Genomic DNA, 110,345 nt, shown 5'->3' with positions numbered 1-110,345 from the left:
CAGGAGCTATAGGCAGGTCAATGGTGACCAGTATTGAAGAAACATTTCCCCCACCCTGTACCTTCTCCTTTTTTTTTTTCCTTTAAAATGACAAGCCCTCACTTAACACAGGCTGTCCTCATATTTGCTCTTGTATCCAAGGATGACCTAACACTCCTGAGCTTCTCTCTATTATCTGAGTCCTGATAATATCTTAGTATCTTAGTATCTTGTCTATATTGTCCAGAAATCAGCAGTTCAGTTTATTGGTTAGCAGCAGCAGCTGGATCCACTCGCAAACACTTCATGGATACACCAGCAGTCCAGTTTGGGAGAGTCAGGATAGCAAACATGAATCAGTAGCAGTGGAACGACCTAGCAGAGACAGCCAGGCCTCAGCCTTGGCACAAGTCAGCAGGTGGGACCAGGAGGAACACTACGAAAAGTTCTAGGCTGTGCCTCTCTCAGGGATGAGATAAGCAGACTTGAGACCTACAAGCATTGCATAGCTAGCTCTAGAAGCAAGCCTAGCTCAGCCTCTATCACCATCCACTGAGTCCTACTTATACTCTCTCCAAACATCACATGTTCTCCATGAGTCTTGACGCAGCACATGCGTCTGTCTTACCTGACATCACTCTGCCAATCAGCCCAAGTCCGAAGAAGCAGCAAGAAACTGCAGCACACCACCAAAAGTTTTTTGGTGCATTTCTCCCTATGGAGTCCTGACAAATTCAACTCAACTGTGCAATGGAAGGCAGGCCAATACATGCCAGTTTTTAGCAAAGAATCCTTTATCACGTGTCCTTTCATGTGCTTGCTTTAGCAGTACATCTCTCTCCTGTGTCTGCTTCAACTAAATGTTCCTTCATGAGTCTGCCTTACTCTTTCACCTGTGTCCACTTCAGGAAAACACTCCTTCACGTGTTAGCTCCAGCAAAATACCTTCCAACACAACTGACAAACCTTAAGCTTCCACTTTACCCAGGACTTCAAAAGAAAAGGCAAGAGAATTGTTAAAAGTTCAAGGCAAGCTTCCTCTACAAAACAAATTCCAGGCCGTCCATGGCTACATAATAAAACCCTGTCCCTCAAATAGAAAAGAAAGTAAGCCTAGTGCATGCCTGCAGACATAATCTTTTTGTTTGTTTGCTGTCTTTTTGGGGTTTTTTTGTTTTGTTTTGTTTTTTAAGACAGCCTTGTTTATGTGCCCCTGGCTGTCCTGGAACTCACTCTGTAGACCAGGCTGGCCTCAAACTCAGAAATTCACTTGTCTCTGCCTTCCAAGTGCTGGGATTAAAGGCGTGCGCCATCATGCCCAGCTAAGTGATTTCTTTTTAATTATGTGTACTTAATAATGTATGCTACCTATGTGTGAGTATGAGCCTATGAGTACTGGTACCTTCTGAGGCTACGAGAAGATTTCAGGTCCCCTTAGAGCTGGAGTTGTGAAATGCTAGTGTTAGTAACTGAACTCAGGTCCTCTTTGAGAGCTTTATTTTTATTTACATGTAAAAAAAAAAAAAACCGTTATTCTTATTTTATATGTGTGAGTGTTCTGGCTACAGCTATGTCTGTTCACCACAAGGGTGCTGTGTTCATGGAGGCCAGAGGGCACTGGATCCCCTGGGATTGAAGTATAGATAGAGAGTTGAGTCAGCATGCTTGTGCTGGGAATCAAACCTGGATCCTTTGGAAGAACAATCATATCCCCAGCTGCCTAGCCTTTCTTTTTATTTTACAAGCATGGGTGTTCTGCCTGTATGTGTGTTTGGGTACCACTCACATGCAGTGCTGAAGGAAGCCAGAAGAGGATGTCAGCTCTCCCTGAGCTGGAGTTACAAAGAAGAGTGTGAGCTACCCTGTGGGTGCTGGGAATTAAATCCTGGACCTCTGCAAGAGGAGCAAGTGCTCTTAAGGACTGAGCTATTTCTTCAGCCCCCAAATTAAATAATAATAATTTTTTGGTTTTTTTTAAATATGTGTAAATGTTTTACAGGGTTGTATACACAGCCCAGGTTACCCTGGAACTCACTTTGTAGCTGTGGCTTAGCCTTAAGTTTAGAGATCTGTTTGCCACGGCTGGGTTTAAGGGCATGTGGTAAAAGTCAGACCTAAAATAACTCACATTTTTTGGTTGGTTTTGGTTTTGGTTTTGGTTTTGGTTTTGGTTTTGGTTTTAGTTTTGGCTTTGGTTCTTCGAGGCCGGGTTTTTCTCTGTAATCCCGGCTGTCCTAGAATTTGCTTTAAGTAGGAGGGGAGTATGAACGGTGGTGGGCAGGCCTGAGGGGCGGGGCTTCATGTATCCCCGCCCATGACGTTAAGACTCAATCAGCGCTGCGGAAGCGACCGCAGAGAAGTGGTGGGACTTCTGCAAGTGCTTCCGGAGAGGTCTCTGCGTGGGAAGTTCTGGGCGCTGCGGGCCAAGCTTCTGCAGAAGATGTTTTATCACGTGAGCTGGATGCGGGGTAACTGTGAGGGGCAGTCACAGGAGGATCCTGGAGGCCCGGAAGGGCCGACAGGTCGCCTCCTGTCCTCAATGTGGCTGGCTGAGTCTCCATCTTCCTTTCTCTGCAGATTTCCCTGGAGCACGAGATCCTCCTGCACCCACGATACTTCGGTCCAAACTTGCTCAACACGGTGAAGCAGAAGCTGTTTACCGAGGTGGAGGGGACCTGCACTGGGAAGTGAGTTTCTGCTTCACAGAGAGGTCTGCTGAATGCACGCACAATGGCGCTAGTCTCTAACCTCTTCTTAACTCCTTCTGTCAGGGCTTGTCGCTTACTCTGAGGAACCCTTTCACCCCTCCAGGCACCTGAAGCAGCCAGTTTTTGCCTGTTTTAGACACTCTGAAAAGCTACTAAAGAAAATTTTCTTCCCTTATGTGAGATAAGACCGTTATTATGCAAATGTTTTTGAGTTTTGAGATGGCCTCACTATGTGGACCAAGCTGGGCTCTAATTCAGAGATCTGCCTGCCACTGAGTGCTGACATTAAAGGCTTTCATCACAATTCTCTGACTCGTTTGTGGTTTTTGAAAGACCTGTCTCAGCTTTGACCCTGGCAAGTCCTCCTGCCTTAGCCTACATGGTACTGAGAGAATAGGTGTATGTCAGCATATCTAGGCCTTCTTGGGCATTTACTGTACCATCATGAGAGCATCATTTAATATTTCATGTGCTAAGCTGGTCGGGGGTGGCGCATGCCTTTAATTCCAGCACTTGGGAGGCAGAGGCAGGTGGATTTCTGAGTTCAAGGCCAGCCTGGTCTAAAGAGTGAGTTCCAGGACAGCCAGCGCTACACAGAGAAACTCTGTCTCGAAAAAACATATATATGTGTGTGTGTGTGTGTGTGTGTGTGTATATATATATATATATATTTAGGTGCTAATCTGTGTCCTGTCTCTTCTTGATCAATGAACCATCTGAACAGAGGTTCTTTCACACAGAGACTCTTATTGCTGGTGGCTTTTCAGAGGCTCTTCACATAGCTGTCTTCTTTCATTTTTCATGCAGATATGGCTTTGTAATTGCTGTCACCACCATCGACAATATTGGTGCTGGTGTGATCCAGCCAGGCCGAGGTTTTGTTCTTTATCCAGTGAAATACAAAGCTATTGTTTTCCGGCCCTTTAAAGGTGAAGTGGTGGATGCTGTGGTCACTCAGGTCAACAAGGTAAGAGTATTATTCATAGAAAGGTTATGGGGTATTTCCTAAGGTGAGGGTTCAGTCCCTAGTCCACTTACTAGTTGCCTTAAGTCTTTTGTTGTTGTTAAGATTCATTTTATCTTAGTTTTTTGGTTTTTCTTTTCTGGTTTTAGGGTTTTCTTTTTTCTTTTCTTTTCTTTTCTTTTCTTTTTTTTTTTTTTTTTTTTTTTTTTTTGAGACAGGGTTTCTCTGTGTAGCCCTGGCTCTCCTGGAACTCACTCTGTAGACCAGGCTGGCCTCGAACTCAGAAATCCACCTGCCTCTGCCTCTCAAGTTAAAGGCATGTGCCACCACTACCCAGCAGGTTTTTTGTTTGTTTGTTTGGTTGGTTGGTTGGTTGGTTTGATTTTTTGTTTGTTTGTTTGTTTTTGTTTTTAGAGACAGGGTTTCTCTGTGTAGTCCTGGCTGTCAGTTTTGTACTTTTGTTTTTGAGGCAGGGATTCACTGTGTAGCCCTGGCTGTCCTGGAACTTACCCCATAGACCAAACTAGCCTTAAACTCAGACATCCACTTACCTCTGCCTCCTGAGTGCTGGGATTAAAGACACGAGCCACCACCACCCAGCAATTTATTTTAATTTTAACTATGTGTACTTGTATGTTATCTGGGGTGAGTGCAAGCCCATGAGTGCTGGTACCTTCTGAAGCTTCAAGAGGGTTTCAGGTCCCCTCCTACCTGGAGTTGTGAGACCCTGGATATGGATGCTAGGAATTGAACTCAGGTCCTCTGCAAGCACGGTTATGCACTCTTAATTATTTAGCCATCTCTTCAGTCCCTTAGGTCACTTTTTGGTTCTTCACTTTCCTTAACTGTCTTTCCATCTAACTTAGCTGGGGGTGTCTTCTGAATTACAGAAGTAGTCGTGCTACAATAGAAATCTGCATTGACTGAGTCGTTACTGTTGACTGATAGTATGCAAACTACCCCCTGACTCTTTTTTTTTTAAGGGTTTTTTTTTTTTTAAAAGATTTATTTATTTACTATATGTAAGTACACTGTAGCTGTCTTCAGACACTCCAGAAGAGTGAGTCAGATCTCGTTATGGATGGTTGTGAGCCACCACATGGTTGCTGGGATTTGAACTCAGGACTTTTAGAAGAGCAGTCGGGTGCTCTTACCCACTGAGCCATCTCACCAGCTGCCCCCTGACTCTTTCTTTCTCCACTCTCCTCTCCAGACCTGAAGATCAAACCCAGGGTCGTACAATTCAGCTAAATTTCCAAGCCCAGGCCTTTCTTCGTTTATTTGTTTGCTTTTGTTTTTTTGAAACAGGGTCTCACTATGTAGCCAAGGCTGGCCTTGAACTCACTTTGTAGCTCTGGCTAACTTTTTTTTTTTTTTTTTTTTTTTTTTTTTTTTTTATTATATGTAAGTACACTGTAGCTGTCTTCAGACATTCCAGAAGAGGGAGTCAGATCTCATTATGGATGGTTGTGAGCCACCATGTGGTTGCTGGGATTTGAACTCCTGACCTTCGGAAGAGCAGTCGGGTGCTCTTACCCACTGAGCCATCTCACCAGCCCTCTGGCTAACTTTAAACACACAGATTTGCCTGCCTCTGCCTCCTAAGTGATAGGATTAAACGCTTTGCCACCTTGACTGGCTGTATGGATGTTTTGTCTTGTCTGCATGCATGTTTCTTTTGTTTTGTTTTGTTTTTTTGAGACAGGGTTTCTCTGTGTAGCCCTGGCTGTCCTGGAACTCACTCTGTAGACCAGGCTGGCCTTGAACCCCTGCATGCATGTTTGTGTACCACATGTGTGCTTGGTGCCCAGAAGACGGGTGTTGGATCTCCTAGAACAGGAATTAACAGAAGGTTGTAAACTGCCTTGCAGGTTCTGGGAACCAAACCTGATTCCTTTGGAAGAGCAACTAGTTTTCTCAACTAGAATGGCATGTTCTTGCTCTCCCCCCAGCTCTTTTTAAAATAAAAATCTTTTAAAAATAAAAATCACCACAATCTCTGAAGTGAGAACGCCTGGTATAGTGTGTCAGGCCTGTGATTCTTGCACTTGGGAAGCTGAAGTAGGACTGATGTAAGTTTTAAGCTGTCATGGGCTATAGAGTGAAATTCTGCCTCAAACAAAAAAATAAGGATCTGGGCTCTTATTTGGTGGGTAAAATGTTTCCTGTGCAAGCATCAAAACCTGAGTTCTGTTCCCCAACACCTTTGTAAAATCCAGGCTTAGTAGTATGAACCTGTAATCCTTTCTACTTAGAAGGATGAGTCGGATCCCAAGTTCAAGGCCTGCAAGGTTAGGTGGTGTAATTTAGTGAATTTAAAAGCTACGGGTTATAGCTCAGTGGTTTAGAACACCTGTTGGTACTGTAGGACCTGGGTTTGACTCCCAGCACCCACATAGCGGCTCACAATCCCAGCACCTACACAGGGGCTCACAATCTCTGTATCTCCTAGTTCTGCAGGATCCCAACACCCTCTTCTGGCTTCCATGGGCACTGCATGTACATGGCACACAGGTACATGTGAGGACAGAATACTCTCACATGTAAAAATAATGAAGAACAAAAATGTAAAGAAATGAAAGACTACAGAGAGAGAAATGAAAACAAATGCTACAATTTAGACTGTTACAAAACACGAATAATATGATTAGGAATCAGATAAAAATGCTCCAAAGCCTTTGAAGCAAGATCATCCATTTTCCTTTTAGGTTGGACTTTTCACAGAAATTGGGCCTATGTCTTGCTTCATCTCTCGACATGTAAGTCTGGGCATCCTGGGTGGAGCCAAGGAAAAGAAACCAGTCGGTCCATAGCTATCATCTATTGATGCAGCTGTTTGAAGTGCTAACCTTTGTGTCAATTTCCTTCTAGTCCATCCCTTCAGAGATGGAGTTTGATCCAAATTCAAACCCCCCTTGCTATAAGACCATGGACGAGGTGAGCGAGTGTGGAGGAGTGGTGAGAGGGATGAGGAAAGCAACACTGAGACTGGGCCTGAGTCTGCTTGACCACTGTTCTCTCCTTTCCATAGGACATTGTGATTCAGCAGGACGATGAGATACGCTTGAAGATTGTAGGCACGCGTGTAGACAAGAATGACATTGTGAGTCTCTTGCTTGACTTCTTTTCTTGCCTGTAGCCCAGGCTGGCCTGCAACTCATGAACCTCCTGCCTCTGCCTCCTAAATAGTAGGATTATAAGTAGGCCAGGATCACCATTTGCAGCTGAGAGCTATGGCGTTCTCTTTTCTTTTTTAGAACATCACTATTTTCGTATTTTATAAAATTGTATTATTTATGTGGATGTGTGCTGCGCATACCCACTGGCCACAGTGTGATATTTAGACAGCTTTCAAGTTCTTTGTGCTGCTATGGATTTGGAAGTAGAAGTCAGGTCATCGGGGTTGTGTAGCAAGCTCTTTCACCACCTGCACTGTGTTACTGACCGAAGATCTGCTAACCTTTTGCCACCCACAGTTGTTGAGGGTTCTGGGCTCTTTTTTCCTGAGGAGGGAATGGATGACAGAAGGCTTGGGATTGGGGTGGGCTGCCTCATCTCCCTCCCTCTCCTTCCTCCTAGTTTGCCATTGGCTCTCTGATGGACGACTACTTGGGTGAGTGCCTGACATGGCTGCTGGGACCTGGGACCGTTCCCTGAGGAAGGGTGTGCAGGAGAGGGGATGGTGGAGGGCTTAATGTTCCTCCCAGAGACATAAGAGGTTCTCATTCTGTTTCCTAGAAGTCCATGATACCTGTCCTTGGGGTGGGAAATCCTTGGCTTTTGGCTGCCGGGGAACTCGGTGTCTGACTGATGCGTTCTTTCCTGATCTCATAGGGCTCGTGAGCTGAGTGAGGGAGCGTCCAGCTTGGTTGGATCCTGATTTAGGAAGTGTGGCTTTCCGACTTGAGTTCAGCACCAACTTAACTTTCCTACCGGAGGTTCAATCTGGCCACTGTTAGGGAGGCAAGAAAGGCTCCTTGTCCTCAGCTGTTTCTTCCAGCTGAGCTGTGCCCTGAGACTTTATTCTGTGCTCTAACCATAAACATGTTGTCCTTGTTTCTCATGGAAATGTTGTCTTCTCTTGGTAGAAATTAAAGCTGTTATTTATTCTATTTTTGGTTTGGTTTTATGTTTTTTTTTTTTAAGATTTATTTATTGGGCTGGAGTGATGGCTCAGAGGTTAAGATCATTGACTGCTCTTCCAGAGGTCCTGAGTTCAATTCCCAGCACCCACATGGTGGCTCACAATCATCTATAATGAGGTTTGGTGCCCTCTTCTGGCATGCAGGCAAATATTCAGGCAGAACACTGCACATAATTAATAAATAATCTTTAAAAACAGATGTATTGCCGGGCGTGGTGGCGCACGCCTTTAATCCCAGCACTTGGGAGGCAGAGGCAGGTGGATTTCTGAGTTCGAGGCCAGCCTGGTCTACAGAGTGAGTTCCAGGACAGCCAGGACTACACAGAGAAACCCTGTCTTGAAAAAAACCAAAAAACAAAAAAAAGCAAAAAAAACAGATGTATTTATTTTATGTATGGGTATACTATAGCTGTCTTTAGACACATCAGACTAGGGCAGGAGATCTCATTATAGATAGTTGTGAGCCACTGTCTCAGTCAGGATTTCTGTTCCTGCACAAAACACGACCAAGAAGCAAGTTGGGGGGGAACAGATTTAATCAGCTTACACTTCCACATTGCTGTTCATCACCAAAGGAAGTCAGGACTGGAACTCAAGTATGTCAGGAGAGCAGGAGCTAATGCAGAGGCCATGGGGGGTGGGGGTGGGGCTGTTACTGACTTCCCCTGACTTGCTCAGCTTGCTTATAGAAGCCAAGACCACCAGCCCAGGGATAGCACCACCCACAATGGGCCCACCCACCCTTGATCATTGTCTTAGTCAGGGTTTCAATTCTTGCACAAACATCATGACCAAGAAGCAAGTTGGGGAGGAAAGGGTTTATTCGGCTTACACTCCCATGCTGCTGTTCATCACCAAAGGAAGTCAGGACTGGAACTCAAGCAGGTCTGGGAGCAGGAGCTGATGCAGAGGTCATGGAGGGATGTTCTTTACTGGCTTGCCTTCCCTGGCTTGCTCAGCCTGCTCTCTTATAGAACCCAAGACTACCAGCCCAGAGATGGTCCCACCCACAAGGGGCCTTTCCCCCTTGATCACTAATTGAGAAAATGCCTTAGAGTTGGATCTCATGGAGGCATTTCCTCGCCCAAAGCTCCTTTCTCTGTGATAACTCCAGCTGTGTCAAGTTGACACAAAACTAGCCAGTACAATCATTAATTGCGAAAATGCCTTACAGCTGAATCTCATGGAGGCATTTCCTCAAAGGAGGCTCCTTTCTCTGTGATAACTCAGGCTTGTGTCAAGTTGACATACAAAACCAGCCAGTACAGCCTCCATGTGGTTGCTGAGAATTGAACTCAGGACCCCTGTAACCACTGAGCCATCTTTCCAGCCCCTATTTTTGTTTTGTTTTGAGACAGGGTTTGTCTGAATAGCCCTGGCAGTTCTAGAACTCTATCTAGACCAGGCTGGCCTTACACTGGAAGATAAGCCTGCCTTAGTCTCTGGAGTGCTGGGACAAGAACTTTATTATTGTTGTTATTGTTTGCTTTTGAGATAAGTTCTCCTCTAATCTACGCTAGCCTTCAATTACTTCAATTACTGTGTATTCTAGGCTGGCTTTGAATTCCTGCTCCTTCTGGATCCACCTCCCAAATGTAAAGATTGCAGGTGTGTGTCAACATTCCGGTTTGTTTGTTTGTTTGTTTGTTTTTTAAGGGCCATGTGGATTACATCTTACAAAGTATGGCCCCACTGTTAATTATGTTAATTATGTTAAATTTCAGACTCTTTTTTTGTTTGTTTGTTTTTGGTTTTTTTTTTTGTTGTTGTTGGTTTTTTGGTTTTTGAGACAGGGTTTCTCTGTATAGCCCTTGCTGTCCTGAAACTCACTTTGTCGACCAGGCTGGCCTCGAACTCAGAAATCTGCCTGCCTTTGCCTCCTGAGTGCTGGGATCAAAGGCATGCACCACCATGCCCGGCGAATTTCAGAAACTCTTAAAAGCTGATGCTGCTTGGTGAGGTGACTCATGTACATCTTAAATCTTAGCTATAGGGAGGCAGAAACAATTGGGTAAGTTCCTGGCCAGTCAGGGCTAGGAGAGACCTGTGAGACCCTGCCTCAATAGTAAACAGAGATGGGGCTGGAGAGGTGGCTCAGCAGTAAACAGCACTGACTGCTCTTCCAGAGGTCCTGAGTTCAATTCCCAGCACCCACATGGTGGCTCACAACATCTACAATGGGATCTGATGCCCTCTTCTGGTGTGTCTGAAGTCAGCTACAGTGTACTCATATACATAAAATAAATTAAAAAAAAAAAAGAGCAGGGTGTGGTGGCGCACACCTTTGATCCCAGCACTCGGGAGGCAGAGGCAGGCGGATTTCTGTGTTTGAGGCCAGCCTGGTCTTCAAAGTGAGTTCCAGGACAGCCAGGGCTATACAGAGAAACCATGTCTAGAAAAAAATCAAACAAACCAACAACAACAAAAAATCAACAACAAAAAAGACCTTGCCTCAATAATCATAATAATAGAGACCTTGCCTCAATGATAATCTTTAAAAGTGAATAACAAATGGAAGCTGAAGCATCTGGAATGATGTCTGAAACATGATAGAGGAAACTGACTTGCTTTTTCACTTCCGTTGCTGTTGAGTTACACAGAGTCGTGCAGAGCTGCCTCCAGTGCCACCCGAGGAAGGCACTGCTGCTGGAGGTGTAATCGATGTCAAAACTGCTCTCTAAGAGGTGTCAAAGGCAGCCCTCGTTCATGATGGCTGGCACAGGCAAACATGAAGCTGCCAGAGCCTTGGACGAGCACCAAGCCCATTTCTGTGGGCTTGCAGCTGACTGTGACAAGCTCAGGTGTGTTACACTGGCGCAGGCACTTTGTGTCAAGCACCAAACCAACCTAATTATAAGAGGAAACTTGGGGAATGGTGGGCCTAGGTAAAATAATCCAGAGGAAAGCCACATAAAGCAGTTGGTTGCAGTTGTGTAGTGGTTAAGGGCTATGGCAAAGAATGGCAGGCTTAGGATGTCATCATGTCATCAAGGAGGACTTCAAATGCAAGACATGAAAAAATAAAAAAATTTGGCTCAAAAAGAAAAAGAAAGAGAAAGGAAGAAAGAAAGAATAAAGAAAGAAAAGGAAATGGACTCCATTATGGTTTCATTCCCCTTGTTTTATCACCACTTCTGGATGAAGGTTCTGTCGTTTCTCATCAGCCTTCATGTTGGATTTTGTGTTTAAAATGTTCATTTTTTTTTTTTTCCGAGACAGGGTTTCTCTGTGTAGTCCTGGCTGTCCTGGAACTCACTCTGTAGACCAGGCTGGCCTTGAACTCAGAAATTACCTGCCTCTGCCTCCCATGTGCTGGGATTAAAGGCGTGCGCCACCACCGCATGGCTAAAATGTTCATAGTTGTAAGCCCACTCCACATAGTAAGATTCTGCCTCAGAAAATAAAACAAAATGTTCTTAATTGAAATTTTGATAAAATTGTAGGTTCAGATTACTACCACACCTCCCACCTCCCTGTTAGACAGGGTCTCACTGTGTGGTGCTCGTTGGGCCTGGGAATCACAGAGATTTTCTGCCTTCTGCCCTTGGCCTGTGCTACCGTGCCTGGCTTTGATCTTTTCAAATCAGTAGTAGGGAAATCTAAAGTTAGGATTCCATCTGTTATAATGTGGTTCCAATGCTAATTAGGAAGAAAGGGAGGGAAGATAAGCTCTTTTCAGGGTGAAGTGGAAATTTCTTAGGCTTGACACCTGGGTGAGCTCTTACTTGGTTGCCTAGGAGACATGACATATTGCTGAGGGCTAACTTCAGTGTGGGATGCCTGTCCTTGAGACTGCCCATCTGTCTCAGGCATGTGCAATTAGGGATCAAGCCTCTGAAAGTGTATGCTCACTAAAGAGTAGAATTCTTTGTATGTAACAGAATGCCTTAAGATAAAGTGAGGTAGGGCTTGCTAACATTACCTGGTACTGCTCAGAGGCAGGAAGGGCCTTACCCCTGAGCTCAGGCCACTCTGGCACTAGTACTTCTGTTCGAGGGTGGAATGGCTTAGCACAGTGATCCATCCCAGATAGCATCCACAGTAGCCACTTTTTTTCCCCTGTGGTAATGTTGATCTCATTACTGCCTTCCTGAGCACCTGCCTCTGCCCCAGTTGGGAGTAAATAAACCCCAGACATATACAGCTTTACCAGATCTGATAGTACCCACCAGGTCTGGGCCTTCTTCCATCCTGTCCTACCTCCAAGTGGCCAGTGGTTGTCCAGACATATAAATGTGAGCAGCCCAAATGCTACTGACTGAGCTGATAAATTAAGACCTCTGGGAATGGCCTCTCGTAGGTGGACAGACACTTCAGTCTGCAGCAGGCGTGGAAACCACACCAAATGTCAACATAACTGGAAGAGACTCAGCAGGGTCACTAGCCTCAGGTGGTGTTGCCATGGCAACCCCAGTTCCATCCATTTGGCTTTTTTTTTTTTTTTTTTTTTTTTTTTTTAGCTCAGTCCTAGAGGATTTTCTTTTCCAAGAGGCAGCAGCAGCAGTATCAAAACCTCAAAGAAAGGGATGTGTATGGCCATGTTCTCATGCAGGAAGCTCCTTTCCGGAGTTAAAATAAAAAATAAGGGCTGGATAGCTCACTGGTTAAGAGCTCTTGTGCTCTTTCACAGGACCTAAGTTCAATTACCCTCATAACTACCTGTTGTTACTCCATCTCCAGGGGATCCAGCTAGTCTGGCTTCCTTGAGTAGAGTCTGCTCATGTGCACACATACATACCTACAAATAAAAAATAATAGCAAATAAATCTTGGAGCTGGAGAGATGGCTCAGGAGTTAAGAGTACTTGCTCTTCCAGAGCACCAGCCTCAGGGGATATGATGCCCTCTTTTGACTTCCTTGGGCACCAGGCACATGTATAGTGCACAGATATACATGCATCAAAACATACATATAAAATAAATCCTTAAAAAATTTAAATTACGTGGTGGTGCGCGCCTTTAATCCCAGCACTGGGAAGGCAGAGGCAGACGGATTTCTGAGTTCGAGGCCAGCCTGGTCTACAAAGTGAGTTCCAGGACAGCCAGGGCTACACAGAGAAACCCTGTCTCGAAAAAAAACAAAAACAAAATAATAATAAAATTAAAAATAATAAATTAAATAATTAAAATTATTCTTTAAGGGGTAGAGAGATGGCTCAGAGATTAAGAGCACTTACTGATCTTTCAAAAGATCAGGGTTTAATTCCCAGCACCCACATGGCAGCTCACAATTGTCTGTAGCTCCTGTTCAGGGAATTTGACACCCTCACACATACATACAGTCAAAACAGCAGTGTAGTGGCTATTCCTGGTTGTCAGCTTGACTATATCTGGAATGAACTACAATCCAGAATTGGAAGGCTCACCTGTGATCCCGATCTTGAGGCTGGGAGATACAAGTTTCTGACCTGGCTCTTGGCATGGAGATCTTGAGGCATAGTGGCTATGAATCCCAGGAGACTAAGGCAAGGAGATTTCTGAGTGCAAGGTCATCTGAGACAAATCAAGTCCCAGATCCAGACTTGCTGGCACACCTGGGCCACACCTTCTGCTGGAGACCTACAATCAGGACATTGGAAAAAGGAAAATTCTCTCTTCTTCTGCTTGCCTCGTGGGATTAAGCAACTGCTAGATTCTTGGACTTCCATTCACAGCTCCTGCTGACCGTTGTTGGAGAGTTGGACAACAGACTGTGTACATCATCAACAAATTCCCTTACTATATAGAGACTACCCATTCGTTCTGTGACTCCAGATAACCTTGCCTTATACAACCAGTGTGTTTAAAAATAAAAAATAAATAGAGGATATAGCTCAGTGGCAGAACATTTGTCTATCAAATGCAAAGCTGTAGGTTGGATCACCTAAACCACAGTAAATAAATTTTACTTTCTTAGGGTTTCCTATATCCAAGGTTAGCCTTAATCTTGATATTTAGTCAAGGATAATACTGAACTTCTTATCCTCCCACTTTCAGCCCCCAAGTGCTGGCTAGTTCATGTCCTGCAAGTACTAGACAAGCATGTTACCAAGTGAACGGTATCCAGCTTTATGCAGGACTGGTGAAGTGGTGAAGACAAGTAAAAGAGCTTGTTGCTTAAGCCCAACAACCTGAGTTCCACTGTTGGTGCCTACAGGAGCATCAACTCCTCAAAGTTGCCCTCTCCCCCCCCCCACCCCCCGTATTTTTTGTGGGATTAAAGGCATGCTCCACCACTACCTGGCCCTCAAAAGTTGTTCTCTTATTTGCAAGTACAAGCACACATACAGAATTAAACTTTTTTTTTAAAAAAGATTTATTTATTTATTATATATAAGTACACTGTAGCTGTCCTCAGACATTCCAGAAGAGAGAGTCAGATCTCATTACGGATGGTTATGAGCCGCCATTTGGTTGCTGGGATTTGAACTCTTGACCTTCAGAAGAGCAGTGGGGTGCTCTTGCCCACTGAGCCATCTCACCAGCTCAAATTTTTTTTTTAAGATCAGAAACTAGAAAGCGGTATGGTAGCACACACCTTTGATCCCAGCATCCTGGAAGCAAAGGAAGGCCTATTAGTTCAAGACCAGCTTGTTTTATGCGGTGAACTCTAATTCAGTGTAAGCCAGGGAACACACACCTGTTAGCTAACCCAAAGGAGCTGTTGCTTTAAGAAGCGCCACTCACGTGACCAACGTCGCCCTAGTGGCTTTACCCGCACATACACACTGGCCAATCTTGAGGTGGTATGCCTCTTTGGTGGGCGGAAAACTCAGTAGACGGCCACCGATTGGCTCCGCATATGGAGGGCGGAGCCTGGGCGCGGAGAGAGGGAATTACCGTGAGCCGGTGAGTGGAAGCAGCCGTCCCTCCCCAGCAGGCGCCCTCCCAACCCCGGAGTCTGCAGGTGAGCAGGTCCTGCCCCGATCCAGGGATCGCTTCCCGCGGTGCTCTGCTCACCAGCCACGGAGCCCGCAGGACCCCGCCCCCTTCACCGAGCACGTGACACAAGTTCTGTAATCCCTGATCTCCCCACTCGACCCTGCACCCTTTGGAGCTGGGAGGGAGGAAGGTGGGTGGGAGGATTCACAACGTAGAAGTCCTTGGAGATCGGTTCCCACGCCTCCTGGTCAGGAGGACTTGGAACTGAGGGTGGGCAGGACGAGACTAAAGAGTGGGAGACCTTGGTCACAGACCGAATTTTGTGAGCTATCAAGACAGGGCTACATAATAGAGAAACTCCCTTCTAGCTTTCCACTTGCGCAGCACTGCATGGTTCCATTTTACAGATGGGGAAACTGAAGCGTACTCATCCAGTGCTGAGTCTAGTGATGGGACTTCAAATCTTTGGGCTACAAAGCCAGGCCTAGTTCAAACACAAGCCTACAGCTCATGAATATATTATCTTGAGTCGAATTACAACAGTGTTTGAGACCCAGCAGTCTAATCACCCGGTGCTTAGTGTTTGGTCTTGGACAGTTCAGGTAATCTCTCTGAGCTAAGACTTCCTCAGCTTTGTGAAATGGACAAATGTGTACAATTATATATCTCATACAATATTACTAACTGGGGGGGCCATGGGCATTTATGTGTTTAGAAAATAGCTGTGCTGGAAAGATGGCTGAGCAGTTGGCTAGTCTCCTTGGAGGACCCAGATTCAATTCTCAGTACCCACATAGCAGGTCACACCTGTCTGTAACTCCAGTTCCAAGGGACCTGGCACCCTCACACAGACATATACATGCAGGCAAAACACCAATGCACATAAAAGTGAATAAATCAGAAGTATTGACCCATGTCCTTAATAACAGCACCGGGATGGGTTGGTGGGCAGAGGCAGAAAGATCTCTGTGAATTGGAGGTCAGCAGGGTCTAGAGAGTGAGTTCTAGGACTGAATAGACAACATTGTCTGGAACAGCTATCCTTTTTTTTTTCAGCAAGTGTTAATGAGGGTATAGTATGTGCTGACCCTGCTGGAGGCCTGGGATGCAAAGGTGAGCGTACTGACCTGGTCTATTGTGCAACTTACAGTTACTGGGGAGCTGCATGCTGATGCCCAGCATCCCTGTACAGAGTGGAGTTGATGGTAACGAGCTGTGTTGGGTACTTACAGACTGTTCGAAGCTAAGGTGTCACATGTGTTAGGAAAACTCTGGTGCTGAGCTGCAGCTCCAGACTTTTTCTTTCTTTCAGGACAGGGTTTGTCTGTGTAGCCCAGGCTGTCCTGGAACTCACCCTGTAGACCAGGCTGGCCTTGAACTCAGAGATCCACCTGCCTCTGCCTCCCAAGTGCTGGGATTAAAGGTACATGCTACCACTGCCGGGCTCCAGCCTTTTTTTTTTACATTTTATTTTGAGATAGTCTAAGTTGTTAGGGTAACCTTGAACTCACTTCCTAGTTGACAAGGACAGTTATACAACCCAGGAAGGCCTCCCTGACAGTCAAACAGGGATCTAAGGAGGTAGTAGGTGATGGGTCACTGAGTCAAAGAGATTTGGAGAGAACAAAGAAGGGACAGTGTCAAACAAGAAACAGAATGGCCTGAAATAAGGAAATAGAGGTGGCCGTGGGTGGAAGTCTAGATCACAAGAGAAGAAGATAAGGTTTTGCAGACAGATGCTGGAAAGGCACAGGCATAGCCTGCCCATCATGGGCCAGTATCTTTGTTTAGTACAAAAGCAACAGGAATCACTGGGAGGATGGCTACGTGGGCTACGTAGATTGCCCACTTGTTCTGGAGATAAAGAATGAGGAACCCAGCCGGGCATGGTGGCGCAGGCCTTTAATCCCAGCTCTTGGGAGGCAGAGGCAGGCAGATTTCTGAGTTCAAGGCCAGCCTGGTCTACATAAGTGAGTTCCAGGACAGCAAGGGCTACACAGAGAAACCCTGTCTTGAAAAGCAAAACAAAAAAACAAAAACAAAAAAGGAATGAGGAACCCTTGCTGGAGTCCTGGGAGTGTCATCTTGGACTAGGGTCGTGCTGTGCTGAGCCTCTGGGCTCTGTCTTTGTGGCTTTTAAAGCAAGATGAGCAGGCATGGTTGAGATGGTCTTGCCTGCCTCACCCTTGGAGGAATCTCAGATACTGGGCGGGTTTTCAACCTTTCTTTTCCACTTGCAGTTCCACCGGGGCCATGTCAGAACGAGAGGAGAGGAGGTTTGTGGAGATCCCTCGGGAGTCGGTCCGGCTCATGGCAGAGAGCACAGGTCTAGAGCTGAGTGACGAGGTGGCCGCTCTGCTCGCTGAAGATGTGTGCTACCGTCTCCGAGAGGCCACACAGGTGTGCTGCTCTCCGTCCACCTCTCTCCTCCCTATGATCTCCTGTTACCTCTTCCCCACTGACATGCTTGGCAACAAGTGTATATCAGGTACCATGTGCTTTGAGGTCAGAAGACAGTGTAGGCCTGTGCCTTTGAAAGAGTCTCTTTCTAGCCAGTCAGGTGTCTAGAAAAGAAAACACTCGCTGGGCACTTTCTCATAACACTTTCTCACAGTGTCCTGCTGCCTAGGCGGAATAGCTAGATAGTGACACTCTGCCCATGAGTCACTGAGGCACTCGGTGGGAACATGACATGCGGAAGGTGTACAAAAGCTGAGCTGGAAACGCAGGCTTTCTGATTGCTGGTGTGGGGTTCTCTGTCTTTTCAGTCTAGCCCATTTCCCTTGGGGGTTCTCACATTTGCTCCCTGCCCCCTGATTCTGGATTCTGTTCCCCCTCTCCCAGAATAGCTCTCAATTCATGAAACACACCAAACGAAGGAAGCTGACGGTGGAGGACTTCAACAGGGCTCTCAGGTGGAGCAGCGTGGAGGTCAGTGGGGTATGGCCATGGAGGGCCCAGGGGATGTGACGCCACCTCTCCTGTTCAGATTGGGGATGGCAGTGTGGTGAGACGTGGGGACAAACACCTAGTGCAGCCGGCCAAGCCAGGTGCTGGGCCCAAAGAGTGGAGAGGCCCATGGGCTCCCAGAGGTTGGGGAAAGTTTCAAAGAAGAGGTAGAGATTGAGCCAGGCCTTAAGATGTGCTGAGGGAAATGAACTTGAAGAAATGAAAAGGCATGCTGGGTAAGGAAAGAGCCTGAAGAAACATGGGGATGTTGACCTGTCTTGGTATAGCTCTGGGGCAAGGAGTTGAGGGAGGAAGGTAGTATGCCTTGAGAATTGTTTGGGTGTGCATGGGAGAGACTGGCACCTTAGCAGTGGGCCATAGACCCCTTACAGTTATGGGAGGTAAGACAACATAGAACCTTGACCCAGTGAACCACAGACAGACAGCTCTGATCCCCAGGTATCTCTGGCTTCTAGGGGATATGTGAACTACTCTGCAGCGTAGGCTTCATGCCCTGGATCAGGAGAGCCGAATCCTGGCTCTTTTTCCTTCACTGAATTCACCCTGCTTGTCAATTCTCTCTCTCTCCAGGCTGTGTGTGGCTATGGGTCCCAGGAGGCATTGCCCTTGCGCCCTGCAAGGGAGGGTGATCTCTACTTCCCGGAGGATCGAGAAGTGAGCCTGGTGGAGCTGGCACTAGCCACCAACATCCCCAAGGGCTGTGCAGAGACAGCTGTCAGAGGTTGCTGCTAGGCTCCTTCCTGGGCTTAGGACAGGAATTGGGTGGTCTGAGTGGTGCTGATGGGCCAGCTTTCACGTAGGGCAGAATTTGGAGGGGTAAAATCCCAGCTGACCTCCATCTGTATCATCTGATTCTAGTTCATGTCTCCTATCTGGATGGCAAAGGAAACCTGGCACCTCAGGGATCAGGTAAGGCAGTGTGGATAGTAAGGCTGTCTAGAAGAGCGTATGCTGAGCCTGAGGCAGGAATCTGTGGGGCCGAGGGTGGGTGGGAGTAGATGGAGCTGAGACCCATGGAACCTACCTGATCAGAGTGCAGCTGGAGCCTGTGCCTGCTTGTCCTGCTTACATGGGGTTCTTGTGGGTGGGTTGTAGTTCTGGTCAGGGGGCAGCAGCCTCCAGAAGGCTATACCTCCATCTGTGACTACTTCCTTCCTGTCTCCTCACAGTGCCCAGTGCAGTGTCTTCACTGACAGATGACCTGCTCAAATACTACCAGCAAGTGACACGGGCTGTACTGGGAGATGACCCACAGCTGATGAAGGTGAAAGAGTGAGCCTGACTAGGCATAAAGTGAAAGTTTTAAAACTTGAGATATTTTCAGCTATCTGGTTCCTGTCCTCCATAGGTGAACTAGTTACTAGGCGGGAACCTGTTCTCCAGTGGTGTGTGTGCTCTGAGTGGTCTCCTGCTATTGCCAGTCCCGACTCCTTTATGCTAGAAGAGTAGAAACCCTTCTTCCTTGGGCCGTGGGCAGCACAACAGGTGCTTCTAATGATTGTGTTCCCACACCTTCAGTTGCATTCCTTTTTCTGGGTGTCCATTGATCTGGAACCAGTTGAGGCATTTACTTATCTGGACTTGGTAAGGAAAGGAGAAAAAAAATAGGGGTCCAGGCCAGGTGCCCCTAGGTGCTCAGCCTGGCATGTTCTACAGACTTAGTTCCTGGGCTGTTAGCCACTGCTATTGGTTTAACCTCTGGATACCCATGGTCTCTTTTCTTCTGCCCACGGCCAGATGAGGGCTGAGGGCTGCGGTGGACCTTTGATAGCATTTGTTTCTGTCCCTAGCACTTGGCTGGTAGGCTGCCCCTTGCATTGCCAGCATGTACAAAAGCCTGGATTTTTAAAAAAGTCCCAGCACTCAGAAGCAGGCGTGGTGGCCTATAATATCAGCACTGACTGGCAGATGGCAAGTGTGAGGCTGGGCTGTGGGCTACTTTGTAAGTCCCTGTCTCAGCAGACAACAAAACCCAAGGAAACAAAAACTTAGCTCTTGCTTTGCTTCTTAGTCACCTGTAGCTAGCAGCTGTGGGGCCTGGAGCTAAGCCCTCTTCGCTTTCAGATCCTTATCTAGAGAGGGTCCAAGTCATAGATAGCAGTTTATGGATGAGGTGGCTTTCTTTGGTTGGCTTATGTTTTTTGAGACAGGGTCTCTCTGTGTAGGTTTGCCTGGAACTCTATGCGGGCTCAGCTGACCATGAACTCGAGATCTGGCTGCCTCCTTCCCTAGAGCTAGCTGCCCGGCTGTTTGCTTTTTTAAGTTTGTTTGTTTTTTTCAGGACAGTTTTTGTTTGTTTGTTTGTTTGTTTGTTTGCTTGTTTCTTGGTTGTCCTAAAAGTTGCTCTGTAGATCAGGCTGACCTTGAACTCACAGAGAACCTCCTACCTTTGCCTCCTGAATGCAGAGATTAATGGCATGTGCCATCATCGCCTAGCTGCTTTTTTTTTTTAAAAAAAGAAATATTTATTCATTTGTTTTTTGATGTGTATGAGTGTTTTGTCTACATGCATGTAAGTGCGTCATCTTTGCTCAGTGCCCATGGAGGTCAGAAAAGGGAGTGTGTCCCCTACAACTGGACTTACAGACAGTTGTAAGCTGTTGTGAGAGCTGGGAATTGAACCCTGGTCATCTGAAGAACAGCAATTGCTCTTAACTGTGGAGCCATCTTTCCAGCCCTGAATGAAGTTTTGTTTTGTTTTCTTTTGACTGTAATAAATGTCTTCCGCCTATAAGAGTAATACCAGTATGTATTTACTCTGGAGCTACTTAGAATATAAACGCACAGTCTTCTGTTCACACAAGTTACTATTACTTTAATGCAGGCATAAGTGATACCTGCTTTTACAGCTTACCCTTTTTCCCCTTGGATTTTGTTTTGTTTGAGACAAGGGTTAGTCTTAGTCTTGCAGTGTAACCTTTGGCCGGGAACTCACCGTGGTAGCTCAGGCTGGCCTCAGATTTGCAGCAGTCTTTATGTCTCAGCCTCTCAAGTGCAGAGCTGTACAGGTTTCAGCCACCAAGACAAACCTACAGCTTTTTCTTAGTTAAAAAGATGTTGACTAACTAGGCCTGGTGGTGAACACTGATAATCCTAGCACTTAGGAAATGGGAAGCAGGTGATCAGAAGTTCAAGGCTGTCCTCAGCTACATAATTAAAGGGCATCAGATCCTGCTGAAAAGGCAAGCAAACAAGCAAGCAAACAAACAAAAACAGTTGCCCACACACTTGTACATGCTACGGCCCGTGTGTGAAGGTAAGAAACGCTTTGAGTATGGTGGTGGTGGCACATGCCCTTAGTTCCAGCACTTGAGAGGCAGCGGCAGGCAGATCTCGGTGAGTTCTGGGACAGCCAGAGCTGTTACACAGAGAAAACATGTCTTCTGGAAACTTGTTAGCTCTCTTCTACTTACTCATGGTTTCTGAGATTTGAACTTAGGTTGATGGCTGTGTGCCACAGGTGCTTTTACCAAATTGAACAATCTCATTGTGTCCACCTTCCTCGTTTGAAAAGAGGGTCACGTTGGCTTTAGACTGGCCCTCCACCTGCCTCCTGTGCCACACCTAGCCCTGTGGCTGCTTTTTCTTTTAAATAGACAGTACTGTTTTTGTCTGTGTCTCAGTTTCTTTTTTTTTTTTTTTTTTTTTTAAAGATTTATTTATTATTATATGTAAGTACACTGTAGCTGTCTTCAGACACACACAAGTCAGATCTTGTTACGGATGGTTGTAAGCCACCATGTGGTTGCTGGGATTTGAACTCTGGACCTTCAGGAGAGCAGTCGGGTGCTCTTACCCACTGAGCCATCTCACCAGCCCTGTGTCTCAGTTTCTTAAGGTTAAAAACAGTGGAATTTCTGTTTTTATTTTGTTTTGTTTTTAAAGGTTTATATATTGTTAAATGTAAGTACACTGTAGCTGTCTTCAGACACACCAGAAAAGGGTGTCAGATCTCATTATGGACGATTGTGAGCCACCATGTGGTTGCTAGGATTTGAACCCAGGACCTTCGGAAGAGCAGTTAGTGCTATTAACCACTAAGCCATCTCACGATACCCTTTTTTTTGGGGTGGGGGGGTTGGGGGGCGATAGTTCGAGACAGGGTTTCTCTGTGAGTTACCCTGGCTGCCCTGGAACTCACTCTGGAGACCAGGCTGGCCTCGAACTCAGAAATTCACCTGCCTCTGCCTCCCAAGTGCTGGGATTAAAGGCATGTGCCATCATGCCCAGCTCAGCGGAATTTCTGAATCAGGGCATGAACATTTAACATGATAATACGTGGATCCTAACCTAGCCTCCAGAATGGTGGCTTTTCCTTTATTGAGGTGGTTCCTTTCAGGTTGCCCTCCAGGACCTCCAGACAAACTCCAAGATTGCAGCACTCCTGCCTTACTTTGTTTATGTGGTCAGTGGGGTAAGTGATCAGTTCTCTAGCGATCTCTATGACCCTTCTCTGTTTAGGGCTCATAGCAGATTCTTCGCAAGCTCCTGTCTCTCCATGCCACCACAAGCCATCCTCTCCTACCAACAGGTAAAATCTGTAAGCCACGACCTGGAACAACTGCACCGACTACTGCAGGTGGCAAGGAGCCTGATACGGAACCCACACCTGTGCTTGGGACCCTATGTCCGATCCTTGGTGGGCAGCGTGCTTTACTGTGTCTTGGAGCCACTGGCCGCCTCCATCAACCCTTTGAATGACCACTGGACTCTGCGAGATGGGGCTGCCCTTCTACTCAGTCACATATTCTGGTAGCCACTGGGTTCAGGCTGAGCAGAGGGTGGGATAGCCTACAGAGTTGATTGGGTTGTGGTAGGGAGCTGTAGGAAGCCTTTGGCTTTTAAATTAAATGTTACATGTGGAACTTTTCCTTAGCCCCCTAGCTGACATGTCATGGTACAGTTATAAAGATAGCAAGATATTAGTCTTTTGTCCCTTGGATCCTGGGCCAGTCACATCTGGCAGCCTGTCTCAGAGATGTCTACAAATGTCCAACTCTTTATGTGTGGTACTTCATTCTCCTTCCTGACTGTTGCTTCCACAGGACGCATGGAGACCTTGTAAGTGGCCTGTATCAGCAGATTCTGCTGTCCCTGCAGAAGGTCCTGACAGACCCTGTTCGGCCTCTCTGTTCTCACTATGGGGCAGTGGTGGGGCTGCATGCTCTAGGCTGGAAGGTGAGGACTCTGGCTTTCTCTCAGACCTTTGAGAGTGGCTGTGTTACAAAGCTATCATTCACGTGTATTTTATTGTAAAAGTGGTGTGTGTTTGATTCTGCCATGTTGAGACCTTGCTTTAGGCCCTGTTTATTGTATACCTTCCTTGACTATGTGTAAATGTTTTCCCTTCAGAACATTTTCTTTTTTAAAATCCCTGCCCATTTCATAACACTATGTTAGGAAATACCCTCAGTTTCTTCGTTCCTCTCCTTTTCTCTTTGGGTTTTCATTTATTTGAGGCAGTGCTTGTTATATAACCCTTACCGGCCTTCATCAGTTTGTGATCCTCTTGCTTTATGCACCACACAGCATCAGTTTCTGTTGTGTATTTTATAGCAAATAGTAACTTAGCATCCATAGAGATCATCAGATGATTATGTGTCTTAATTCTGTTAATATGACTATGTCCACTGAGCCACTCTTTGAAACTTGGACTAATTCTATTTGTTTCATTTTGAAGAAAAAAAAAAAAAAAAATATATATATATATATATATATATGAAAAGGTTTTAGGGACATATCAAGTGATCTTGACTATGTCATGTTTCCATTTTTTTAAAAAAATGCTCACACTCTTTAGGGTGCTTTCATATTGTTCTAAGGAGAACCAACACACTTTATTTCTGCAGTGACGCTGCTATAGTGCTATAGTCTTTTTAGGGTTGCTCCTTGTTGGTATGCAGAAATATAGTTGGTATGTGTGTGTGTTTTAAGCTCAGGGACAATTTTAGTAGAGTTTAAAAGAAAACATCTTAGGGCTGGCAAGCTATAAATCTAAGAAGCTGCTCAGAGGTGGAAGTTGAAGGAAAGAAGAAAAAAAGCCATGCCATTTGAGCTAAACAGGCGAGGGATAGTCAGCCATAAGGTGGGGAGAGGTTTTAAAGAAGGAGTGAGAAAAAGCATCTAGAAATAAAAGAGACAAACCAAAATCATCCCCCCCCCGCCCCCCCCAAAAAACCAAACCAAAAGTGTTTTGCCTTACGACCTTAATCCCAGCAGAAGCAGGCAGATCTCTGAGTTTTGAGGCTGTCCTATCCTACAGAGTGAATTCCAGGATAGCCAGGGTTACACAGAGAAACTTTCCTTAGCCCCTAACTCCCTACCCTTCATTGTTGGGATTAAAGGCTTGAGCCACCATGCTTGGTTTTTTAAAAACAAAAACAAAAACAGGGACTTAAAAGTGAAGCCCAGGCTGGCCTCAAACTTGGACTCAAGCTCCTGAATGCTAGAGTTACAGGCTACCTCATTCTCAAAGTCTACCTCATTTACTGTTAAGATAGCTTTGCTTTGCTTTTTTCCACCAAGTGTACTTTATTGAATCTGCTGTGAACTGATCTGTGAAGGTAACATTTGCATGCATAGGGTAAAGGGTCAAGGCCTCAGCCTAAGGGGAGGGCCAGATGTGGATAGTGGAACACAGGGCAGCTAGAATCTAGAATGTGGCATTCTTTGTAAAAATGAAAGACTGCCACAGAGGTGGTAGAGGAAATAATGATAATAATGATAATAACCATAAGGATGCTGAAGATTCAGGCACTTGGCCTGGTCTCCAGTCATCTCGCCCACCATCTTCCTGTCCCTGGACTTCACAGAGTAGGCATAGGCAATGAAGCCCAGGCAGCAGCATTGAAGAGTGCATTGAACAGGGACCAGACCACATGGTCAGACACAGAACTGGGTGTGTTGATCACAGTGGTCCTCACAACAGCTGAGTTGTTGAGGAGTTCCCCGAGTTCAGTCACCTTTTTTGATTGTCTCATAGCTTGGAGGAAGCCCGGCATGTATTGACTCTGGAACAATCATCTGGAGGATGGCTGCTGCTAAGATAGCTTTTCTGAGTGTATAGTAATATCTATAAATTCTAGCAGGATGTTCTGATGTCTTCCATAAAATATAATCCCTATTTCTTTCAGCATTTTCCCCAGGAGTTTGGTCAGCATTGTCAAATGTTTATGCTCTGGATGAGTGATCCAAGTCTACCTTATATGTCAAAGCCCATCTCTAATGTCATTGTCTTTGTTAAGCATGTTTTGCCCCCAGATGATTACACCATTTAAAACTTTACAAAGTCATGTGTAGTAGTACACTGCCTGTATAATCCCAGTTTGGGAAATGAAAGAAAGGGAATTCTCATGAATTCAAGGCCCAGTCTGGGCTCCCAGTATTGTTTTTATGTGTGTGGTCTAAACTCAGCTCTCATTTCTCTAACAAGTACACCACTTCCTTACTGATTGTATTTACTAGCAGTCTGCAAACAATTTCTGTGTCTTAATGATTTAATTATGCCTAAATAGCTCAGAGTAAATGCCAGTAATGGGGCTTTTTAATATTGCATGTATTTGTATGTTTTGATCCCTTATGCTTACCAAAAGCTTATGCATACAATAGATCCCAGAGACGTGGGATATGTCAATAAGGAAATAGAGGACTGAGCCCTGTCAAAAATTGAGTGGATCTTTTGTGGGAAAGGGCACTGAAGAGGGCATTTGGAACAAGGTTGCTTGACTGCAGTCCTTTGCATTCCAGGCAGTGGAGCGAGTCCTCTACCCACATCTGCCCACTTACTGGACAAACTTGCAGGCTGTGCTGGATGACTATTCCGTATCTAATGCCCAGGTCAAAGCGGACGGGCACAAAGTGTATGGAGCCATTCTGGTGAGTTAGCAGTCCCACCTTCTCTTTCCTGCAGGAGCTTAGCAGATTTACTTTGCCATGGCTCTTGGGCCCAGGTTCCTCTTAGCTCTCTGTTTACAGGTGGCCGTAGAACGACTATTGAAGATGAAAGCTCAGGCAGCAGAGCCCAACCGCGGTGGCCTTGGCGGGAGAGGGTACCGTCCTGCGGAGGACCTGCCTTGGGACAGCCTTCTCCTACAAGAATCTCCCCCCGGGGGCAGCTCCGAAACAGGTTTTGGGTCTGGTCTCCCGCCACCATCAGGGGTTGCGGGACCAGAGGACCCTTCTTCCTTGACCCTGGCAGACATCTACCGTGAGCTATACTCCTTCTTTGGTGACAGCTTGGCCACTCGCTTTGGCACTGGCCAGCCTGCTCCCACGGCCCCGCGACCACCCGGAGACAAGAAGGAGCCTGCGGCTGCCCCGGATTCGGTGCGGAAAATGCCGCAGCTGACTGCCAGCGCCGTGGTCAGCCCTCAGGGTGACGAAAGCCCGTGCGGTGGGACTCTCGCCACCGCCACCGCCGCCTCGGAGAGCAGGCCGCTACCGCGCGTACACCGGGCGCGGGGTGCTCCTCGTCAGCAGGGCCCCGGCGCGGGAACGCGAGACGTCTTCCAGAAGAGCCGCTTCGCGCCCCGTGGCGCCCCACACTTCCGGTTTATAATCGCAGGGCGTCAGGCCGGGCGGCGCTGCCGCGGGCGCCTCTTTCAAACTGCCTTTCCTGCCCCATATGGGCCCAGCCCCGCGTCCCGCTACGTGCAGAAGCTGCCCATGATCGGCCGTACCGGCCGCCCGGCCCGCCGCTGGGCGCTCTCCGACTACTCGCTGTACCTGCCGCTGTGAGGTTGCGGCGCCTCGGAGAATAAAGCCACACCCGGAAGTGACGTGTCTATGCTCGTGGGCGGGGCTTGGGTGGTTGTCTTCCTGGTAGCCTGGGCGCCATGGCGCTGCCCTGGTTGCAGCGAGTTGAGCTCTTGCTCTTCACTGCCGCCTTCCTGTGCGGGGCTTTGGCGGCCGCGACGCTGACCCGGACCCAGGTGCGGCTGCGGGGGCGGGCTGGCCTTGGGGTCCAGCAGGCTTGCGTAGGGGGTTGGACAGGGTGACTACACTGGACCTGGGGTTAGAACGTTCCAAAGTTGTTTCCTCTCCAGAGGAACTGGACAAGCTTCCAGTCGAGCTTCATAAGCTACTAGGGTTTTGAGACACACAGGCCGTCTCTGCATCCACCCAGTAATAGGAACATTTGTGGAAAAAAAAAAAAAACAGTGTAGCAGAGAAATCGTGATTGTTAACAAAGTATGTGAAGTGAGGAAACATACAACTGTGTACATTTGAGTCTTGCCTACTGCTGGGTAGTTTTGGTGATAGAATACTTTGAATCACTATAGGAGTCTAAAACACCTACTTTTACAGATTAGTAGAGTTTATTGTTAAGGGACACACAAAGTCAGCGTTTACTTAGAACTCCTACTCACAGAGAAGGGCAAACTTGTGATTTCCCTTAGGTTCCTTATATTTATAGCCTTTTGAATTCGGATCCTTCTGGGCCCTGAGATTTTGTTCCCAGCAGATCCATCAGTCTCCCCGTTCATCTCAACTTGTGAACTAGTCCTTACATATGACAGAAACCTACATCTCGGGTACTGAACTGAAATGGACTTAACAGCTTCTCTCCACAGGGCTCCTTTGGTGGTAACTGTCCCTTGTATGGTGTGGCTGCACTCAATGGCTCCTCTCTGGCCTTGTTAGGTCCCTCAGCCCCTTCCCTCTGCTACTTCGTGGCTGGGGCTTCAGGCATCTTGGCACTCTACTGCCTTCTGCTTCTCTTCTTCTGGGTCTACAGCAGCTGCATCGAAGACTCCCACAGGTGATTGCCCTACTGATGACAAAGGGCCGAGGTTGAGATGAGTCCCACCTCGGCCACCAAGCTTGTTTTCTCTTTCTCAGAGGTTCTATAGGGCTCCGAATTGCTTTGGCCATCTCAGCTACAGCCATCTTCCTGATCTTAGTGTCTGCCTGTATACTTCGATTTGGCACCAATTCTTTCTGCAATTCCATCATCTCCTTGAACCTTACAATTAGGTAACGGGAGAGGGAGGGAAGCCTGACAGGGACTGTCCTTCTGTAGGGGACATGTCAGTCATTTAAGTTCCTACTTTATCCCCTTCCTCTGGCCCTTATCTCTGAGGACACAGATGTGCTTAGAGCATGTCCGTCTCCTCCCCGCCCCTTCTCACAACTTGTTTCTTTAACCTTGTTTCACAGCTGCTCTGAAGCCCAGAAAACCTCATGGACACCTTCAGGAACTGCTGTGCAGTTTTACTCCAACCTACATACTGCTGAAGTGAGACACAGGGATACGCTAAGATTAAGCAACTGTAGCTTAAGCGTGTTCACCATGTAATATGTGCTTGGCTGTACTTCATTCACAAGCTCAAAGTAGCTATGGGGCTTGTCACCTTAGTCTGATCAATGTTGTGTGGGTAGGACTGGATTGGAGCCGGCTTCCCACCTCATACTCCTGTTCTCTTTCACAGACCTCTTCTTGGGTGAATCTGATATTGTGGTGTCTGGCTTTGCTGCTCCAGGCCATGCAGTGCAAGTTTAAAGCCACATCATACCAGCCCCAAGAGAGGGGTGACCAAGAGTGGAGCTCTGAGACAGATGCTCTTGTTGGGCACCACCAGTCTCACTCCTGAAGAATACTCAAGTGCTTTCTACAACCAGAACCTCCATGCCCCAGTGCTTTTAATCCTCTTGTCTCTGTACAGCCCTGTTTATATTAGAAACCTCAGTTTTCTCCTTAAACTTTTTTGTACCAAAATAATATATTACTTTTCTTCATCATGGCATGGATTTCTTGATGTTAAATAGATGAGAGAGAGGACAGAATGATGGCTTAAGTAGGCATGTATCAAGCCTTTTGGAAGAGATTTATTGGCTGTTAGTGAATTCTGGGCACCTTTTTATTGTCCTGGTAGTCTCCTCATCCCTAAGGGTTTTGCATCGTCTGAGAAGGGTAAGCCATTTTTCACAGGCTCCGGTAGGCACCCACAGTGTTATCAAAGAGTTGAGTGTTGGGAAAGTGTCCAGCTTTGTCCAAAAGGAAGTAGAAGCGCCGGCCTTTGACTTTCAGAGGCAGCATAGCAGGAACTTCACCTCTGTGAGCCATGCAGGAAATCTGGTTCAAGGGAACTGTGAAACAGGTACCCAAGCCAAAGGGGGCATAGGTGGTCAATGTCACCTGCTGCCCTCCTGCAAGGAGCATGACAGACCGCACAGATCGGAGTGAGTAGAGGAGACCAGCACCAAGGACCAAGACTCCTGCAGGGAGGCAAAGTGGGGTAAAAGGTTATACAGACACCCCCACCCCCACCCCTTAGAGTCAAATTACTGTAATGGAAGTAACAGTTTTGAGCAATTACACTCTAAAACTCTAAAAGGTTCCTAAATCCTTTTTTTTTTTTTTTTTTTTAAGAAAGGTAGCTAGGCAGTGGTGGTGCACGCAATCACTAGGGAGGCAGAAACAGTTGAATCTCTGACCCAGCCTGGTCTACAGAGTGAGTTCCAGGGCAGCCAGAGCTGAGAAACCGTGTCTTGAAAAAACAGACAGGGTCTATTATTCCATGCTGGCTGCAAGCTTGCTATATGTTCAATAACTTTTAATTTGTGATCTTCTGTCCAAATCCAGATTACATCTGGATGCCATCATATATGTTAGGCAGTGTTGGGTTCTAAACCCTAGACCTCATGCATACTAGGCAAGCAGTCTTAGAAACCAAACTGAGCCACGTCCCCCACCCCATCGACATTTTTATAGATAGCCAGCTCTATTGTTAAACGGAGAAAATGCATTTGTGGCTTCAAAAACCTGCTCGTGGCTAGTATGAGGGGCAGATCTTGGCCTACTGTATGCAGGGTGAGGGTGCAAGGCATTCAGGGACTTTATTACACCGCACCCATATCGTGTGTCCCACTTACTTTTTTGGAAGCCCCTTTTTGCTAAGTGAGCGTTGTGCTCACAGCCCCACAGCAATCTGGAGCCCAAGCGCTTACCCATCGTGCCGCAACCAACAGCCAGCCCGTAGCGCCAGAGTGCGGAGCGCAGGTCCTGGTAGCTCCGGTTCGGAGCCTCCGCAGGTACTCGGCTCAGAGGTCTGGACAAGGCTGCAACAGCCAGGGAGGTCCAGAAGATGCCCTGACCCGCACAAAACAGTCCAAGGATGGCAAAGAAGCGGCCCCGCTCGTGCCGGAAGAGCAGCACATCCCGTGGGACGCCATTTTGCAAATACCGGGGCACATTTTGGGACCGCAGCACAGACAAAAGGTGGCTGACATTCCGCAGCGGCACAGACGCCACCATGGCGGCGCACTTCCGTCTCCGGGGCGGGACTTCCTATCACGGCGAACTTGCCCACCCCTCCTGCATTGAGGGAAACAAGCCAGTAATGGGACACAAACTACAATATCACTCTTTATCTTAAAAAGTAAAGGGAATCCTGGGGTTAAGTACACAGAGCACCTAAGTCCTTCGGGTAGTTTAGTGTCAGCTCTACAAAGTAAGCTTTGGCTTCCTGGCACCATGAGGCTCAATCTTCCGGAAGTCTTCTCTAAGTCTTCCAGAAGGTAGGTGAGGAGGATGAAGCAGCCCTTCCTCCTCAGTCACAGTTACAGGGTGGCCTCGGGCTGGACAGGAGACGGCAGATGACAGCCAGACAATATTATCCAGGGGCTATTTACAAGGGGACTTTTCTTGTGATCATTTCATAAACGCTACTTCTGGAATCTCTCCCTTGGCCTGCAGAAAGATAAAATGTAAGTAGAACCAGGCACCTCTCTCCCACCTTCCCTGCCCAGCTACTGTAGACTCCCTGGCTGTCCTGGCATTCTCTATGTAGACCAGGCTAGCCTCAAACTCAGAGATCTGGCTCCCTCCTTCCTCCCAAATGCTGGATTAAAAGGCAAGTATCACCACACCCAGCCTTCATCTGACCCTTGTTAAAGGCTCAAGAGATCCATTTTTAGCAATAAAAAAAATTCCCATACTTTACCTTGAGAAGAGTGAAGGCCTGAGCAGATCTGGTGTAGTCCCAGTTATTGTCTTGAAGGCACCTAGAGTATGATTAAAATAGGAAGCCACATAAGAACCAAAATGCAGTCAGTCACCAAAATCCAACCTATAGAAAAAGTCACCAATGTTTTTCATTAAGTTTACACAGGGTCACACCACTTGTACAAATGAAACATAAAATGTTTACCAAAAACAACCAACGTGTAGTTTTACACTGGTAGGGAAGGATTTACACGGTTTAAAAACTATGTTCCAGCTGGGCAAGGCTTTTAATCCTATCACTCTGGAGAAGCTGAAGCAGGGAGGTATCTGTTTGAGGTAAACCTGGACTACAAAGTGACTTCCAAGCAGCGAAGGCACAAGTGAGACCCTGACTCAAATATAGAACCATATATAAAAAGACTTTGGTACTAGGTATGCACCTATAGTTCTAGCTCCCTTGGAATGCTCAGGCTCACTGGAATCTAGGACTTGGTAAGGAGTTGAGCCGGGTGTGGTGGCACATGCCTTTAATCCCAGCACTCGGGAGGCAGAGGCAGGGGGATTTCTGAGTTCGAGGCCAGCCTGGTCTACAGAGTGAGTTCCAGGACAGCCAGAGCTATACAGAGAAACCCTGTCTCGAAAAAACAAAAAACAAAACAAACAAAAGCCAAAGATGGCGTGGTGGCACACACCTTTAATCCCGGCAGGCGGATCTCTGAGTTCGAGGCCAGCCTGGTTTACAAAGTGAGTTCCAGGACAGCCAGGGAAAACAGAGAAACTGTCTCAAAAAAAACCCAACCAACCAACAACAAAACTTGGCAGCCAGGTCTGCTGGCTCATGCCTTTAATGCCTTCAAGGCCAGACAAGAGTACATAGTAAGACCGTGTTTGAAAAGGGCTCAGTGGCAGCGACTGTGCAGCATATGTGAAGTCTAGGTCTAATCTGTAATTCCAATTGGGGAAGAGGGGAGCCACAGGTAGCTAGGAAGGGGACAGAAAACCAAATCTTCATTTGTGCTTTAAATATTTAAAAATAACCTATGCAGAATTCTTAGTAGGAATCTTTTTATCAAAGCACTATATAATTCACTGTCAGGCCATCCCCTTGTTCCTCCTATCTATGATCAGCACTCACTTCTGAGACCACTCAAGGTTCATGCCAGACTGGGTAGAAAATGCTTGCAACATTTCCTGCTGTTCTGGGGAAAGCGTGGGTACTGGACTGGAGGAAGGTGTGGGTGCAGACATGGCGAAGGCTCTTTGGATTTCTTCAGGGCTGGCATTCCGCACAAATAATTCATCATTTACAATACATAGCCTTGGAGACAAAAAAAAAAAAATCTTAAATAAATGGACAAATAACCTCACCTTTCTACACTGTCTCTGTTTGCAGATCTGTTTAATATCCACATGCCCCTCTCAAGTTACCTTTTCTCATTTATCCTTGACTATAGACGAGGCGTTTAGGATTATCTTACAAACACACTAGAATTATATACTCACTCTCTAACATACTGATAGTTGTTAGTTACTTAATACACTTCTATTGCTTTTCTGCAATTTCCAAAACTACCTGAGGAATATCTTTACCTTCCAACTATCATATTGCTTTCCTGGCACTGAAAATAGTACCCAAACTGATAAGTTGAGTACGTACCCTGAATTGCTGGCAGGAACAGCAATGAACGTTCTTGTGAAAGCACGTAAAGAATCTCGAGACTTCCCATCCACTGCAATGAGAATGAGCAATGGCTCCTTATAGTCACTCAAGCTCCATCTTCACAATCATCATTTACATCATGGTATTTGATACAAAGAACCCTAACTTGGCCAGTTGGTTACTTGGTCATAAGGGAACAGAGGTAGGAGAAAGGGACATATCAGGGCAGGGGGGATGGTAACAGAACTTGCTGTGTGCTCTAGGAAGTGAAACAACTTAGAAAGTGTTAGCCTATGGCCTGGCAAAGTGTCTCAAGTCATTTCACTACCTGAAGTATCACTGTGCAAGAGTATTATGAAATCATCTAACAAAACAGAAAAAAAAGAATGCATGACTCAAAGGTACAACTTTCCCAGATCCAGAGAATTAACACAGGGATGGAAATGGATACCTCTTAACTCAACCTACACTGTTATGGTCCCCAGGCAGATAAGACATACTGCAGATAAGACAGGTGGAAGAGTTTTAAGGCCAAACCAAGATGGACTGGGCAAAATAGGAAGGCGGTCAGAGAAGAAAAGGGATGAGAAGATAGCTGGGAAACTAAGATACTGGGAAAGGTTCAGAACTAAAAATTCTTACCTTCCTTGAAGACTCCATTGACAGAAAAACACAGTAATGTGCTCTGAAAGAGAAAAAGCAACAGAAGTAATGGAGGTTTCCAACTAGAGCCTGAGCCGCCTCATGCAGTGAATGCTGAGCCCATTATCCACCCCACTTCTGGGCTTCTGTTAGGAGAGAACAGGCACTTACTGTTTGGGCACTTATATCTACCACGAAGGCGTTAACGTCATGTTGAGTTTTGGGTAACTCATTGAGGAAGGCAACGACATTAAGACGTGTATGCTTTAAGAGTCGGAACCGCTGGGCTACAAGCAGAAGGAAGAGAAACCAAGGTTAGGGCACATCTACACTGGCTAGCTCTACTGACTGTTTCCCATTTGGACTGCTCACACAATGTACTTACTGGGTTCTTTAAGCTTCTTCACATTTCTGCTGTCTTTGACATATTCAGCTAAGTTTTTTCTGGAAAATAAGAGGGAACGATGTGGTGGTCAGAACAGTGGCCTGTATCTCCCACAGAATCCCGTGGTTCTGGATAGGTTCTGACATGTGACACTTACCGGACAGGATTCTGAGGGTTGTAAGGAATGCTTAGCGAGCAACAGGCGCCATCATGGTAGGCATACAGGAGACCCTGGCGGTCTCCTGAGTCATAAATTACATAGTACCTGTAAAGAAAGTTAGAGTCACACCAGTAAGTATGCATAGGCCAGTCATTATCCCCAGCACTATGGGACCCTGGGATACTCACTGCTGCAAGAAGCGCAGGACCAGACTCTTTAGGTTCTCGGTTCCAAAATAGCTTCCCTGAAATCAAACAAGAAATTAAGATCACAGGACCAATATGCTCCCCACTCACAGTTCTAATTCTAACCCCACTTCTGACCTTGCAGGGTGGTAACATTGTAGGGGCTTCGACATCAAAGGAAATTGGAGGGGGTAGCTCATGGCCATCCTGTGAAAAGAAGTGAATGTAATATGAGAAACTGAAGAAAGACTGGATTTGTGAGCATAGAGAAAAGCTAAAAGACACGGAGAGCGTGCAGGGATCCTATATAAACTTTGTCCACAGGCATTTCTAAGATGAAGATTACCACTGTTAGCAGATTCTCAAACAAATCTACACACCCACATTAGTGGTCACAAAATAGAGGCAAGACCTTGGTTGTCCCTGTTCTTGAGAACAAAATGTTAGACTTACCAGGCGTAATAACTTGGGAAATCGTTCGCGAATGGCGCTGTCAAGAACGGGACAGAAGTGAGTGACGCTTCAGAGCCATCATGCCTCCTGGGCTGCTCTAGGAGCAAATACACCAAAAACCCGAGGAACAGCCCATCCCATCCTGCTTATCGCCCACTCCTCCCCAACTTAAACATGGGGACAAGAACCCCCATTCCCCTCCTCACCAGGGGCACCCCCTTCTTAATTGCCTTGAAGGCTGGCTCTGTTGTCTTGCTGCCTGATCCCGAGTGCCACAGGAGGGCACTCTCAGCCCAGGCTTTAAGCCTAGGGCTGCCTTCCCCACCTTGCCCCCCTTACCTTCCACCTACTCACCTGTGCAGCCCCGGGAGGAGGGAATGGGGTTGGAGCCCAGGGGCTCCGCTGCCTCACCAGGTATCCACCAGTTCTGCCAGGTCTGGCCTTCGCCAAGACCAGAACACACCACAAGTATGGCACAGGATGTTGGGGCAAGGAGATGAACAAGACAGGGCTCAAGGAGGAGGAAAGAAAAGAGACCAAGGGAAAGAGAAATGGAGAAAGGTAGGGCAGGAACAAGAGAGAAATGGAGAGACAAAGAGGAAGCAAAGCAACAGGGACAGACCTGAAGGCAGAGGCATTCAGAAAAGAATGGCAGAAAGAAAGACCTCCTGAAACAGCCATTTCCTTCAGCTGCCCTTTTCCTGTGGTCCCAAGGTAGAAATGAAGAATAAATCCTATAATGATTTGCAGTTGCTGTTGGCCAGGTCTCTGTCTGCTCTCTGGGTCCCGGTCTAAGCTGGGCGTGGGAGGTAAAGTAGCCATGGGGCCAGGAAACCTCCCTCAGAAGACATGAGGATTCAGGCCTCTGCCGAGTTGGGGGGGTGAGGGTCTGTGCCCCACCTCAGTTGGCCCCCAAGTTCTCTCCTGATGGCCCCTCTGCGACTGTGCCTGTCTTAGGTTGTTCCTTCCCTGAGGAATCTTACCCGTCTCTGGCTAACCAGCCATCCTCGGGGCCAAGCAGGGTGACTGTGAGGTGTGCGAGTGAGGGAGGGGCTGTGCCCGACAGGGTCATTTCTCTGTCTCCTTGGTAGCAGATGCCCCTGTGGCCTCCACGCCCAGCACTTGCCTTGGGATCCCCCTCGCCTGCTGGCGGGGCCCCGGCTTTGATCACATCTTAGGGAAACCCAGATTTCTTCTCCAGGAAAGGCCCAGTTCACAGCACTGGGCAAGAGAGACCAATAGCATGGTACCAGCCTCCAAGAGGCATCAACATCAGCATGGGCAGAAAGGACCAGGCCACAGCCTTGGCTAAGTGGATCATGAAAATAAAGAGTCCCTCTTGGTACAACGGCAAGAGGGACCATGAAAGGACAAAGGAAGGCCTGTCTCAGTAGACAGCCCCAGTAAGAAAGGACTTTCTCACAGCCTAAGCACACCAGGCTTTTGCTGAAGACAAACACACAGGTAGGGCATATATAAGACACCTCCACATCAGAACAGAAAAGGGGAGGTGCTCTTCCTGGAATAACAGGTAGGGAGATTCTAGAAAAGGCTGTGTTCAAGAAAGAAGGAGAAAGGCCAGAACTAGAGAACAGAAGTCAGGTGAGAAGAAAGAAGAGATCTGGGACAGAGCTAGGAGACAACAGACAGGCAGAAAGGAATACATGATCCTCCTCCCAAAGAACAGGTGGTTCCAGCTCAGGGCTGCATGTTCTCCTGTAGACGGGCACTGGTCAGGGTGCATGAGCTCAGCCTCCCAGGGGTGAATGTCCCCAGGAGGGGAGACAGAGGCTACAACTGACCTGATATAGCTGGACTGGTCTCCGAAGTTGTCACACATGGGGTTTCTGTCAAGCCACAGCTCTTCCAGCTTCAGCCCTTTTATCTTGTCTAATTCCCGCTCAGTCTTCAACTGTGAAGGATGAGGAGAGTAAAAGGGAAGAAACAGACCTTACTAAGAATAGCAGCTGGATTCCCACACTTCTAAATCCTACCTAAGTTTTGTTTCTTGCTTCCCACTATGGCCAGCCACACTCTCCTGGCTCCACCATCACAGAAACACAGCAGGGTCAGTGTGATGGCTTAGTGGGCAGGAGCTCTCACCTCATAAGCATCACAGCCCAAGAACCCACGTAGAAGGAAAGACTCAACTCCCAACACAGTCTGACCTCCACCTCCATAGTCAGTTAACTATTAAAAACAAAAGCACCCTAGATGTCAGTCTTACTTCGTTTCCGGAGAGATTTAGGGTCTTTAGGTTTGGCGCCTTCTGCACAATGCTAGACATATCATCCAGCTTGTATAGCCTGTTGCTGCTCAAGTTCAAAGACAATAGCTAGGAACAGAACAAAGTTTAGATGTGTTACCACGGGGCAAATCTGTATCTCATCCTATCCTACACATCTCACCCTGATTTTTAATGCAAAAATAAATAAATAAATAATTAGTTAATTAAATTAAAATTAAAAAAAAAAAAAGCTTCACCTCAGGAATGTTCTCTTCAATGATCCGCAGGGTGGCTGCCATACAGCTTCTGCGGTTTAGAACAACATCGATGTTCTGGGCCACCAAATCTGTAGCAAATAGAAAGAAAAGGAAGTCTGAGAGGTCTTGCCCATACCAGTGTTATAAAGACCAATTGTTTCCCCTCTCCAATTAGTCAGAACCATTGTTGTCAGTCATACCTGGGTCTGAGCGGAGCCCCTTGAGGTCAAGTGCTTGTTGGTTGCCATCATATCGTTTGCTCATGATCAGCTAGAAGAAGGAAAACGAAGGGTTTAGTCGTCACTGATGGAGATTGAAAGTCTGCTGGACCATGTCACTTGAGCCAGCCTTACCTTGAGCTGCTCTATTTGTTCGGGCTTCAGTTCATTCTGTACAGTGTAGGGTGGAGCAGAAGCATTGATGATGATAGATATCTGAAGAGAAGACAGAAAGGCAGGAACATAATTGAGGGCAGCCTAATCACCAGCACTAAGACTTAGTCCCTTTTAGTGCACCAACTGTGCCATACCAGGCCCTTGTCCACATACCCTTCTGTTTTCTCGATCCTGGATCTTATGGTTGACACCCTTTAATGCAGAAGCAGTAGTGGCATCCTCCACAAAAAAATGGGCCCGTGTATTTTCATAGTGAAACTGGAAGAAGGAAAACAAACAACATTCAATCTGGAGTCCACAGGTCCTTCCACAGCCTTTCAGGTCTAACTCTGTCTTACCTCGATGGGATTGAAGGGGACACTGCATTTGCTCTGAATCATGCTCAGAAGCCACGTTTTGTCATACTTTCTACCATAAGGAATCTGGAAGTGAGAGACAAGGGTACACATGTAACCAAGCCAGCATATTTCAGTTCTCCTTTTATTTTCTGCCAAGATTGAAAGTATTTCTAGTGCTTTATCAGAAAGCATGCTTAACGTGGCATGCATAAGGCTGAGTGATAGAAGGCATTTAGCATGCGGAGGTCTCAGAGATAGAAAGCATGCTTACATGCATGAGGCTGGTAGAGCCCTTCTATGCTAGAAAAGCTGGGTTTTTTTTCCCCCCCTCTTCAAGAAAGGACAAGAGATACAAACATGTTTGTATCCACTTGAGATACAAACATTCCTTAACTCCTTTCCATATACTTATTATTCCTGGCAAGATGACTCAGACAACATGGCTACATATCAAATGTATTAATTCTAAAAGTCCTAAGACATGTGTGTCTTACTTGTCCCCGAGAGACTCCATCGTCTCCTAGAATCACTCTTAGCTTAAGTGTTAGGCTACATCCTGACCACACTTATCAGATTCCCTTTCACATGTCACCTTGCCTATCCTTAACTCTGTTCTTAGATGTTCTAAGACACTCATTTGAGGAAAGAATGGATTAGCATGCTACTTCCCTGTTGAGTAAATGTTCGAGAAAATGGATTCGAGGAGCTTGAGAGAGGTGTCAAACACTTTCAATGAGTCTAGTCCTGTTTCCTGAATCACCTATTCTTCCAAGTACTCACTGTAATCTTGAACCAGTTCTTGGTGGTCCCATCTTGACTGGTGCCAGCCCCTCCTCTCTCTGCAGGAGCTCTGTCTCTCCGTACAGTAATATGAATTCGATCTCGATCATGCCAACCATCTCCCCGACGATTAGGCCGGTTGGTATAGGGATTGCTATTGGGAAGCAGAATTAAATTTCCATAAACACTAGGGAAGAGGAACCTGTCCTGCTAGTGAAACTACAGCTACTAAATTGGTTCTGTCAAGTATCACTTTACAAGGTAAGACCAGACACAACAAAGACATCAGGGCTACATAATTCAGTGGGTCACTATTCAAAGCAGACTAATTGGTCACTTACTATCTTACTCGGGGGCCATCCTGGGGATCATTCATTGCTACATCGCCATCATCTTCCTCAAATCGGGAAGACTGTACACCAGAACCACCTCTTCCAGACCTACGATTCCCCTCACCACACTTCCATCGGAAAGGCCCCCGGCCTTTCTTTCTTCTTTGAGGGAAACTAACACGGTCATCATGCTCTGGAGTTGGAAACAGACACAGAAATTAGTAAATGCATGAATGGTCTAAGTTACCTTGGTGTGAGCACCAGTTTCTAGTACTCTGTACTCTTGGAAAAAACAGATATGAACTATAAAGGTTCCTTCACAGAGATGCCTATGCCCTAGCCAGAGCAAAGAACTTTCTTTATTACATCCACATCGTGAACAAGTTATTGGAAAACTATAGAAATGTTGGGAAATAAAAGGGTCAAGAGGCCAGGCAGTGGTAACACATGCCTTTAATCCCAGCACTTGGAAGGCAGAGGCAGGCGGATTTCTGAGTTCGAGGCCAGCCTGGTCTACAGAGTGAGTTTGAGGACAGCCTGAGCTATACAGAGAAACCCTGTCTCGAAAAAACAAACAAACAAACAAACAAACAAACAAATAAATAAATAAGTGGGTCGCGAATGTACCTCAAGGCGCTGGAGAAATGACTTACCACACCACCACCATCCCATGGTTTCTCTGTGTAGCTCTGGCTATCCTTGAACTAACTGTAGACCAGGCTGGCCTCAAACTCAGAGATCCATCTGCCTCTGCCTCCCTAGGTGCTGGGATTAAAGGTGTGGGCCACAACCTCCAGCAAGATGACTTTTTTCTTTTTATTCTTTTCTTATATAAAACATTCTGACTAGAGCCTCTCCTCCCTCCACTTCTCCCAGTCTCCCCCGCCCCCCCCCCCCCCCGCAACTTCCCTCCTCCCACCCTTTGTCTACTGTTTCTGTTTCCCTTCAGAAAAGAGTAGGTATCCCAGTGATAGCAATTGAACATGGCATAACAAGATGTATGGCATAGTAAGATGCAATGACACTAGACACAACCTCTCATATCAAGACTGGACAAGGTAACCCTGGAGGAGAAAAAAGGTGCTAAGAACAGGCAAAATAGTCAAGACATCCCCGTTCCAATAGGAGTCCTACAAAAATCCTGAAGCTAAACACAACAACATACAGGCAGAGGACCTAGTGCAGACCCATGTAGGCTCTGTGATTGCCACTTCAGTCTCTTGTGAGCCTCTAGGAGCCCTGCTTAGTTGATTTTGTGGACTGAATTCTCCTGGTGTCTTCAACTCTTCTGACTCCTACACTTTTTCCTCCTCCTCTTCCTCATAGTTGCCCAAGCTCCACCTTGGATGTGGGTCTCCGCCATCTGTTCTCATCAGCTTCCATGCTAGGGCTAGTGATTGGGCTAGTCATAATGTTCTCAAGAAAACTAGCTAGTTGGGGATGGGGGGCTGGAGAGATGGCAGAGTGGTTAAGAGCACTAACTTGCTCTTCTGAAGATTCTGAGTTCAATTCCCAGCAACCACACTGTTGCTCACAACCATCTGTAATGAGATCTGGCGCCCTCCTCTGGAGTGTCTGAAAACAGCTACAGTGTACTTACAGGAAAGAAAGAAAGAAAGAAAGAAAGAAAGAAAGAAAGAAAGAAAGAAAGAAAGAAAGGAAGAAAACAAGCTAGCTGCTCTTCTAGAGGACCAGCTTTGATTCTCAGCACCCACTATACTGCACAACTGTCTGTAGGCCTCCACAGGAACCCCAGGCACTTACATAGTACAAAGACATACAAGCAGGCAAAAACACTTATATACAAAAAAGAAAATTCAAGCCAGGTGGTGGTGGTGCATGCCTTTAATCCCAGCACTTGGAAGGCAGAGGCAGTAATAGAAGGCTTGGCTATCACAGTCAATGACCTGGCTTTTATCCTCAGTATCTCCTCAAAATAAACAGACAAGCAACAAAAACAGCCCTTTTCATTTTAGTGTTAGTAGTCCATGGTTTTAATACCAGCAGGAGAATCCGGATTTCAAGGTCATTTACAGCTACACCCTGAATTTAAGATCAACTCATGCTACTACATGAGGTCTTGTCTTAGTCCAGTCTTTTTTTTTTTTTTTTTTTTTTTTTTTTTGGGTTTTCATGACAGGGTTTCTCCGCCTGCCCCTGCTTCCTGAGTGCTGGGATTGAGGTCTTGTCTTTAAACAAAACAAAGTTTAAAAGGCAGAAGGGAAGAGTCTTCCCACAAGTTCATGAGCAACCTTAACTAAACTCAGGCTCTGGAGTCTGAATGGAAGTTGACTTTGTAGTTAATTCCAGGGAATCCACTACCTTCTTCTGGCCTCTGCAGGCACCAGACATACACAAATATACATAAGACAAAATAGACATAGAAAAAAAAAAAAAACATAGAAAGAGTAGGGTTGGAGAGATGGCTCAATGGTGTAGAGCACGGGCTGTTCTTACAGAGGTCCTGAGTTCAATTCCCAGCACCCACAGTGGTTCATGACTATCTATAAAGGAATCTGATGCCTCCTTCTGGCATGCAGGTGTACATGCAGCAGAACACTTATACATTAAATAAATTAATTAAATTAATAAACAAATATGTAAAAATAAAAAAGAGTAATGAAAGGTGAATACAATTACAACTGTGTACATGTATAAAATTACCCCCCCCCAAAAAAAACCTTAGAATTTAAAGAAAAAAGAAAACCAAAACCACCCAGAAACCAGATCCTACAAAGAAAACTAAAATGTGGAAGTATGGGCAACCCCAAAATATAACCAGATTCCTGAAAACCACCTAAAATCTGCCACTTGCATATTCTTTTGCTTATGTGTACAGTTGATGGTCACAGAACCAGATGTTATGGCCACCACCTGCAATCCTGGCAATTGGGAAATGGAGGCTTCAATTACACAAGAAATCAAAGCTATGCTGGGCTACATGAGATTCTATCCCAAAAAATAAAAAAATTCTTACAAATAGGACGTATTTAAAGTCTCCTAAAAACAACTACCGCCGGGCAGTGGTGGCGCACTCCTTTAATCCCAGCACTCGGGAGGCAGAGGCAGGCGGATTTCTGAGTTCGAGGCCAGCCTGGTCTACAGAGTGAGTTCCAGGACAGCCAGAGCTACACAGAGAAACTCTGTCTCGAAAAACAAAACAAAACAAAACAAAACCCAAAAAACAACTACCATCTCCTGCACTCGGAACTTGGGAAATGCTAGTTTCTTTGAGCAAAAATAGCCTGCACCTCGAGGGACTTATTGATTCAGGGACTGGTGCAGGTTCCACAGTAAGGAGGTAGGGAATGTTCTCCAATATAACCATTGTTTGAAGCAGGAGGATTCCGAGTTCCAGATAAGCTAAAACCCTGCCTTAAAAAGGGGAAGAAGCCAAACACAGTGGCCCATATCTTTATTCCCAGACAGTGGCAGGCAGAGAACTGTTGAGTTTTGAATGCCAGCATGGTCTACTCATTGAGTTCTAGAACAGAGAGAACTACTCATTGACACACTGTTTCAATAAATAAATTAATAAACAAACAAGCCAACCAAGTGTGGTAGTACACTGTTTAAGAAGAGGATTGGAACTACAGAGTTCAAGGCCAGACCAGGATTGAGACCTGTCTCTCTTAGTGGGTGGTCTGCATATATGTAGACAAAACAAATAAAAGGAGGGCTGAGGATATAGCCCAGTTGACAATGTGCTTGCCTATCCTATCCTTCACACACACACACACACCACCCAGGCTGAGGCAGAATTTGAAACTTCAAGTCAGTCTGGACAACTTGGTGAACCATCTCAAAAAAATAACAGCCGGGCCTGGTGGCGCATGCCTTTAATCCCAGCACTTGGGAGGCAGAGGCAGGCGGATTTCCGAGTTCAAGGCCAGCCTGGTCTACAAAGTGAGTTCCAGGACAGCCAGGGCTACACAGAGAAACCCTGTCTCGAAAAAACAAGGGATTTTCATCCTTCCTTGTCTATAGCTCTGTGGGAGAACAGAAGGCCTGGCACACAGGGAATGACCTGGAACCTCTGATCCTCTTACCTTAAACAGTGCACTACTACACTTGGTTCTATTTATTTTCCTTTTTGCCAGACCTTGAGTTTAACTCTAGGAGCCCAACCCCCCCAAAAAAAAGTAAAAGTCTATGCAATACCGAACTTGGGAAGCTGACACAGGGAGACTGACTGAGGCCAGCCTGGGATACTAGGGCTGACCCTGTAAGGGAGAATTAGCCTTCCCTAGGGATGAATTCCCTAAATGGTTATCCAATCCCAAATGGTAAGCTTTAGAAACAAATATATACACATTAACACTAAATGGGCTCTGCATGTTGGATGAATTTGGGGAGAGAGTTGACAATGGGAATGGCTAGAGAAAGGAGACCAAGTAATTATATTTGAATTAAAATAAAGGTTCATTGGGTAGCTATTTTTCAGGCCTGGATAAATCATCAGTATTACACAAATACAAAAAAGGTATAACTTTCAAAGAAATCCACCTAATATCTAGCATCCTCTAAACAACGATCCTCTCCAAGCAACCCTAGTAAAAAGGAATACATTAAGAGACAGTGAAACTACGGTTCACGGAAGAAAATTCCCACTCCAGTTACTGTGTTCTAGGCACTTGGTAGAAATTATTTCATACGCACACAAACGCACACGCACATGCACACAAACTTGGGAGACAGGTACCCACATGAAAGAGGCGGAAAACAAGGCCTGAAAGTTTAACTCACTCGGGTTTAGTACAGCCAACTCCAGATTCAAACCTCAGCTGTCATAGTGTCCTAACCACCACAATGAATTAACATGTCAGGATAGGTGTTCCGACTAGAAATTTGATAAACAATAAGCAGCAAGCTACAAGAACAGACTGATCGTATCACAAAAAGAAAAAGAAAAATAGGGCACCAGGGTAGCCCACGACCAAGCGACTACTGACTCACATTTAAAGGAAGAGTCGGGCCGCCAAACTGAACTGACAGGCATCAACCACCCTCAAAGTTGAAAGGAATCTTGTCACCCCACCCCTGAGCCACAGGTTCTCCAACGCCTGAATCCGGGCGACTCTGGAGCCCCTGGGTCCCGCGGCGCCCCGCGCCCCCTGCCCGCGCGGCCACCGCTACCTACGGACGTAGGGCTCCTCGCGGCCTCCCGCCCCCGGGCTGAGGCCTAGGCCAGGGCCGCCCACCCCAACCCACCGCGTCGCCTCCCGGCCCGAGGCCCCGCACTGACCGTTGTATGACTTCCCTTCGTCCGCCATGGCACAGGCAGGTACAGGGGCGGGCTCAGGCGCAGAACCTGACGCCACCAAACGCCAAGGAGCCTTAGCGCTCAGGACAGAATCTCTCCTACGACCGGCGCCACCGCATTTATCCGGCGAAGCACGTCGCGCGCCGCCGACGTCCCCAGGATGTGGGCGGTGCCGCGGGACGTGAACGCGCTCTCTGAGCCTGCGCAGAAGCAGGGCGGCCGCTCGGGGGCGTGGCCAGGCCCTCCGAGGCCCGCCCACGGCCGGAGCTCCGGCCGGATGGCCTATCGGCCGGCCCCGCCTTCCTATTTCTTCGCTGGCCCGGTCCCGGAGCTAAACCCTCTGCGTTAGCACTGAACTCAAGAGGAGCAGGGTCGAGGGCTACACACAAGAATGGAGACCTGGCCTCTGAACGGGAGTAACGGCCCACAGTCCCCGCCGGTGGGATCCCGGCAGCGAGTAAGTCGCAGCTCAGTTCCTTGCCAGCCGCTGGCCTATGCCCTCTTAGCTTTTCTCATCTCCACGACGAATTATGACGAAATAGAAAATTGGAATGTAAGCCCCACTGGAGCAGGAACCTTAACTAATGCGAACTTTTCTTCCTCCAGCACAGTATCATGCCCAGTGTGAAACCCAAGTGTGAATTAAACGAAATCCTGTCCTTCGTAGGTTTTTAAATTGACTAATGAAAAAAGGTCTTTTAAATTGACTAATGAAAAAAAAAGTCAAGTCGGGTGTAGTGGAGCAGGTCTTTAAACCCAGCATTTGGAAGGCAGAGGCAGGCAGATCTTTGAGTTTGAGGCCAGTCTTGGCTCTATAGAAATTTCTAGAACAGCCAGAGCTATGTAGAGACCCTTCCTCCAAAAAAAATAAAATAATAAAATAAAATAAAAAAGCTTTAGTCTTACTATCAATACTTTGTCCAGTTCAGAGATAGGGAACACTACATAGACCATCTCAAAACAAAATCAGGGATCTAGTGAGCCTTAAGCCTTGATCTTCACTTCACTCAGTCTGTCATACTGAAGCCTAATTGGTAGACCCAGGTCAGCTAGGTAGGTAGCTAGGGAAAGTTGCTAGTTTTGGGTTTTGTTTCTTGAAACAGGGTTTCTGTGAAACTTGCTTTGTAGACCAAGTTGGCCACAAACTCAAGAAATTCACCTGCTTCCAACTCCCAAGTGTTGACTGAAACTTTAATGTCAAACCCAAGAGCTCTAGGAAACTTTTCTGGTGTGGCTAGGACTATTGCAGCCTTGGATCCAGATGCTGCTGTGGGAGGGGGAAGCAGATGGGGTGCTGGTAGGCATGGAGCATGACTTGATTTGAAGATACAAAACAGGCTCAAACTTATGGGTACTGTCTTGGAAGTTGCCGCCCAATTATGAACCCACTTAGTCCAAAGGAAAACTCTTATGAAGTGCTGCTGTACTTGGCTACTCGCTTCTAGGGGGGAGTTGTGTGTACAGAGCTCCGGAGCTACCCTGCCTATCAGTAGGGGCCCATCAGAGTCACTGACTTAACCCTTTTGGTTCTGGTATTGGGCAGTGGTTAGCTTTTTGCTGAAGTCCCCCCCCCCCCCCCAGAAATGACATCAACACTAGTGAGGCTGACAGTCTTGCTGTAATTGGGAGGAAATAGGCTGCAGCATGTTTGGCATATTGAGAGTCACCAGTAGCCAAAGTCAGGTTTGTGCAGGCAACTGTAGGGCTCAGAGCCCCCTCACCTCACATGGTGAGGAGAAGGCGGCAGTCAAGTTCTAGCTGACCCAGATGATGAAGTTGGTCCCTTGGATACTTCTTGAGGATTCTTGCCTCTCAAGAAGGAAGGGCGTTTTCTCCTCTTGCTGCCAGTTACGTTTGGGGGAGGCTGGTTATAGGCTTATAAAAATCTCAAGGTGGAGACAACCTCCCCCACTGGCCCCTAGCTGGCTTCTGTTCCCAGCCTCTTCACAGCAGAGTCCAAATCCAGAACCAGTGTGTTTCATGGGCCTGAGGATAGGACAGAGTGGCCAGAGACAAGGGTGGGGAATCAGGGACACTGGCCATTCTTAGCAGTTCCAAGGAAATGGCCTTTCTCCCAACCACCTTGCACAGGCTCAGTGGCAATAGTAGCCACCTGTCCTCCCAGGAGGATCCCAAGCCCTCCATGGAGTGGCTCAGAATGAGGGAGGAGGGTTCAGGCAAGGAAGACCACAAAGATGATGAAGAAGACAATGAGGATGAGGAAGATTTTGACCATGAGCCACCGATTGGAGGTAACTGACTGGAAGTACTTGAGGATCTCTGAATGGGCTGCCTCCACATCCAGCTGGGCTCCAAGCACATTCTCGTCGATCCTGGAGACAGCCAGGAGATAAACAGAAGGACACTGGGTTAAAAAGAAGATTGAAGACATCCATTTATTGATATGGAAAGGTGATTACAATATGTGGAAGTAAAAAGTGTTTCATACTGTGTGAACTTTTTTTGGTTTGTTTGTTTGTTTTTCAAGACAGGGTTTCTCTCTGTAGCCCTGGCTGTCCTGGAACTCACTCTGTAGACCAGGCTGGCCTCGAACTCAGAAATCCGCCTGCCTCTGCCTCCCAAGTGCTGAGATTAAAGGCGTGCACCACCACTGTCCAGCCTGTGTGAACTCTTGTATGTGTGTGTGTATAGACACACACACACACACACATTTTTTGAGGGTAGTAGATCATGCTCGCCTCTAGCTTTAAAACGTTCTTCCAGTTATTAGCTTATGATTGAATTATTTAACCAGTCTTCCACATCTGAAAATTGAGGTAACTGATATAAACCCTACCTCCTTTCATGAAGTCTCAATTTTCAGTGAATTAAATGAACTTCCAATCTAGGAGCACCCCAAATGCTGCTTTACTCATTAACATTTCCTTTTTTTTTTTTTTTTTTTGTAATGAACATGTATTGCATTGTGCTAATTAGTCAGAAAATCCTGGTTAGGAAAATCTTAATATAGACAGGAACTCAAAGGATAATACAACTCTTATAACTAACCAGAGAACATTATCTTGGAGGAACCACTCCTCAGAGGAAGGACAATTTTGAAAACTTACTAAAGCAAACAAAACTTCCAGCCAATCTACGTATGCAATCCTAAAACCCAAATATAGTGGCTGAGTAGACAGCTCAGTAGGAAAGTGTTTGCTTGGCAACCAAGAGGACCTGAATTTGAATTCCAGCACACACACACAGCAAGCTGGCTACAGTCTTAACTGTGCCCATAACCAGAGCACAGCAGGTAAGTATAGAAAGTAGGAAAGTGGTTAAGAGCACTGACTGCTCTTCCAGAGGTCTTGAGTTCAATTCCCAGCAACCACATGGGTGGCTCATAACCATCTGTAATGGGATCCGATGCCCTCTTCCGGTATGTTAGAAGATAGCAACACTGTACTCACATACATAAAATAAATAAACCTTAAAAAAAAAAAGTATCAAAGAGCTAGGTTTTGGTGGTTGAAAAAAAAAAACAACAAAACAAAACAAAAACAAGTTTTAAGCTAATGGGGGAGAGACACTACCTCAAAGAGAAAAAAGTAGTCAGACATGGTGGCTCACACCTTTAATCCCAGTTCTTGGGAGGTGGAGGCAGAGGCAGGCTAATCTGAGTTTGAGGCCAGTCTGGTCTAGACAAAGAGTTCCAGGGCAACACATAGAAACCCTGTCTCAAATTAAAAAGTAGATAAAAATATTTTAAAAAAGAGAGATAGAAAGAGTAATAAGAGGACATCTGATCCTTTCTCTGATCTACGCATGTTCATACAACACAACACACATGCCTTGAAAAGAATTTAAAATCCAAGTACCATCCTATGTCACAAGATGTTTCAGACACCGTGGCCTGCATATAAAAGTGTGACAATCCACTAGGATTGTGCTGCCTACTGACATAAAGGTTATTTGAGCTCACATAACTATTCTGTAAATGGTAGTCATCTAATGACAACTGTTAGACATGGCCCTATAATGCAAGATGAAACACACCTTGACTTTTGCAAACGGAATCTGTGGAATTGTGGTTCTTTTTTCGGATATGTTAGAGAGGCCAAAGTATGAGGTTCATAGCTTTTGGCCATACTTTGTTTTGTTTTTTGAGGCAGGTTCTGTATAGCTCTGGGTCTTGGAACTTACTACCTAGACCAGGCTGGTCTCAAACTCAGAGGTCCACCTTTCAGTGCTTGGGATTAAAGTCATATGCCACCATGCCCAGCCCTTCATTACATTTTTTTAGTGTAAATGCATTTAATTTTGTTCTCTAAAGAATTATTTAGCCGGGCGTGGTGGCGCACACCTTTAATCCCAGCACTCGGGAGGCAGAGGCAGGCAGATTTCTGAGTTTGAGGCCAGCCTGGTCTACAAAGTGAGTTCCAGGACAGCCAGGGCTATACAGAGAAACCCTGTCTTGAAAAAAAAAAAAAAACAAACAAAACCAGGTATGGTGGCACACAACTTTTAACTTCAAAATTTGAAGACAAGTTATCACCACCACCGCCTGGTCAGAGGGAGTTCTCGAACAGCCACGGCTACACAGAGAAACCCTGTGTTTATAAAAAAAAAAAAAAAGGAAGAAAGAAAACTGGCTAGAGATGGTTCAGTGGTAAAGAGCAGTGGCTACATTTCCAGAGGTCCTGAGTTCAATTTCAGGCAACCACATGGTGGCTCACAACCAACTATAATGGTATCCAATACCCTCTTCTGGTGTGTCTAAAGATAGTGATAGTATACTCACATATATAAATCAATCTTTAAAAAAAAAAGATTTATTATTATATCTAAGTACAGGGTAGCTGTCTTCAGACACACCAGAAGAGAGCGCATCAGATCGCATTACAGATGGTTGTGAGCCACCATGTGGTTGCTGGGATTTGAACGCAGGACCTCTGGAAGAGTAGTCAATGCTGTTAACCAATGAGCCATCTCTCCAGTCCATAAATCAATCTTTAAAAAAAAAAAAAGTGTCACACATAAGGCCCAGGCAGGGATGGTGATACAGGGCTTTTAATCTCTTGCTAAGATGAAGTCAGTCACTCATGCAGAGTTCCAAGAGTCGCATGCCAGGGCTACATAACAGACTGGAAAAACCTTCATAATCTAGTGTAATTTATGTCTAGAGAGAGCTTTAGAATTTTTCTTTTAGGGCTGGTGAGATGGCTCAGTGGGTAAGAGCACCCGACTGCTCTTCCAAAGGTCAGGAGTTCAAATCCCAGCAACCACGTGGTGGCTCACAACCACCCGTAATGAGATCTGACTCCCTCTTCTGGAGTGTCAGTGTACTTACATATAATAAATAAATAAATAAATAAATAAATAAATCTTTTAAAACAAAACAAAAAACAAAAAAAAAACAAAAAAAAAAAAAGAATTTTTCTTTTATATTTATTTTGTATGTCTGTGTGTATGTATGAGTATGCATGTGCCATGGCCCTCATGTGGAGGTCAAAGGACACATGTGGGAACTGGTTCTCTTTTACAATGTGGGTTCCAGGGACCAAATGCAGGCCATCAAGGCTTTATAGCAAGCAAACTTATCTGCTGAGCTTTGCCTTGAGTTTCTCACTCAAGAGGAAAAAAGCTAAAAACAATGACTGAGTGTGTAACTTAATGGCAGAATACTGTCCAGCATGTACAAGGTCCTGGAGTTGATCATGGGGTGGAAGACTGTTTCTGATATCTGTCCTCCCTGATATAAATGCAATCTGACATTAAATGCTTCCTAATGAGATACAAGTTACACAGCATCTTCTTTCAAGTTATTCCATACAAAGTAATATAAGCAGTGCCACTGAAGCCCATATTTGGTTTTTCCAAATAACACTGGAGAACCAAGCTTTTCTGTTTTGAAAGAGCAGTAACAAGGCCAGCAAACAACTTGAAGCTATAGGACACTGCAAGGCCTGCAGGACAGTCAGGAAATTAAAAGGGCATCCATCAGGAAACTCCTGCACCCCGTTCTGATACACATTTAGCTGCCTACACCTCAGGAATTTTCTTTTTCTTTTTTGCTTTTTAAGTGATTTACTTATTTTCATTTCATGTACACTGGTGTTTTCTCTGCATGGCTATCATCTGTGTGAGAATGTTGGGTCCCCTGTAACTGAAGTTATAGACAGTTGTGAGCTGCCATGTGGGTGCTGGGAATTGAACCCGGGTCCTTCAGAAGAGCAGCCAGTGCTCTTAACAGCTGAGCCAGCACCTCAGGAGTTTTCAACATAATGAGCAGACAAGCTTCATAAGAACTGTCCTTGCCCTTCTCAGGTTCACCGTCTTTCTGCTCTCTAAAGTCAGCTTTGTTTCACCCTGCCTTGTGGAGCGAGCACCCACATCCCGCGGGCTCTACAGATTTCTCAGGCTGCTACAACAGTACCACTGACATTTTCTGCTGCTGACATTTTAAATCAACTTTTAAATGCCTGATGCCTGCGTTGGATCTCCTAAAACTAGGGTTAAATATGGTTGTGGGCCTGGAGAGATGGCTCAGTGGTTAAGAGCACTCACTTAAGTTCTGAGTTCAATTCCCAGCATCCACATAGCAGATCATGGTGGTCTGATGTCATTGTCTTGAACTCCTTGGTTCAAACAATCCTCGAGAGTAGCTGTACTTTAAGGTCAGCACACTGTGCTCCCTTCTCAGCTGTTTGATTTTTTTTTTTTTTACATTTTTATTTATTATTATGGGGTAGGAGGCATGGATGTGGTGATCACAAGACAACCCTGTGGCGCTGAAATCTTTCACCTTTATCTGGCAGCAGTTACCATTCTCGTGTTACTAGGCGTGTGCAGGAAATGCCTTTGCCGGATGAGCCAGTTGGCTGTCCCTACCAGTTGTTTTCTCTATGATTCTGAGGACAGATCCTAAACCTTTATGCATGGTAGGCATTTTCTTTTACTTTTCTTTTTTTTAAAGGACTTCTCTGTAGCCTCAGCGGCTGTCCTTGAACTCACTATGTAGAGCAGGATGGCCTCAAACTTATAGAGCTCTGCCTGTTTGTGTCTCCAGAGTGCTGGGATCAAAGGCGTGCATACACCACCACACCAGCCCCTAAATAAATTCTTATGGAATGAGTAGAAGCAGGGGAACAGGACTAGTGGGTAGGCAGGATTCACTCCACTCTTCCAAAGAACACCAAGTTGTCCCTAGGGACTTCAGGATATCAATCCATGGAGAAGAGAAGGCTGCACTGTATGGGGTGAGAGTGTCTCACCTCTGAATCGTTTCCTCCTGTTCTTTAACCATGTGTGCCAATTGCTGAAAAATGGAGCCCAGCTCAACGATTGTAGACTCAATGTTCTGCATGGTGTCTGCCCGACTCTGGATGTAGGAATCCTTCAGAAGAAGAAAACACCATGAACTAGGGCCTAGGTTTTTAAGACTTTTTCACCATGACACATTCCAAACACTCAGGGGAACAAAGAAGACAATAGAGAAACTGATTCTCCAGATTTCAGAGCCTGGGTACCTGCTCATCAATGAGCTGAAGCTGCTGGCTTGTTCTAGGGTCCATCATGTCAATAGCCACGTCCCTGGAAGCTCGGGACTCTGCTCCCAAAATTATGGGACCACCTCCTGGGAGGAAAATAGGACATGGCACATTTTAATGGTTAAAAGCAGGTTCAGGGCTTGGCATTGGTAGCACATGCCTTTAATGCCAGAATTCTTGAGGTTGAGGCAAGGGGGTCTCTATGAGTCTGAGGCCAATCTGATCTGCCAGCCAAGACAACATAGAGAAACCCTGACTGTCACTGTCTGACTGCCACTGTCTGTCTGTCTCTCAAAACACACACACACACACAGTGCATACATGAGAATGTATAGGCATGGTTCAAGCAAAGCATGGTGGTGCTTGCCTGTTATACTAGTCATAGGGAGGTGGAGATAGTTTAGTCCTCAGCTAACAAGCTAGAGGCCAGCCCAAGCTACATGAGACCCTAGCTTTAAAAATAAAAACACATTCAAAACCCACTAGATTTAAATCCAGCTCTGAATAGATTATTTGATCTGAGTCTCAGTTTCCTCATCTGCAAAATGGAGCTAACAATAGTTGCTTTTCCAAAGGCTGGTTGTGAAAATTAGAGAGAATGTAACTAAGTACAAAAAGTCAGACACTGTCATTTTTCTGATATGTCTACATGATATGTCTCATGTTTCCCATGAGAAGGCACAAGGGTTAAGTGTAGATCATAAAGTTTCAAAACCAAGTTTGTCCTCTGAGATAATGCACAGCACCATTCTGGCAGCTCCGTTCTCCTACTCTACTGTGTTTACACTCTGAAGTCTAAAGGATGCCACCAAACCCAGAAGAACTTAGCCCCTAGGCTTCCCATAGTGCTACTACTGACTTACCAAGGTTGTTGGGGGCAAGAGGCAGGGCTGACACTGGTGCCCTGGAGAACTGTTCCCGACGGTTCCTCTGCTGTTTCAGATTCTGATGTTGGGGAGGAATACACGGCTCCTGAGTCCCTGGAAAGTGGGTCTGTGGACCCTACAATAGGTCCTTACCCACCTACTGATCCCACTTACCTCAGTCCTCACTTCTAGAACTGACTTGAAGTCATTGGACATAGAAGCCAGCTTTGACTAAAAGGCAAGGACAATTGGGTCAAAGAATGTATTTTGTTATTCCTCTCCTCCCTCCTCCATCCCCAAGGTCCCACCTGCAACGAAACCACAATGGTGTTAGAATGGGTCTGCAGATGCCGGCCACTCTGGCTGCCCTTGGCCCTCACAAAATCTTGAAGCTGAGCAATTTGTTTGTTGAGGCTATTGATATCCTGGTAAGAGACCAGAAGAAAAGCATTAGGCAGGGAGTCTTCAGTCATGAAGACCATCTCTGTGAAGAGTCTCTGGCTGTCTCTGGCAGGGAAGTCAAGAGGAAACCAGCTAATGGTGTACGCGTCTAGTCAGGTCAGAAGGTGACACTAGACTTTTCTAGCTCTGTTCATTCCTAGCAGAGAAGTCAGAGAAGGGAACTTGGGGTTTGATCATATGTAAATGACTGTTCTGTCCCCGCCTTCCTGCTCTACTTCACCCTGTGAGGCCACAGAACCCTTTCAAAAGGCAAAACTGTACCTACAACATGCTGACAGAGTACCTAAATATTACTCAGGAAAAGGTAAAAACCACTCTAGTTTCCTACATGCATCAAAGAAGCAAATTTTTACACAGAATTTCTAATATTGCAAAAGACTTATTGCTATGACTTATTTCTTCAAAGTAATATACAGTGACTTCCTATCACGGCTTATGTGTCACCTGCATTTCCGTTCTCCCCATGAGAGCAAAGAAAATTTGTCTTGATATACTATGACCCAGGAAAGTACCAGAATGGAAGGCATCAAGAATAGTGAGTCTAGGGCTGGTGAGATGGCTCAGTGGGTAAGAGCACCCGACTGATCTTCCGAAGGTCCAGAGTTCAAATCCCAGCAACCACATGGTGGCTCACAACCATCTGTAATGAGATCCAACGCCCTCTTCTGGTGTGTCTGAAGACAGTGACAGCATACTCATGTACATTAAAATAAATGGAGCATGAGAACTGGAGTGATGGCTCAGAGGTTAAGAGCACTGTCTGCTCTTCCAGAGGTCCTGAGATCCCAGCAATCACATGGTGGCTCCAAACTATCTATAATGAGATCTGGTGCCCTCTTCTGGCCTGCAAGCATACATGCAGACAGAATCCTTTATACATTGTAAACTTTTTTTTTTTTTAAGGTGGGGGGGTGGGGGCCACAGGTATAAGGGCCAGCAAGATGGCTCAGCAGATAAAGAAGCTCAAAACCTCCATTCAAGGGACTCACAACTCCACATGCATGCTATGACACTCAGGCATCCATCCCCGAAAACACAAATATAACTTAAAAACTTTTAAATAGTGAGTATGAGAAAAATACTTGGTAAAATCTAGGCATTTCTAGAGACTTTCTAAGTAGGTTGGACCTTCCTCCTCTCCAGACCCTGGACTCACTTTCACTGAGCTCTCTCTACCTTCCTCGAGTTTCTGACCCAAATGCACTTTTGGGTTTGTTTGCCATAACAGCTCCTTCCCTTGGGTTCTAGCTTCAGTACCATTTCCCACACAGGAACTCCAGATGAAAGCTTCTAACCTCTCACCAACTCCTTAGTACACCTACATGCTATCATAAAGTCTACAATACTGACTGGACAGGTAAAATCTGAGCATCTACTAAGTGCTTACTGTATACTCAGTACTATATCAAATATAGTAAAAGGTCTGGGAGTGGGGAGCAGCAAACACAGGTCCTGCGTTTCTTTTCTTGCACCCAAACAAACAAACAACGCCCATTAACTGCTTTTTATTTATCTACTATTTAAGCTTCTTGCATAAAAAAAAATTTCTTCTACTTAACTCTTAATCTATTCTCTCAAGGTCACATTTCCTTTGCTGCTTTCTCCTTTTTAGTAAATGCACCACCAGTCACCAGATGCCTAGCTAGTCATGGTAGCTTATACTTAAAAATCCCACGTGAGGCAGGTAACCTGTGATGAATGTAAGGCCAGTCTATAAGTTACAGAATGAGACTATTTTGTTTTAAAGATTTATTTTTAAGTAAATTGATGTTTTGCCTTATGTATGTCTATGTAAGGATGTCAGATCCCTAACGCACTTGGAGTTACAGACAGTTGGGAGGTGCCATGTGGATGTTGAGAATTGAACTCCGGTTCTCTGGAAGATCAGCCAGTGCTCTTAACCACTGAGCCATCTCTCAGGCCCCGAGACTTTACCTTAAAATACAAACAGGCTGGAAAGCGGGCACTTACTACTCTTGTAGAAGACACAGATTCAACTTCCAACAACTATCTGCTGCTACAACTCTAGAGTATCCAATGCCATGTTCTGATCTCATAAGCACCAGACACACAAAACACTCATTCATATTTTTTTTTTAAAGTTTTAAGCAGATGTGGTGGTGTACATCTTTAATCTCAATACTTAGGATGCAGAAGCAGATAGATAGAATCTATGAGTTCAGGGCCAGCTGGGTCTATATAGTAGACCCTATCTCAAAAACAAACTAAGAAAAAAACTCACAACTCTGAATTCCCCTTTTCCTCATAGCCACGTTTGTTTTTGTCCAGTATATATTCTAAACACATCCATACCATGTCCATTTCTACCTTGTGTACCCCAACCACCTTGTCTACTCTCACAAAACAAAGAGCCTTATAAGCCTCTTTCTAGTCTGCCTTCCAAAGCCCTGTTGCCTAAACAGTGCCCAGTGTGATCTTCAAAATCAAACTCAGGGTATTGTCATCACCCTGCTTGAAAAGTCAAGAGCTTAGCACACAACTTAGACTACAACCTAAATGCCTGAGATGCCTACACAGGACCTGTTTGGCCACTGAGTACTTCTATAGTATTCTACTCCTGTGTTCTCCTAACCTGTTGTACACTGCCCACACCTGAGACCTTTCCTTTGGCTATGCCTACTTTCTAAATGGCATTCCCACTTTTCGGAATGCATTCCCAGCAGTTCTTCAGATGAATTGCTTTTCTTCACTACTGAAACATACCTCAAATATCACTTTACCCACACCAGCTTGGATCAACCAATTCAGTGGTCTTGGCCTTGAAAAAGCCAGTGTCATCAGTTGACAGAAGCAAACAAAAGATCATCACAAGATCTGCCTTACTGATAAGACAATGACAACTCAGAAGTTAGGAGTTCACACAAGGTCACAATCCAAGTGGGTGACAAAGCCACTTCAAGTTCTTCAGAATGCAGTGGGACAATGAAAACTGAAAGAAAATCAGCACTGGTATCTGCAGGGTTTGCAACAAGAGTCCCAGAATTGTCCATTCCCATTGCCCTTGGAGCAAACTGAATAAAGCAACACAGAATGCAGTGGGATAGTTTTTAAGCAGTAAGTAGTAATAGCCCAATAGTAATCTTATACTCTTACATCACCATAGCACACATTAAATGGGGTCTACTCTTTGGGAGACCAGCATATTTGTATTAGAGAGCCATACCAGCTGCCTTCTAAGCATCTAGCCCGTCCCATCCACATTCCAGATCAAACTGTGTCCTCCAGACCAGTCAAGATGATTCTACACTCATTATCAAAGTCCACAATGTTCCTTACAACTAGTCACTCAGTTAAACAACCAACTTCTTGCCAGTCACTCATCTAGGCAAACAACAAACAGTCAGGCTGGACACTACTATACGCATTTGTGATATACATGTGAACAGAGAGAAAAATCCTGGGCAGGCATGGTGATACATGGTATAATCCCTGTGTTTGGGGTGCTGAAGTAGAATCAAAAAGTAAACACCAGAAGCCGGGCATGGTGGCACATGCCTTTAATCCCAGCACTTGGGAGGCAGAGGCAGGTGGATTTCTGAGTTCAAGGCCAGCCTGGTCTACAAAGTGAGTTCCAGGACAGCCAGGGCTACACAGAGAAACCCTGTCTTGAAAAATAAAATAAATAAATACCAGGATGGAGCTATGCATGGTAGGCATATATATGCCTTTAATCCCAGTACTCAGAGAATAGAGACAGATACATTGCTGGGTTTGAGGCTAATCTGGTCTACAAATGGAGTTCCAGGAAAACCCTGTCTTAAACAAAAACACCAGCTTGGGCTATATAAGTACAGTCTCAAAACCAAAACAAAGAATCTGCTCTGGGCTATCTGTATCTTTTGCTCCCATTTTTTTTTCTTTTTTTTCTTTTCTTTTGGAAAGTAGAAGGGATGGAGGGAAGAAACATAATTACAGGGCTGGAGAGATGGCTCAGCAGTTAAGAGCACTGACTGCTCTTCTGAAGGTCCTGAGTTCAAATCCCAGCAACCACATGGTGGCTCACAACCATCCGTAATGAGATCTGACGCCCTCTTCTGGTCTGTCTGAAGACAGCTACAGTGTACTAGCATATAATAAATCTTAAAAAAAAAAAAACAAAAAAACAAAACAACATAATTACAGACCAGGTTGGCCTCAAACTCAGAGATCTGTAGCTTGCCTTTGCTACTTTGTGGGTTTCTTTTTCCCAGTCTTCCTCACCCACCTCCATAACATATACATACTCCATTCAACTAAATAGGAGAGAAAGAAGGGAGAGGGAAAAGAGAGATCTGTAAACCTAATTTCTTTCTTAGTTCTTCCAGCATGACTACTAAACTCCCCTTGAAATAACCACCAACGCCGCCTCTTGAATGGCCCCAACATTTATATACCCTCTGAAAAATTCCCAGAATTCCAAACATCACACAATCACAGAAACTATCTGTAGCTGGCAAATCACAATCAGGTGCTACAGACAGACAGAAGCAGCCCCACATACCTACACCTGGGATTAAAACGAAAACATCTCTACCACTACAGAAATCACCTGCCTCTGCCTCTTGAGGTCTGAAATTAAAGACATATACTATCTGGCTGAATTTCTGCATATAGACCCCTCAGCCTACCTCTACATAAGCTGAGTCCAAATCAGATTTCATATCCTTGGTCAATCTTTCCCAGTATCCTGCTTCATTAATCATTTTGTAAGATCTTTTCTATACTGACACCTAACCTCATTTTAAGCCAAGGCTTTTGATGCTGGGTAACTCTCAAGGAAAATGAGCCCTTGAAGACAATGCTCTTGCTTCCCAGTTGTTTCATCAGCATCTAGAACAGTGCTTTATAAATACTAGATGACCTAAGTGTCTACTGACTCAATGGAGGAGCAGGGTGTTTGGACATGGGTCTAGATACTTACCCTGGGGATTCATGGCGATGGAAAATGATGGAAGTAATCTAATTAGAATGCTGGGCTCTCCTGATGGCTAGCAGCTCACCTGTTTGATGATGTATGTTAGCTCCTCAATTTCTACTGCTTTATCATCAAAGAGGGACTTGCGCTTTGCCACTGCAGAGACAGATGAAACATTAGGACAGGTGAGGGTAAATAGCAAGGCTCAAAGAGCTAGGATGACAGTTCAGTAGTAGAGACACTTGCCTTAAGGTATACATCCCTGGTTTAAATCCCCAGCACCATAGAAAAAATAAGACAAAACCTCCATGAGCCTCACCTCCTAGTACTATGTTTCACTGTCCCACCTAGGAAAGGCCTCCCAAACACTCACAGATTGTTAGCTTCTCCAGCTTGGCAAATGTATTGCTGAGATCTTTCCCAATGCGCCTGCAAATGATCATCAGTGAGAAGGTTGTGGTAAAGGGCAGGAAAGAGGCTGTTACCATAACCTCCAACACAACCAATTCCACTCAGCCAAACCATCACAGGCAGATATACTTAAGACACTGTATCACCCCACCACAACGCCCCTCTCAACTCACCTGGCCATGAGGGTAAATTCACTGCACTGTCGGGCTGCGTGCAGAGCCGGTTTGCTTGTTTGGATTCCATTCTGAATTGTATCAAAAAGTTGCTACTTTAGTTCCTGTCACTACTTACCTCAGCTTTTCACTGCTCCCTCACATAACCCACTAAACACTCTAGCGCTGTTGACATCAGACAATCTACATTTATCAGTGGTTTGTAGATAAGAAAAAAATTAGATGTAGGTTTAAATCCTGACTCATCCTTTGTGGTATTTAGGGCAACTTACTTAAAGTATTCTTGAAATTACTGAAGACAATTCCTCCTCTCCTACTGATAAGATTAGTCTATCTAAGAGTTGTAAATTAAGTTTAGACAACTACCAAACAAACCTAAGCATTAACTAAATGGGCTCACGCCTGCCTTTCCACTCCAGCTTCTTACCTGACGGCTCTGCAGGGACTTGCAGGCAGACTGGAACTCCTGGGTCCGATCCCGGCAGGACATGGTGTCGGGAGGGGAGGGGACCAGGGCCACCGGAGTGGGCAAAGGAGTGCTGTCACTGCTGCTACTGATAGCAGTTGCAGGGGACAGAACCTGTGTCTTTGAGAGACCCAGGTAGACACCCTGATCCGTGTTCTTAGATCCGTAGCGTTTCCGCGGGATCATCGAGTCGCATAACCTCAGACTGTTGTGGAGAGGAGAATGTCATTCTCCAGACAGCCTCTTTCCCCAAACGCTCCCCTCAACTAGCAAATCCCCAGGCCCTTTCCCGTATTTGACAGACTTTGGAGCCCACGGCCACCCGCAGATCCTGCACCCTGGACACGGCGAGAACGGTCAGCTTCCTCCAGGCCCAAGGCGAAGCCTCCTCAGAGTCTCCTTCCGACTTGGCTCTGACTGCCAGAGCTCCGGCCGGGGCCCCTAAAGTCGAGAAAACAGCCACAGCCTGGTCCTGCGGCCCTGAACTTCCAGGCAGACCTTTGCAGTTAGCCCAGGTCTCAATCCTGCCTTTGGTATACGTGATTTCCTTCCCCCTCTCACAGAAAACAGCAACCGATCTCCAGAGGTGGACACACTTCGGAGGGCGGAGGGGGAGGCGAAAAAACCCTCTTAAAAGTGTTTATTTGAAACAGGAAGTCCCACCTCCGTCAAAGTTCCGCCTGTTGGAAGACTGCAGCCACTGATTGGATGGGGCCAAGTTTTTCCTTAACAAGACCTTTCCTGATTGGACAGCGAGGTATTCGCTTACGCGGAGCCGCCAGCAGGACTTACTCCTGGCTCCCTTCCCCCCTCCCCCGTCAAGCCGCTGCCCGGAGCTGAGCCGAACGACAGAGGCTGGACTCCTACTGAAGCGAAACCCTACCTCTTCTGTTTCCTACCGCCACCACCACCGCCACTCTTCCCAGATCGTTGCCGCCTCCTCGAAGGACTTGTAAGCAGTGGAAGCCGGACCAAAGAACAGGAGCCGCCACGTCACCTAGACGTACTCCTAACTCGGTGACGTGGCTGCTGCGCCACGCCTTTTTTTTAGCCCAGAGACAGAAAGAACACACCCCTACCATGCAAACTCGACTCCGCTCTCCTATTGGTTAGACTGCCACCGCGGCCCCGCCCCTGAAGTGCGAGAACAAATCTGGACCTGCTGGGTTAGAGGCGCCTTAAAGAGCCTGTGTGTGGTCTCAGAGCCTTTAAAGCTGGAAGCCTAGGCCTAAGTGTTTTCAGCAGATTCGCAATATTAACTTTATTCTCTGGTGTTGGGGAGGACTAAGACCAGGGTTGTAGTCAGCCTTTTTCTGGTTCCTTGTGGCTTCCCTCATGTTTGCGTTCCTGCATCTGATTGTCCTGCTTGCCTGACCGCGAGGACTCCCGACGGCTGAACATGGATAGCCTGCGCCACAGCACGGTGATCAGGAGACTTTCGTTAGATCTTTGTTTACGGCGGCCTGAGTTGTCCACTTCGTTGCCTACAAGCACCACAGGGTCCACTTAATTCACTTCTGTTCTCTCCAGCCCCACCTCTGGGGCAGTCCCTTTGGGGCACCTCCGGCTCCCATTCCAGGACCTGAGACCCGTTTTTTGTATCTAGTCCTACCTTCCCTGCCATCCTCTGTTACTTCATCCCTTGCTTGCTCATCCGAGGCCCAACGGTTCTTGTCCTGACAGCAGCCCATGGCCCCGAAAGGCGCAGGACTCTGTCACCCTCCCCAGCCAGCCTAGCTCTGGGCCTAGCTTTTGTGATGTCAGGTCTCCCGCAGCTAGGTGAGGGAACCCCTCCCACCTACAAGGCGTTTCTCCCATCACAAAAGGTCCAGGATCAGTACGCGCGTTGGGCTATTTATTAACAACATGAGCAAGGGGCTTCAAGGACTGGTGGATCCAGGCCGCTTCTTTTTCTTCCTTCTTTGGAGAGCACCTTGTGTCTGGTCCAAATCTGGGAGCTTCCGCTTGGCAGCTGCCTCCAAAGAGGCCCAAAGTTCATCTGTCTCTGTGTCTTCTGAGGGTACTTGGTTGGGCTCTTGAGGTTCTTGGGGCTCATCCTGATGATCAAGAAGGACATTCAGGAGTCAGGGAAAGAGGATGAAAATCTAGAAACCAATGCCCTCGTGTTCTGGAGGACTTCACCCTTGGCAATAGCCTGTAAAGGCTTGAGGACTCCTCAAGGAAATTAAGTTACAGTAAAGAGAAAGCCCCGGCCTGTGTTCTAGCAGCCTCCTGTTCTCTCCACAGAGAATCCCTTGCCATCATGCCTTTGGCTCCAAAATTCTCACACCTAACTAGTTGCTCACCTCCCAGTTATCCCGGCCTGACAGGAGAAGGCAGTTCAGTTGAGACTTGAGATAAACCTGTAAAATAAAAGGGGTTTTTGAGTCCAGATAAGCTGAGACGGAAACTTTTTGATGTGGGGCACAGGAAAGGGGAGAGGTTCCAGAAAAGGTAAGTTAGAATGGCGAGTGCCAAAGGTTTGGGCGCTCACCTTATGCTCTAGCCCACGTGGATTGCGGATCCTGTGTATCCTCAAGACTCTGTCCAAGCCACATGAGGCTAATAGGGGCTTTGAAGGGTGACACTGCAGCCCACGAACACTACCTGCAAGCCCCTTCAGACAGCCCAGTAGACGCCCTGGAGAAGGATGTAGGGCATGGGTGTTAGCTAACCAGCCACTGAATATGTAGTTAGTTACTGTTCAAATCACTTACATATCAGTACTTAGTCCTCAGAATAACCTAGAAACAGGAGTTACCAATGACAATTCAGTTTTATAGGCAAAGAAACAAAGACATAGGAATCAAATAACTAGTCCAAGGTTAGAGTTTTTAGTGAAATCGGAACTTGAACCCAGAGAGTGACTGTGACACTGACAGGGCACAGTGACCCTGTCAGTAGTGACCTTTCTCTTTGCCCTCTCCCCTTCTCAAGCAACCCATGGTCCACTCACCTTGCCGAAAATCAATTTCTGCCAGCTGCCCATGAGTGTTCCCTACGATGACGGAACTAAGGAGGATACCAAAGAGGGGGATCAGTATGACTTCTGGATCCATTCCAGAGCACTTTCCCTTTCCCTCACCACTCACTTGCCCTCAGGAGTAAGGGTCATAGCTGTCAGTGGGTACTCTCCATAGGTGGCCTCTAGGACTGGCCGGCGCTGGGGGGAGACTGGATCATAGACACGGACCTAAAAGAAAACTAGAGTATCACAGGAGTATCCTTACCCACAGTGGCCCCCCAATATCTTATTTATCATTATCCTTTTGAAGACTATTATTTTGTTGTTGTTTTGAGACTGTTTCTCTGCATAGTCCTGCTTGCCGTGGCTTTTGTTATGTAGACCAGATTAGCCTCAAGCTCAGAGATCCACCTGCTTCCCCAGTGCTGGGATTAAAGTGGACATACTACCATGCCTGGCAAGACGGCTTTCTCGTTTGAGGTATGTACTTAATCTCATCTCAGAATACTGCGGAAAGGGCTCAGGAGCCCTCATAAGCATAGTCTTATGGGCAGTGGAGGGATAGAAAAGCTAGAAAATGGTGAATTTCGAACAGGAACGCTTCATCTTGCTGAGGGAGCAATGGGGAGCTCCTCACATGTTATGAGCAAAGGCCTAGCACCTCTATCAGACTTTCATGTCCAGGACTAGACAAATGACAACAGTGACCCAACCCTGCCAGAGTCTCACAACTTCAAATGGAATTAGCCACAAAGATCCCTAGCTAAGCACTCACACAAAACTGGTGGAGCTGAGACATGAAAGGGGCCCCCAAAGCAAATCAGACTATATGAGGACTACAAAGTTCTATGACCATACTAGCTAGACTGTGCCTAATACTGTCAGATCTCATGAGCCTGGTTAGTACTTCATGGAAGGATTATATAATTGTTTTGCAGACAACCTGATGTTCACCCATGATATCTGTTCCCTGTGGAACCTCCTGTGGAAGGAGCACTCCCTTTGCTTTCCCTTCTAGGAAGGAGAAATAGAAACCCAGAGTTCAGAATTCCACCCTGGAATGCAGTAAGGGGAAAGTAGTAGGCTCAGCCATGGGCTTTGTTGACTAAGAAAGTATGAGCTCCTTTGATAACCCAGGCAGAGTTACACCATGCAACCTACCTACTCTATCAGGAGACACTTTTTTTGTTGTTTTTCTGAATTCAAGCTACTTCAATCCGGGAGTAAAAAGAGCCTCACCTGGTGGTACCCTGTGCATGTGACAAGTTTCTGTGACCCAGGGAGGAACTGTGTATCTTGGTCCCAAATAGGAACTCGGAGATCAAGCCAATCATTCCGCACCTGGTGTGGAAGGTACATATGGGCACAAAGTTTGATAAGCCTGACCTGTTTCCTCCAATCCTCCATACCCCCAAAGCCATCTAGGTCATGTCAGTGGCTTTCACTTCCCCAACCTCAATCAAACATAGCATCTCCCCAACCCTTCATCACTCACTCACATTTTTGGCCCTGAATACAGGCTCCTCAGACCCCTGTAGGTCCCATACTTTCAAAGCATTTTCTTTCCCACATGTGGCAACCACATGTGTATGTGTGGGATCTTGGCGCATCCTACACACCCCAGGACCCACCTTCAGTTCCAAGAGCTGAAAATAACCAGAGATGAGTTAGTCTCAAAGCCCTTAATCTTTCCTTTACCAAATTCCCCATCAGACCCCTACCCTAGCTCCCATCCTTTCAACCACCGGGACAGGTAAACCTTACTGGGTCAGAGGACGCCTCTTTGTCATTTTCACACCAGACTCTGAGGATCCCAGAATCCACACATGTGATAAGGGTGCTGAAAGCAAGCAAGAGAATATTGGGATTTTACAAAGTATAAGCCAGGTTTTATGGTGCACAGCTACCAGTGTGGGGAGTAAAGAGAGAACCTGGAATTCCACGTCAGTCTGAGCTACATAGTGAGTTCAAGGCCATCCTGGCTACATGAGATACTAAACAACAAAACATACATACCTTCCCTCCCCCAGCCCCCAGAAATAAACAACCCAACCCAAACAACGATAACATAAACCTCTTCCCTGGAAGCCCAAGCCGTTTCCCAGGCTCTGCACAACTGTGTCTGTGTTCTTCCACACATCTGCCACCCTAGGCTTAAGCTCTAGATTGCTTGCCTGGGCTGTGGCAAAGAGCCTTTGTGATACTCCTTGCTCCTACAGGCTCAGAGCTCTGTCCATGACACTTCCTATTCAAACCCAATACACTCTATTATCTAGGAGATAAGATCTCAACTCAGTACAAAAGCCCTTTCCATTTAATCGCAACCAAATACAATGCCAAACTTACATGTATACTGATGTTTCCTTGACTTCAGCCTCCAAATGGCATTTGTCCTATGTATGTAGCGTTTTAGTATGTTAACTCCTCCTTAGTCTCTGCTCAGTATCTGCTTTTTAGATTGTATCTCTTTTGTCAAGATTATATACTTGTACTTCAAGACCTAGTTCAAAACTCCATTCTATATAACCTGTCTGGAGCTCACCTGTTGAATTACCAAAGCAGCCTTCTTTCTTCATCGATCTAGAAAAGCTGCTCCCAGATTACTAACTTTGGTGACTCTTCCTTCCTAGCCACCACTTTGGAAGCTTCATTATCTTATATTTTTGTCAATCCTACTTAAACACGTGTTCAAAAACATTAAATTATGTGCACAGAACGTTATAAAGGAGCCAGGATAAAAATTCTATCTAGAGGGCTGGTGAGATGGCTCAGTGGGTAAGAGCACCCGACTGCTCTTCCGAAGGCCAGGAGTTCAAATCCCAGCAACCACATGGTGGCTCACAACCATCCCTAACGAGATCTGACTCCCTCTTCTGGAGTGTCTGAAGACAGCTACAGTGTACTTACATAGAATAAATAAATAAATCTAAAAAAAAAAAAAAAAAAAAAATTCTATCTAGAATGCAAACTTTATTAAGGCATGTGTTTTTCCCAAAATCCTTATACTTTTCCTTCATGCTTTCAATCGCTGTCCGATGAATGCATGTTATAGGGATGAACGTAAACAAGAACCTTGGTTTGCAATCACCTATCCCAGTGATTGTATCACCTAAAGTGTTTAACTTAAAGTATTCAGTTCAATCCAAGAGAGCCCCAAACGCTATGTAACCTGGGCTAGAATGTGGGTGGTCCTTACCCATCCGCCTGGGCGAGACCTCGGAACGTGCCTTCCCCGCCTGGGCAGTATCTCTGGCTCAGGAATGTACCCTCCTCAGCATTAAAGTACCTCACGGTTCTGTCCGCACAGCCCACCAAGATCTGCCAGCAGAGAAAGGAATGATGGAAGAAGGGCAAGACTGTCAGGCATCCCTTAGCTCCGGCCCGGCCAGAGGCTGCTCACTTGGGTCTCGCCGCCAGTGCCCCAGCACAGAGCATTCACTGCCTCCTCCCGCCGCGGCTGTCCGGACGGTGTGAAATTTGCCGCATGTTTCCGCTGAAGGTTCACCCCTAAGGGACGAGGACGTCAGTCACGCTGGGGTGACAAACAAGCGACCCCTGCACTGTCCCACAAACAACTCTAATACTCACCTTTCAGGATGCCGGTCTCAGTGCCGACCCACACATGGTTCCAGCGAGCCGAGGCAGTCGCCATCGCAGACCAGCCCGTGGCTTGCACTTCCGGCGCGCCACTACTGCATCATCAGCGAGCGCCGGATTCAGTCTGACAACTCGGGTCTCTCACTCTGTACCCGCCCCAAACTGTCATTTAGCCCCTCTTCTTCCCTCCTTCCTTCCATCCCTCCCCTCTTACCCCCAACCTTCAAAAAGGCACACATTTTAAATCTCAGCACTCTGGAGGCAGAGAAAAGAGGATCTCTGTGGGCTCCGGGACAGCCAGGGCTACAGAGGGAGTTCCAGGACAGCCAGGGCTGCACAGAGAAACCCTGTCTTGAATATACAAACAAAACGCACACACACCTCAAACAGGACATGCTTGTTTAAGGAGAACCAAAAAGTAAGGACCATCTTTGCACTGTCTGTGAAAAGCATAATTTCTAAACTGCAATACTGTGTGGAGCCAGGTCTCTTCCATCTCCCTATTTTGTGTTAATTATATCCCACACTATTAAAAGAATTTCAGAAGTTATTCTCTATTTTCTGACCATCAGTAGGTGTGTCTGCATATGGCTGCACATGGGTGCAGGAGTCCAAGGATGTCAGAGGAGTCGGATCTCCAGGATGAAGCCACAGATACAGATGGTTATAAGTTGTCTTCTAGATTCTGGGAATGGAACCAAGGTCCTGTGGAGGAGCTGCAAGTGCTTTTAATCACTGAACCATCTCTTCTTGAAAAGTAGAGACCTGGTTATGATTTTTATTTGCTCAAATTAAGGCTATAGTCAGAAATTTTATTTCTTTAAAAACCCAGGGGGCTGGCGAGATGGCTCAGCAGATAAGAGCACTGACTGCTCTTCCGAAGGTCCTGAGTTCAAATCCCAGCAACCGCATGGTGGCTCACAACCACCCGTAATGAAAACTGACGCCCTCTTCTGGTGTGTCTAAAGACAGCTACAGTGTACTTTCATGTAATAAATAAATCTTTTTTTTTACATTAAAAACCCAGTCACGTAAATATGGTTTTTTTTTAAATCCCAGGTGTAGCATAAGAGGATGCTTCAGTTTGTCCATAGCTGTTAACTATGATTGTCTCATAATTTAGGAGGAGTATGATTTTTTTGCCAGCTGCAGATAGTTTACATTTGCAATTATGGGGACTCTGGAGAGGGATAAGTGTAAGGGGTCCTAGAGAGGTGGGAGGACCTCTGAAGAAGGCAGAGGCAGCTGCTGCTTCCTACTGCTGCCCCTGGTTCCTGGTGTTGAAGTTTGATGAGAAGCTGGAGATATCCTGACTATGAAGATATCACTGCCCCAAGAAACACGATGTCCCTAATCAGCAGGAAGTCGCCTAGAGACTACTGTTTCTCCTTTCCCCTTTCCCTCTAGCCTTTTTTCTCTCCTATCTAGTGTTGGGGGATTAGAAGGGATTAGGGTGGAATAAGGGTTGGAAGGGAGATAGAGGTATAAGAACTCAATAAAATAGTTTTTAAAAAATTCCAACAGCCAGGCATGGTGGCACATGCCTTTAATCCCAGCACTCGGGAGGCAGAGGCAGGTGGATTTCTGAGTTTGAGGCCAGCCTGGTCTACAAAGTGAGTTCCAGGACAGACAGGACTACACAGAGAAACCGTGTCTCGAAAAACAAAAACAAACAAACAAAAAAAAGAAGAAGGAAGAAAAGAAAACAGCATTCTGATCTGATTCCTGGGATAAAACTGAACTTGCCCAAGTTTTGCAGTCCCCACAGTCCAGACTTGAAGGCAGGCTCTACACACAAAAAAACAGAGGAACTTCTTGCCCTTTGTCAAAGAATTTATGAAGATTTCAACTTCTTTTAAAAAAAAACAAAACAAACAAACAAAAAACAGACAAAACATTCAAATTGTTTGAAGTAAATTTCTGGTTGGGAAGATGGTTCAGTATTTAGAGCACTGGCTGCTCTTACAGAAGCACCTCGTGGAGGATTGCAATTCTCTGCCATGGAACCTGAACTTTTTTTCTGGTCTTTAAGCATACAAATGATGCCCAGGCATCCAGACAGCCAAAGCACATACACATAAAAGAAACCACTACAAAGAGCAAGTTTCACTCCTGAGAACTCTGAAATAAAACTAATAAGAAGCTCTGGAAAGCCGGGCAGTGGTGGTGTACACCTTTAATCCCAGCACTTGGGAGGCAGAGGCAGGTGGATTTCTGAGTTTGAGGCCAGCCTGGTCTACAAAGTGAGTTCCAGGACAGCCAGGGCTTCACAGAGAAACCCTGTCTCAAAACAAACAAACAAACAAACAAACAAATAAAAAAGCTCTGGAAAGCTGGAAAACCTAAGCCTGAGAAATAATGACAGACTTTGCAGCATCCATGTTTTACCTACATGTATTAGAATGTACCCTAAATTGTGTGTACATGCAGAGGGAACCAGAAACCATTGAAACAAAAAGCCTAGAGAGGTCTGAAAATACAAGTATACTTTAAACATCTACATAAGGTTGAAAAATAGACGTACTTAGAATGCTTAGCAATTTAGACGCCGGGCGGTGGTGGCAAGCAGTCTTTAATCTTAGCAGAGTAAGGCAAATCTCAGAATTTAGAAGGCAGCATACTTTACAGAGCAAGTTCCAGGACAGCCAGGAATAAAAAAAGAAGCCCTGTCTCAAAAAAGGCAAAAGTGTCATGACTAAGACCAGATTTCAACAAGAGGGAGACAGAGACAGTCAATCACCTCTACAAAATGGTAAAAGTAAGACAAGCTGCACCTAGAGCCTTCTTTAAAGGTTGTGCATTCCTCGAGGGGATACACCATTCCCAGAAGTACTGCAATGCCCAATCAGTGCATAGAGTGGACAGAGCAAGCTCCCATTCTACCTCCTAATTCCAAAGCAGATACTGAAAGACCTCCGAAGGGAGACCCTCACTCAAGTCTTGAGATAATAGCAGACCCCCAAGAACTCACGAGAGACCAAACTTGATGCAAACCACACGAGGCTTTATTTGGGGAAAGCCAGAACTCTGGGGACGACTCATATCCCACGAAGGGGTAGAGGAGTCAACCCTGAGGGGAAAGGGGTCCCAGTTTTTATAGGTCCTCAAGGGGGAAAGGAGGAGAAGGGAGTAGGGGATTTCCAGATCTAAGCAATGTTTATTCTAAAATCATTGAGATCTCAAGAAATGGGTATGGGAGGGAAACAAGGAAAGAGTCTAATGAAGGTGCAGTAACTCCGAACTGGCCCCAACTGTGGTTGCTGGGGAGATTTTCAGGCTCTATCCCCAGCAACCAATATCACAAACACCTGGCAGTGAGGTGCAGCAGTGGGTACACACCTGGGTTTAAGGAACAGTCAGAACACTGGCAGACACACGGGTTCAAGGAGCAGCCAGAGCATTGTGCACCTCTATTTTTCTTTTTTTTTTAATATTTATTTATTTAGTTATTATATGTAAGTACACTGTAACTGTCTTCAGACACTCCAGAAGAGAGCATCAGATTTCATTACGGGTTTCTGGGATTTGAACTCAGGACCTTTGGAAGAGCAGTCGGCGCTCTTAACCACTGAGCCATCTCACCAGCCCCCACCTCTATTTTTCTAAATCAGTGAAGCTAGTTCTGTTAACAGTGAAATCTATTTTGCCATGGGGCTTCTGTGACCTTTTACATTCTGTCAGGATCTCCCAATAGTAAGAACAAATACTACACTTGATTTTAGTCAAAGGCTGAGAAACATTGCTTTTTTTCCTTCTAATTGTTCATAGCTTTTTTTTTTCCCTGATGTTGATGTAGGCCTTGACGGTGGTTTGTTTGTTTGTTTGTTTTTTAAGATTTCTTTGAGTACACTGTAGCTGTCTTCAGACACACCAGAAGACTGCATTGCATCCCATTACAGATGGTTGTGAGTCACCATGTGATTGCTGGGAATTGAACTCAAGACCTTCACAAGAGCAGTCAGTGCTCCTAACCTCTGAGCCATCTCTCCAGCCCCCATTGGTTTTGGTTTTTCGAGACAGGGTTTCTCTGTATAGCCCTGGCTGTCCTGGAACTCACTTTGTAGATCAGGCTGGCCTCGAACTCAGAAATCCACCTGCCTCTGCCTCCCGAGTACTGGGATTAAAGGCATGTGCCACCATGCCCTGGATGTACTGGAACTCACTTTGTAGACCAGGCTGGCCTCGAACTCAGAAATTCGCCTGCCTCTGCCTCCGGAGTGCTGGGATTAAAGGCGTGCGCCACCACCGCCCGGCTAAAGCACTATTTTAAAAAACACTCTAGCCCGGCATGGTGGCACACACCTTTCTGAGTTCGAGGCCAGCCTGGTCTACAAAGTGAGTTCCAGTACATCCAGGGCATGGTGGCACACGCCTTTAATCCCAGCACTCTGGAGGCAGAGGCAGGCGAATTTCTGAGTTCGAGGCCAGCCTGGTCTACAAAGTGAGTTTCAGGACAGCCAAGACTATATAGAGAAGCCCTGTCTCGAAAAACCAAACCAAAACAAAACAAAATAAATAAATAAAAAATAAAATAGTGCTTTAAGGGCTGGAGAGATGACTCAGTGGCTAAGAGCACTGGCTGTTCTTTCAGAGAACTGTCTTATACTGTCTCCTCCTTAGCACAGTCATTTGCATAACCCTGCTCATCCTACTTTAACGTTCTCCCGATTGGTTCACATACTTTAGAATCGTGATGCCCAAGAGGGAGACCCTCCAAGAAGGGAAAAAGAGAGAGAGAGAGAATATCCCTGAAAATAATTTCTTTTCTTGTTATTCTTCTTTGGAAATTGCAAACAACCCCTCCAAAGATCAACAATCAACAACCCTGCCTCATGGAGCACTAGTATTTAGATACTCTTATGAAAACTTCTCAGAATTTTAATAGTCACACACTTGCAGAAACTCTTTGTGGCAAAAGCACACTTGTACTAGAGCATGAGAAAAATCATAGTTAGCTGTTGTGGATAGTTCGAAGCCGCCCCATATCTGCAGCTGCTGTGGACAGTCCGAAGCTGCCCTGTATCTGTGCACCTGAGATTAAAACAAAAACACTTTCCATATGTTTTTGGTTTTAAAGAAACCAAAATTCCAGAATTTTCACTTCATATGAGTGAGTGAAGTCCTGAGTGTACTTTGTAGGACATGACAAAGGCCAAGGCCTTAGACCTAAGAGAAAGTGACAAATTTTTTGTTTGTTTGTTTGTTTGTTTGTTTGTTTGTTTTTTCGAGACAGGGTTTCTCTGTATAGCCCTGGCTGTCCTGGAGCTCACTTTGTAGACCAGGCTGGCCTCGAACTCAGAAATCCGCCTGCCTCTGCCTCCCGAGTGCTGGGATTAAAGGCGTGCACCACCACGCCCCGCTTGAAAGTGACAAATTTTGTCTGTATATGGGTTAGGTTAGAAGGCAAAGTTGCCTTCTGACACAACTACAAGTGTTTTGCTGGTGATTGTGTAAAACAAAAAACAAACAACTGAAAAACTAACAACTGCATCGTCTTCCTCCTGAATGTTTACAGCCTGAGACTACTTGGTTACAGAGATTTCTCAGAGGGACTACCAAACCCTCGCCCCCGTACTTGGTACCTAATAAGTCGAGGTTCAGTTAGGAGGTAGGATCCATCCATTCCATCTGAGTGAACATACCTGACCTATAAGTATGTCTATATGTTTTTCCTTCATTCCCTTGCTAATCAGGACCCAGGGCTTGCAGGAACTGGAAGAGCAGCAAGTGCCCTTAACCTTTCCACCCACCTCCACCGTCTCACTGGAGTATAATCACTGCTTCCAGCTAGACTGGCTGGCCAGCAAGCACCAGGGATCCTCCTGTCTTTGCCTTGGCAGAGGTGGAATTACAGGTAGGTCCTGTCACTGCTGTGTTTGTTTTCTGGATTTTTGGAGACATTGTTTCTCTGTGTAGTCCTGACTGTCCCGGAACTAGCTCTGTAAATCAGGCTGGCCTTGAACTCAGAGATGACCTCCTGAGCACTGGGACTAAAGGTGTGCACCACCACCACTTGGCTTTTGTTGTTTTGATACTTGAATGGGTGTTGGAGATCAAAAGAAGGTCTTCAAACTATCGTGATTCTTTACCAAGTGCCACCTTCCCAGGCTCTGCTTGGTTTTCTGGTTTATTTCCTTTTCTTAAATTTTTAATTTTTTTTATTTTTATTTATTTATTTTTTAGTACAGAATAGAGTTTATTTAGGGCATGGGGAGGGCAGTTAAAGTAACAGAGGCAGAGAAAAGCAGAGAGGAGAGAGTAGAGGCTAGCCATGATCACATGGAGAGGGGGGAAGGAAATGGGGAGGGAGAGGGAACAAGGGGGTAAGAGGTGAGGGAGAGAAGCAGGAGTAAGAGCTCTTTTTTAAAAAAAATTTTTTTATTCACGTATTTATTTATTTTTGTTTTTTTTTGAGACAGGGTTTCTCTGTATAGCCCTGGCCGTTCTGGAACTCACTCTGTAGACCAGGCTGGCCTTTAACTCAGAAATCTACCTGCCTCTGCCTCCCAAGTTCTGGGATTAAAGAGTATTTATTTATTTTATGTGAGTACACTGTAGCTGTCTTCAGACACTCTGGAAGAGGGCGTCAGATCTCGTTACTGATGGTTGTGAGCCACCATGTGGTTGCTGGGATTTGAACTCAGGACCTCTGGAAGAGCAGTCAGTGCTCTTAACCACTGAGACACCTCTCCAGCCCGTTTACTTACTTTTTAAATAGTCTTGCCATGTAGCTCTGGATGGTTAGAAACTCACCTGTCTCAGTCTCCAAAGTGCTGAAATTAGGGTGGCCCACTGGGATGCTAGGCTGAAATTTTTTTATCCTTTTTTATGTGCATGAGTGTGTGAGCTCATGGGTTTTTGGAGAATTGTTTTCCTTGGTGCCTTTTGGAGGCCAGAAGAGAGTGTCAGATCCCCTGGGACATAGAGCTGTGGGGTAGTTGTGAGCCACCTGAAGTGAGTGCTAGGAACTGACACTTTTTGCCTGCCAGATATTGATAGGACCCTTACTGGGAATTTCTTCCCGTGATAGAGTAGAAAGTACACAAAACAGGAATGTGTCAAGAACACAAAGTGGGGGCTGGAGAGATGGCTCAGTGTTTAAGAGCACTGACTGCTCTTCCAGAGGTCCTGCGTTCAATTTCCAGCAACCACATGGTGGCTCACAACCATCCATAATGGAATCCAATGCCCTCTTCTGGTGTGACTGAAGACAGCTACAATGTATTCATATAAATGAAATAAATCATAAACACACACACACACACACACACACACACACACACACACACACACACACACACACAGAGTGAACTATAGTGAAGCTAGGGTGTTTTTGAAGAGTACAGACTGTTTTGAGTGTACATGTGGGAACGTGCCCTGGCACTTTAGCTGTAGTGGGAACCACCTATTTAATTCTGACAGTCAGATATGTACATATTGTTGCCATTCTGTTTTGAACTTTTTTTTTTTTAATTTTTTATTAGGTATTTTCCTCATTTACATTTCCAATGCTATCCCAAAAGTCCCCCATACATCCCCCCCCACTCCCCTACCCACCCACTCTCACTTTTTGGCCCTGGCATTCCCCTGTACTGGGGCATATAAAGTTAGCAAGTCCAATGGGCCTCTCTTTCCAGTGATGGCCGACTAGGCCATCTTTTGATACATATGCAGCTAGAGACACAAGCTCCAGGGGGGTACTGGTTAGTTCATGTTGTTGTTCCACCTATAGGGTTGCAGTTCCCTTTAGCTCCTTGGGTACTTTCTCTAGCTCCTCCATTGGGGGCCCTTGTTTTGAATTTTTCATGTAGCCACAAATGGCCTTGACTGAGATTACAGATGGGACGCTAGACCTCACCAGAAGCCTCATATCCAACTCCTTGCCTGCTAGAAACCAAGCATTCTTGCCCTTCCTCAACCACCGTATTGTTTTTGTTTTCAGATGGTTTCTGTGCAGCTCTGGCTGTCCTGTTATTCTGTAGACTAGGCTAGCCTGGAACGTCCCAAGTGCTGGAGTTAAAGGTATGTGCCATCACTGCCCAGCACACTATTGTATACTAACAGTGGCTCCCATACTAGTCTTGCCTAATGAGTAATTTTTTGCAAATATCTGTTCCCTTTCCTGGTAAATGTTAATTTTTTTCCTCCTCTGCCTCAGTGTCTTCATTTTTGCAGGTAACTGAATGAGGACAGCAAGACAGAGGCTGATCTGAAACGAATTGTTACTTGTACAGTTCACGTCTCAGCTTTTGATGGCCACTTTTTTTTTCTTGCCTTAGCACAGGACTGTGAGCTTTTGTTTTGTTTTTGTTAGTGTGGGCTTCCAAAACTTACAGTATTTTGAATACTTTTTTTTTAATTAGGTATTTTCCTCATTTACATTTTCAATGCTATCCCAAAGGTCCCCATACCCACCCCCCCAATCCCCTACCCACCCACTCCCCCTTTTTGGCCCTGGCGTTCCCCTGTACTGGGGCATATAAAGTTTGCAAGTCCAATGGGCCTCTTTGCAGTGATGGCCTACTAGGCCATCTTTTGATACATGTATTTTGAATACTTGATTTCCTGGTCCTTACATCCCTAAATTTTGAACACTCCAATGTAGTAGTCCCGTCTTATGGAGCAATCTGTTCTGTTTAATCTTGGCAATTCCCCTATAGTGCACATGATCAGGAAATGTTATCATGTAAGCTTGAAACCTACATGAAATAGGAACACCCTTTATTATTCACTTGGCAGCCAAATCATCCCATCCGACATAATTCTGCTTTGGCTTCCCAGCACCCACAACCCAACCATAGAACTTCACTTCTAGAGGATCCAGCACTGTGGTATCAGCCATTTTTTTAGGCAGACCTGTATATATATATATATACAGGCAAAAACCCTAACTTGCCACCTTGATCATCTCACTACCAGTCCCCCTCTCCACATGCTCATGGTCAGCCTCCTCTACTTCTACTCCCTGTCTTACCGTACACCAGCTCAACTCCCTTCCCTATGGCTTAAACTACACTAATAGACTGGGCTTCATCTCCTTTCATACTTTTCCTAGCCAAAATGGAGACACTGTCAGATGGTCTGCAGTAATGCCAGCAAAGGCATATTAAATAGCATATACACACACACACACAGGAAACCATTTAACAGGCCATGGTCAGCTTCAAAGTTACTCTTGGCAAGAAATGGGGGTTTCTTGGTAATTGCAGGATGAGTTTCACAGAAACTTTTGTTATATAAAAGGAACCCTTAGTAAGTCAATTTCTGCATATCACAGTATAATTGACCTAGGGAATTCTTAGCCAGATTTCCTGCCTTGCTGATACAAAGCTCAGGTGCCATTACTCCAGACTCAATAGTCCTGCTAAAGAAATCACCAAGTAGAGGGTTTTTACCTTAGTGAAACCAAGACTTTTTAGGATCCACCCAAATCAAATAAGCCATCACAATAAATAGCATAAAGAGCATTTATTGCTAGAACAAACACAGAGTACAAGTTAACAGTGGAAGAACCAGGTATCAGCTCCTACAGTTAACAATGTGGTAAGCAAGGAAGGTAAATTTGCAATTGCAAAGAATTATTTCATCATTTATTTTAAAGTGATCTCTTATGGTGAAACACTGGCCTGGACAAACAGATCTTTCATGATTTCTGTTCCTGCAAGATAAAAATTTGAATTAGGAGTAGAAAGCAAAATCATCCTACATTCACTATCAGAAGAGACTATAGGCTGTCTAGGTAACCAGTTTCCCCCAACCCTGCGCCGCCCATTTTAATGATTTGAAGGGCTTACCTATCCTTCACACGCAGCTCATTCTTTTCCTCAGACCTGTAAAACAAGTAAATCACCTTTTGATTCCTCTTTAATCAAGTGAGAATTCTTCCCTTTCTACGCACAAAAATGATCCCTCAGACAGTTCCTTCTGGAACAAAGTTTCCTCTTTTCCCCCAGCCAGCCCCAGTGGGTTCACCTTTTCAGGCTCTGGAGCTAGGACAGGAAGTAGGACGTGTGAACATTTCTTCATGGGGAAATTATAGTTCAGCATACTTTTCATCTAAGTTTTCTCACCTTATTTTAGCCTGGACTTGAAAATGAAGATATGCTTCAACTTTCCTACAAAATAGCAAACAATTTGGGCCATTAATGCTTAAGCTTCTTTTACAAAAGCTTATGCTAGTATTAATACTATGCTAGTATTAGCATAAAAAATTTCCTACTTGATCCAAAATGAGCTCACAACTCAGAAAATACCTTTCTCCACAGCTATCAGACTGGGGCGGTATTCAGTTCATCAGGGTGAGCAGGAATTCACTAGGTCTAAGTATTATATATTCAACCTTATACTACAAAAAGCATTACTAAGACATATACCTGGTACGGCTCCTTTGTTCTCAGCCAGACACACCATCTCTGAAAAACAAGACAGTCATCAGCAATGTTAAAAATCCTGCAACAGCTTGTTCCTATCTAACCCATCATTCTGAGAAAAATCAGATTTCCAAGTCTCAACAGCAATCATCAGCCGAACGAGATTCTATGAAAGTCATCATATATACACAAAGTACGTTCTCAGTTAGGTCCCCCCACCCCAGTCCAATGCTATGCACATACACCACACCACACACTGGAATCACTCACCTGTAAACCCACAAGTATGGCACTGCTAACAGAACCTGGAGAAAAATAACAAACCTTGAAAAGGCTGGATATAAGGCCCTTGCCCCCACACTACCCTTTGGTTTCTCAGGTGTTCCTGTGTTTTCATTAGCAGTCATAGTGAGCTAGTTTGATTCATCATAGAAACAGCAAACCTAGTGAACAAACCCCATCCAAAATAATCTAACTAACCTTTGAATGCCTGAGATTTGTCACCAGGAAAACCTGTGGAAGAGTAACAAGTAGTTATTTTCAACCATCAGGACAGAATTACAATCTGTCTGTCAGCACTAACTGCCATCAGAACTCTAACATGCTATAAATTCACACCTTCACGGAGTGTTCAGTGTCATCATTTCAAATCATCTGACAGTTGAGTTTTTAAGAGAACAAAGGCCTTAACATAATGTGTCCTCTAGAAATACAAATAGTAAGCAGCAAAAAAGTGTTGTGCTGCTTCAATGTCTGTCTTGACTATTTTCCCTAGGGAAACCCTAAGCTCTACTTGGACAATTACCTGCACTCATCCTGGGAGGTAGCTCGAACTCTTCATGTTGTCACAGCACCCTGGAAACAGAGAAACAATGTCATTTTTAAATGTAATCACAGCCACCTCAGCACCTTCTTTCTTCAGCCCATTTCAGTAGTAAGATGACATCATTGCAACTCAGCCATATGCTTGTCATTTACATTGTTCATCATTAAGTGGCCATCTAAATATGTTCCCTAAGGAAGCACCAACCATCAATACCTACCTGACTACAAGCAAAACGTGTTATTTGTAAAATTGAACAGGCCTGGCTCCAAAGTGTAAAGGGCTTTGAGATGAACCACATCTAGAACAGAAAAAAAAAACCCCAAACTTCAATAAAAGACTTTATGCCAAACAATCCAAATACCTGCCACAGATTGTGCTACTCAGAGAATTTTTGTTTTCTCCACTAAACCATCAGAAAGAGAGAGTTCAGTTTTCATATCATCCCCGTAGCACACACACAACTTATACTCAACAACCAAAAAAATCTGGTAAAACCATTAACACTACTTACTCTGAAAAGAGAGCGTACACCCATCCTTTTGTAAGGTGGCACCTCAAACCTGTAGAGAAGTTAGCATCGGGTTACTTCTACACCAAGAAATCTCTAAAGGATGAGAAGGCTGTGATGTAGGGCCAGCCTCCTCAGAGTTACTTATCCTCACAGATATATCAGTACAGGTCTGTGAAAAGGTCCTCATCATAGGGGGTGGCCTTGCACTGCCGCCACCATTTTGTCCTTCACAAAATCCTGTCATCTTTAGGTCTTGAATGCCCTAACATGGTCTCCCCGCTAAGACTACGGAACAGATTACCAAAGTCCACATTTATTAACGCTGCCCACGAGGGTCTTTTAAATCACCAGAAATAAACATTACGTAAGAAAATACAGGCGGCGGTTCACAACAGTGACAGATAGGTGTTTGTGATAAAAGCCAGCCGCAGTTATAGGAAAGCTGATTAAGAGAAAGACAAGAGCCAGGCGTGGTGGCGCACGACTTTAATCGCAGCACTCGGGTGGCAGAGGCAGGCGGATTTTAGTTCGAGGCCACCCTGGTCTATAAAGTGAGTTTCAGCAGGACAGCCAGGACTATACAGAGAAACCCTGTCTCGAAAAACCAAAAAAAAAAAAAAAAAGAGAAAGACAAGAAAAAAACAAAGTGAAAACTACAGCACATAAAGACGTAGAGTACTTACCCCGAACAAGGAAAAATGAGGCCGACAAGAACAACGTGTGGCCTATAAATAGCATCTCGCAAAGGCCCACGGGATTTGGAGGTGGGACTAGGACTCACGCAGGCGCTAAGGTAAGCGGTGTGCGAGCCGGAGGAATTGTGGGTAGAGGAATCCGCCCAAAGGGGCGTGCGGAGAGCTCCGCCTCTGATTTTGCAGCGCGAAAAAGAGGCGCAGGCGCTTTAGGGGAGTGCGACGCTACGCCTTTGGCGCTGCGGCTAGGCGGTTCTTACTCACTGCGGGTAAAACGTCATCGCTGGAGATTTTGGTTCGCGACCCATACAGCTCGACTGTCTGGGTCACAACTACCAATATCCATACGTTGAGGCGATTTCTCACCCTCACTCACGCTAAGCCGCGTGTTGATCCATCTCTATGGATCCTGAACCTACTGAACACTCCACCGACGGTGTCTCGGTTCCCCGCCAGCCGCCCAGCGCGCAGACGGGGCTTGATGTCCAGGTTGTCAGCGCAGCGGGCGACTCAGGTACTGGGCCCTGGGCTGAGCTCGGTTGGATTTTCGCTTCCTTGCATGAAGCCTTTTAGGGAAACCCAGTCGGGACTAGAAGCCCTACGTCATTCTGGAGACCGATTTTTGTGTTTTGCTTCCTGGTCTATTTTCGCCATGTTCTTGGCCCGGATTGAATGAAGTAGGGCCAGCATTTAGATGTCATTTATGGAGCATGTTGCATGTTTTGTTTTTAGCAGTGCTATAGATTAAAGCTGCTGCTATGTGCATGTGTAGATAAGTGCTATACTACTGAGGCTGACAATTCTCCACACAACTGGGCTTACCGTTTAAAGCACCCAATATGAGTTAATATTCCACACTCCTAAAAGTTAGGGATAACCCTCATTTTATGCATGGGTGGTCTTAGATATAAAGAGCTCTGGGGGGAACAATCATTAGAATTTACCAGTTTTCTAAGTCGCAGCTATAGACTGGTTATTGAGAGTGTGCAGTAGCATTATAGTCATATGCATATAGCAAACATCTATATGCAGAAGCTTGCCTTTCGAACAATTATCATTACTCTCATACTAATTGCTCTTCTGCATGACCTCACTTAATAATCCAAGTTGGAAGGTGGTAAGGTACAGTTATGGGTGAGAAGCTCGGGTCCCAGAGAGGTTAAGTCATTTGCTGACTGTTACCCAGATAAACAGTATCAGATCCAAGGTATAAATCCAGGCAGCCTGATTTCAAAATCAGCACTTGCAGAAGACCCTGGTTCAATTCCCAGCTAGTAGCCATCTGCAGTTCCAGTTCCAAGGGATCCAGTACCCACTTCTGGCCTCCATGGGCACCTGACACACACGTGGTACATACACATCTAAAGTTTAATTAAGAAAAAATAATGCTGGGCATGTTGATTCATGCCTTTAGTCCCGCCCTAGGGATGCAGGCTCAGGAGGAGTTTGAGGAGCTCAGCGGCTCAGCATGTACCACATAATGAGTTCTTGTCAGCCAGGGCTACATAGTTGAAACCCTGTCTCAAAAAAGAAAAAAAAAGTATTTTAATTTTTGTCTTTTTTTTTTTGGCTTTTCGAGACAGGGTTTCTCTGTATAGCCCTGGCTGTCCTGGAACTCACTTTGTAGATCAGGCTGGCCTCGAACTCAGAAATCCGCCTGCCTCTGTCTCCCGAGTTCTGGGATTAAAGGCATACGCCACCACGCCCAGCTTTGTCTTTGTTTTTTGAGACAGGATTTTCCTGTGTAGTCCTAGCTGTCCTAGAACTTACTTTATAGACTAGTCTGGCCTCAAACTCACAGAGATCCACCTGCCTCTACCTCTTGAGTGCTGGGATTAAAGGTGTGCAACATCACAGCCCAGCTTTTTTTTTAGCGTGGATTCTGTAGTGTTTACAACTGGGGTTGAAGTGATGATTCAGCAGTTCAGATCAAATGGTGTTCTTGTAGAGGACCTAAGTTTAGTTCTTAGTACCCATGTTATGTGGCTTATAGCCACCTGAACCCCAGCTCCAGGCAATCTAACTCTTCTGGCCTTTTTGGGCACCTGTACACATGTGGCATATATTTGTGAATACACAAACATACACATAAATAAAAATTAAAAGGAAAAGAAAACAAAAGCAAACCAAAACAGAATCATTCCATTTTCCAGATGAGAAGAGTGATATGCACATACACACGTGTGTGTGTGTGTGTGTGTGTGTGTGTGTGTGTGTGTGTGTGTGAGAATGTATGTATGTATGTATGTATGTATGTATGTCTGTCTATATATCCAACAGGATCTGGGAGAAGGGAACCAATAAATAAGGCAACTCTGTCTGCCTCCCTAGTGCTGGGATTAAAGGCATGCCACCACACTTGGCTCATATAAGCATTCTTGACTGAAATACTATTTTCATTTCCTAGAATTCTCTTTTGAGTTATTTGTTCTTTAATTAATAAGTTGAATAAAATCATGTGTTTCATCTTGTGTTTATATTGAGCTGTGTTTCAACTTTTAAAAATTACACCTTAACTCATTGCTTTTTTTCTTATTTATTCGTGTGTGTGTGTGTGTGTGTGTGTGTGTGGCTGTATGTTGTGGATGGGGGAGTGTGCATGCTTTAGCATATCTGGAAGTCACAGGTCAACTTAGAGGAGTCAGTTCTGTCCTTACAGTTTGGGTCCCAGGGGTTGAACTCAGGCCCTCAGGGTTGTGGAGCAAGTATTTTTACCCGATGAGACTTCACACAGCCCATGGTTTTGTTTTTGAGTCATGTTCTTAGGTAGCCTGGGTTGGCCTGGAACTCGATATCTAGCCGAGGATGAGCTGGCTTTGAACTTCGGATCCTCGTGCCTCTACTTTGAGGACTGAGACTGCAGGTGTGTGCCACGATACCAGGTTTTACGAGGCAGCGAGGTTCAAACCCAGGACTTTCTCTGTTCTAGCCAGCCCGCCACTAGCTGAGACACAGTCCCAATCTTACCCCTACGGCTTTTGTTGAACTGTCACTCGCCAGTTTGTTCCCTTCTAGTCCATTCTTCTAAATTGTAGCTTGAATGTTCAATTCACAGCACCCACATGGCAGCTAACAACTATCTGTAACTTCAGTTCCAGGGAATCTGACACCTTCTTCTGGTCTCCAAGGGCACCAGACAGGCACATGGTGCACAGACATCCATGTAAACAAAACACCCTTACACATAAATTTAAAAACAAAACAACAACAAAACCCCAACTGTTCACTTCTCCCCTTACGGTGTTTCAGTGCCCCCTTTGTTATTGTAAGGCTACAATCCAGTTTGACTAATACTTCTGTAAAGAAACGTTGCTCCCTTGCCAATTTGTTTCTGTCCCAGTTTTCTTCCTGTTGCTGTGATAAAATATCCTGACAGAAACTTGGGGGAGAGAGGGGTTTATTGTAGCTTATAGCTTCTGGTTACAGTCCATCATTGTCAGAGAATCAAGACACGCTTCAAAAAGCCACATCACATTTGTAGCCAAGAACAAAAATGAACGCCTGCCTTCCTGCCCACCTGCTTGTTTGCCTGTCCTTAGCTCAATTTCTCTACTCTTAGCTCAGGCCCCACTATGGAATGAATGATGCCATATGCAGTGGGCTTTGTCTTCCTATATCAAATAAGCCTGTTAACCACAGACATGGCTACAGGTCAGCCCATTGTTTACAATCCCTCATTGAAACTCTCTTCCCAGGTGATTTAGATTGTGTCAAGTTGGTAGTTAAAGCTGACCATCTCTTTCTTTCTTTCTTTCTTTCTTTCTTTCTTTCTTTCCTTTCTTTCTTTCTTTGGTTTTTCGGTTTTTCGAGACAGGGTTTCTCTGTATAGCTCTGGCTGTCCTGGAACTCACTTTGTAGACCAGGCTGGCCTCGAACTCAGAGATCCGCCTGCCTCTGCCTCCCGAGTGCTGGGATTAAGGGCATGCGCCACTACCCACGGCTTCTTTTTTATTTTTATTTATTTTTTTAAAAGAACTTTTTTTTTAAGCCGGGCGTGGTGGCGCATGCCCTTAATCCCAGCACTCAGGAGGCAGAGGCAGGCGGATTTCTGAGTTCGAGGCCAGCCTGGTCTACAAAGTGAGTTCCAGGACAGCCAGGGTTATACAGAGAAACCCTGTCTCAAAAACAAACAAACAAGCAAACAAAGAACTTTTTTTTAGATTTATTTATTTTGTGTGAGTACACTGCAGCTATTTTCAGGCAGACCAGAAGAGGGCATCAGGTGGCATTATAGATGGTTGTGAGCCACCATGTGGTTGTTGGGAATTGAACTCAGGACCTCTGGAAGAGCAGACAGCTCTCTTAACCACTGAGCCATCTCTCCAGCCCTCTATTTCTTTTTTTAAACAGATCATTACTGCAATTATTTATTCTGTGTGTGAGCCCACATATGCAGGTATGCCTCAGTGCACATGTAGAGGGCAGAGGGCAATTTTCAGGAGTTGTTTCTCTCCTACTATGGGTCCCAGAGACAGTACACAGTTCATCACAACATCACAACCAAGTGAGTTCCAGGGACTGACCGACAGGCTTGAAAGCAAGCACCTTAAATTGCTGAGCAGTCTCACCAGTTCCCTCCCTCCCTGAGCCTGACCCACCACTCTCTCCAGCCACAAATGCTTGAGATTTGATCTTATGCAGGTGAACCATCTCCCCACTGTCTAAGAGGATATAAGACACAAATAGAATGCAATATGTAATTACTAATTTAGTACTTCAGATGCTCAGACGATCGGGAGATAGATGATGCTAGATATATAGGCACATACACGCTAGGTGGTGCTCTACCACTAAGCAGATATAAACACTTTGTTTTTGAGAGCTTGGGCTGGCTTTGAGCGCTTATGTTTGAGCTCTTGCCTCAACCTGCCTCTATATTTTTGATTTTTTTTTTTTTTTCAGTCTCAGTTGATTCTCCATCACTGGCTAGAGTGCTGATGAATGTTTGGTCAAAGAACAAGCCTGCCCCCACCTGGTAGCAAGAGGCACTGCCTCCTTGTAGTGGAAAAGGGAACTATGCAAATGAGTAGAGCTTCATTTGGCACTGGGAGACCCAAGTGGAGAAGTTCTGTCAGTCTCTGTTTTAGGGACTTGAACATGTTAAACATACTCCGCACCACTAAGCTATAGCCCTAACACTATTTATTGATGTAATAATTTATTTTTCTATTTACTTTCATACTCATGTGAGTGGGTGCTATGTAGCAAGTGTGGTGTTCAGGAGATCATTTTTTTTGTTTGTTTGTTTTTTTTTTCGAGACAGGGTTTCTCTGTATAGCCCTGGCTGTCCTGGAACTCACTCTGTAGACCAGGCTGGCCTCAAACTCAGAAATCCGCCTGCCTCTGCCTAGGAGATCATTTTTGAGGGTTGGTTCTCTCCTTCCACCATGTGAGTCCCTGGGATTAAACTCAGGTCATTATACTTGACAGCAGAGGCTATTACCCATTTAGCCATCTCACCAGGTCCTAAGTTAGGTTCTTCTGTCTTTTATGGTCCTGAGGATTGACCTCTGGGGCCTTGTGTGTGCTTGGCAAGGAAGTGCTCCTACTACTGAACTATGCCCTAGTCTAACTAATAGATTAATTAATTTTAAAGGTTTATTTACTTGATGTGTGTGGGTGTTTAATGTCTGCACATATCATGTGTGTGCAATGTTCGTGGAGACCAGGCAGAGGGCATAGGAGCTCCTGGAACTGGAATTATATATGGTTGTTAGCTGCCTTGTGAGGGCTGGGACTTGAACCCTGGTTCTGTGGACTAGCAATCAGTCCTCTTAAGCACTGAGCCATCTCTCCACCCCCCACTATTAATTTATTTTTGAGATCATGTTTCCCTCTGTAGCCTAGGTTGACTTAGAACTTGTAATTTTCCTGCCTCAGCCTTCCAGAGTGTTAGGATTACAGGTGCACCTTAAACCCAATTCCCTTCTACTTAGTTTTTTTGAGGCTATTTAGGAATATGACTCCCCTCTATTAATAGCTGGTACCCACAAATTCTACCTTTTCATTTCCTTCTTTGTGTGGTCTGTTCAAGACACCCTATGTTACATAGGTCCTTTTTCGCATGATGCATAAATGATGATGGTTCTGATGGGGTCTAGGTTACTGGCTTGTGTACTTCCAGTAATTTTGGTTTTGCTTCAGCATGGAAGAACTGTTTCAAGGTTATCAAAGACAAGCTGAATCGATGTGACGTTAGGACTTGATAATGTTAGACTGCATTCAGCACGTGATGGGATGTTCTGGATGTGCTGTGACTCAGTGCTTCCTGGTCACTTTGTACTTTGGTTACAAGTGATAAATGTCCTGTGGTTCAGTCCTATGGTCTTTGCATTCTCAGTGGCTCAGCTGTGCCCCTCCCTTTCTCACTTCTAAAAGATTCAGGTGCTCCTCTCACCAGTGTATTCCTGCTGACTTGGGTATTCCTGCACCGTTGGGCTTCAGTTCTCATTATGGCTTCACACAATCAACCCATCCCAGCATATCTATTGTATTTACCCCAGTTTTGTCTTTGCTGTTTGTTTTTGAGTCAGGGTCTTATGTCGCCCAGGCTGGCCTCAAACTTGTCGCGTGGTTGAGGGTTACTTTGAACTTTTCTTTTTTTTTTCTTTTTTTTTTTTTTTAAGATTTATTTATTTATTTATTTGTTATATGTAAGTACACTGTAGCTGTCCTCAGACACTCCAGAAGAGGGCGTCAGATCTCGTTACAGATGGTTGTGAGCCACCATGTGGTTGCTGGGATTTGAACTCCTGACCTTCGGAAGAGCAGTCGGGTGCTCTTACCCACTGAGCCATCTCACCAGCCCCTACTTTGAACTTTTCATGCCTCCACTTCCTGGGGTTTTAGGCCTGTGCCTCCTCTGTGCCTGGTTTATGTGGTGCTAAGGATAGAACTCAGGGCTTTCAAATGCTAAGCAAGCACTGGCTGAGCTCCACCCCCAGTCCTTCATCCTTCACTGCTTTGGTGTTGCAGATTGAACCCTGGGCCTTGCACATGGTAGGAAAGCACCGGTCTTCTGAACTGCATCGTCAGTCCTTTAAGTTTATATAGTCAACTGTGTTAGTTATTGTGTTCTATCCCTGGTAAGGGAAAGCAATCTACGTAGAGCATTGAGAGATGCTGTCACTTGAGTCAGAGCTTGAAGGAGGAAGAGTAACTTAGCAGGAAGATCCAAACAGCAGGACAGCATGCACAGGAGGCATTAAGAATGGAAACACCCTGTGTGTCGTGACTCTGGCAGGTGCTAGAAAGCTGCTGTGGCTGAACAGTAGTGATTAGGAAGGGTGCTGCTGAAAAGACTGATGGGAGCTCACGTCTCCTCTCTAAGATGCTTAGGAATAGATTTCTGCCACTTGGAGGTGGGGGCGGGGAGATACTGTGTTACCTTAAATTTTACTTACTTTGTGGAGGGCAGTGCGCATGTGTGGAGGGCAGTGCGCATGTGTGGAGGGCAGAAGACAGCTCCTGGGAATCAGTTCTCCTTTCACTGATCTTCACTGATCACTGAGGAGTGAGCTCAGGTTTGCTGGCTAGGCACCTTCACCAGAGGAACATCTTTTTTCTCTTTTTGGTCTTTTTTTTTTTAAAGATTTATTTATTCATTATATGTAAGTACACTGTAGCTGTCTTCAGACGCTCTCGTTAATGGATGGTTGTGAGCCACCATGTGGTTGCTGGGATTTGAACTCCGGACCTTCAGAAGAGCAGTAGGGTGCTCTTACCCACTGAGCCATCTCACCAGCCCTTTGGTTTGGTTTTTTGAGACAGGGTTTCTCTGTGTAGCCATGGCTGTCCTGGAACTCACTCTGTAGACCAGGCTGGCCTCGAACTCAGAGATCCACCTGCCTCTGCCTCCCGAGTGCTGGGATCAAAGGTGTGCGCCACCACGCCCGGCTCCAGATGAACATCTGGTTGGTTTGATCCATCTTGTTTTCAGTTTGGTTGATTGAAACACCATGTTTCTAATGAGCATTTCATCAAACCCTTTCAAGGAGTGCTTCTGCTTCACAGTCCACAAACCTTGAGCTTTCACGCTGTGTATAAACTCTGCATTGGACTTTTCTTATCTGTCATGCCCAGGGCAAGGTAGGACTCTTATCAACTATGAACACTAGCATGACCCTTAGCCTCTTCCCTCTTCCTAGGAGCTGGTGTATAGACTTTTCTCTAGTGAGGCCGGGGAGGACTTTGGGAATTCAAAAGGACAGTGGCAGGTGATGAGACTTTTCATATCCCTTCCTCTCTACTGTTCTGGCCTTGGCTTCTGCTTTCTTCCAAATACATAGCAATCTTGGCTGCCGGCCTACGTGGGGAGAGGGAGAAAGGACCTGTTGTTTCCTTCCGATTCTCTCTGAAAATAACCTAATTGGAACACAAAGTTCCTGAAATTGTTGGCACCTCCTAGAGTTGATGTTCACTTTTCACTTGTCCCTGCTGCTAACCCAGTCTGCCCCATTTACCCTTCCTCTTGCCAAGGACCTCTGCCGGGGGAATTTGAGAAACTTTCAAAGTGTGAGGGAACTAAGCTGGTTCCAGGGCCTAGCATAGTCAACTGATGTAGCCCGGCACACTAGAGGGTTTGAGAGTTATTGCAAGGTGGTTAAGAGTTAGAACAGGGGCTGGAGAGATGGCTCAGCAGTTAAGAGCACTCACTGCTCTTTCAAAGGTCCCGAGTTCAATTCCCAGGAACCACATGGTGGCTCACAACCATCTGTAACGAGTTCTGACGCCCTCTTCTGGTACATCTGAAGACAGCTACAGTGTAGTCACATATAATAAGTGAGTAAATAGTTCTTCTGGTGCATCTGAAGACAGCTACAGTGTAGTCACATATAATAAGTGAGTAAATAGTTAAAAAATAGTAAATAGTTAAAAAAAAAAGAAAAAAAGAGTTAGAACAGCTTGTATATTAAAAGGGTAGGTGCCTCAATACCTTCGGAATGTTTATTACAGCCCCATTAATCTCTTCTGGATGCCTGATTCCCAGTAATCCAACATTCTTGCTAGTAACTAGGGTAAGATAATAAGGGTAGTGACCACTTCAATTCTGCAGTTGAATTTTAAAATCAAGAAGAACGGATTAGAGTTGATCCTATGCAGTTGATGAAGCAAAGGATTGGAGTGGGTGCCCAGTAAATAGTTGCTGCCTGAGGAATTAAATTCAAGGAGTCTTGAAAGGTGAGTACGTGTAAGCCCCGAGGAGAATCCAGGAACTCAGCTAAGTCCGGAGTATGAGAAGATGTACGTAAAGCAGAAGTGAGATGTAGTGCCAAGGTCTGTGTGAAGTTGGGGAGATCAGCCTGAGCCGTGCTTGGGGCGAAGGGATCACGATGTGGATGGAGACTGGTGTCATCTTGTGGAGAGAAAAGAGGCCTCGCAGGGTAAGGGGCCGGAAGGTCGGAGGAGGGGCTTTGAAACCTGGTCAAGACAAATTCACGTTTGTTATTCTAAGGGTTTCTGACCACAAGCTCCCCTTCCCAGACTCTTGCAGGAATAAGCGTTAGGGATAGACGGGAGTATTCAGCGAGGCTGGAGGTGCGAAAAGACTTCTCTGCATCTCTTTAAGAGGCGGACCGGGGCGGAGTCCTGGGTCACTTCCCCGCCGCCACACCCGCCCAGCGGCAGAAGCAGTTAGGAAGCTCTGCTAGCCTCACGGCCACGGGACGCCTCTCTGAACGGGGATCCAGGCAGGATTAGAGCTGCCTCACTGACTACAGGCCGTGTCGTGTCACCGTTTCTGCAGGCACCATGAGCCAGGACACCGAAGTGGACATGAAAGATGTGGAGCTGAACGAGCTAGAACCGGAGAAGCAGCCCATGAATGCAGCGGACGGGGCGGCGGCCGGGGAGAAGAACGGTCTGGTGAAGATCAAGGTGGCGGAGGACGAGACGGAGGCCGGGGTCAAGTTCACCGGCTTATCCAAGGAGGAGCTACTGAAGGTAGCGGGCAGCCCTGGCTGGGTGCGCACCCGCTGGGCGCTGCTGCTGCTCTTCTGGCTCGGTTGGCTGGGCATGCTGGCGGGCGCCGTGGTTATCATCGTTCGGGCGCCGCGCTGCCGTGAGCTGCCTGTACAGAGGTGGTGGCACAAGGGCGCCCTCTACCGCATCGGCGACCTTCAGGCCTTTGTAGGCCGGGATGCGGGAGGCATAGCTGGTGAGTAGGGTGTGCACCCTCATCCCTTGCCCCCATGAATCCCTCGTTTAATCGGGCATTCTGCTGCTTTTTTCCTTCCTCCTCGTCTTCTCTAGAACGCTGGTGATTCTTTACTGCAACCTATTTTTTTTGGGACGACTCCCTGGCAAAAATCCCCCCCCCTTTCTTTAAAAAAAAAAAAAAAAAAACGCTAGCCGGACCCCTACTTCTTCCTAAGGGTGCCTGACTCAGCACATCATCTTTCTCCTCTCCCCTCCCCCAACCACGCGGCCCTGAGCCAGTTCAAACCAGTTTCTGAAGTAATGTGTGAGACTCCTTGCGTCAGCTACTTTGTCTCATGATCCAACCCGCGTCAGAGGGAGTCGGGAAGTGGTGGAGAGAATGTGGAGGCTGGAGGCTTTTCATGCCCTATTGGTTAACCCAACCCTCTCCTCCTAGGTCTGAAGAGCCATCTGGAGTACTTGAGCACCCTGAAGGTGAAGGGCCTGGTGTTAGGCCCAATTCACAAGAACCAGAAGGATGAAATCAATGAAACCGACCTGAAACAGATTAATCCCACTTTGGGCTCCCAGGAAGATTTTAAAGACCTTCTACAAAGTGCCAAGAAAAAGAGTAGGTCTTTCTAAGGAACTAGAAAGGGTTTGGCATTCTGGCCCAGAAACAGGATAGAGTTTTTGTCTGATTTTTCTCCTAACTGGCTCAGTTTTTTTGTGTCAGGCACAAGGGGGAATATGTTATGATTTACACTAAAAAATGTGCTTCATGCGTGAGCGTAATTTTTATGTATTTATTTTGGTTTTGGTTCTCAGGTAGGGTCTCACCATGTAATTGGTTGGCCTGTACCTGACTACCATGACCAGGCCGGATGAGAGTTTACAGAGCTCCCCTGGTCCCGAGTGCTAGACTTAAGTGTGTCACCATGGCTCGATAAAATAAATGGCTTTTAAATGTATAAAGTAGATCCTATATATAGAAGAGATTCAAATGCTGCTTTAGAGTTCACTATAGAGGGCTGACAACGTAGCTCAGTTTGTAAGAGTGCTTGTCTAGGATCCATGAAGACCTGAGTTTGATTCCTCAGCACAACACAAGCAGCATGTGCCTATAACCCCACACTTGGGAAGGAGATGTAGGGGCTTATTTATCCTCAGGCAGCCCGCCCACATACACAGAACCCTGACTTCATGGGAGGGGAAAATAAGAAAGAAACCAAAACCTCAGTATGGAAACTTGTGTGTGTGTGTGTGTGTGGGCGGAGGAGGAACTGCTCTAGTATAAAACCACCTGAGGGCTTTTGTGGGTTTCCTTCAGATTCTGTGCAAACCGTATGTAGGTTCACCTAGTAACCTGTGTTCAAGTTCCTTGTTTCCTCTTCTTCCCCAAAGGAGTTCTCTCAACTCGTTATTTTTCTAGGCATTCACATCATTTTGGACCTCACTCCCAACTACCAGGGCCAGAATGCGTGGTTCCTCCCTGCTCAGGCTGACATTGTAGCCACCAAAATGAAGGTGAGGTTTTATGGCCGACAGCATACAGATGTTGGTGCTGTGTGGATTTATTCACAGCAAGCCTCCTGTGCACTGTGTGGTTCTCCCAAGCAGGAATACCTCTTCCCATAGCCGGAGGGATAGGCCCAGGTGCACGGTGTTCTTCTTGTTTCTGTTCTGACTGCTTTGTGTGTGTGTGTGTGTGTGTATGTGTTTCCTTTACTCTAGAAGTGAGGCTGTGCCAGGAAGGGAATTTCTCAGATGTCAGTCTGGAACTGGAAGTTTAATTTTTCTTTTTGTGATAGGAAGTCTTTTCTTTCTCTGTGGGAACCCTGACCTGACTGGTTTCCCAGTTTTTGTTTGATGTATTTGGAACTGAGCCCAGTCTGAAATTATAAGTACTAGAGTCTTACTGTGTATCTGGTATTTTATCTTCCCCCATATTTTATTATTTTTTAAAGAGTTAACTCCACTATGAATGCTTTTTAAGATTTGTTTTTATGCATGAGTGTTTGTGCACTATGTGCATGTTTGGTACCCCAGCACTTGGGAGTTTAAGGTTATCCTCAGCAATGGAGATCTAGAACACAAATCTCCCAGCAACTAGCAAGAGCCAAATTGGGTGATTATAGGAGTCTCCAGAGGCAAGACAGAAAATAGAAAGGGTATTGGACAGTCAAGAAAGGATATTGGATCCCCTGGAGCTGAAGTTACAGATAGTTGTGAGCTGCTGCTACGTAGGTGCTGGGAACTGAACCTGGCTCCTCTGCAAAAGGGGCAAGCTCTTGACTCTGCGGAAGCTATTACCACTGAGCTCTCTCTCTAGCCTCCTGTCCCAAGTATTTTATAGCTGTTTTCTAATTTGTTTAGTAAACCCACAAAATATTGTCTGTTACTGACAATCTGTTACTGAAGAAACTGAGATGCAGTCACTTCATGTATTCCAAACCGGAAGTCTCAAGGAGTCTTCTCTGGTCTGCCTTTACCTTGAGGTAGTGGCTTAAACTTGGTACTCACCAGGCTAGGGTAAAGCTTCTAATGTCATCCCAGCTTCTGATGCCTACGTTTTAGGACACTGGCAGGTCCAGGGTGGACATAACAAAGGAAAGGCAGGTGCTGACACTTTTGGATTCTTAAGTATGTGGGGGAGACTCCTATAATCACCCAGTTTGGCTCTTGCTAGTTGCTGCGAGATTTGTGTTCTAGATCTCCATTGCTGAGGGTAATCCTAAACTCCCATGTGCTGGGATCCTATACTTAATAGGAAGTTTGTTAAAAGTTACTGATAAGAGAGTTCAAAGTAGTAGAGAAAGCCTGTAGCCTACACTTGAGAGTTGGCGGGAGGCAGGAGGATGAGAAGTTAAGCACAGCCTCAGTTATGCAGTGAGTTGGAGACTGGTCTGAAGTCAGAAAGAAAAGTTACTGATATGTCTTTCAGGTGGTAGCCTCAGGTGAAGATGGGAGAGCAAGTGAGAAGGGAAGAAAGGAAGTGTGGGGCTGGGTTCTGTGCTGTCAGTTGAAGCCAGGGTTTAAACCTTCAGGCCTGGGCCTGTTCTACAGAGCTGGCTTCTTTTCAGATGTCTCAACAGCCCTCAGGCTGTGTTTTGAATTTCAAACTTCTCATTCTTGGCCTTGCTCCCAGCAGCTCTTGTAGAAGAGCATACACTCTAAACCTCAGGAAACAAAGAGAGGAGCAAGTACATTTGCCTCAGGGTCCTATCTGTGCTCTTCCCCAGTTACAATCTTGGCCGCGTCTTCTCTCAGCCAATTTCTTCATCTCCAATTTGAGGGCATTTTCACCCCACATCCTAAGTGTTAAGTGTTAGAGCTGTGCGTGCATGTTTTCTCTTGGGTCATTTCTGTAGCTGTTAAAAATGAAGGTATGTGATTTGCCAAAGGCAAGACAGAAAATAGACAAATGCTATTACACAGTAAATGCATGGGTGGGGCACCAAGGGCTAACCTTTGACACTGGGAGACTGAACCCTGTTTACTCTAGGTCCCAGGGAAATTTGAGGTAGGTGAGGGCTTGCTTGTATGTTGATCTTGCCTGTTCTTTTGTCCCCTGTAGGAAGCTCTGAGTTCTTGGTTGCAGGACGGTGTGGATGGTTTCCAATTCCGGGATGTGGGAAAGCTGATGGTGAGTGCCCTTTCTGCATTGAGAGGCAAAAAGCTGTGGTGAGAAGAGTGGGTCTCAGCCACGGCGAGGTGGTGTTCCCTGTTCTGACTCTGCTTTTCTCTACTAGAATGCACCCTTGTACTTGGCTGAGTGGCAGAATATCACCAAGAACTTAAGTGAGGACAGGTAGGTACCCAGCACCCCTGCCTGGCTGAGCCCATTGTGAGAGCCTCGAGAGGCGAGTTTCCTAGTCTCGAGAACTCTTCTCTTTTATTCTTTATCTCCTGACATTTTCTAATCACACTCCTATCCTTGCTTTGTGCAGGCTTTTGATTGCAGGGACTGAGTCCTCTGACCTGCAGCAAATTGTCAACATACTTGAATCCACCAGCGACCTGCTGTTGACCAGCTCCTACCTGTCAAATTCCACTTTCACTGGGGAGCGTACTGAATCCCTAGTCACTAGGTTTTTGAATGCCACTGGCAGCCAATGGTGCAGCTGGAGTGTAAGTAGCATGCTGGTGGGTTTAGGGGAAGGTGGGAAGTGGTAGATGAAGGGTGGACATGCTCAAAGGTGTATCCTCCTGCAGGTGTCGCAAGCAGGACTCCTCGCAGACTTTATACCGGACCATCTTCTCCGACTCTACCAGCTGCTGCTCTTCACTCTGCCAGGGACTCCTGTTTTTAGCTACGGGGATGAGCTTGGCCTTCAGGGTGCCCTTCCTGGACAGGTACCACTTGTCTTCTGCCCAGCACAGTGTGGGAAATAGTGTTTATCACGTTATGGCATCTGTGAGTGGCAACAGACAGACAGACAACAACCATGAGGTGGAACTTTGTCAGTCGTTTGTGAACTATGTGGCAAGTGTGTATCTTTTAAACAGGGTTTTCCTATTGTCAGACAGGTTGTATAGCCTGGGCTGGCCTCAGACACTAAATAGCCCAGTTCTGGAATGGCACTCAGCTGGGAATGCTTGTGTGTTTGTGTGGGTGGTGGGGGTAGGTACTTACATGAGATCAGTACAGTTTTGTGGAGTAAGTTTTTGCCTTTAGCCTTTATGTGGGTTCTGGGGATCAAACCCAGCTGGTCAGCTTGCATGGTGCTTTTCCCCATTGAATCAACTCCCCAGACCCCAAAGCCCTATTTTCAAAGGAAATGTCTGGTATCTGGTAAGATGTTCAGAACATTTCTTTGTTGGACGGTAGTATTTTACACCCATTGGCTAGAGGCTTTGAGCGCTCTGGGAACTGAAGCTTGGTGAGAGTCTGGACAAGCAGAAAGGTACATCTTGTAGTGGTGACCAGATGAGGTCCTGTCCCGGGGCCATGCCACAAAGGCATCATACCTGCAGAACCAGCAGAGAACAACACAAAATGATGAAATGGAAAGAGAATGGGAGGAAGGGGAATGGACCCACCCTTTTTTTTTTTTTAAGTCCCACATTCTCTGTTTGTTAGCCTGCGAAGGCCCCACTCATGCCGTGGAATGAGTCCAGCATCTTTCACATCCCAAGACCTGTAAGCCTCAACATGACAGTGAAGGTAAGCAGTTGAGGCCTGCCCCTCAGGGTGGGCAGGTGCTGTACAGATGGACAGAGATCCCCCTCATTCCTTCCTTCTGTGTGTGTCTATCATTTTCAGGGCCAGAATGAAGACCCTGGCTCCCTCCTTACCCAGTTCCGGCGGCTGAGTGACCTTCGGGGTAAGGAGCGCTCTCTGTTGCACGGTGACTTCCATGCACTGTCTTCCTCACCTGACCTCTTCTCCTACATACGACACTGGGACCAGAATGAGCGTTACCTGGTGGTGCTCAACTTCCGAGATTCGGGCCGGTCAGCCAGGCTAGGGGCCTCCAACCTCCCTGCTGGCATAAGCCTGCCAGCCAGCGCTAAACTTTTGCTTAGTACCGACAGTGCCCGGCAAAGCCGTGAGGAGGACACCTCCCTGAAGCTGGAAAACCTGAGCCTGAATCCTTATGAGGGCTTGCTGTTACAGTTCCCCTTTGTGGCCTGATCCTTCCTATGCAGAACCTACCACCCTCCTTTGTTCTCCCCAGGCCTTTTGGATTCTAGTCTTCCTCTCCTTGTTTTTAAACTTTTGCAGATTACATACGAATTCTTATACTGGGTGTTTTTGTCTTCAAATAAAAACATCACCCCTGCCTCATGAGATTGTGACTTTCATCCTTCCTTCCTTCTAGAAGAACTTTCTCTTGCTCCTGATCTCTTTTGCTCCTCCCTGCCCCTGCCATAGTCGCAGCCAGTTGTAGACAGCTATTCCAGCTCTCTTTTTTTTTTTTTTTTTTTTTTTTTTTTTGGTTTTTCGAGACAGGGTTTCTCTGTATAGCCCTGGCTGTCCTGGAACTCACTTTGTAGACCAGGCTGGCCTCGAACTCAGAAATCCACCTGCCTCTGCCTCCCAAGTGCTGGGATTAAAGGCGTGCGCCACCACGCCCGGCCGCTATTCCAGCTCTTAAATTAATCATTTAGAGACCAAGGCTAGAGAAGGGCCCTTCCATGGTTAACAGCAAAGTGTCTTGGCTGGAGTAACCACACCTCCTCGCTCTGGCCCAAGAATCTTGGGAATTGCCAACTCTTCCTTATCTCTCTTAGCACAGTCTTTAAGAAAAAGGGTGGGGTGAGTTGAAGACTGCATACTGCCAAGGGCCTGGGGCTTCCCTTCTTTACTCTTTGGTGAGGCACTTACCATATAGACAGGACTGCGATCCCCAGTACCCAGTGGATACCCCATCTCCAGAAAAAGCCAACAAGACAAACCCTTTGCTTCCTTAGGCTATGTTATCTCTTGTGTGGAAATGGAGAAGAAATAAGGAATAAACATTTTTTGTATGAAGGATATGGATGAGTGATCAAAAAGGAAAAGGAGCTGGAGAGATGGCTCAGAGGTTAAGAGCACTGGCTGCTCTTGTAGAGGCTGCCAGGTTCAGTTCCCAGCATCCACACGGCTCACAACGATCGTTTACTCCTAGTCTTGGGATCAACACCCACTTCTAGTTTTGCAGGCACCAGGCTTGCATTTGGTATACAAGTATAAGCACAGGCAAAGCACACATACATAAGAAGGAAAAAGCAAAACTAGAAAGATGTTTTTGAGAGCAGGTTTGGGCTTGAGAGCAGGAGACGGTTCAAACAAGAGAGGTGAGTTAACTCATGAATGTGGCCCAGTCCCAAGTCATAAACAGGTTATACTGTTACAGTGTCCGAAGTTAGACATGGGGTGGGTCTGGAGAGGATATTGGTTATACGAATGAGAGCATGGTTGATGCTCAGGAAGCAGGAGTAAATGAGTAAGGAACGAAGGTTATTCAGCAAGGGGTGGGCAGATCACAAAGGGTTTCATAAGGCAGTCAGAGGTGCACAGTTTGGTAGGCTCTGCGGGTCTGTGGGACTATCCTAAAAGCAGTTGCAAGCCACTGTCTGACTAGCTCCCTCAGGTTGGCTATGTGCTAAGATGAGTCACAGGATCGTTTATTAGTGAAAGGACAATGAGCTGAAGGAAGAACTACATAGGCAGAGCCTGAGGGGGCAGAGCCTGGGGGGGCAGAGCCGGGGGGGGGGCAGAGCCTGGGGGGGCAGAGGGGGGGGTATAGGAAGGTTTCTCTTCTCCCAGTACCTGCCTTAGCCATAAATGGTACCAAGAAGCAGGAAACTCACTTGAGCCTTAGGTGACCAGAGTTTTGGATTATCTCTAAGAGTTTCAGTGGAGCCAAGAATGAGGAATGATGAACTGACCCTCCTGCCTCTACCTGTTAGAATCACAGGCATGCCTCAATCTGCCTTCCTTGTTCCTGTTTCTTGTTTTCTTTTTGAGGCAGTGTCTAGCAATGTAGTCCAGACTGTCTTCAAATTTATAGCAATCTCCCCTCAGTCTTCTGAGTACTGGGATCACAACGTGCATCACCAAGCCCTCTTTCCTTAGAGTAATCCTATCAACCATGTGGCTAACCTAGTTTCCAGCCCTGCCAGAGGCTCTGGAGCAATACTTTAAGGCCATTTCCCAAAGAGGTTGAATGCTCCATGCCTCACTACGGCAGCCTAGTTGATACCCACCAAACAACTCCTAAGACAAAACCTAGCAGCCTAGAAATGATCTTGAAGCTAAGGACAAAGGCCAGACTTACAAGCAAGAGTCATTCAGAACTGTACATAGTGTCAGAAGGAGTGCAATAGGCGTTGTGGGCCTGGTTTTAGCAGGCTTGATGTGTGATTAGTGGAGGAGAAGGGAGGTAGCTGAGGCAGGTTTGGGACTGTGATGAAGGATATGTCTATGGAGGAGGAAGTCAGTGGAGGAGGTGGTGGCATCATGCATTGACTCTGCAGGCCAGTTCGCAGGATTTATTGTCCTTTTGTCAGCCAGTGATTTTTTTTCTTTTTTTTAAAGTGGGCCCCATAGGCCTTAGTGTTAACTTTGCCTTCAAAGTCTTAGGAACAAGAACCTGGTGGATATTTTGGCTCTCCTAGCCTTGGGGAAAAGAACACGTTGGACCCTGTGTGTAGGCTCTACAGCAGGCTGGAACTTGCTGTGGCCTGGGCCTCTGAGGGTATTCTGGTGTAGAGGACAGATCCAAGCTACTAAAAGACCTAACTAAGATCCAGCCTTTGTTTCTTCATCTTGCTCAGTGACAGAGCCTGAGCCTTTGAGAGGAGTCCATACTGACTCCCGCTCTGAAGACATACACCGCTCTCCCTCCCAGCCCCATTTACCCCCTGGCTTTTGTCTCTTGTGGACCTCTTCCTGAGGCTGCCCACCCCTTCCCTCTGTTTACTTTCCTAGATCCTCCCCCCCATCTTCCCTCTCTCCTCTTCTTTGCTGCCTAGTTGTTTCTTTCTTTTTCTTTCTTTTTCTTTTTCTTTTTCTTTTTCTTTTTCTTTTTCTTTTTCTTTTTCTTTTTCTTTTTTTTTTTTTTGTTTCTGGGCTAAGCTCTAACTATGTAGCCCTGGCTGGAATGCATACAGATATTCCTGCTTCCCCTTCCCTTGTGGAACCGCCAAAGCTATCGCCCAGGGGATCCATTTTGACCCAGATTTTACTGTGAAATATTGTGGTGTTATTTTCTGATTATTTTAAAAGTTCTTTTACTTTTTATTTTTACTTTTTTATGCATGTACTTTATAGATTAGAGAGGTGTCTTGGCAAGTAAGAGCACTTTCTGCTCTTGCAGAAGACTTGGGTTCAGTTTCTAGTTCAGTTTCCAAATGGTGGCTCACCCATAGCTCCAGGTCCAGGCTCTCCAGTGCGCTCTTCTGACCGCTACAGGTACCAGACACATACGCAGTACACAATACATAAATGTAGGTAAACAGTCATACACATAACAAAAATAAATAAATCTTAAAAAGTTTATGTTCTTTGGGGTTGGCAAGATGGCTCATCAGTTAAAAGAATGAGCTACTATTCTAGATTGGTCAGATTTGAGTCCCAGCACCCACATAGCTGCTCGTAATCATCTGTAATTCTAGTTTCAAGAGATCCAGTGCCTCTTCCGGCTTCCAGGGGAAGCAGCCACACATGTGGTGCACAGATATACATGCACTCAAAGCACTACACACATTAAAAAATAATAAAAATGCCGGGTGGTGGTGGCACACACCTTTAATTCCAAGCACTTGGGAGGCAGAGGCAGGCGGATTTCTGAGTTCGAGGCCAGCCTGGTCTACAAAGTGAGTTCCAGGACAGCCAGGGCTACACAGAGAAACCCTGTCTCAAAAAACCAAAACACCAAAAAAAAAAAAAAGAAAAGAAAAAAGTAATAATAAAAATGTAAACAGTAGATAATAGATATTAAGCAAACCAAGATGAGACCTAGTTTTGCTCTTTACAGCTACCATGGTGCAGAGAAGCCTCAGAAACTGAGTTTGTCTGGCAGGGTCCTGGCAACAGTGCGTCTCCAGATCTTTGTGTTCTGGGAATATAAGTGGGAACCCATCCCCCACCCCTGAAATCTGCAAGTTCTGGACCCTGGCATATGCAATCGTCTTGAAAGCCAAGCACAGTCTGGTCTGGTTAGTATTTAGTAGGAGACCACCTGCGAATACCAAGTTCTCTAAGACTAAGAATCAAAAATGAAACAAAAGGAGCTGCAGGAGGTGGCTCACAACTTTAATGCCAGCATTCCAGAGGCTGGGGGGTGGGTGCGGGGGGGGGGGGGGGGGCAGATGGATTTACATAGGTCAGAGAGTCAATTCTCTTTCTACCACATTGGGTTTCAGGGATTGAACTCAGGTCATTAAGATGGTCAAGCAAACGCCTTTGCCTGCTGAGCCATCTTCTTGCCCTAAGATTAAAAATCAACTACTTTCTGGTGCTAGGGATTGGATGTAGGGCCTTGTGTGTATTAGGCAAGTGCTCTACCACTGGGCTACATTCTAAGTCCTTGGATGGACTGGATGTAAGGGGAGTTGGGCAGACTGGGCCATTAAGCTAATCAGTGGAGGCAAGAGAATGAAAGGCAGGAAGGTGATCTGCGCCTTCCTTGGTGGTGTTCTGGGCATAGGTTCTCTAGCACCTGCACATGGAGATTTCTAGGAGGGAAGAGTACGGCTCAGTACAGGGCACGATCTAGGATCACTTGAGGTATAGACAGGGTGTGTAGGAAGCATTGCTGAGTGAAGAGAGAGGCAGCAGAGGGGAGGTTGGAGCCAAAGATTGAGTGTATTTACAGGATGAACAGTGGAAGAGACTCTAACAAAGGAAGAGTAGAAGCAAATTGAATGGCGGGCATGAAGAGAAGGAGGCAAGAAGGTGCCAGGTAGATGTTAGATAGAGACAGTATCTTTCAGATTGGTGATAAAGATATTATTGGCTGTCTATAGGGGAACTTACCAGGAGCCTTCTGGGGAGAATGGAAAAGTAGTTTTCTTTCTTGTTGCACAGGTTTCTAGAGATTTCAATTTGTGTACATGGTTGTCTTAAGTACCAAAAGAACTTATTGGAAGGCTATCAGGAAATGCCAGAAGAAAGCAGGATCAGACTCGGGAAATGGGCAGGAAGCAAGCACCAAGAAAGCAGGAAGTTCGATTGTCTTTTAACTGGAACTGCCTGGGATGCTGCCACAGGGGACGCACTGCCAAGATCTTGTGGTTGGGCACAAAAAGCACAATGCACAAAAGCATAGCCTCCCTGGGTGGGGTGTGGGTGGTGTTGGAATTTACAATGTGTTCTGCTTGAATGGCCCTGGTATGTCCTGAGTCTCAGGACTAAGAGGGTTATTATGTTTTTAAAATGTTCTTTATTTAAAAAAAAAATGAAAATAGGGTCTGGAGAGATGACTTAGCCATGAAACAAACCAGGTATTTTGCACACGCCTGTAACTCCAGTTTCAAGGAGAGAGCAAAGAGGAGGATTGTTGAGGGGCGGGGGGGGGGGGGGAGTGTTGTTGGCTTTCAGCTAGGAAAGAAAGCATGAGTCCCAGGTTCAGAATGAGACACTGCCTCAGAGGAATAGTTGGAGAGTGATAGAGGAGAGTGTTCAAAGCCCTCTTTCAGCCTGAACACACAGCACACAGCACCCTCCCCTCCCACACGCACATACACAAATAAGTAAATATGGTTTTTAAAGATTTTACTTATTATATGTAAATGAGTACACTGTAGCTGTCTTCAGACACACCAGAAGAGGGCATCGGATCCCATTGCAGATGGTTGTGAGCCACCATGTGGTTGCTGGGGATTGAACTCAGGACCTCTGGAAGAGCAGTCAGTTCTCTTAACCTCTGAGCCATCTCTCCAGCCCTAAGTAAATATTTTAAACAATGAAATCAGAGCCAGTGAGATGGCTCAGTAGGTGAATGTACCTCCTGCAGAGCCTGACAACATGAGTTTGATCCCTGAGACCCACACAACGGAAGGAGAGAAGCTGACTCCTCCAAGTTGCCAGGTGACCTCCATGTATGCACCTTTGCGTGTGCATTGCATCCCCTGATAAGTAAATGTAAAAAGAAGGTCCCCCACCTCACCCCTTTAAAGACAGGGCTTCTCTGTGTAGCCCTGGCTATCCTGGAACTCAATCTGTAGACCAGGCTGGCCTCGAACTCAGAGCCTGCCTGCCTCTGCCTCCCGAGTGCCAGGATTAAAGCTGTGCCCCCATGCCTAGCTTCTTTTTCTTAAAAACTATGATTGTGTAGGTGTAGGCTGTGTATGTGTCATGTGCAGTCAGAGGACAACTTTGTGTCATCCTCTCCTTCTACTTTTATGTGGGCTCTGGGGAAAGAACTCAGGTCATCAGGTTTATGCGGTAAGCACCTCTACTCTATGAGCCATCTTTCTGGTCTCTCAACACTCTTTCTTCCCATACCCGCACTCATTCTCACAAATACATCTCTATTAACACTGCAAGCTAGGGTCTACATATTAAAAAAGAACATGCAGTTTTTGTCTTCCTGAATCTGGATTAAAGAGTGTGTATTAGTCAGGGTTCTCTAGAGGAACAGAACAGATAGAATGAATTTTAATATATTAAAAGGGTGTTTATCGGGGCTGGTGAGATGGCTCAGCAGGTAAGAGCACCCGACTGCTCTTCCGAAGGTCCAGAGTTCAAATCCCAGCAACCACATGGTGGCTCACAACCATCCGTAACAAGACCTGACTCCCTCTTCTGGTGTGTCTGAAGATAGCTACAGTGTACTTATATATAATAATAAATAAATCTTTAAAAAAAAAATAAAAAAAGGGTGTTTATCAGAGTGGTTTAGGGGCTGGGATTTGGCTACTTCAATAATGTCTGTTTCTTGGGAAGTCAAGAATCTGAAAGTTGTCTTGCAGCTGGATGTCTCCGCTGGTTTTCAGTATACATTGGAATCTGGAGAAATAGGCTCTCATACCATGGAAATGATACGTCCACTGAAGGATCGATGAATTTATGAGCGAGAGTGAGGACAAACAGGCAAAACCCATACTTCCCACTTGTCTTTTTACAAAGGCTGCCAACAGAAGTTTTAGCCTAGATTTAGGATTCGTCTTCTGACCTCAAATGATCCAGATTTAGGGTGAGTCTTCCCACCTTAAATGATCCAAACCAGAAAAAAAAGAAATCCGTCACAGGTGTGCCCACAGGTGTGCCCACATGTGTGCCTGTGTTTTAGTTAATTCTTTACGTGGTCAAGTTGACAACCAATATTAACCATCACCTATCACAGAGGTTTTTTTTTTTTTTTTTCTGCCCAAGTCATGCATTTGAGGTACTGTCCCTGAACTTAAAGGACAGTATCCTGCTCTGACTTGAACAGTAATGTCAAGTAGCTTTAGATGGAAGAAGCAGACAGGGACAAGGCAGCTGGCCTTTAATCCCAGCACTCAGGAGTCAGAGGCATGCAGATCCCTGTGATCCAGGCCAGCCTGGTATATGTAGTGAGTTCCAGGATAGCCAGGGTTATGTTGAGAGACCCTTTCTTTAAAAAAAAAAAAAAAGAAAGAAAGAAAGAAAGAGAGAGAGAGAGAAAGAAAGAAAAAGAGAAAGAAAGAAAGAGAAAGGAAAAGAAAGAAAAGGAAAGGAAGAATAAGGCTTTTGGTTGGAAGAGAAAACAGATTTGCTTTTAACTGCTGAGCCATCTACCTGTCCAGCCCCTAAAATTGTTTTTCTAAAACCATATTTTTAGATTTTTTTTTGTTCTTTTTGGTTTTTCGAGACAGGGTTTCTCTGTATAGTCTTGGCTGTCCTGGAACTCACTTTGTAGACCAGGCTGGCCTCGAACTCAGAAATCCACCTGCCTCTGCCTCCCGAGTGCTGGGATTAAAGGCGTGTGCCCCCACACCCGGCGGGAAATAGAATTTTCTGATGGCCCAGGTCGATGTCTACTTGAGCACTAACTTTCTTATAGTTTTGCCCCCCAACTGAAGCAGAGCCTGCAATTCTTGTCCTCACCAACAGGGAGATGAGAAGGGGGATGGCGTGCCAGGCACAGGGGTGGGTTCTCCTTTAGTGTGAACAATTCAGAAGAAGCACACTTGCTTAAGCATTAGTGCGAGCAAGCCAGGTAGGTTCTGGGAACTGGGAATACATCTGGCTGCCATTTCTGGGGTTAACCTGCTGTGTGTGGCTACAGGAATCTGCACGGGTAGAACTTCTATCAAGTATCTTGGTGACATTAGGCAGGCACTGTTCCCTTCGAAGTCCCCCAACGTGAGTGTAGTTTGGTCTCCTTTACAGCTGTTAGGGTTTCTAAGTGGAGCTTATTGTTTGATTAGTTCCAACCCCAGTGAGTATTTGGGGTTCAGGCATAGTCAGCTGTTCTGACCTATGCTTGGTTGAGCATGGCTAAGGATCTGGTACACTCTTTTTAGCATTCCAAATAGAGGGGCTGGCTTCTGTTGCTTCCTGGGGTTTGCCACCTTGGTAGATTGGCTATGAGCTTCCTGGTTCTAGTCTTTTTTATTTATCATATCCAAGGTTCTGTCTCAGGGGTGGGGTTGGGGACTTTCCCATGGGAGACAAAGAAGACAAAATTGGACTATCATAATCATAGGGCTTGTGTCAGTCTTATCTTTAGGGAGGGTCAAAGATCTGGTAGCAACTCATCTGTTATTGTCTCCTGAAGCCTCCTTCAGCTGGGTACGGTGGATCCACGGGTGACACTGGTGCCTTCATTGCTATGGAGGTGGTGAGACCACAGGGTATGGATCTTTCCACACCAGCTCTAGGTTCTGGTCAGGATCCCCTTACCCACATAAGATTACCAGGCTAGAACTTGTGGGCAGGTTCAGACATGGGCAAGGATGCAGCCTCTCAAATAGTCATGAGTCTGTTGCAGGGCCTGTAAGGACTTGGGGAAGGAGTGGTCAGTAATTTCTGTCTTATGAACATCTTTGAGCTTAGGAAAGAGTGGGAGGTTCACCAATCATAATTTCAAGTGGCATGAAACTTTCCTGTTATGAGGTGAACCTGGCCCTAAGCAGGCCAAAAAGTAGAAGGTTGGCTCAATTTTTGCTGGTCACAAGGACATGTTAAAGTCTCCTTCAAGGTCCTATTCATCATTTTCTACTTATTCTGATCCTTGTGGTCTATAGGCACAATGTAGTTTTCGATCAACATTTAAGACTTTTGCCAGATTTGGGGAAACTTTGGCCATGAAGCCTGGGCTACTGTTGGACCCTAGGGAAAGGGGCAACTAAAATATAGGAATTAACTCGTGGTGAAGTTTCTTGGTGACCACTGACTTTCCATTCGGGTGGGATAGGCTTCCATCCTTCCAGAGATGGTATCTGTTAAAACTATCCAATACTTATATCCAATAACCGTGGGTTACCTCTGTGAAGTTCATTTCCCATGCTCGCTGGGCATGCTTCTTTGGCTGTGGATTCCTTCTGGAACCCTTTTCTCTCCTTTGGAGTTTAATTGTACACACATGGTACATCTGGAAACAATGTCTTTGATAAGATTGTCTAGTTGAGGGATGTAATATCTAGGCCTGAGTAATGAATCAGTTTTAGTGTTCCCAGACAGATGGCCTGATGGACTTTGGTGGCTGTGTCTTCTGTCCAGTAAGAACCTCACCCACTTGCCTCCTGTTTCATATCTTCCCCTTTTGTCCGTTTTGTGCAGGTTGAGCACTGGAGGAATTCAGGTTCAGACAGCTAACCAAGATCTAGAGAGAGCCTACTGGTTCCCAAGTTTGCTCCCATTTCCTTGGGTCTGGGGAACCCCCTTCCTTATATCATTTGCAGTGGACAGTGGTTACATTTTTGGCAGCCATATTGCCATTTTGCCCACCTCCCCCTTTTAAAAAAAGATTTATTTATTTTTATGTATATGAGTGCACTGTAGCTGTACAGATGGCTGTGAGTCATCATGTGGTTGCTGGGAATTGAATTCAGGACCTCTGCTCGCTCCAGCGCCACTCACTCTGTCCTCATGGCCCTGCTCACTCTGGCCCCACTCTCTCTGGCCCAAAGATTTATTTATTATTATATGTAAGTACACTCTAGCTGTCTTCAGACACACCACAAGAGGGTGTCAGCTCTCATTACAGATGGTTGTGAGCCACTATGTGGTTGCTGAGATTTGAACCTTTGGAAGAGCAGTCAGTGCTCTTAATTGCTGAGCCATCTCTCCAGTTCTCCCCCCGCCCCCTTAGTCCTCTTTCTTTTCTTTCTTTCTTTTTTTCTTTTTTAAAGATTTTATTTATTATTATATCTAAGTACACTGTAGCAGTCTTCAGACACACCAGAAGAGGGCATCAGATTTCATTACAGATGGTTGTGAGCTACCATGTGGTTCCTGGGATTTGAACTCAGGACCTTCAGAAGAGCAGTCAGTGCACTTAACTGCTGAGCCATCTCTCCAGCCCCTTTAGTCCCCTTTCTTGATGGGCTGTGACTAATGCATACTGACTCTACACAGTGATGGCTTTGCTATTCTCCCAGTGAAGTACCTGAGTTAACACCAGAAACTCAGCCCTTTGTGTTGAAATTCCTTGGCTGAGGGTCTGGGCCCATACTGTCCTGTCCTAGTGATTAACTGTGGCTCTAGCATACCTGATTTCAACTTAAACAAAACTGTCCACATCAGTGTAGCGGGACATCTGTAGGTCAAGTCTGATGGATTGGATCCCATCATTCTCCTCCAGGCAGTTGTAGAGAGGCTCTGCCGGGTTGTTGTCTGGCAGCACGTTGGCTGGGTTGGTGGCTGAAGTTTTATAGAATGGGATGAGGGGCTGGTTCAGGAGACGTGCTTGACATCCACCCCTCTGGGGTCCCCCTCAGGAGAGCTGCTACACAATTCCTGGCCCAAAGTCAATTTGTCAGCTCCTTTTCCTGGCATGGCTGTAGTGACAACTGCATGCATACAAGCTGGCCAACCTGGCAGAAACAGGGTCAGTTCCTTTGGATAGGTCGGCCACTGGCTTCTCCCAGGGTCCCAGTGCCTGGGAAAGGACCCCCTTTCCAATCCTGGATATAGGGCAGGGTATTGTTCTTCCCTCCTCTTTTCCCTCTTGGCTTTCACCCTCTGGCATCTCTTTTATTAGTCCCCCCAGTGCTGCCAATACTGCTCAGGTCAATCTTTTGCTTTGCTTTGCTTGGCTTCTTCAGAGTCATGGTTACTGTAAACCTTTGGAGCAACCTCCAATAATTGGGATCTATTCATATCCTCAAACCCTCTAACATCTGAAGTTTCTTTGAACTCAGGTACTTCACTGGGAGAATAGCAAAGCCATCACTGTGTAGAGTCAGTATGCATTAGTCACAGCCCATCAAGAAAGGGGACTAAAGGGGCTGGAGAGATGGCTCAGCAGTTAAGTGCACTGACTGCTCTTAATATCTGGGGCTGAGTGCATAACAAAATTAATATTGATGGCTCGCTGTTTTTTTTTTTTTTTTTTTTTTTTTTGTGAATCTGGGTCTATGAGGACAAATACCCAGTAAGCCTTGCAGAGGCGCTCCAGGAACCCAGCAGGCAATTCTTGGGGGCTCTTGTATTACCTTGTTCACCTAAGACAGACTGGTATGTTTTCTAGCAGTTGCCTTCAATCATCCTAACAGAGCCCAGAGAGGGGCTCCTGACCCCGAGCCTCCTGACCTTGGTCAGGGTTAGGGTCCTAGTCAGGTTTTGTGGTGTGTGTGGTGTGTGTGTGTGTGTGTGTGTGTGTGTGTGTGATATCTGCTTTATCTGCGTCTTCTGTCCAGCAGCTATCACTCACCAGGCCCAAGAATGGCTTTCTTACTTTCAAGCTGGTTATTTCTTCCTTCAACTTGTAGCTAGGAGCTGTTGACAGTCATCCCAGGTTGGTGTAAAAGATTGTCTCAAGAAGGCTAATGAGAGCCTGAGGTTTTTCAGAGAATGATGGTCTCTGAGTTTCCCAACTATACATATCACGGGTTGAGAAGGAGACATAAACTATGTAAGGGGAAGGAGACGAACCTCTGGGAAGGAGATGAGGTCTGCCTCCATTTATAAGCACACAGAAGATAGATGGTGGGAGGCCCGAGGTGAGAGGCTGGGCCCCTTCCCACTTCCACATAGGGACTTGGGCTCTGGGATGGAGAGACAAGAGGAGAGAATGATGTCAGTTTTATTCTTGGGACTGGAGGATGCACTCCCAGGGTAGAGACAAGGCTGAACAGAGTAGTTCCAGGAAGCAGAGCAAGGACAAGGACCAATACAGAAAGCGATGAAGCAGTCCGAGTGGAGAGTGTGAAAGGAGGGAGGCGCCCTCTGGTGGAGGGGAGGGGCTCAAGGTAAAAGGGACTACCTCACCCCACCCCCAACACAGCCTGGGGACTACCTCACCCCACCCACAACACAGCCCAGGGACTACCTCACCCCACCCCAACACAGCCCGGGAACTATCTCACCCCACCCCAACACAGCCCGGGGAACTATTTCCTTCTCCTGCGGCAAGACCAGGGTCTATACTGGAGTATATGGAGGGGGAAGGTCAGTTTTCTCTACCAGGGTGTGGGTCTCACACTAGGGAAAGATATTGCTCCATCTGGAGAAATGGGATGGGGTGGCCTGGGTCTCCAGTCATCACATATCAGATGTCCTGAACTGCCTGGGGAATCCAGAGATCTGTCAGTGGGCTACCCAGCTCCAAAAGAGGGCCAACCTACCTCCCAGAAGGTCTGGAGTTTCCTGGGTGAGAGATGGAGACTGAAAATCATTGTTCACAAAGCCTCCATTGGCATAATTTAACATACACGTCAGCAGTGCCTTTGGACTGTTCACTCCCCTTCCTTCTGAAGATTCCTTTCTTCCTGCCAGCTGAATTGACAAAAACACACAGAGAGACACACAACAAAACAGGCAACCAGGGTGTCCACCGCACAGACTTAAACCAGGAGATCTGATAATGTCTCACACAGGTCCCTGAACACTTGAATTATGTCCGAATCCAGCCTTTCCTAATCACCCTGAGCAGAAGGCACCATAAACACAGTCACCCCCAGAGGGGATAGATCCGGGCAACTTTCTATAGTTTCCAACTTAGGAAACTTGGAGGCATCAGGAGCCTTTGTGTTGACAGAAGCAGAGTCTGAAGAAGTTTCTGGGGCTTTGGAACCTCTCAGGATGTGCACCTGCTAGAAAATGTTCATTTATCAATCTAAGGGAATCTGAGGCCCCTGTGTCCCTACATCTTAGTTTCTGGGGATCTCTGGGGCCTCCAGAATTGCCTGGTAATTCCATCAGAGAATACATGGACACTCTTAAAGCTGAATAGAAACTTGACTGGTGACTGCATGGGGAACTTGCTAAATCATGTAGCCCCAAGCTTTAATTCCTGGTCATTTATGCATAACCCCACATCCTGGTTGACACACTTTGGTTAGCCAGAACAGGTAGTGAGAAGCAAAACTACAAAAGCCAAAAAGCAAGGTTACTAAGTATTTTTAGGAATTTTCCTGGATCCAGAAACTATGGAAAGTAGGTCTTTGATGGATTGGGTCTTTGTTTCTGTTTTGGGAGGGGATGGGGGCGCTCCATGCTGGGTTCTAAAGCCAGAATGGTGCTTCTAACACAGCTGGAGTGGTGCTAAGATGTTAGACCTGTTACATTAGGTTCCCTGGAACTGGAGATATACTCTGTAAACAGTCATGTGGGTTCTGGGAATCCAACACTGGTCCAACCCTGCTCTTCAGCAAGAACAACAACAAAACAGTATTTAAAAAAAAAAGATTTATTTATTTATTATATGTAAGTACACTGTAGCTGTCTTCAGACACACCAGAAGAGGGCGTCAGATCTCGTTACAGGTGGTTGTGAGCCACCATGTGGTTGCTAGGATTTGTATTCAGGACCTCTTAATCACTGAGCCATCTCTCCAGCCCATAAAACAGTATTTTTTGAGATAGGGTTTCTCTGTGTAACCCTAGCTGTACTTGAACTTGCTTTGTAAACCAAGCTGGCCTTGAACTCAGAGATCCACCTACTTCTGCCTCATGAGTGCTGAGATTAAAGACACGCCATCACCACCACCCGGCTCTCACCACCACCCGGCTCTACAAAATAGCCCTAACCACTGAGCCATCTTTCCATCCCCTTGTATTTCTGAGACAAGGTCTCTTGTGACTCGGGCTGGTTGACCTTAGATTTGCTATATAACCTAGGCTGGATTTGCACTTTTGTTTTCCTTTTGGCCTGTATGTTTGGGTGAGGCAGAAAAAAAAATGTTTATGTAAGGGCTGGAGACATGGTTCATCAGTTAAGAGCACTTGTGACTCTTGCAGGGGACCTGGGTTCTGTTCTAAGCACCTGTATGGTGGCTCACAACCATTCATTACTCCAGTTCCAGGGATCTAACACTTTTTCTAACCCCTGTTGGCATGTAACATGGGCTGGGCTTGCTTCCCTACCTCTCCTTTCTCATCCCCATCTTTCCTACTTGAGGTCAGTCTTTCAGACCTTTATTCTTTCCTCTACCTCCCTCTGTTGTGGTTAATATTGTTCTGGGGGTTGCTATACCCACTTGTTGTCTTTAAATATCTATTAGGGGTTTCTACCCCACTTCAGCCCATATTGTTCCCAGGTAAAAGACACAGAAGCCTTTAGATTTAAATTTAAAATCACTAAAGCTGGGCAGATATCAACCCTCTGTGCTGTTTTGTCTGCTTCCCTGTGGTGACTGCCAAGGTGTCCCTTGCCATGGTCCTCAAGCATCGCCCCTGTCCATCGGGCGAGCCATCATGGCCATGTTCTCAGAATCCACACTCCCCATGGCAACCTCTACCTTCTTCTCTCTCCTCGCTTGTGGTCCCTACCTCTGACCCCAAGCCTGGGGAACCTTTGCTCCGCCACCTCTCTCCAGGCTGTAGGCATCTTTATTAACCAATCAGGGGTAACTTGGAGGGCAGGGTTTGCACAATAAAAGCTGAGGTCTGTGAGAATTCACTGTCTTGGGGCAACCTTGTCTTGGGATACAGAATTTAGCATTTGAATACATAGCAGCACTAGACTAACTCCCTACATCCCTCCTCCTCTTGCTTATCTTCCTCCTTTTCTTTCTAGCTCTGAGGATCAAAGCTAGGTCCAGTCTGTGGTGGGCTGGTGCTCTACTGCTGAGCTGTGCCCACAGCCCAGACTGCCTTTTTTTTTTTTTCCTGGCTCTGCCTTGAAAACTTAAGGTTTCTTTAACTGTTTGGTAACAAACCAAAACTAAAACCAAAACAACAATAAACTCCAAGCAAACAATGAAACCACATAGCTGTACCCCCACACAAACAAAAACCCAAACAACCAAAACCTGTCACTGTATAATCTTTGTACTTGGGAAAAAGAGGGATTACCACAAGTCCAGTCTGGCCTACACAGTGAGACTCTTGTCTCAGAAAATGAAAACCTCCAACTGAAATAGAACCAAACAAAACACCTTAGCCTGAGAAGACAGACACGCTCTCTTGTTCTGTGGCAGAAATAAAAGCAGGTTCCAAAAAAAAAAAAAAAAAAAAAAAAAAAAAAAATGCCCTTACTAAATTCTTAAAAAAAAAAAAAAAGCAGGTTTTTTTTCTGAATCCTGCAACCTTCCTTGCGGAAGTTATTTCTAACCAGAGTCTTGTCAGGCAGCCAGATTTAAGAGCTATGCTTTGTCTCGAGAAAGTAACCTTTATCTTAAAAAGCTTGTGATTCTGACTGCCTGTCTTCTTTAATAATGCGTTGCCTTGGTAATACTATTTAAATTCTCATCTCTGTTTTCTAGAAGGTATAAATGCCTGTGAATTTCCTTTGTTCAGCCAGAAGAGGGAAGAGGAATATTGCACATCCTTCTTTCCAAAAGCACGAGGTGAGGTAAGCTCAAGGCTCGAGAGATCTTTTTTTCTTTTCTTTCTCTTTTTGATTTTTTTTTGAGACAGAGCCTCACTATGTATCCCGAGCTGGCCTTAAACTCAGCTGCCAGCCAGGCAGTGGTGGCGCACGCCTTTAATCCTAGCACTTGGGAGGCAGAGACCAGTGGATCTCTGAGTTTGAGTGTAGCCTGGTCTTCAGTATGAGTTCTAGGACAGCCAGGAATACACAGAAAAACTCTTGTCTCAAAAAACCAAAGCCAGCCTGTGGGACTGTGAAAGGCAGTCTGTTTTGGTTGAATGAGGCTTGCTCCGGAGACCCAGTAGGAAACTCTACAAGGGACTGAACAGTAAGCTACGTTCCCAGAGACAGGTGCCTGACACCACAGAGCCCCCAACTCCATAATTCTGTGACTTTCAGTCACACAAAGCCCCAAGCTACTGGCTTTCTAGCTAGACTCCACCCACAGTTGCCTGACTATAGCCAGGTATGCTCTGCTCTGCCCTACAGTTACCTGGCAACAACAAGGTAGCCCAAAACACTGTAAAAGGAGCTGCTTGGCCCCTCCTCTCTCTCTTAAACTCTCACCTTTCTTACTTTCATCTCTAGCCCTCCTTCTCTCTCTCTCCCTTTCCACCTTTTTCCATGTGGCCATGGCCCTCCTCTCTCTTTCTTTTACCTTCTCTCTTTCTCACTGCCTTTCTAAAACAAAGCTCTAAAACCATAGACTGTCTTTGCTTATCAAGGTCCACCGTACTTGAACGATGGGATAGGCTTTCCCCTAAAGAGCCAGGTCTAACCTCCCTCCAGAAGGCCTTCCTGCGGACCAAAGACTCTTGCCCATGTGGGAACCACTCAGAGCCCCCTCTCTCCTTGCTCTCTCCTCTCTTCTGCCCCAGGAATGACCGAGCCACCCCTAGGGCCTCCATTTTGTTCTCAGCTCTTCCACAGTGTCCAGCGGAGTCTGGGATGCCCGAGTCTGAGAACCCGTTATCTCTGGCCTCTGTGAGGCCCAGAGATCTCAGACTGCCCCTTGTCCACCCTCATCGGACTGGGTCCATAGCTTCACACAGCCAGACACCCACCCTGGGCTGCACACCTCCTGTGTCTGTGTGTGTGTTTTCCATCTTGCTGATTGTTTGATTGGATGTGGGATCTTCCTAGATTTCTTAGTGTAGTGTTACATAACTTTCTCTGGGGAGTCTCTACATTGGGTAACATAACAAGAGGAGGAAAGTCCCAGTGGGTAGGCATTCTGCCACTGGGACACCCTGCTGAGAAGCCCTGGATTGTAGGAGCTTGAGTGTCTCTATCAGTACTCCCAGGTGGCTGTGTGTGGCATTGTCCTAAAGATCTGTGCCAACACCTTGACTTTGGGCTTCTGCCCCCCAGAACTGTGAGAGAATCTGCTTCTGTTATTGAGACAACCAGTGTGTGGTGCTCAGAGATGTCACCTGTGTA

General features: G+C 46.0%; 9 protein-coding genes, 2 long non-coding RNA genes, 9 other non-coding genes and 1 pseudogene across 34 annotated transcripts; 5 read left to right on the top strand and 16 right to left on the bottom strand.

Annotated features, from left to right (window-relative positions):
• The first annotated feature begins 2,332 nt into the window (after nt 1-2,332).
• Nucleotides 2,333-7,761, top strand: Polr2g (polymerase (RNA) II (DNA directed) polypeptide G). The gene is made up of 8 exons (NM_026329.2): nt 2,333-2,431; nt 2,557-2,666; nt 3,495-3,654; nt 6,360-6,410; nt 6,523-6,588; nt 6,683-6,754; nt 7,231-7,264; nt 7,486-7,761. The coding sequence occupies exons 1-8, from the start codon at nt 2,420-2,422 to the stop codon at nt 7,497-7,499; spliced, it is 519 nt and encodes a 172-aa protein (NP_080605.1). The 5' UTR covers nt 2,333-2,419; the 3' UTR covers nt 7,500-7,761.
• Nucleotides 7,762-14,472: 6,711 nt separating this feature from the next.
• Nucleotides 14,473-26,536, top strand: Taf6l (TATA-box binding protein associated factor 6 like). Of its 2 annotated transcripts, none has more exons than NM_001177798.1 (12): nt 14,473-14,622; nt 15,063-15,257; nt 15,712-15,768; nt 16,896-17,055; nt 17,500-17,586; nt 18,196-18,346; nt 18,484-18,534; nt 18,795-18,889; nt 22,157-22,377; nt 22,671-22,803; nt 25,372-25,500; nt 25,600-26,536. In NM_001177798.1, exons 3-12 carry the CDS (start codon nt 15,761-15,763, stop codon nt 26,359-26,361), a joined length of 1,797 nt encoding a protein of 598 aa, NP_001171269.1. In that variant the 5' UTR covers nt 14,473-14,622; nt 15,063-15,257; nt 15,712-15,760; the 3' UTR covers nt 26,362-26,536. The 2 variants fall into 2 exon arrangements, with proteins under 2 accessions (NP_001171269.1, NP_666204.2); NM_146092.2 differs by lacking the exon at nt 15,063-15,257 and adding an exon at nt 21,965-22,039 and having other exon boundaries at nt 14,574-14,680.
• Gm2518 (predicted gene 2518) lies at nt 23,928-26,405 on the bottom strand (annotated as a pseudogene). Its single transcript, NR_015538.1, has one exon. The product of NR_015538.1 is annotated as a predicted gene 2518 (transcript).
• On the top strand, nt 26,423-28,368 carry Tmem179b (transmembrane protein 179B). Of its 3 annotated transcripts, none has more exons than NR_028419.1 (5): nt 26,423-26,555; nt 27,268-27,385; nt 27,466-27,600; nt 27,784-27,862; nt 28,056-28,368. NR_028419.1 is itself a non-coding variant. In NM_026325.3 (5 exons), exons 1-5 carry the CDS (start codon nt 26,460-26,462, stop codon nt 28,215-28,217), a joined length of 660 nt encoding a protein of 219 aa, NP_080601.2. In that variant the 5' UTR covers nt 26,423-26,459; the 3' UTR covers nt 28,218-28,368. The 3 variants fall into 3 exon arrangements, 1 of the variants encoding a protein (NP_080601.2); NM_026325.3 differs by having other exon boundaries at nt 27,198-27,385; NR_028418.1 differs by lacking the exons at nt 27,268-27,385; nt 27,466-27,600.
• Nucleotides 28,369-28,414: 46 nt separating this feature from the next.
• Nucleotides 28,415-29,894, bottom strand: Tmem223 (transmembrane protein 223). The gene is made up of 2 exons (NM_025791.1): nt 29,575-29,894; nt 28,415-28,842 (listed from the first exon to the last, which is right to left on the bottom strand). Exons 1-2 carry the CDS (start codon nt 29,879-29,881, stop codon nt 28,550-28,552), a joined length of 600 nt encoding a protein of 199 aa, NP_080067.1. The 5' UTR covers nt 29,882-29,894; the 3' UTR covers nt 28,415-28,549.
• An 85-nt stretch (nt 29,895-29,979) lies between these two features.
• Nxf1 (nuclear RNA export factor 1) lies at nt 29,980-43,787 on the bottom strand. 2 transcript variants are annotated; one of them, NM_016813.2, is made up of 21 exons: nt 43,631-43,787; nt 38,395-38,578; nt 38,054-38,207; nt 37,274-37,357; nt 37,089-37,193; nt 36,894-36,974; nt 36,741-36,810; nt 36,541-36,629; nt 36,284-36,391; nt 35,859-35,968; nt 34,057-34,093; nt 33,742-33,810; nt 33,607-33,662; nt 33,416-33,523; nt 33,259-33,317; nt 33,045-33,160; nt 32,874-32,916; nt 32,229-32,301; nt 31,707-31,889; nt 30,570-30,630; nt 29,980-30,316 (listed from the first exon to the last, which is right to left on the bottom strand). In NM_016813.2, the coding sequence occupies exons 1-21, from the start codon at nt 43,656-43,658 to the stop codon at nt 30,278-30,280; spliced, it is 1,857 nt and encodes a 618-aa protein (NP_058093.2). In that variant the 5' UTR covers nt 43,659-43,787; the 3' UTR covers nt 29,980-30,277. The 2 variants fall into 2 exon arrangements, with proteins under 2 accessions (NP_058093.2, NP_001263633.1); NM_001276704.1 differs by having other exon boundaries at nt 34,057-35,968; nt 43,631-43,773.
• Nucleotides 43,788-43,920: 133 nt separating this feature from the next.
• Nucleotides 43,921-46,101, top strand: 1700023D09Rik (RIKEN cDNA 1700023D09 gene). 2 transcript variants are annotated; one of them, NR_132423.1, is made up of 2 exons: nt 43,921-44,105; nt 45,740-46,101. It is a non-coding gene; the product is annotated as an RIKEN cDNA 1700023D09 gene (long non-coding RNA). The 2 variants fall into 2 exon arrangements; NR_132424.1 differs by lacking the exon at nt 45,740-46,101 and adding an exon at nt 44,255-44,328.
• On the bottom strand, nt 45,248-59,466 carry Stx5a (syntaxin 5A). Of its 5 annotated transcripts, none has more exons than NM_001167799.1 (11): nt 59,315-59,466; nt 58,393-58,636; nt 57,966-58,036; nt 57,755-57,810; nt 57,467-57,537; nt 52,313-52,429; nt 52,179-52,235; nt 52,002-52,083; nt 51,118-51,224; nt 50,863-50,984; nt 45,248-45,981 (listed from the first exon to the last, which is right to left on the bottom strand). In NM_001167799.1, exons 2-11 carry the CDS (start codon nt 58,615-58,617, stop codon nt 45,822-45,824), a joined length of 1,068 nt encoding a protein of 355 aa, NP_001161271.1. In that variant the 5' UTR covers nt 58,618-58,636; nt 59,315-59,466; the 3' UTR covers nt 45,248-45,821. The 5 variants fall into 5 exon arrangements, with proteins under 5 accessions (NP_001161271.1, NP_062803.4, XP_030106860.1 ...); XM_030251000.1 differs by having other exon boundaries at nt 45,253-45,981; nt 59,095-59,450; XM_030250998.1 differs by lacking the exon at nt 59,315-59,466 and adding an exon at nt 58,736-59,098 and having other exon boundaries at nt 45,253-45,981.
• Mir6992 (microRNA 6992) lies at nt 57,811-57,919 on the bottom strand. Its single transcript, NR_105958.1, has one exon. It is a non-coding gene; the product is annotated as a microRNA 6992 (primary transcript).
• A 198-nt stretch (nt 59,467-59,664) lies between the features above and the next one.
• Nucleotides 59,665-60,172, bottom strand: 1700092M07Rik (RIKEN cDNA 1700092M07 gene). Its single transcript, NM_001177347.1, has 2 exons — nt 60,044-60,172; nt 59,665-59,915 (listed from the first exon to the last, which is right to left on the bottom strand). Exons 1-2 carry the CDS (start codon nt 60,120-60,122, stop codon nt 59,734-59,736), a joined length of 261 nt encoding a protein of 86 aa, NP_001170818.1. The 5' UTR covers nt 60,123-60,172; the 3' UTR covers nt 59,665-59,733.
• Nucleotides 60,173-60,265: 93 nt separating this feature from the next.
• Wdr74 (WD repeat domain 74) lies at nt 60,266-65,095 on the bottom strand. 2 transcript variants are annotated; one of them, NM_134139.1, is made up of 11 exons: nt 64,985-65,051; nt 64,797-64,903; nt 64,593-64,714; nt 63,161-63,236; nt 62,896-63,042; nt 62,636-62,737; nt 61,524-61,624; nt 61,388-61,443; nt 60,926-61,071; nt 60,738-60,794; nt 60,266-60,488 (listed from the first exon to the last, which is right to left on the bottom strand). In NM_134139.1, exons 1-11 carry the CDS (start codon nt 65,046-65,048, stop codon nt 60,312-60,314), a joined length of 1,155 nt encoding a protein of 384 aa, NP_598900.1. In that variant the 5' UTR covers nt 65,049-65,051; the 3' UTR covers nt 60,266-60,311. The 2 variants fall into 2 exon arrangements, with proteins under 2 accessions (NP_598900.1, XP_006526617.1); XM_006526554.4 differs by lacking the exon at nt 64,797-64,903 and having other exon boundaries at nt 64,985-65,095.
• Nucleotides 65,096-74,563: 9,468 nt separating this feature from the next.
• On the bottom strand, nt 74,564-77,403 carry Snhg1 (small nucleolar RNA host gene 1). Its single transcript, NR_002896.3, has 10 exons — nt 77,384-77,403; nt 76,701-76,749; nt 76,407-76,487; nt 76,169-76,218; nt 75,844-75,876; nt 75,634-75,668; nt 75,367-75,405; nt 75,064-75,108; nt 74,788-74,823; nt 74,564-74,651 (listed from the first exon to the last, which is right to left on the bottom strand). It is a non-coding gene; the product is annotated as a small nucleolar RNA host gene 1 (long non-coding RNA).
• Snord22 (small nucleolar RNA, C/D box 22) lies at nt 74,899-75,024 on the bottom strand. Its single transcript, NR_004445.1, has one exon. It is a non-coding gene; the product is annotated as a small nucleolar RNA, C/D box 22 (small nucleolar RNA).
• On the bottom strand, nt 75,230-75,296 carry LOC115489087. Its single transcript, XR_003952983.1, has one exon. It is a non-coding gene; the product is annotated as a small nucleolar RNA SNORD31 (small nucleolar RNA).
• Nucleotides 75,481-75,549, bottom strand: LOC115489086. Its single transcript, XR_003952982.1, has one exon. It is a non-coding gene; the product is annotated as a small nucleolar RNA SNORD30 (small nucleolar RNA).
• On the bottom strand, nt 75,734-75,798 carry LOC115489081. Its single transcript, XR_003952977.1, has one exon. It is a non-coding gene; the product is annotated as a small nucleolar RNA SNORD29 (small nucleolar RNA).
• LOC115489082 lies at nt 75,947-76,022 on the bottom strand. The gene has a single exon (XR_003952978.1). It is a non-coding gene; the product is annotated as a small nucleolar RNA SNORD28 (small nucleolar RNA).
• On the bottom strand, nt 76,289-76,358 carry LOC115489083. The gene has a single exon (XR_003952979.1). It is a non-coding gene; the product is annotated as a small nucleolar RNA SNORD27 (small nucleolar RNA).
• Nucleotides 76,565-76,639, bottom strand: LOC115489084. The gene has a single exon (XR_003952980.1). It is a non-coding gene; the product is annotated as a small nucleolar RNA SNORD26 (small nucleolar RNA).
• Nucleotides 76,826-76,897, bottom strand: LOC115489078. Its single transcript, XR_003952974.1, has one exon. It is a non-coding gene; the product is annotated as a small nucleolar RNA SNORD25 (small nucleolar RNA).
• Nucleotides 77,404-77,520: 117 nt separating the features above from the next.
• Slc3a2 (solute carrier family 3 (activators of dibasic and neutral amino acid transport), member 2) lies at nt 77,521-94,008 on the top strand. 4 transcript variants are annotated; one of them, NM_001161413.1, is made up of 10 exons: nt 77,521-77,906; nt 87,138-87,548; nt 87,987-88,160; nt 88,962-89,056; nt 91,107-91,175; nt 91,282-91,340; nt 91,480-91,660; nt 91,745-91,885; nt 92,613-92,696; nt 92,796-94,008. In NM_001161413.1, exons 1-10 carry the CDS (start codon nt 77,795-77,797, stop codon nt 93,165-93,167), a joined length of 1,698 nt encoding a protein of 565 aa, NP_001154885.1. In that variant the 5' UTR covers nt 77,521-77,794; the 3' UTR covers nt 93,168-94,008. The 4 variants fall into 4 exon arrangements, with proteins under 4 accessions (NP_001154885.1, XP_017173567.1, NP_032603.3 ...); XM_017318078.2 differs by lacking the exon at nt 77,521-77,906 and adding an exon at nt 84,126-86,775 and having other exon boundaries at nt 92,796-93,323; NM_008577.4 differs by lacking the exon at nt 77,521-77,906 and having other exon boundaries at nt 86,993-87,548.
• The last annotated feature ends 16,337 nt before the right edge of the window (nt 94,009-110,345 follow it).

This window comes from Mus musculus, chromosome 19, assembly GCF_000001635.26.
Source record: "Mus musculus strain C57BL/6J chromosome 19, GRCm38.p6 C57BL/6J".
In the NCBI taxonomy this organism is placed as follows: Eukaryota; Metazoa; Chordata; class Mammalia; order Rodentia; family Muridae; genus Mus; species Mus musculus.
Note: the sequence above shows the minus strand (reverse complement) of the source record. Positions and strands in the feature narration are given on the sequence as shown.

Excerpts from the sequence above, each read along its gene's own strand:
- Polr2g (NM_026329.2), top strand. Across the intron at positions 2,667-3,494 it reads GAGGGGACCTGCACTGGGAA|ATATGGCTTTGTAATTGCTG; the intron begins GTGAGTTTCTGC and ends TTTTTCATGCAG. Across the intron at positions 6,755-7,230 it reads GTGTAGACAAGAATGACATT|TTTGCCATTGGCTCTCTGAT; the intron begins GTGAGTCTCTTG and ends CCTTCCTCCTAG.
- Taf6l (NM_146092.2), top strand. Across the intron at positions 18,890-21,964 it reads ATGACCCACAGCTGATGAAG|GTTGCCCTCCAGGACCTCCA; the intron begins GTGAAAGAGTGA and ends GGTTCCTTTCAG. Across the intron at positions 22,040-22,156 it reads TTGTTTATGTGGTCAGTGGG|GTAAAATCTGTAAGCCACGA; the intron begins GTAAGTGATCAG and ends TCCTACCAACAG.
- Tmem179b (NM_026325.3), top strand. The coding sequence starts at position 26,460 with ATGGCGCTGCCCTGGTTGCAGCGAGTTGAGCTCTTGCTCTTCACTGCC. Across the intron at positions 26,556-27,197 it reads CGACGCTGACCCGGACCCAG|GGCTCCTTTGGTGGTAACTG; the intron begins GTGCGGCTGCGG and ends TTCTCTCCACAG. Across the intron at positions 27,601-27,783 it reads TCCTTGAACCTTACAATTAG|CTGCTCTGAAGCCCAGAAAA; the intron begins GTAACGGGAGAG and ends CTTGTTTCACAG.
- Tmem223 (NM_025791.1), bottom strand. The coding sequence starts at position 29,881 with ATGGTGGCGTCTGTGCCGCTGCGGAATGTCAGCCACCTTTTGTCTGTG. Across the intron at positions 28,843-29,574 it reads TGTTGGTTGCGGCACGATGG|GAGTCTTGGTCCTTGGTGCT; the intron begins GTAAGCGCTTGG and ends GCCTCCCTGCAG.
- Nxf1 (NM_016813.2), bottom strand. The coding sequence starts at position 43,658 with ATGGCGGACGAAGGGAAGTCATACAACG. Across the intron at positions 36,975-37,088 it reads AGGATCGAGAAAACAGAAGG|ATATCTATCATCATCAATGC; the intron begins GTATGTGGACAA and ends TCTTCTCTTCAG. Across the intron at positions 32,302-32,873 it reads CAATGGAGTCTTCAAGGAAG|TGGATGGGAAGTCTCGAGAT; the intron begins GTAAGAATTTTT and ends TTCTCATTGCAG.
- Stx5a (NM_001167799.1), bottom strand. The coding sequence starts at position 58,617 with ATGATCCCGCGGAAACGCTACGGATCTAAGAACACGGATCAGGGTGTC. Across the intron at positions 58,037-58,392 it reads AGTCCCTGCAGAGCCGTCAG|AATGGAATCCAAACAAGCAA; the intron begins GTAAGAAGCTGG and ends GATACAATTCAG. Across the intron at positions 52,084-52,178 it reads TTCTAGAAGTGAGGACTGAG|AATCTGAAACAGCAGAGGAA; the intron begins GTAAGTGGGATC and ends CCCCAACATCAG.
- 1700092M07Rik (NM_001177347.1), bottom strand. The coding sequence starts at position 60,122 with ATGGGCTGCTGTCAGGACAAGAACCGTTGGGCCTCGGATGAGCAAGCA. Across the intron at positions 59,916-60,043 it reads AACAGAGGATGGCAGGGAAG|GCAACGAAGTGGACAACTCA; the intron begins GTAGGACTAGAT and ends TGGTGCTTGTAG.
- Wdr74 (NM_134139.1), bottom strand. The coding sequence starts at position 65,048 with ATGGCGACTGCCTCGGCTCGCTGGAACCATGTGTGGGTCGGCACTGAG. Across the intron at positions 64,904-64,984 it reads TGAGACCGGCATCCTGAAAG|GGGTGAACCTTCAGCGGAAA; the intron begins GTGAGTATTAGA and ends CTCGTCCCTTAG. Across the intron at positions 60,795-60,925 it reads CACGTGGGCTAGAGCATAAG|GTTTATCTCAAGTCTCAACT; the intron begins GTGAGCGCCCAA and ends TTTATTTTACAG.
- Slc3a2 (NM_001161413.1), top strand. The coding sequence starts at position 77,795 with ATGGATCCTGAACCTACTGAACACTCCACCGACGGTGTCTCGGTTCCC. Across the intron at positions 91,176-91,281 it reads GGGATGTGGGAAAGCTGATG|AATGCACCCTTGTACTTGGC; the intron begins GTGAGTGCCCTT and ends TTTCTCTACTAG. Across the intron at positions 91,886-92,612 it reads AGGGTGCCCTTCCTGGACAG|CCTGCGAAGGCCCCACTCAT; the intron begins GTACCACTTGTC and ends TCTGTTTGTTAG.